Source organism: Anastrepha ludens, chromosome 6, assembly GCF_028408465.1.
Source record: "Anastrepha ludens isolate Willacy chromosome 6, idAnaLude1.1, whole genome shotgun sequence".
Classification (NCBI taxonomy): domain Eukaryota; kingdom Metazoa; phylum Arthropoda; class Insecta; order Diptera; family Tephritidae; genus Anastrepha; species Anastrepha ludens.
Genome location: NC_071502.1, coordinates 20,504,978 through 20,626,909, shown reverse-complemented (window position 1 = coordinate 20,626,909; position 121,932 = coordinate 20,504,978). Strand labels below are relative to the sequence as shown.

Below are 121,932 nucleotides of genomic sequence, written 5' to 3'. Positions count from 1 at the left end.
AAATTTCATACTAGTACCTTTTTCAGAGCAACCACATTATAACATACAAATGATTAGTTAGTTCCCTTGCCGTTTAGAACTCAGTAAATATTTTTCTTCTTCTTCTCCTTCTAAATTTGCGCGATAACCGCATACACGATTTTGGCCAAATTTAACAAAGTGTGCCAGTCGTTTCTTTCTCGTGCTAACGTAGCCGCTGGATCTTTATTCGCTGCGCTATGTCTATGTCGTCGTAAAGCTGATCGTTCCATCGCCTGCGATACTTGTCATCGCCAACATGCAAAGATCCAAAAATCTTCTGCAGAATCTTTTTCTCAAACACTCTAAGAGACGCCTTATCGAATGTTGTCATCTTCCAAGTTTTTGTGTCATACGTTAGGACGGGCATGATGAGAGCCTTGTAAAGTGTGTACTCAATTGCCTACTTCGTCCAAAGTAGCACCTGTTGGCAAGAGAGATCCTTCGCTGACATTGTTGTCGATGTTAATGCTGGTTCCTAAATAAACCAAGTCTTATATGGAAGGTAGTAGTCTGGTAACTTACCCGTTTTTTGAGGCAACGTTGGGACATTTTTTGGAAGGGAAAATAAAACTCAATCGGTTTGATTTTCTGATATGTTATTAAAGGTATCAGAAGGTGTACAATTAATCAGTGTGCTTGTCGTTCTGGCGGGTAGTAAGAGAAAATTATGATTTTGACAAAAAATAACAAAATGGCGGACTACGTAAGAAAATTGCCTTTTTTTAAAGTGGAAATCGGACTAAAAAATGGAAAGTTAGGGACGAAATAAATTAAATCTACTACCCGCCAGAACTATTGATGTGTAGAAAAACATATCTAAATTTCAGCTCAATCCGTTAGATAGAAAATTTGTTTTCACGACGGCCATCCGGAAAAACGCGTTTAAAGTTTTAGCAATTGAGCCGCGCAAGTACGAGCCGCTCTCATGTATGTGCTATAATTTCGTCAATATTTCGAATTTCGGTCTAAAATTTGTACAGTATATTATCAATATATCGCACTTTCAAAATATGTAAAAAACCGAAATTCGAAATTTTCAAAATAAGTTACCAGAAATAAGTTACCTTAATAAATATTTTTCACTTTTATGAAAATTCTATTGTTAAAGTAGTGATAGCATATCACACTGACAAGGGGAAAGGAATATCAAATTAAATATTTGATTTCCACATTACAAAATGGTTTATGTGCCATTCTGATAATGCGCATGTATTAGAGACTAATAAAACACTTGTAAATATAATATGTTGGAATTTTTGCCGAAAGTGCTCAGCATTGTCTTGTAGCATAATTTGTTGTTTTATTGCTAAACCGGCCTCAAGTTCACAAAATAAAAATATAAAAACTGAAATCAAAAAATTTCAAATAAAAACAAAATATTTCGATGTGCGATTTTCAGTGGCATTAACTTGATGCATTACACAGTAGTAATATTTTTATGTATGGTATATATATAATATTTTACTTACTAATAATTTACTATGTGTATGCTTCAATTTTCTTTCGAATCATACAATTTTTTAAATGCCTTCTGTTTTTTTTTCCTTTGTGTGTCTTAACGAACGCCTCGTTTAATCAACAGAGTAACTACATACATATATACCTACATACCTATGGTATAATGTGAATATATATTTTCAAATCAACACATACAGGCAAGCAAACATGGAATATACGAGTGTCTACATACATACATACTACATATACTTATACTTATACATGCATGCATGCAAAGAAAAGGTAGTGCGCAAACTTATCTAAGCTTTTATTTAGTGAAACAATTTAAAGTAAATGAAATATATGCATGGGTTTCAGCTTTAAAAAAATATGAAAATAACAAAATATATAAATGCTGTCTATATACATATACATACATATACATGATATATAAATACTAATATAGACATATATACTATTTACAATTAGGTGTTAATAAAATTGCTAAAAAGAAAAATGATGGCAAGTGAAAACACATTCACAATTTTAGAATACATAAAGATCACTTCACTAACTACACACCATATCTTCACGCACAAAAACCGTTTTACATATGTACATACATATTTTATATGATAAACTTATAGTGAATGCAATTTTCTAAATGACAATAAATTTACAATTACACATGCGCATACATATATAAATACAAATATGTATATATAAATTTGTATATATGTACATACATGCATACATACATACATAAGCTTACGAAAATTTGATATTAATTTACCACATCCGGCAACTTCAGTTAGCAATACTCTAAAATTTAGAGTCTAAATCTTGCTTTTGTGTACATACCAGAGAACGTAAATTTACGTAATTTACTTTGTAAATTTACGTTATCTGTACATACAAGAGTTTTAATGATTGTAATGTAGAGTATACACGCTCCAACTGTTCTATCAAAACGTTGTACAGTGAGTTGGACGACTGTTTAGTATACCAACATGATATACACGCGAAAAATTTCACTTGATGTTGCGAAATTTGTTCAATAATAATAATTGATGAAGCATTATTGTATTTTTATTTGTTATTTTATTAAACAACATTTTGTGTACGCAGATTGTACAACCAACTTTGTTTACACTTTTCGTGAAAATAAATTAAAAAAACTAAAAATAATATTAAATATATTAAAACAAAAATAAAAAAATTATATAAAATAAAATTAAAGACAAAAATTGCTTATACAAATAAAAATAAAAAAAATATTTTTTAATATAAATATTTTTCAAAAATACTGTATATGTATGTATGTTTATATAATGTATGTATAAAATGTTTATATAATTTTTTTTTTTTTATATAAACACTTTTTTTATTTAATTTTTTTTTGATATTTAAGATTTTTTTGTTGTTTTTTATCTTTTTTTTGTAGTTGGTTGTACAATCTGCGTACACAAAATTTTTTTTTTTTTTGTAATTTATATTTTTATTTTTTGATATTTAAGATTTTTTTAGTTTTTTTTATGATGGATGGAAAGAAAAATGAAATGGCGCCTATCGTGGTACCGTTACTTCGCATTGCCCGCGATTGCAGTTGTTGTTGGTGTTCTTCTGCTTTCAGCAGTCAAATCTCTCTCTCGCTACAGCGGTGTGCCTAGCTTTGGATATAAAAACGCACTAAAATGCCTGCTTTAGAGGCTTCAAAAAATCGATTTTTTCGTGGATTTTTTGGGAAGGAAAGAAATATTCGATTGAAACGAAACTTTCAGTTTTTAGTATAGTATATTTCAACAGTCTTCTCAAATTTTTTCGTTAAAATATATGTCATATTTTGCCTGGTACCTCGAGGCGCCTCGAGTGTGCATGTGTCGTGAGGCGGGAAAGATGCAGGTCGCAATTTTCATCAGAAACCAAAAACCCAGAAAAAATTTATTTTAGTATAGTATAGCATCTAGTTAAACCCAGAAAATTAAACAAAAAGTGAGAAATTCAACAATTTTTCGCTAATTAAAAAAAAAATATTTATTTTGGAAAAACAAATTCACTTTAGATTGTTTAAAAAGTGGGTTAATCATAACTTTCTTAAGGATTTTTAGGTTCAACTAGAAGAGAATTCAATTCCGAATACAATCAATGTTATCTCGTTTCGATAGGACGCTTAACTTTTTCCCTATCATTCCCGCAAATTAGGAAAAATTGTAAAAATAAAAAACCAAGAAATCGCACTTCGAGCGATCCGGCCGCTCGTATACCTGCTCGACGCTTGCTCACAATTTCTTCTGTAACTCCAAAAATATTTTGAATTTGCTTCTGAAATTTTGAGAACACATTCTTGGATAGTTTGGGAAGACTAAAAAAATCGACAAAATCGAGACAAAAAAATCGATTTTTTGAAACCTCAAAAGCAGGCTCCCCCCTTAAAGAAAATAAAACACCAATTTTTTATTGAATTACTTAAAGAACTTTGTATGCGAGACAAACTGTTTTTAAAATTTGCGCTTTTTTAAATAAATGTGTTATGGTTATGTCCAATTAATTTATGAGTTTTTTTTTTTTGTTAAGCGAAACTCTTTTGTTAAGGGAACGACTTTTTTGCTATATTTGAGGCAAAAGTTTTGTCAGCAAAAGATGGACCACAGGCAACAAAATACGGGTATTAGCTGCGCTGTTACCAAATTAACTAATTAATTAAATTGTTACTAAATATTTATTATTAGTATTACTATTAATTACTAATTAGAATAATTAAAAAAAAAAAATTTTTTAATTAAAAGAAACTTAAATTGCAATTTCTCAAACTGCTCCCAAATATCAAAAAAAAATTAATGCAATTTCGAACGTGTTAGTACAAACTAGCATTGCAAATCCAGTCTTTCTTGTTCTTTGCTTTAAAAGTTGCATTATTTTTTATTCACAATAGATATTAGCACTCATTTTTCGGCAATGCAGCCATCGAAAATTTCCCTAATCTGCTTAAATTATGAGAATTATGTAAGTCTAATTGTCAATCCGCATTAGGTAAGGTTAGGTTAGCCTGGTTAGCATTAAGTCACGCGACCTTTTGGTCGCTAGCGATACCAGATGGAGACTGTCCTCTTTGAATACTGAGAGTAAACATCATGTAGGATGTCAACGCTTTTGGCGACTCTAAGCAGAGCTGGGAGATTCGCTTTTGAGACGTCCTCCAGATCCTCAAACAGTGGGGCTCCCAGGCATTTTAAACGGGATTTTAATAATGCCGGACAAACGCACAGAAGGTGTTCTAAAGTTTCCTCAGTATCCTCTCTGCATTTTCTGCATTTGTCCCTATTAGCAATCCCTATCTTGTACCCATGTGCAGCCAATAGATTACGACCTGTTAGCATACCCATGATAGTTCTGCAATCATTTTCGCGAAATCGTAAGTACGAATTGAGCCAGTTTTTTGTCGTTAGTTCTACACATAACTTTTGCTGTTTTGCATGTGGTCAGATTAGTCCACCTAAAGGTACATAGCTTCCACTCGCTTTTTCATTTAGTCGTCCATTTCTTTGTATACTTTATTTAGCGGTTTTAGTATGTCGTTCTCCTGTTCAAATGGTAGTCTAACAGCACTTTTTGCTATCTGATCTACTAATAATACAAGCTGTCTAATCCCTAGTTTTGAGCAGTAAATGCCCAGTCTAAAGTTTTAGAGCCGTCTGTGTAGATGTGAAACGTTCTATGGCCAGGCTTCATGCCTTTGTGCCAGCCCTCCTCTTTAATTGTAGAGCGAAACCTTCTCTCCCGGAATCATGTAATATGTAATATGTGCATCCTTAACTCCTTTTTCCTATTGAGCTATGTCCGAAGGTTGTACAGGTGAATACTCCAGCAGCTATTAACCTCCCCGCGGTTTCCGCTGCCAGATTATCCGCCATAAGGTCAGTAGGTGGCATGCTGAGTATCATTTTCAGCGCCGCCGTTGGAGTGGTTTCGATCGCTCCTGTTATGCACAGAGCAGCGAGTCGCTGAATCCTTTCCAGTGGCATTAAGTTCGCCAGTTTTCTTGTCGCGTCGATCCGCATTAGTTGTTCTTAATTCCTGATTAACGTTAATCCCGTTTAACGCCACCATCTGTCTAGGCTATATAACCCCCATATTTTGTTTATGTATGCATATACATACATATATACACATATATATCTATAGGTATTTAATATATGTATGCGCGAAGGAATGGGCAAATCTACGCACATTCGCCAAGCTTTATGATTTCAAACAAAGAGTTGTATAGATGAATTTAAATTTACATACGTACATATGTACACATATGTATGTATATATAAATGTATAATTAATTATACATCTACATATATGTATATATCTATATATATATATACATAAATAACTATATACATTCGACATATACACTCAGCTATGCATGTAAAACTTTAAGGAAGCAAAGACATAGAAAAGTATGTTTGTTGCATGTTTAATTAAACGCAATGTTTGAGAAAAATAATTAAAAAAAGAATAATGTATAACAACTAACTGTGCTTCATAGAGTAGACTATAAATACAGTATAAATAAAAGAAAAACAACTACATACATATTTGTTTAGTGATTGAATTATATGCTGAATATATGAATGTAAGTGCAAACATAATACCTACACTCAAACTATTGTCAATACATACAAGTATGTACACATATAAGTACATGAGTGAGGCATACCGCTTGCTTTACTAAATACATACATATTAAATAAGTAACCCACATGTGCATGCAAGCTGACACATACATACATATGTATGTAAAACTTTATACTCATACTGAGAAAAAAAATTAAACAATTGTATATGTTTGTATGAAATGTTAGAAATTGTAGTCAATCATTTTTGAAAACGCTTTCGGCGCAATATGATAACAAATAATCCAAGTACGTATACTTATACAGAAATACTAAAAATACTCATACAATATACATATGGCTGTATGTTTGAACATACTCTCAAACAAACTTATATATACACACAAACACATATGTACTATATGTGCATAGGTAACACACACACACACAAAAGCGCAGCATACATACATGCTTATAAGTTGATAAGAAATCAAATACAATAACTCGATTAAAAATAATAACACTTAAGAAAAATGTTACAACAATGTGTTATGTACAATCATTGTAAAAAAACACAAGCATACACACGCACGCATATACATACATACATACATATGTAATTAGAGTTGTAATTATACATGCCTACATACACTTAATACACTTAGATGAATATTTGTAAGTATCTACATACATAAATGCAAGCATCTAGCCATACATACATACATACATACATATATGTACGTAAAAGCTATAAGAATTGAAATTTAATGCAAATACTGATTTCCAAGTAGAAAAGTGAATACTAAATGATGATAATAATGAATAACTCAATGTGATCATTCTGATGATGTCGAAAACTGCTTTACTTTTATACTTTGCATACATAAATATAAAGAAATATTTATACTTGAATGCACGCATACGAGATATGTATGAGCATAAAAGCATACTAGTGTGTATTAAATTTAAGGAATCAATAAGAAAATATTTGCATTTTCGTTGTGCACACAAATAATCGATGAAATCGACATATGGTACATACTTATACAAGTATATACATAGATACATACATGTGTTAGTGATTTTATTTTGTTTCAAAGGAGCACGAAAGGAACCTTCGTAATATGGATATTTTATATATTTTTATGTTTTCAAAAAACAAACAACAAGCACCGCTTATATCACGCAAACATTTCTCATCTAAATGCAGATAAACTATATACATATGTATGTATATATATATTAGGCCGGGTCGATTTGTGGGGAGGCAAAAAAATTGCCCATTGCTCTGTGAAAATCATATTCTAGGGATCAAAATAAGAAACTTTGCCGAAGGAACCATACCTCTAAAACGAATTCTGATGATATTTTGAAATGATGGTATGGGGAACCCCCCAGGGGAGTTCCAGGGGGTGTGCCACTGACATCGATGGATCGGCCGTCCAAAGTTAGTGGGGGTCGGTCATACATTTGGACTCGATTGGAACACTCTAAATGGGTCAAAGTGGGATTTTTCGTTCGACCCAAATTGGGGGACATCAGAATTCGTTTTAGAGGTATGGTTCCTTCGGCAAAGTTTCTTATTTTGATCCCTAGAATACGATTTTCACAGAGCAATGAGCGATTTTTAAATCGACCCGCCGTAATATACATATGTATATATTTTCCCATAGTTCCTCTAGATGAAACATAGGGTTCAATAAACAAATTATAATTTCGTTTGTTTAGAGCTACATAGATGTTTAATTTGACTTCAGGAACGGCCTGCTCTGCCCGCCTCTGCTGCTACTTGTCGCCTCCATGTGTTGGCTGGTCTTCCGCACCTACGGCTTCCCTGGGGACTCCAATCTAGCGCTGTTCTGGCGATGTCATCCCGTGGTTTGCGCAATGTGTGTCGGATCCATTTTCACTTGAGACGCATAGTTTCTGTGTGAACTGCGGTTTGCCCGGTAGCCGCCCAAAAATCATCGTTGCTTATAATCAGACCAGACTATCCGCATAATCTTTCGTAGGCAACGGTTTAGGAAGGATTGCAATGATCGTGATATATAGGGTTTTTCAGTAAGAGCGCTTCAACTTTTGAACTTTTTTGAATAAAACACAAACGGTTTGACTTTTTTAACTAATTTTTTTTTTTTATTATCGAGTTTGAACATATACATTTAATTATGAAATTCGATTTCTTTTGCATGACCACCGCGTGCACGTTTTACGAAGTCCAATCGTTGAACCCAATTTTCGACCACTCTTTTGCATAAATCGGCCGAAATTCCAGCAATTTCGCGTTCAATATTGGCTCTGAGCTCACAAATCGTCGCCGGCTTGTTACTGTAGACCAATGACTTCACATAACCCCAAAACGGGACGGCTTGTTAAATGGGCCGTAAAATGGCCGTAAAGCTCTTAAAGTAGCAACAACAGAACGATTATTTTCATAAAAAATTTCCACGATTTGCAATCGTTGCTCAAGTGTGTAGCGTTCCATGATGAAATGTATACTAATGAAGTTTACAAATGACAAGCGAAAAATAAAAAATATTGCGTCGTTCGCCCTCCCTATCGGAAAAAAATTGAAGCGCACCTATTGAATAACCCTATACTTGTTGTTAAGTTCCATTTTTCACATCCATACCGAGCTACCGACTTCACGTTGGCATTATATATTTTCAGTTTTGTGTGCCTGAAGACGTGGGTTGATCTCCATACTTTGTCTAGCATGCCAAATGCAACGCGCCCCTTAGATATTCGGTTGCGTATGTCAGTTGTTGATCCGCCGTTTTTTTAAATTATGCTGCCAAGGTAGCAAAATTTATTTATGCACATCTTCAAGCGGCGTGTCGGCAATTTGGCATGGCATACCGCTTGTTTAGTTTAGCTGATGCATCTGAGTATTTGTGTGATAGTAAACAAATGCCGTCCGCATAGTCTAGGTCTTCAAGTCGGCAGCATAAACCCCAGGAAAGGCCCCTGCTGCCCGCATACGCTTGTCGCATTGCTAGGTCCAGGACTAGGTTGAACAAGAGTGGAAATAATACACATCCTTGCCTAACATCGGTTTAAACATCGATACTATCACTTAGTGCATTTTCATATTTAACGCGGCATGAAGCGCCCGAGTACAATTCTTTTATGATGGCGACAATTTTCTCCGGCACTCCTTTGCATTCAAGAGCTTTCCAGATTGCTTCATGATTGAGAGTGTCGAACGCTTTCTCGAAGTCGATGAAGCAGAGGTAAAGAAGCGAGCGCCACCCAACCGACCACTCCGCGCTAATTTTCAAGGCGTTTACATGATCGACGCAAGAGCAGTGGGAACGAAAGCATGCTTATTCTTTGCGTAGTCCCCGATTCAATGAGTTAGACAGCCTTTTGTGAATTACTTGTGCTATTACTTTGTTCACCATGCTTAGCAACGTGATTCCTCGCCAATTTTTGCACTCAGATAGGTTACGCTTCTTCGTGAGAAGGCTGATAACCCCCTCTTTTAACTCAGATGGTATTCTTTCAGAGTTCCAGATGTTTTTCAATAAGGCCTTGGATCTAAGGCATATTTGTCGAGTCCTATAATGAGCAGCAAAGTACCCCTAGCATTCGCTGCGTTGCATGTGCTACACATATCGCTATGGACTATGGATATGGGGTGAAGCAGGCTCCCGTCAGTACTCCAACCAATATTTTGCGGTCTTTTCGATTCTCGTTGATTTGTGATAACTTTTCCCTGACGGTGTAACGCATTTTTGCATTTAAGGAATGCACGAAATTTTTAGATGGAGAAAATACGCAATACCGTGAAGGAAAAAAAATATCAAAAGTCGAGACAGATTTTAACCACTTCAAATTGCACTTGATTATACTAAAATTTAACTATAAAACCAATTTTTTTCAAATTCTGGCTAAAAGTTAGTAATTTTAATGAAAACTTTTCAATTTTTTTTATACAATACACTTTGTACAAAAGTTTAAAATTTGGTTTAATATGGTCTATCTTAGAGTTAGGTGAACTACATTTTTGTTAAAAAATAATTTAAATTAAAAAATAAATAAGTAAATAGTCAAAATGTGGAGCTCTGATAATATTGCAACGGACTGGTTATTTGTGAATTGTCGTAACGACATGAAGAGTGATTTCATAAACTCATTTATACCAAGCATTAGAGCATTTTATTTACCTATAAACTTAAGATATGTATCTTAAGAAGATAGGGGTATTCAGAGGCCCGAAAATAGGATGATTTTCAATCATTTTTTTTTTTTGCTAGTCAATTGCTTAATTTTACAAAAATAAAAATATAGCATTAATACATCATGTTTCGACTTGACTTGAGCAAAATTTGAAAAAAATTAATAATTGTAAAAGTTATCGCTGTCCCTTGCGGTGATCAAGTCCTTGGAGATTCATCTAAAATCAATCGGACAAGTGAAATTAGTTTTATTAATAGATAATTTTGAGCCTGATCGAAGCTTGTTTTCAAAATTAAAAATATGGCAGGAAATATTTTTCAGATTTTTGAGAAAAAACCGACAATTAATTTAAAAAAAAAATCGAAATTAAAAGAACAAATCCTTCGATCAGGCACGAGTTTTTTATGTTTTTCAAAGGCAGTGTGAATTTGATTGAAATCTACAAAGTGATACAGTGGTCACCACATCAAAAAACATAGTTTTGAGAAAAACGCATTTAAAATTTTGCTATCTGCTCCGGAGCGCCCGAGCGCTCATTGTTAATTGTTGAATAACTCGAAAAGTATTTGTCGGATTCACTTCACATTTTCTCATAATATTTTTAAGATATTATACATTAAGAAAATGCAAATCAAAAATCCAGTTTTTTCGTAAAATTCTGGCTACCCCTAACTCCTTAATGTACAATATGAGTCGCTATGGGGGACTGCTGATTTCCAACTAATTATAAATAAGAGAAAATTATACTTCGGATGAATACATACATATACAATATGAATTCACACTCGCTCACATGCCAGATTTATCTTATATTTTGCTATCCTTCGATGTATTATGAATCAAGTTTTATGAAAACAAACTAGAAACGCGCATACGAGTATTCATGGAGAATTGCATGCAAACATTTTTTTTTCCTTGTTCACTCCACTCGGGAGCATAGGGCTTCGAACAAGACTCAGCCTTGCGTTAGTTTCGTTAATCTATTTTGCTTTCTGGCAGGGCAGGGGATTAGCCTCCTGCCGCTACGCATGCAAACATTACTCCGCACTAAAGTACATAAAAGGGTACGACATACCTGTAGGCTAAGATATACAAGCAAAGATGGGTGCACATAAATTTTGCTACTCAAAAAACTCATTTGGTTATTTTAAGCCACTGACAGCAAAGATAATCATAAAGCTCCGAGATCTTCGTGTATTTTCTACAACTCCGCCATTTAATAAATTTTTTTTTTTTCTTCCTTTACTTTACACAGTCTACACATTGGAAAATGCCCTAAAAGCAAAAACAATTGCAAAATCTTTCTTTCACATCTTCTTAAAAAATAACCTTTTTATTTTTGTTTATCATTAACATCATCACTTAAAAAATTGCGCCAATTTTTATAGACACTGTCAGAAAACCAGATTAGACGTAAGCAAAATAATAAATTAAAGAAGTGAAAATCTTTCATAACTGAAATTGAAAAAATTGCACTTGTTAAAAATGCACCAAATTCAAAATAAGAAGGAAATACAACAGTAAGCCTAATATTGACAATAAAATTTCTATATCTGTAGGTGTAAGGTAATTTGACAATACTGCAGCTCAAATATAGTAAACGAAACCATTTCCATGATGTATGTATGTATGTACATTGAATAAGTATATCCTGCCCAAAATTTAGGTTGTTGTTGTTGTAGCAGTGCACTAGGTCCTACCAGTGCGGTGTGGTCACCGATCGTCATCGCCTAACTCATGTTAATATACGATAAGCCCAGGAAACGTGCTGTTTCGACAGGTTTGGTCCGAAGGGACAGGGGTGTTAGGTAAGTGAGTTTGAGAGGGCAAGTGAATAGGTGGTCAGAATAGGTGTGTCTTCACATCCCAGACATACATATCGCACCCTAAATACAAAAGGGTCACAACTCAAAATGTACTTCTGCTCAAATATGAACGAGACGTTATCAATAAAACGGTCCGCGGATGACATATGGCAAAAATAAATTTTTTGTTTTTTGGTAGGACTGTTATAAGCTTACAAGGCAAATTTCAGCGTGATATGTCACATAGTTTGTTTTCTGTGCTACTGTAAACAAGTCAAGCTCGAGTGTGGCAAATTTTGAGTTGTGCACCTTTTGTATTTAGGGTGCGATATATTGAGTATATCGAGGTCGACTCTGGATAAGTAGGTGCCTTACCTACTACAATATCCAGATCGTAATTCGACTAAAGTAACACGGGTTTCCCGAGGCAGCTAGAGCTCTTCGTCTGCAATAGCTGGTGATTGACCTCCGATATTGGCATTTGGGGGTCGAGAGTTTAGAAAGGTGGTAAGAGTCTCCCGATGAATGTCGTTTAGCATCTGTCTATAGACTGTCCGATTGCAGTTGTGTTTTGTCCTGGATCTTGTCGGTGTAGTGGAAGAGATGTCTTCTGGCTCGCCGTGGCGGCGACTCAGGCTCCAGCAAATGTCTGCAGGGAGGTAACACCCAAACAGAAATTGTTTGCTGAACATTTTACTGTGCTCCATGGCCGGGAGCAAGGAAGCCTCGTCTTGAAACAGAAAGAACATCAGGAGGCATCCCGTGGCTGCTCTGATAGTAGTATTTTAACAGGTGTGAAGCTTTGTTCACTGCGATTCACTAATGCCAGGCGAACAGACAGGCACAGCACAATTCAGTACCGGCCGACCAATTGCTTTAAATGTCGCCAGCAACATTTATTTGTCTTTGCCACTCAAGTGCTGCCAGCTAATCATTTGAGAGCATTGCTGCGGTTTTCAACCTTAGTGACGATTGCTATTGTAAGCGCTGAAAAGGAGAACAAATTGTCGAAAGTGGCACCTAAAATTTTGGTCGGTATCGGTGTGTCATCGGCTTTCACCTTTAGCTGTAGTTTGACTTCCTTTGTCGAGGTGGAAAAGAGGCTCGCCGTGGATTTATTGGGGGGAAACTGGAGGTTCCTCGCAGTGAAAAAGCGAGAAACGTTGGTGAGATAAACATTCACTTTGGAACAAAAGTCATTGAGGTCATTGCCAGGCAATGTTGATGTCAATCGTCAGCATAGGATACCAGGGAAGCTCCCTCTGGTGGGGGAGTAGGTCGGTGTAATGGTGCTCGGGTGAGCGCCGTGGAACCGCGGAGGTTCTCCTTGTGGTGGTGGAGGGTTGATCCAACACATTGCGCGATATTAAAGCCTTGGGAGCTCAGGGCGCCAGGTAGCAGGTAGCAACAAGTGGCCACAAACCGCGTGTATCACTCCCTATATGTTTCAGCTCTTAAGTTGGCACCACCCGTTGCACTGGTTGGAAGGCATCTTTGGCAAACGCAGTAGAAGTAAACTTCCGCTCGAAGATTAGGCTCAATACCAGCCCTAAGCAAAAGTACTACATGCAGCGGCTCCAGTGACGATAAACGGCACACTCGACAGAGCGCGTTTACTGGGATGGTGGCCCTTGGTCGAGAAAAACTTAAGACATTGCGGTACGTAGAACCGGCTGCCATGGGAATGGTTCAAGTTGTATCAAATGCTTTCAACTGTTTACTTTTGTATGAGAATTGTCATTAGGTCTGTTTACGTAAAAATTATCCAGCAACTTGGCAGTAACTTCATTTCCGAGAATTCTCTCTCAAAGAGAAAAATATCAAAAAAAAGTACATGAACACAAAACCAGTAATGATTTGCAAGTTTTACGAATAGCTATTTTTTATGATAAATAATTTAAATTAAATATAATTATTTTTTTTTGTTTAATTAAATAAATTTAATTAATTGATTAAATTTTTAAATAACAATTAAATTCATAGAAAATGTTTGAAATATACTCTTTTCATTGAATTTTTTTAATGAAAAAGAGTAAATTTGATAAGGGGAGGAAATACTAAATTATTTTATTAAATTTAAAATTAAATAATTTAATTTATTAATTTATTATTTTAAAATTGGTTACCATTGTGTGTATTAAATAAAAAGATTTGATACACTTTTTTTAACTAAATTCATTTATTTTATATTATAATTAACTTATAATAAATTTTTATTTGTTATTTCATTTTATATTAAATTATTAAATTTGGTGAAACTATTTGAAATGAAATATGCAGCTTTCTTCATATTTTCCTTGTTTCCTATTGGCAAATTAATTAAATACCAAGAAGTGCATGCATAAAGCACAAAAAATCCCTTTAACGCTTTCGATTTGTATTTCGGAAACTACAACAACGGCGACTGGAAGCTGTGCTTCAGAAGTATTTCAAATAAACTTGATAAATTTTATCTCAAATATATTCACTAATATGCTCCCTTTTCACAATTTTTATTTAAATTTAGAACTTTGACTCACGCAAATTTCAATTCGTTTTTATATTAATTTTACGATCAGCTGTTTTTCTCCTCTTGCAAATTCTTACAAGTAAAAGTTTATCCAGTAAAAACTTACAATTTCCTCTCGAAACGAAATGTCATTTTGCTCTCTCACTTTCACCTACTTTGCAAGTTCTTTGCTCTGTTCTTTAGGTACATGAACAGCAAAACGTGATAATTTGTAACAATTTTTGCAAACCATTTGCTTCATGAACGGGCCTATTTTCTCGACAGGCGTCAGACAGATATACATACGTCAAGAATGATAGAATTTCTTCTCTACGTTACTGGGTTTACCCGAATTTATATCAGGAAAAGAATTCTCTAGTACTCCAACAGTGGTCTCAAACAAATTTTTCCGACGCGTGTTCATTGTCGCACTCTGCATGCGCATTATGGCATTATGAACAGTCGGGGCTGTGGGAATTCTGCTGCAGGTTACATTCATATGTACATACATACATACAAGTGGATTAGAAATGGATTTCGACTGAGAAACGTTTATATATTGTCTAGGGTACTTACATAAACACTAAGATTTACACACACGTATGTACATATGTATATTCGAATAATTTTTTTTTTTTTTTGTAATTTATTAACTTTACTCGCGCAACTTAATTTTTTTATATAATTTATTTATTTATACTACGTCGAAGTGCAATTGATATCAAAATTGATATATTTTATTACTTTTTACTACATAACTCTTTCAATTTTTTCTCAAACAAATATTTATGGACGATAGGAAAGAACTTAGAAACGCTTTACAAAAAATTAAAAAAATGCTGAGACAATTTTTGATTTAGTCTAGCAGACTTTTCACACACCAAAAATTCAAAAATTTTATTCATAGTCACGAGTATAAAAGGTAATGCCCATTAGAGCGATATACATATTGTGTAATATAGTAATTAATATGTATATATACATACATACACATAAATATATTTCGTTGAGAAAATCCCAAATTTCTAGTGACACTCCAATGAAGTTGCTTCAAATCCACTTGGTTGCTTTATTACGTATAAAATATGAAAATATATACACTGAAAAATACATACATACATACATACAGATATAACTAACTGACAAGCAAATAAGTGTTAAAGTATTGCTAAAGCATATGAAAATTTATTTGAAAGTGATAAGAAAATACACAGAAACAAAACATTTGTAAAAGTGTAATATACATACAGATAAATATATATATATGTCATCATACATACATACATATATACCATATATTAATAAAAGAAAAAGGAATAAAAATGCATATATATATACATACATAAATGTTAATGAAAATAAATAAATGGCACAAGAATTATTTGGTTTTATTGACTGAAAGTTTTTAAAACAAACAGTGAAATGACTTTTGGTAAGGTAATAGATACTTTATTTAATTTGTCTTTTGTCATAGAAAATATTTTCTTACATAAAAAATTTCTACAATATATATGTACACAGCGACAAGAATATCATTTTCTCCAAAAATTTTTCATTCCCAACTATTAACCATTCATAATCTATAAGTACAATTTAAGGACCACCTCACACCATACAGCCAATCGGGGTGCGCTCAGGTAATATAGTATCAAATAATAAACAATGTTAACATTCATTAAGAAACAATATTCATTCAGTCACGATCGGTTTCAAAGAAATATTTGTTGAATTATGAACTACGTTAAATTGCGTAATGTGAATTTGATAAGATTTCACCAGACCGCATACAAGCCATGATCGGCACTATGGTTTGGTATGGCCCTGAATTCCGAACCAGTCGAATTCTTAGTGCACATGTGTACATGTGTTATTTGTGTACTTTTGCACGGTGCTCCTGAGCAAATTTATAACATCTCGCTGATTAGGTGCTTGTATAACAGCTGTGCCAGAAACAATCATATTTGCGCCAGCCTAAAAATTTAAATATAATCATAAACTATTAGCACAAAAATTAGGTTAAAAGAATTTCTTACTCTCGCGCAAAGTTCTATAGTATTTGGTCCAACGCCGCCATCAACTTCAATATCTAAATTTGGATAGTGCTGACGTAGCCACTCCACTTTTGGCATCATATTACCCATAAATGATTGTCCACCAAAGCCAGGTTCGACAGTCATTACTAGCACAACGTCTGCCATATCTACGTACTTTTCAACCACTTGAACCTACATACATAAATAAATACACGGCATTTTTAACATCACAGTTCAGTTTGTATAAAAATTGTTGTGATTCAATTTGCAATGTCGTACTTCGGTACCCGGTTTCAGAGCTAATCCTACTTTCATTCCTGATTCACGTACTTTCCGGCAAACATCTGAAACTTCCTCCATTACTGGTTCAATATGGAATGTGTAAAGGTTAACACCGGCATCAGCCATTGGTTCAATCCATTGCTGCGGCCGTGACACCATCATATGTGTCTCGAAAAACTCTTTCTATTTAATGTATACAAAATAAAATAGTTTAATATCGCATAGCGATATCCATGCTTTAATTTTACCTTAATTTTATTTCTCAGACACTTTACTAGTGAGTGACCAAAAGTAAGGTTTGGCACAAAGTGGCCATCCATTACGTCGAGATGTAGGTAATCAGCGCCATTATCCAATAACTTCTGCGACTCATTAGCCAAATCAGCTAAATCAGCATTCAAAATTGATGGTCCTATTTTCGCTGTCACTGGCATTCTTTATAATTTTTACGGAATTAAACGGAATGTATGTTTTCGAATCGGTCAAATTTAAGGGTCGAAACTGTCATTAAAATCAGATTAAAATGTGCAAGCCATTAGAAGACCAATCACAATAGATCAATTGTCAAAGAAAGTACACAAAATAAAAACACAAACCAAGTTTAAAAATTTGTGTTTGTGTTTCACACTGAAATTTTGTATGAACGCTTGCAGAGAACGTTAATGTATGTTCTCTGCGCTTGTAAAATCAAAGCGAAATTCAGTGATTTGCAGGTTCTACTTATTGAGTAAAATTTAAACTCTGATTTTCTCCAAAAACTTGAAATTACTACCGTTGTAGTTTTTATTACACTTGTTTCGCGAAAATATGAAAATTTATGCATATATTTGTTCTTATTTGATTATTAATCTTAATGAAATTCCTTCAACTTACAATGATTGGCATATTTTACAATTTAATGAAAGATATTTGAGTGAAATTTACAAAATTCTCCCTACAGTTCTTGCTTGTCTTTTGAACCACTACTTATACTCCATTCGCCTGGGTATTCCTTGTTTTCAATTGTAACGCCTTTACATTGCGCTTGTTTTATTAAGAAATCTTTAGCGTCCCAAGCTTGAGAACCGTCTTTAAAAAGAAATATTGCACGATCATCATCCACCATATATCGCTCAGCTTGTATATGATTGTTCCATAGGCTAGTTTGCCATAATTTTGTAATGGTATCAGCTTCCTCGCGGGTTGGATCTCCACCAACAGACACGAATGTCATAAGTGTTCGCCCTTTTTTAGACATTTTTAATAAATTCTCAGGATTGCTACTATCAAGATTGGATAGATCTAGTTTGGGCATTGGGCGTAGATGCTCTGGAAGTTCATCGGGTTCCAAGGGATCCTCATCTTCCTGGAAATATTTTTTAATGGGATTAGAATGATTTCATTTATCGCACAGCATCTTACCTCCCACTGGTCTAGCAACCGTTCCATATCTGCATCCGTGAAATCACGTATGTCTTTTTTCGCCCATTCAGGTTTTGGTCCTTTTTCCTTCTTGCTAATTGTATTTGGCACTAGTACCAATAAAGCCAATAATATCAAAAGCCGCATATTTGAGCAGTAAATATTTTAACTTTCTATTTCTACCAAATAATGAAAAAGCAACTGTTCACAAACGACTCGTAAACAAAACACGTCATTACATACACATTCATTCAAAATGTGTGTGGCTAATCAAGGCGAATTCATGGAAGGTGACTTCGCAAGCAAAAACCATATTTACATGGATTTCATTTTTGCAATTTGGAGGTTTGATTTTCAAAATTTTAATGAGTATTATGCCCGTCACAATGGGTCCATTGCGGCAATGACTTCAACTGACAGATAAATAAATGTGTTTTTGAGCCGAAGGCGCCACATACGTGATGTACGCCGGAAGTCACAAAACCTTGCAACTTTCTCTCTCTGCCGTACGACACATCTGCTACAAACGAAAACTGTTTAAAGAAAAACAATTTGGATTACCTTGAAGGTAAACAATATTTTAGGCCTAAGTGCAAAAGGGGACTCCTCACTCCGTGAAAAAACAGAATTGCTAGCGTAGTTTCTCTTTTTTAACTGAATTTGATTGAATGCGATTGCAATATTTTAATTACATTTCGACATAAACTGCCAGCTTCCATTGACAGCCTCGCCTTGAAGGCATCGTTTGATTACTACCATGAATAGGAAAGAATGGCGACCAAATTCTGGTTGAATACTTTTTGCAAAGAAAGGAAATGCACAGTCTGGAAAACTAAAGTTATTGAACATGCTGCCCATGTGAGCGTCAAAATATGAATTGATTATCCAACATGCAAAATACTCGTAACCGCCCAATGCTTCACAGATGTTGGCATTATATGACTTAAAATTTCTCATATCGTGAATGACAAAATTTACTCAATTTGCAGCCTTGATTGTCAATTTCATTGAAATTTACCATTGAAAGTCAAGGAAGATATAATACCAGGAATAATAGAGAAATAGGTTGCGCCTTCCGAGTTCGCTGTGTCGTAAAATTCTATGAGTAAACAAACAAAAGGAAGGCAAATAACTTGTTTGTGAAGAAGAGAAGTAGGCGAATGCAATGAAAACAACCAAACACAAATATTGTAATTGTACGCACACATACACACATTCTAACCACGGCTCTTTCCGCATAAAAACGGAAAAAATGCATTTGGGGATTTTACATGCATTTGTGCTTTAACAATTTAACTCGCGGCACTTCATTTTGCATCAGTTTGTTTAATTGTAATCTCGAAAATCACAATATTACCAAGCCATTCACTGCATTTTTACGAACATGCAATTTCTTCTACTATTGTTTGTTTTGTATTGCGAAAAGAACTGACGTCAGAGTAAAGTAACTGTTTTTTAATGGCGCCACCTCAGTACTCAATTCGCCTTGTTGTTGGCAGCCGTATGTGTAAACAAATACAAAATCAAAACCTGAACGTTTAAATGCACAACAGGAGTACCTTTGAATATTTCATAATTTTACTAGTTTTGCGGGAAAATTATGTTTTTGAACAATTATGGTGAACCCGTTGCGGTGGAGGAATTCGCAGTTCAAAATTTGGTATTTTTCTAGTATTCCATTGCTGTTTTTATATGCACCCCGTCGCTTAGTTATACTAATTTAAATTTATCCGTACAGGACCCAAGCGTTCCTTTGTTATTGGCTTGCCCAAATCCACAAATGGGCAGTCTGCCAGAAAACTGGTCCGGTGTTGCATACACAACGCGGCGTATTATATCCGAATTAAAGGAAGCTAATGTAAACGCGTTTAAAAACTAGATCTGTATTAATATTGCAAATCTTAAATTTCTTTAACAGCTGCTTAAATTAATCGAACAAAAACGTGTCCAGGAGTTACAAGAAAACAAAACCACAGAGATAAACTTGTCAGATGGCAGCCGAATCTTTATAACGCCATTTCTATGGGCGAAAGGAAAGCAAGATCCGAAATTAATTTTTTTTATCAAAGGTTCATCTCTTAGCATTTTACCATATGTATACGATTAGGTGAATTCTCATTCTGGTATTCTTGATTTTAGATCACTACCTAACGCGGATAATCGTGGATGTACTTGCTAATAACCTCAATACTATTATATCGAACATGACCTTGCGGAAAGCTATAAAAGAGGGAATAGACATTGTTCATTTTAACGATGGTTTTTCCAGGGGCTCTAATCCTAAGGATTCAAAAGTTCAACATACTTGGACCAGGTTGCACCTATTAATTTATCTAATTCGGCCGAAAAAATTATGTGGGTTATACGAAACAACTCTGCCGAAATACATAACACAATGCTGTAGCAAGCCTGATTTTAATAGATTTGTATATATGTAGAATTGATAAATGAAGTACAAATTAACGTTTCATAATTATACAATGTGTATTCATTAAATTTGATCTCCCAATCATTATCTTTGCAAACTAATATTATTCACCTCCGCTCGTTTTTAAGATTGCTAGAACGGGTGCCTCCTGTGCGCCCACCACGGTTCGGCTTAGTGGCTTGGGATTGTACACCAGCTGCTGGGGTGGTCACTGGTTGTGTTGTTTGTTGCACGGCGGCACTAGCATTTGTATTAGCAGACACTGGTCCACTACTTAGTTGTTGTTTTTGAGGTGGCTGTGCTATTTGTTGGATATTCCCAGTTTTAGGGGTAGTTGCTGCATTTGCCTGTTGGATTGCCCCACCTATGGATGTTCCAATGACTCTTTGCCCTCCTTGGGTAGTGGATCCATTACTGCCAGCCTGTTGCACTTGTTGTGAAGGAGTTACCGTGCCGCTGTTATTAGCAGCAGCCACAGGTCCGGTAACTCCAGTGGTGTTTGCCATCAATTGAGGATTACCTATCCCTCCTAGGCCTTGAGGTTGTTGCTGTTGTTGGTCAGGTCTTTTCAGTTCACTCATATTGACTTGCTCGTTGAAAATCATACAAAATTCCCCAATCTTGTAAACTTCGCCATTTTTGCCTGAATATAGTGTTAAACAGTGACGCCAAATGGAGGCGTATCCTTTTGTCAACTTAATAATATCGCCAGGTGCTATAAGCTTTCCTGGTTCATCCCAAATAGAAACATTAATACAGGCAGAGTGATCTCCAACTTTGAAATTTCGAACCTCTCTGTTTTCCTTAGTTACAGTGGCAGTCCCTATTTCCAAAACAATGAAAATAACGTTGATGTTCTTTAATCCAGGCTTGATATCTTTGATGAGTATGCTGCATTCACCGTTGTACATTATAAAATTATGGAAATTTGTTAAATTTGGGTGTAAAATAAATAAACAAAATAAATGCCGTCTTTTCTTGAGCACTCTTATTAAAATCTCACATCCATACATACGAAATGTTTACAAATGTATATAACAGAGTTGATTTTGACAACACAGATGGAAGAAATAAATCGTTATGCAAAGGCTACAGTATTCATCTTAGCATCGACTGGTTTTATCAACTAAAAATTTGTAGAGATTGCGATATCTTAGGCCAATTTTGGTAAAATTGTTCAACCAGTTAAGGGGAGATATACACCTAAAAGCCGGAAAAAAGGTCATTTTTATGAATTTTTTTCAAAGGAAACTATTTAAAATGTATGATTGCGGTTTTATTTATCTAAAAGTACATATATTCAAAAATGTATTAAATTTGTTTTAGCTTAAAATAATAAGAATTGTAAAGGATAATGTAGAATCCTTGGAAGTCCTTGAAAAAATCAGCCTCCGCTGTACCCAATGGCGTTTCTCCAAAAATCATCTGAAATAAGAAAACCAAAAAGATTATTAAATGAAGATCAAAATATTTTGATCTAAGTCCATTGATGTATGAATGGTTGCAACGTCTGAGAGCAAGTTGAGTAGCTGAAATTTTACATTTTCATTTTTCTATTTCTAGATAGTACATGTGTGATATCTGGCACTTGATATCTTTGAGTTCAAGTAGTAAAATTTTGAGCTATTTCATTGACGAGAATAGAAATTTTTCCGCATTTAGAAACAATTAAATTTATGCGTATAAATATGAAAATCTTCGATGAAATAATTTTAAATAAAAACATATCAAATATGTGGGCGAGAGATCCTTTCTGAATTTGAATTTTTTACGTATTTAGAAAATATAATCGATGAGGAACACTTATAACATTCTTCGATACGGTGTTTTTTTTTTAATATATACACGAACTTTTTCTAAAAACAGTTCAAAAAGGATTTCATCCAACATTATATAATTTTTGTAGTTCTTAGAATACTTTCATTTAAAATTGTTAAAATATTCGCATTGAAAAATACGTCCTTAGTATTGAACCGTTCTTTTGGCCATTTTCGCTTTTTATTATTGCTTTTTGTCTTACTTTCTTTATCTAATATTTTATTAATATAAAATATCGCAACAAATACGCAATTGGATACGGATGTCGCATTTTTGTTACGATTTTCATCACTTCTCCAAAAAAAAAACAGGATCACAGTTATTCGAAAACTTTAACTGCTACAACAAATGTAAGTAATAATACGTTCAATCTCCCCAATCCGTAATTGAAAAGCGAGATTTCCCATACAAAATTTCTCTCCCAAAATCTGAGATTATGAAATAATCATAGATAATAACCATACTTTTTGACATACAACACTGTGTATTCTATGCAATAGATCATTAAAGAAAAACGTCAAAGTAAAAATTAAATAAAATGGATGCCAGCAAAGAAAAAAGGTTTGTAGACATAATTTAATAAAATTTTTGTTAGGTATTATTAATTATGCATTCATAAAACAGGAAAAAGCGCGTGTCCATAAACGCTTTGTCCTCTTATTACTTATTATAAAATAAATATGGAATTTCGCAGGTATATTTCTGCCATCACTTTTTGCAACCTCAGTAGACTTCGTTTAAGGATTTCCTCCAACTGTTTATTATTAGCAGCCAATTGCGCAATTAAATTAGCTATTCCTTTTCCTAGTATTTCCTCCACATCGTTAATAATAATTAAACAAACCAAAAACACCGAAATAATTTCTATGAAGAAAAAAATTTCACAACAGTACTAACAGCTGATTGTCAATTTTGCAGGTAATCTGCCATATGTGAACACCTAGATTAATTTGGGGATTTATTGGAAATTAATGCCTATGGGGACGTACTTTAAGTCGTTCTATTTCATTATATCCAACATATACGAGTATATATATATTATTATATTAAAGCTATAATTTGTGGAAGCATTGAATCATGCTGGTTCTATTTTCTTATGAAATATGCAAAATTTTCACAGGGTGTATGCCAATATTTTCATAATGTCGGCATATAATGAGAGGGCTCTTTTCTCGAGAAAAGAAAATACTGTATCACTATAAAACACTTCCTGAAAGGTTTAGGCCAAGATGGATCCACACATGGCGACTTCGGTATAGCAGCCGAATTGTTTTTTTTCTATTCTTAATATTCTTTAAATATTTTTGCTTTGAATGTCAAATTATCCTGCCCCTTTGTTATTGCATGAAGCAATAATTAAAGGTGATGTAAGTAGCCTAATTTTCACCCTGTGTTAGCCATCTTGAAGCTACTTAATAAATCCGTGTTGTCCTCTTGGAAAAGCTACTTTTTATTTCAGAGCAAATTCTAAAGAAAAAGTACTCAAAAGCGTAGAAACTAAAATTTTTGCTGAAAAAGTTAGCAGGCAATACTGTTTTGCCTATTCCATTTTGCTTAGACTTTCGCATCTTTCAATTCTATTGAAAGTTCTGTGAAAATTACATTGATAAATAGCTGCCACATAGCCACATTTAGGTAAGTTTTTTGTTGCAGATTATCAATTTGATTTTTTGTTAATAACTGCTTAAAATTTATATACACAGGTGTGATTAGAGCCCGTTGCTGCGATCCCACAATTGTGCTTTTCATTGCGAAAAAAAATGCCAAAGAATAAGAAAATAAACGGGAAAAAAGATTTCTTGAAGTGCTTTATTTTTAATAGCTTAAGATTTTTCGTGAAATAAACTTTTTAAGTAAATTAATAAAATTTAGATTTTTAGAATACTTTCTTTATATTTAAAGTACAATAAAGGAAACCCCTCAAAACACTACAGTTTTCTTAACAATTTTCGGGGAAGATTTTATCAAAAATGCCTGTGTTTTCTTTACTATTAATTTTTGGATTGTATCTTTTAACAGACGAAATGTGCCAAAACCAAGCTGTGTTTTGTGCCACAAAACGTGGACAAAAGAGAAAGTTAAGTTCGTTCATGTTCCCAAAGACGAAGTGAAAAGAAAAAATTGGGTAAAATCATGCAGCACTTCGTTGAAGCCAGGCGAAAAAGTTTGCATGTATCACTTTTCGGCAAAGGATTTCGAGACCGGACCAGATCGGAAAAGGGCTAAATTGTATAGTGATGCTCTTCCGATGCCTATCGAAATTTTGCATTCTTGGAATGAGCCTGAGACAGCCCCTCATTTAGTTGACGCTTCTACGCAAACAGAGAAAATTCTTTTTTATTTGAAAACTGTAGTTTTATTTAAACGAAGTTTGATTTAGATCATTTACCGATTTTCGAGTGTCTCAACTGGAAAAAGAATTGGCCCATCTTAAGGAACGACTAGTGAAACTGGATGAATTCAAATCAAACGTCAGTCAAATACTTTCTGAGGGGCAAATTAAAAAGTTAGAAGACCCGACCAAAACAATTCATTGGGCTTGGGACGATATGGCACAGGCTATATCCTTGCATTCTGCTGGGCGAAAAGCGTATAATTATTTATACAACAAAGGATTACCGTTGCCTTGTGAGTCGACTGTCTCAAAATGGCTGCAAAATCTTAACGATTTCTATTAACAGCACGAAATACTTCAATATTAGTCGATCGTGGCAATGTTGAGGCCGACGAAACTAACTGGCTCCGTCTCAATGATACTTCTTTAGAAACTTTACAAAGTTTGCTAACAGAAGATGAGATAGTTTCAGACGACTCTCTCTTCGCCAACGATTCATTAAATGAGGGCGCTGACTTTGATAGCTTACACGAAGATGCCCTTGAATATATTGCCGGTTACATAATACGCAAATTAAACCTGACCGATTAGTTAAACCAAGCACCGAGTTCTTGGACAGAATTAAAATGTTGGAATCAGCGTTTAACCAGTTCAAAGGCAGGGAGCTTTACGGTTGGATATCATTTTTACAAAAATTGTTCAGATTAAGTGAAAAGGTGAATTTGCGCGATGACGTTAAACGATTTTTTTTTAAATGCCGGATGCACTTTCGAATAAAGCATCTTAACCGGTGCAATAAACAAAAGAAGAGAACAATGAGCATTCGATAAGATAATTGTAAGTAAAGTATGCAATGCTTAGGGCGTCTACTTGTGTTTCTGCGTATATATAAATTTATCTTTTTTTAACACAGATTTTATACTTGTAACTTTGCAGGTAATCTCGTTAAAAAATCAAATGTATGATTAGCGGGCGTGACGAAATAAAAGTGGTTTTTCCTCGTTAAGAGTTTCCACTATTCTCAAGTAGTTTACAAATGGCACATATAGATTTCAATCCGATGCATGGTCAAAATACATATATTATATTGTATATATGACTCAAATCCATGGGAATAGTTAAGTTAAAAATATAAATAATTAAGTACCACTTATAAAATAACATAAAATTATTCTATGGCTTACAACGACCTTTTTCAATTTTTTACTACATTTTCAGAAAGGGGATAAACTTATGACCTTTTTTCCCTTGCTTCCAAATTGCATCAATGGATTAAGTAGCATCCGAAATCAGTTGTCAAACTTTACTGAACCTTGTATAATTGAATCATGTTGTTATTGTATTGTTCGCGTACATTCTCAATAAAATTTTGATTTTCAACCTACGAAAATGCAAAAACAAAATAAATCTGGTTGTTGTTGTTGTTGCGCTATCGAAGTCACCGTCTATGAATTCATTTTAGCCGACGCCGTTTGTGCATGCCAGCGATAATTTCTAGTGGGCATAGCGCCATCTTTGTGTGAAGTTCCATAGTGCCACTCGACAGATGGTTGCTATATTAAATATATTTAATGTAATTAGTTTTTAATAAGAACTTGTGCATTTATTTTAATTTATTAATCATTTTTCACTTAATCCTTAATAATGTTTCATTGTTCATAAGTAAAGGAGAGAAAAGAAAACACTTTAAAAAATTGGCGATGACAATTCGAAATTATTCGAAGTTTCTTCGAATGCCACATTTTGACAAGTTTTTGCATCCAAGCCAACATCCACCATTTTTGTGTATGAAAAGAAATTTTTTGATATTGTAAATAGTTTGCAAACAATTTCGATCTTCTGTGCAATTATTTGTTACGCGTTCCGTGAGTGTGTTAAAAGTAATGGCAACAAACGAAGAACAGCGAGAAGCTTTAACAACTGAGTTAAAAACCAAGCCCATTTGTCGCTTTTGTCTTGCCCAAGTGTTAGATGATCTCAGTAACATATATGCAAAGGATACTCCAGTTAAATCATTACTCCCACTGCCGGTGGAAATAATGGCAGTTGCTTCGATAGAGGTAAGTAATACATTTTTCACCCAAGGTGTACAGGATACACCGTCTTCCCGTTTTTCACCGAGGTCAATTAAGAACAGAGATTTAGGAACGTGTTTTTCAAAACCTTACGGTGCGAAAGTTAATTGGGTGTGTTTGTAATTAGATTTGATTTGGTTTGGATAAAATTCAACTGCACAGGAAAATTAAAAACAAAAAAAAAAAAAATCGAAACTGCACGCTTTGTACGGAAAACGGTTTTAAATATCGAGCATGAAATACGAAACTTTAATATCCAGTTTATAAATTGTGCATTTCAATATTACAACATATTCGTACACATAAAGTTGTTGTTATAGCAGCATTAACAACCCCCATACATATACAGGGAATGCTGCTGAAGTGACAGTCCTTGGCAGGATATAAATCCGGGTTATTTCGGTTACGTAGAACCGACTGTCGTGGAAACGAACAAATAAAGTGTTAACAACTCGACATATTTTTAAGCACAAATGTTCCGCAAAAAGAAATATGATTCACTTCGTTAAAATTTGCGTTATTAGTCCAAGAAGATTTTATATCGTCAAATAAAAAAGGTGAAGAAGTGTCGGCAGGTTAATAACTTTCATTGCGATGACAATAGTTTAACGTAACGGCTGTGGATCCTTAGCCTTGCCTCAAAACTATTACAATAGTTACCTCATTCGTTCACAGGTAAAATTATCTAAGACGCACACCATTCAAATCCAAACGTCAACAAGAAATCAAAATTTCAATAAAACACCGCATTTCAATTCAAGTTAATTCATTATTATATTAGAAAAATACACTTCATGTATGTTATTCGAAAATACTTTAAAATTCAATTAAATGGCAAAATTAAAGCAATGAAAGTTGGAAGCAGTTCAGTCTCTGCTTTAAACGCACACAAAATAGTGTGCATCGTCGCAGTTGTACAATTTAATGATTATGTGTCAACTCGTTTTATTTCACATATAATGATAGTTCATTATAACGAAAACAATAGCAATTTGTAAAGAATTTTACATTCTTTCGTTTTAAGCCACGTGTTCATCAAATAGTTGTGTTGTGACTTAAGCACCTTTAGACGGTTTGTCAGTGAAGCGCAATATACGAGTTAACATTGATGTAACACATGGAATTTGTTTTTGCTGATGCATTATGGGACAATCTGGCACACACGACTCGAAATCGACTGCAACACGCTGATTGACGAATGTTAGTAATGTTAAAATGTCATGCTTTTTGCCATTTTCATTTAGCTCTTCCACTAGTGACTGCATAAACCACGAACCATTAGTGGTGTTGCGCCATGAATAGAAGCCCGGTATGGTTGAATAGGCAATTAAAAAATCGGCATGAACTGGAATTTTATAGCTCATCGATGTTTCACCATCTGTTTCAGTCTTACGCATATGTACCCCGGGATCAAAATGATCACCCTGACAGGCTTGAATGAAAAATAATTTTGGTTTACCAGCCAAAGTTGGGCAAGTGTGTGCAGTAAAATAGTGCCAAATAGTATCCAATTTGTATTGCACATCCTTCGCGTAGAGGTAGCCGTGTTCACCATGCGACAGTATAGCCACGGCAATGCAGTCGTTGTGGGTATGATCTTGAGAGGCAGCTAAAAGAAACACACTTTTTTCAGTACCTTAAAAAATTAATAAAAAAAAAAGATTTTGTTTACCTTTATCAACATATTTGAGAATGTCTCTTAGTTTGCAGTCCTTATAAGTGTTCACCTGGAAGTGCAATTTTTTCAGAGCAGCACTCAAGTTGTCACAGTCCACGTTGGTACCTTGTCGCGGTTTTAATGAGGGTATATCGAAATGCTCATGGTTGAAAATTAAGGCAAGTCCGCGATTTTTATGATTCATGTTGTATTCACTCGCATGACGTTCAGTTGGCATATAAGCCGTATATTTGTTAAAGCTGAAGCAATGGAAAAAAGAAAATAATTCATTAACCACATCAAGTTGAAGTTTATCTGCATTAAAATGTTCTTTAAAAAAAAGCTACCAAAATATATTAGTGATACCGAAGTACACTCAAGTACATAAGTTAATCAAAAATAGTAAATTCGTATTGTACATAATTTTTAGGTTTGTAATTCGTGCACTCAAATTTCTAAATGTTTTAGGCAATTTTCTGCATTATATGAGAAATTAATTAAAATTTATCATAACCATATATATGTATGTATGTACATACGATAGACTACATTTGTTATCACCACTTACTCTGCACCAGCGTCCTCAATACTTCCATTATTGCTTTTGTTTGTGAACGACGCATTGGGTCCAACCGCATTGTTTTCATTACCAGTGCATTTCTCTCGTCCCGTCGGTTGTGCATCTAACTTATCACAACTCGGCATTAACACGCCACTTTTGTCCTTTCTACCTATGTATTCATACTTTATGGCAATGCACTCGTCCGTCATCACGTTATTTCGTCGTTTCGTTGCTACAACTGCAGGTTTTTCCTTTTACTCAGTCTTTTCAGCGCTTCTCACCACGCCTCCTTTCATATAACAATTAGAGAAACCTGCGTAGTTTGGTGCTGCTTCTGTTAAAACTAAAATCTATGAATTGCACTAAACAACCACCCAGGATTGCTTATCGTTTTCTCGAATTTAAATGCGCGGCAGCTGTTGCTTCGTTGTCGGCATTAAATTTAATTCATATTCGATTGAAAATTAGTTTTCATAGCACAATTCTCTACCCAAAATGGATAGACCACTTTTCGGGCAGTTTCGTATGTAGCTAATACTCCGCAATAATTCAATCGGAGGTCAGTACGTTTAGTCAGTACTCCTAATATTCTAAGCAACAAATAAAAACAACTAGTCAAATACTCAACTGCATCAAAAAACTAACCGAACTATAAAAACAATACTACACTTGTTTGCTAGATAGAAGCAAAAAACTGATTGGCGTGCGACGCCGTATAGTTCTTTGAAATGAAACAACATTGACGTGTTATCGGTATATTCGAAACGGTATTGGCACTTTAGTTACTTTTATGAAGAGTGTTCTGTGTATACTTTTTTATGTATAGTAAACTCCTATCGGAACAAGTAAAAAATGTGTGCGTTTCGCTAAAAAAAATGAGTTAGTTCTATTGAACCTAGCCGGAACCTTATAGTGATTATTACGCTACTAAAATTTGTACATCTCTCGAAAACTACTTAAATTTTTGTAAAACTGAGTTCGTTATTGGAAGGGTAATGTAAATACTTCCTTAGTATTTGCTGAATTTTAAAAAAAATGAAAATAAATTGTTGTTGGAATTTTAGAAAAACTTGTGTTAAACTACTTTTTTTCCGAAAGGCTAAAAGTCTATTTTGCACATCTCTTCGAAAGCTACTTAGCTTTTTGTAAAACTGAGTTCGTTATTGGAAGGGTAATGTAAATACTTCCTTAGTATTTGCTGAATTAAAAAAAAAATAAAAGTAAAATGTTGGTGGAAAATTAGAAAATTGTGTTAAACTACTTTTTTTTCGAAAATTTGCCAAATTAGAAAGTATAATCAATTGAAATATCATTTGTCTAACTCCGGTTACGCTATCCACTGTATTTCTGCGTAGAACTCCTTTCTGCGTCATTACAATATAGTCAATTAATATCCACTGTTCAAAAATCGTGTTTTCGTAATAGTTATGTTTTTTTTTTATCCAAGCGTGCCTACTACTTTTAGAAAACTCGTGGGTAGTACTTATAGTTTCACTCTCACTTTCTCATTCGTATTTATGACCCAAGTTGATCCAAATTCGAATCACATTTTAGCTACATGAAGAGAAGTATTTTATCCTAAAATTTACTATTTATATGGCGCTAGAGTCGCCGTTTTTATATTTTAATGTTAGTCTGTTTAGCAAGCCGGACTTATATTTAGCTAAGGACTGTTTAACTGGCAGTTTTCCCTAAAGTGGGCTACCAAGGTATTACAAAAATCGTCAGCTTCGCTACACACACTCAACCGATTGCAAGGAAAACAAAAAAAATTGTCAGCTATCAATCTGACCACACACACATTGATCTATTGAAATTTAAACCGATTGTTATGATTTTTTCCGTGTTCGTAGTCCGCTTAAGAATATGTGTACTATTTTAAGCTGATACACCAACATAAACATGGCTGAATTGATTGATGTTTTCTTCAGGCGATATATATTAAAAAGCGGCTTCTAGTGCTTTATTGAAACTTATAATTTGTATAAAATAATTTTTTATTATTAATAAGGCTTGGATTAAAATTGTACTTACGTATTTTTAAATATCTCAATATTAATAATATTGAGTAAAGGCCTATTCATTACTTGCTGAAAATTTCCACACTTATACCAAAAACTAGGTTTGCCAACACTTATTAGATACGAGCAAAAAACAGAACATACAGAATGGACAAAGTTGGAAAAACTGATTATGTACGAAACAAATGTTCATTGTTTTCTCTCATTCGGTTCACCCTGTGTTATATTAAAAAAATATTGCTAATGTTAGGTATTAAATCCTTGTGCTTGATTTTCTGCTATAAATGCTTAATTAAATTGGGCTCTTTTGCAGCTTTAATATTGTTTGGACAATTATTAGCTTTTAATTTGGTTAACTTTGATGGAAAATATCAGATAATAGTTTTTGAAAGCCGAAATATAGTTATGGATTTTCAGTGTGAATAGGTGAAATGAAATGGTTGAAGTGCCAGTGAGTTAAATGTTAAAAAAAAGTTCGGGGGAAAAACTCAAAACTTTTAATTAGCTCCTTAAATACATGTAGTTTATTTAGATTACCGTACTTTTCACATAAGTATTCCCTTCATAAACATACTTGCACTTAAAGTGTATTCTATTTTGTTGGTGTTATAACGAGTTCGTTTTGAATAATGTTAACGAAGTGTCTGTGCTTGACCGCAACGATATTAGCATAAAACCGTTACATCTGTTATAGTGATCTTTAGCACCTCTTCAATTCAAAAAATGTGTATCAAAAATTCTTTTAGTTTCAATATACCAAATTCTTAGTCTGAAAAAATTAAAATTAGAATATATTTTTTCATAATCTTAACATATTTTTAGGTATTTCTAAACGATGGAATGCCGCCTTCGGTATGTTTAAAATGTCGGTTGACATTCGACTACTGTTATCGGTTCAAGCAAATGTGTAAGAAGGCGGAAAATTTGTTGAGCCAAGTTCCACTTCTTGGAGACTGGCCGGCTCCATTGAAGAGACCAACTATACCGTCAGAGCTTTTACCAAAGCTTTCTATGGTGCCCAACGAAGATAAAAGTTTTAAACACCAAGAAGATGCATCATCCTCTGCTAGTAAAGACCAACCACAAGCCCAGCCACTACAACACAGCGCTAAAGTAGGCATTTCAAAACCAACTAATTCCAAGAAAACATCCACGTCTGTATCAACTCCCAGGAAAATACTTAATTCCGATCCAGCTGCTTTGCCGGAACCACCGATGCCAATGCGTGTAAAAAAAGAGAAAAGTGACGAGGCTTTTAGTTTCCTTACTAAAGTGGAAAATAATGAGGAAATCTCAATAGATGATGTGCAACGTTTGATTGCTTCTGAAGATCTTGAATTTACCTCACTAGATGTGCAATTCAGGGAATTCACTCCTACTAAGGCGGCCACATCAACTACGAACACAACGAAAATGAAACCAAAAGTACTAAACAAATCCTCCATACGCATATTGAACAAGGAAGCTGACGTAGATGTGGAACCACGGCTTAAACAACCACAGCTAAAACAGGACGAGGATGGAAACGTTTCTATTGTGACTGAAATATTGGATCCTAATGAGCCTTATGAAACTGAACCAGACCCCATAAAGAACGCGGCTCCAGTCAAGACAAATGTTTTTCCATGCCCCTACTGTGAGCGCACATTTCCGCTGTTGCAGCTGCGTGACATCCATGTCGTGAATCATACGCGAGAACGTCATTATCAATGCGGGGACTGCGATCGTTCATTCTTCTCCAAGTACGATCTTCAAAAACATATCGTAATTCATACTGGTGAACGCAAGTATAAGTGCTCAGTTTGTGACAGAGGTTTCACTAGACCTGCACTATTACATAGGCATGAAAAAATACATACTGACATACCCAAGTATCTTTGCATATTTTGCGAGAAGACATTCTTGTCGAAAGATGATATGGAGAAGCATACTGAACGGCATCGAAAAAACCGACCATTCAAGTGTAAAGTGTGCTCCAAAGCATTTGCCTTTAAACAAGGTCTGGAACGTCACGAAGTAAGTTAAGATTTCTAATTGTGCAAGATTATTTTGTAGATAAAATGTGATTTGAATTCTTTTAGGTGGTACATTCAACCGAACAGCCATACTCCTGTCAATATTGTGACAAAAGTTTCTGCACATCTTCAAAGTTGGCACGCCATCTTGTTGCACACGCAGGGAGCCGACCCTTTCCATGTAAATTTTGTCCAAAATCATATTTGCTTTCGCATCACTTGTCACGTCACATGCGTACACACAAAGAAGGCGTCATTATGTATTCCTGTAACGAATGTGATGAAGTTTATAAGACATGCAACGAATTAGTTTTGCACTCTGCAGTACATGCAACTGTAACACTGACATGCCCACTATGTCAACAAGTATTTGAAGATGTAGAGTCGGTAACAGCGCACATTAAGGAACATGCCAGTAATGAGTCGTACCCCTGCGAGTTCTGTGACTTAATTTTTCTTACTCTTAATGAACAAAACTATCACATAAATAGTGCGCACTCTGCGGATCTGGCAGCATATAAGGAGGATTTCAAGAATATAACATCCGAACAGAAACAAAAAAACGATGAAGAAATAGAAGAAGTTATTGAAGAATTCCTTATTGATGAAATACTCACAGATGATAATGAATCATTTAATATATCCAAAGACAGCAAAGGTAGGGCATGTTGTAATGTTATATTGTAAAATACATTTAATCTAATTCTTATATGCAGACGATACAGACAAACAAAACGTTGAAGAAACGAAACAACTGAATGCCGAAGTTGAACAACATTACGATGAGGAATATTGTTTGAATGAGATTATCGACGATCAGGAGCCTCCTACAAAGAAAAGTAAAGTTATTGTCACAACTGGTACAAAAATTGCAAAGACTACTGCAAATGAAGGCGGTGTTCCATTGCGCCGCAAAGCAGTGAGAAACAATGCAGAAAATGTAGTCGAGCACACCTCGCGAAAATCACCTAGAAATATTAGTGTAAGTCGAAATTCGGCGAATAGCAGTGGACCGACAACAAATCAAACATCACAAGCTGAACATAGTAATGACAATGCCGAAAGTGGATCATCTTCTACCAGTAAGGAATCGAAAACTTTACAGAGGTCCAACCAACGAAAATTGACAGCCGGTATAGGAAGTATGGAGACTGATTCTAAACCTGTAACACTTAATAAAGCGGGTGTAGCACTTGGAACGGAGGCTGGACCTGCGGGTGATACGGTTACAAAAATAAAAGTAGGTGAAAAAAAAATGAGAGTACAGAAAATTGTCGTCACAAAAGCGGAAGCAGCAGCCATGGCCAAAGAAGGACGTTTACGTATAAAGGATGGGAATTTGATACTCACAACGAAGGCGTCAAAATAATACAAGATATAAATATACAATTGTACTGTATGTTTGAATTAAAATTTTCAACAAGTCTCGTATCCAAATATATATACAAGTATATACATACGTATTTAAAGTAAGTTTTTGTGTCGATTTAGCTAGAATTTGTCTTGACCCAGTATATTTATGTACTTTTGCCTGCATATAACATAGTACGCAGACCAAAAACCTGAATATCGGACTATTTTTAGGAAAATGCATATTTACGGAAATGAATGTTTCGTATAAAAGCAATGGTAATTAGGAAAACCCCTTCGATTTGTAGGAAAAAGAAAAAATAAGGGTGCGACTCAAATTTATATTTTGGTTGGCGAATCAGTATTTCCCATAATATTGATTTAGATTATTTTCCCCCGAATACGAGAAATGAAGTTCCTTATTTTTTCCGACTGATATGCCAACGCATTTTTTTTAAAGGATATGAAAATGACTACCGATCGCATTACATTTATTTGTCAATCGAAATCATTGTCTATAAATTATAAATTTTCATGAAATGATATCAAGTAAAAGCGACAAATTGAACTGGTCCATTCAAGACTTACTATGTGGCCCTCCCCAATTTTACAATTTTGCTTTTAAATTAGTGTTCATAACCATCGGGCAGTGGGTTGACGTGTGGATTATGGAATAAGCTTTTGTTGCCTTCGCCCCATGGGAATCGCTTTTCCCGACGACGCAAATAATCGTATTTGATAAATTCCGCACGAGGATGGTCATGCTCTTCCTGATGCTTCAAGTAGGCGTTCAACATGCAAAGACCTACAGCAGGCACTGCCACGAAGAATGAAAGACGCTTCCATACTTTATAACCACCTAAAATGAATTACAGTTTAGAAGTTATGTTATGAAGTTATGGCAAATTACATAACCTCCTACTTGCTTAACCTCCTGAGACATACCGCCCCCAAACGAAGGTTAAGAAGTTGGACGTGAATTTATACTCACCAGAATGTTCACCAGCAGAGGCAGCAGTTCCAGCTTGGGATCTGTTTAAGCTAATAGCAATTTGACGGCGAAAAACTTGTGAGAGAATAGCAGCCATTTTTGTATCCTCTTTCGTAAAATCCAAACACTAATGAAAATTTTTTCGATTAAATCAATTTGACTTTTAATTGACAACTGACAGCAATACCATAGGGCTACCAGATTTGTAACATCTTTTTACCCTGGTTTTAAACCAGCTATTACCAAACATTATAAAATACAAGACTACGACTATTGTTGTACATATTGATAGTAAAAACACCCTCAGCTGGTTCTCAAAAAATTCTAAGATCACCTGATTCCACAACGCTCTATTATGTAACATGGTTGCATAAAAAATTATTAAATTTCATAGAAAATCGTCTCAAAAATTAAAAATTATTGTAAATGAATAAAGTTAGAAATATTATTTTTAATTTTTTTCTAATATTTTTAATGTTACCACACAAATCCTAGTTCAGCATAAAAACCCCACCAACACGTTCAATCAGAAAGACCAAGCACTCACACCATCACACACTTGACTGCCTGTCAAACTCGCACCAAGGGTGCCTGTCAAAAAAAATAGGAAGAATAAGAGCAAGGCACATGCATTAAAGGTGGTGGCACTAGACCAACAGCAATGTTTTGTACGTTTGATTGTCATGGCAAGGTATTGGCGAAGTAGAAAACAAAAAAATTAATTCGCCTCATTTTATTCCGTGCTGACAGCTACATGGACACAGCGAAAGAACAAAAAAAAACAAATCAGCAGATTTACCAACACCACTTTTAATAGATTCGCTTTAGAAAAGAGTTTTTATACGATTGCGACTTCCGAATTCGCTCGTGACGTATTTTCTTTAAATAAACAAACAAGTAGAAGACAAATTATTTTCTTGTGAGGAAGGGCAAGCGGAAGCAATATAAAATCATAAGAGGAATTTAAAAGTGTTAGTACTTTTTTTTCGAAGTTAATTACTTTATTTTTTGGCATTTTGACACGTCTGCCGTCAGGTCGCTTACCAATAAAAAAATACAAAGCAAACGAAAAAATAAGCAAAAGGAGGAGAACTTGCATATTTGTAAAAATTCAGTGAATGGCTTGGTAATATTGTGATTTGTGGCCCTTAAACTAACCGAACAAATCAAATTGTGAAAGCACAAATAATAAAAGCCTCCAAAAGCAGTTTTTTTGTGGAAGGCGAAGACGCTGTGGTAAGAGAGTGTATGTGTTTGTGCATAATTTCTTGTATTTGGTAGATTCTATTGGCTTCACCTACTCTTCCTCTTCATAAACAAGTAATTCCGCTTCCTTTTGTTTGTTAATTCATAGAGCCTGACGACATAGGGAATTTGGAAGGCCCAATCTTGTATTCTATCATCTTTGCCGTTCGCCTATTTTTTAGCGCATAAATGCAGCAGTTGATTGATTTATCGAAATTTTTGAATTTTTCATTCAACAAACCTTGCTCTTTTGTTCAAAAATGCAAAGAAATTTTTTTTAATTGAGTGTTATGTGTTCAAATGGCCACGTAAAGTATAAAAAATAGTATAACTGCGTCAGCTGAAAGTCTTCGATACTAGCGCTGCGGTATCGTTTTGTTTATTTAAGAAACCTATTGTTATTAATTGTTTTGCATTACACGAAATTTACAGATCGCATGCGGTGGCACATTGCAAACGGAGATATGTGCTAATAGAAATACCACCCTGTAGATGTTTTTCACATTTTCGAGGGAAATATGAATTCGCCGCGAAGTTAAGTTTTCAGCTGCTGTCGTGAGCAATTTGGGAAAATTTCTATCAGGTAAATAATGGAAAATTTTAGTGCTAAAAATATAAAAATTTGCATAAAAATTGTTTAAAGAAAAGCGAGGTAAACATTTATGTAGTTCCAAGATATATTACATGCGAAAGTGATTGTAAATTTCCTAATTAAATATGTATTTATGTAAAAATCTGCGATCATTTATCCGTGCCTTGGAGTTGCAAAGTTTATACGATGAGTTGCATCAATAAATAGTTTTAATTAAATTTTAACATATTCTTAATATCTTTGCACTGCTCAGTCTGGTAAACGAATTTTAAATATGTCCAGCATTCAGGAAAATAAGGTACATACATGTGTGCATATGTACATATTTTTTTAGGAAAATTTTATATTAATGCACCACGTTTGGAAAAAATGTCATACTGGAGGTAGGGGGCGTCTCACACATTCTAAAAGGGAAAAGCTTTCCCACAGAAAACGAGTTTTTAAGTTATTTGATTTCAAAATTTGATTTGTATCAATATATCTCATATTTTGGTTAGAAGTTCCGGCAGACACCTGAAATGAAAAAAAAAAAATGAATGAAAAGGCTAAATGGTATGGTTTATATGTAGATTATTAATTTTAAAATTGTCTCTGTTTTGATTGTCCCGATTTCGAATTCACAAGTTTTAATTGTCTGGAAGTGTCACAAACGAAAATTTGGAATGAAAAATCGAGCGATGTGTGCACTTAGTACAAATTTGACGCCCAAATAACTTAAAAACTACTCGATTAGTAAACGAAAAAAACACTAAGCCAACATTTCGTGTTAGTGTCATTGGAAAAATTGAATTTTCTGCTCAAAAAAGTGATTGGTGCATCGTACACTTATCCTTTTTTCTGTTATATATTTGATAAATCCTCTCTAATTTTACCCTGATATGATTAATTTATTATTTTCGCATACATTTTCCGCAACTGAACTCTATTTTTTATCAAAAAATATTAATTTGGGTCTGTTTCTTAGGAGCTTCAAACAAAGCCAAAAACAAAGACTGGAGGAAGCAGCACTGCAGAAAAAAAGAAACGACCGGGCCAACGTCAGCGCAGACGGAATAAAATCAGGTCTTTAACAACCGAGTCAGAGTCAACTCTTGAGCTCTTAACAAACTCCGGTAATACAAACGGAACTCACATTCCGACAAGGGATACCTTTTCAATCAGCAAGAAAGCGGAATCACCCACAGCATCGCTGGTTCTCTTAGAATCTGGATATGTTTTAAATTCCGAGGCGAAAACACTTGAACTAAAGTCTTCTACGGTTTTGCGCACAAATCTTCTAAGAAAATCTGAAACTTCGAAGTCTCAAGCAAGCAGTCAAAATAAACTATTGCAGGGAGAAAATAATTCAACATTTGGGGAGCAGTCAATAAAAGCAACTAAAGTTATGCCTACGGACACCACTGCAACCCCACCTGCCGCCGGCAAACCCCGTGAAGATATTATGGCCCAGCGCGAAGCGAAAAAATTGGCAAAGCAAGCAAAGAAGACAAAAGCTTTGGGTTCTGGATCACAAATAACACCAGTACCCGTACCCACACCACTTTCAAGCACAACTGTTGCACCTGCTCAGTGTGCTACGAAGGAGAAAATTGCATGCCTTACAACTCAGAATACAACCAATGTCGATGCACCCGCACTCAATGATAAAACGCGCGAACAAATTAAAGCTGAACGAGAGGGCAAGAAAAAAGCAAAACAAGCGCTTAAAGCGGCTAAAGCTACCGGTGTACCTGAGCTAGTAGCACAATTAGATGCCGTTAAAATTAGCCAAAAAAATGACACCACCGCTGCACCAGAAGAGAAGGTTTAACTGCATTTTTTCTGTTGTTTTTGTTCTTTTTTTTGGTAACTTTCTGATATTTGTAGAAAAAGCCAACTTTAAGTAAGTCGGAAAGACGCGCTTTGCAGGAAGCTCAACGGGAGGCCAAAGCACAAAAGATGATCGCTGCACAAAAAAAGCCAGCGACTGCCAGTGATACTAAGAAGGCCACCAATTCCACAAAAGATACACCAGTAAAAAAAGCGGCTACTGCTAGTCCTTCATCAACAACGACGAGCATTAGTCCCTTAACAAAGTCTCCACGCAGGAATGATTGTAAAGTGCGCCTCTTCAATCATTTGGTAAAAGCGCGTCAAGACGTCAGCTTGTTTTTAAATAATCCACTTATACATCCAAGCATCACACGTCTGGGGGAACAGTATGCTCAACGCACAGTTGTTGGTTCAAATGCGCGTTGCATTGCTTTTCTCAATGCGCTGAAAATGGTAAATGACGTGTTCGGGCTTATTGTACAAGAAACATTATAATACAAAATTTTACAGGTTATTAGAGACTTTGAGACGCCGCCAAAAAAAGAATTTGCACGCAGCTTAGAAACGACAATAACAAATAGTGTAGATCACTTGCAGAAATGCCGTCCGCTTGCGGTATCCGTCAGCAATGCATATAAACATATAAAGCATGTGCTCACGCAATTGCCAACTGATCAGGCGGAATCAGATGTAGGTGAAATCGTGTACACTAGCTATTATTCCTTTATTACTTTTATATATATGCATGTATTTGTAAATGCTGTGCTTGTTTTGCTTCTAGTTGAAAGAGAATTTGTGCCGTTTCATCGATACTTACATAGAGAACCAGATCGGAAAGGCGGCCGAAGCCATTAGTCACTCTGTGCAGGAAAAAATCTCAAATGGCGATGTTATACTCACGTTTGGCTGGTAAATTGCGGCATATATACATTTTAATGTACATTTCAAGTAATGACCTATTTTTTGTTCTTCAAATACAGTTCATCCTTGATAACATACATTTTTGAGGAAGCACAGCGTCGGCGTGTTGATTTCCGTGTGATTGTTGTCGATTCGCGTCCTTTCTGTGAGGGCCAAGAACTTTTGCGTCGTCTAACTGTGAAAGAGATACCTTGTAGTTATGTGCTCATAAACGCCGTAAGCTTTGTAATGCCCGAAGCGACAAAAGTGCTGCTAGGCGCACATGCATTACTGGCTAACGGTTATGTGATGGCACGCACCGGCACCGCACAAGTTGCACTAGTGGCGCACTCATTCAATGTACCCGTGCTGGTGTGTTGCGAAACGCACAAATTTAGCGAACGTTCACAAACCGATGCAATTGTCTACAATGAATTGGGCAATCCTGATGATCTAATACGGAGCAATAAATGCAGCTTGGCGAATTGGCAGGCCAAAGACAAAATGACGCCCTTAAATCTGATGTACGATATTACACCACCCGAACTAGTTACGGCGGTTGTGACCGAAGTTTCTATACTGCCATGCACAAGTGTACCGGTGATTTTACGTATAAAACCAACCGAAATCGGTTATTAGAGGCTTTGCTGCTGTTCGTTTTTTATTACTTTCTAGAGTTGTTTATTAGTTAAATGCACATGACTTCAATCTACAATAAAATTACTTACTCAGCTTAAAACATTTTTTTGTTTGTGAATGTTATTGGAGTGACGACTATCCTGCGTAGGCGCTTGTCGTGGAAAAAATTGAGATTTTTGTTTTGTTTTGAGCGTTTAAGCATTTATTATATTTTATTTTGAATTTCCAATATTTCATTCTACTGCATATTTTGATTAAAATCTATGTATGTATCCGTATAATAGACAATGAATAACGACTGATTGAATTGTACTTCTGCGATTGCATTTTTCAATTGAACTTCTAGTAAATAATAAAAAAAAAAAATTAAATGAGTAACTATTTTTTTCAATTAAAAAGAGCTACAGCAAAACCTGCCACTACCATAGTTTACCCTTGGTATGTGAAAGGCAGCAAAATTGTGCAGATTTGACGCTAATTTTGTAGAGTTCTTTCGCGCTAGTGAATCCATGCGTTTTTGACTTGACTTGTACAAAGCAAGGCAAATACAAAAAAAAAAAAAAAAAAAATCAGTGAAAATGAAATGTTTTTGTAATTGGACTTCACAGTTATATTCGGTTGGCAACTGAGTAATTGCGGATTTCACTCATAGAAGGCTTAAGTTGAATTTGTAAGTTTGCAGACGTAGTACAAATGTAAAACACATTTTGTTTTTTTTGATAGTTGGCAATTCAGCTGTCAATCAGGAAAAAAGTTTTTTGATCGGTTGCGTAGTTTTCGTTTGGCGTTCGTTGAAAAATGGAAAATCAAAATGAACATTTACGTCAAATTTTGCTTTTTTATTTCCCCAAAGGGCAAACCGCATCGCATCATAAAAAGTTATGTGCTGTTTATGGTGACGAAGCCTTAAAAGAACGGCAGTGTCAAAATTGGTTTGACAAATTTCGTTCTGGTGATTTTTCACACAAAGATGAAAAACGCTCTGGTCGTGCAGTTGCAGTTGATGACGCCCTAATCAAAGCAATAATCGATTCGGATCGTTACAGTACAACACGTGAGATTGCCGAGAAGCTTCATGCATCAAATACATGCATTCAAAATCACTTAAAACAACTTGGCTCATGAACTCAAACCAGCCTCACCCATGCAGACACCTGCTCGAGCCTGAGCCACCTGCAAGGCACATCAGGAGGCATTTCCTCAACTACGCGGACGAGATCTCAAACCTAACAAACAGACAGTTACTGGATCGGACAGTGTACAGACAGGCCATAAACGACATTCATCGGGAGACTCTCATCACCTTCTAAACCTCCCGACCCCCGAATGCCGTTATCGGAGTTCAACCACCACCGATTGCAGAGGAAGAGCTCCATTATCCCCGAGAGTCCCGCGTAATCTTGGCACAATTACGTTCTGGATACTGTAACAGGTTAAACTCCTACCTATCCAGAATCGACCCCGACATACTAAACATATGTCCAGCATGTGAAGGCACCCCGCACGACACTAACCACCTTTTCACATGCCCCATTCAGCCCACTCATTTAACACCCTTCTCCCTCTGAACGCAACCCGTAGAAACAGCTAGTTTCCTGGGCCTACCGTTAGATGAACTAGACGAAGACGACCGGTGATTACGATACACTAACAGGGCAAAGGTGCTGCTACAACAACAACAACCAACTGAAACCACATCAAAAGCTGATATTCATCAAAAGAAGGTTTTGTTATCAGTTTGGTGGGATTACAAAGAAATTGTCTACTTTGAACTCTTACCACCCAATCGAACGATCAATTCTGATGTCTACATTGAACAATTAACGAAATTAAACAAAAGCGGCCCGAATTGACAAATCGAAAAAGTATTGTATTCCATCATGATAATGCAAGGCCACACACATCTTTGGCCACTCGCTAAAAAATATGGGAGCTTGGTTGGGATGTTTTGCCACACCCACCAAATAGTCTTGAACTTACACCATCTGATTACTTTTTGTTTCGATCTTTACAAAACTCCTTGAATGGTGATAATTTCAATAATGATGATGATGTCAAATCGTACCTGATTCAGTTTTTTGCTAATAAAAACCAGAAGTTTTATGAACGTGGGATTATGATGCTGCCTGAAAGATGGCAAAAGGTCATTGATCAAAATGGCAATACATTACAGAATAAAGTTATTTAGCTCCATGAAAAAATTGTCTTGGATTTTCTAAAAAAATCCGCATTTACTTAGTTGCTAACCCAATAGTATAGACTGTTTTTTTTTTTGTTTTTATTATTCCGGAAATATAATATTCAATGATGATTGTGAAGAACTGTGCATTACTTAACAGTTCAGAAGCGCGCTTTTATGAACTTTTTTTTTTTTTGAAAATATGCGAATATTAATTTTAAATATTTGCTTTTTTAACAAAATACTAAAAAACTAAGCACAATCTTGATATTAGTGACATAGCTTTTGGAAAATACCTATCGACCGATTGTTGAGAGCGGCCAATATTGAAATTTCGCTGGAAGACGACAAAAGTTTTTAAAACTAAACAAAAGTATGCCTGAACGCTTTGAATACAAATCACTTTTAGAACTCAGCAGCGTTTTAAACTTAATTAGATACATTCACATTACATTACGTGCGTATGTAGATATATAAGTATATATGTATATAGTAATATTGGAGATGGAGAGCACTTGGGTTCTTAGTTCTAGGTACAATTAAATGATGGATTGGAAAGTGAGCTGTTTTGTGATCTTCATGATGTAATGCTACTTTGGTATATATATAATATTTGAAATATCCGATGAACGTCAAACACAGCAAATTTGTTTTTTAATTTTTTGTATGTTTATGTGTACATCTGTAGTTTTGAGATTTTTAGATACTCTAGAAATGCAACAAATTTTCAAATTTTAATATAACGCCTCGCCACTCATATTTGTTATTTAATTAATTTATTTTTTTTCTTTTTTTTTTCCTTTCAATGCTATTTAGGCGTTCTTCATTTAATCTAACTTTTTTCATTTTGCTAAATCCGCTTGCACTTTCACGCTTTGCATACAAATGAATTGCTTAACGCTTTAGATTAGATTTCTAGACCACGTGCACTCTTACACTAAGCTAAACACAGCAGCAGACTTGCAGACTTGACCAAAAAGCAACATTCACTATGCAACACACCCGAGGAATTTTTGTTTCTTTACAGCTCGCCCTTGCAGTCACTCACGGAGTTGCGCATTCATGGGCTGGTCTTTTGTACGAGTCGAAAGCAAGCACGACACACTGGCACTGGCTTGCCGCTGTCCTGTCCCGGCAAAGGAATACTTTTGTCGATGCAGCGTTCACAAAAAATGTCACCGCACTTCCAGCAATGTGTCTGTGGATGAAAAGGAAGCAAATAGTGCGTTATTACAGAAAACGTACTTATATGTTCATATGTATGTATGCTAATAGTGAATGGATTTTTTTTTTATTTGGACGTACTAGGTTGTTCAATAAGTTTTGCGGTTCGATAAGAAAAAACAAAATTTTGTGATTTGAAATACATTTTATTATTTGAACATCAATATTATCAAGTGTTCCAACGATATTCCAATTTATGAATTCCATCCCTGAAGTGAGAATCTGGAAGGGTTGCAAAATACGCTGCCACAGCTATTATGGGGTTAGGGGTAGTCAGAATCTTCAAAAAATTTGATTTTTTTTGCATTTTCTTAAAGTATAAAATCTTAAAAATATTGTGTGAAAATTTGATGTGAATACGACAAATAAAGGGTGTTTTTTTTAGAGGTTAGGTTTTCAAGTTGGCACTACTTTTTTCGTAGATGGTCTTTTTGACAGCTGCCACTTGATTTATGCTCAGTTTGGTTTGCCATTTCATAATGAATAGACTTACACCTGATCAAGCGCGTCGCACGTTCGGTGAATGGGCCCAAAACGAGATGGTCACCGATCCCGATTTTCACAAGAAAATTTTGTTCAGCGATGAAGCTCACTTTTGGTTGAATGGGTATGTCAATAAGCAAAATTGTCGCATTTGCAGTGAACATAATCCACAAGCCATTGCTGAGACGCCGTTACATCCTCAAAAAGTCACTGTTTGGTGTGCTCTATGGGCAGAGGGAATCATTGGTCCATATTTCTTTAAAAATGAAGCCTGCCATAATGTTACAGTCAATGGAGAGCGCTATAGAGCCATGATTAATGACTTTTTCGTGCCTGAATTGGACGATGTTGATGTGGACGACCTTTGGTTCCAACAAGACGGCGCTACATGCCATACAGCCAACGCAACAATCGATTTATTGAAGGAAACTTTTGGTGAGCGCATTATCTCGCGCCGTGGACCTGTGGCGTGGCCTCCAAGATCGTGCGATATAACACCGCTGGACTATTTCTTGTGGGGTTATGTGAAGTCGCTTGTCTACGCAGATAAGCCCGAGACGATTGACGTCTTGGAAGAGAATATTCGGCTCGTTATTGCTGACTACGGCCCCAATTGCTGCAAAAAGTGGTCGAAAATTGGGCCTCTCGGCTGGAATTTATTCGAGCCAGCCGCGGCGGCCACTTGCCCGAAATCATTTTTAAAACATAATGGCAAACCATTATCTTTATAATAAAGCTAAATTCTTGGCCATAATATTAAATTATATACGTTTTATTTCATCTTGAAAACCTAACCTCTAAAAAAACACCCTTTACTTTCGAGTTATTCACAATTAACAAAGGGCGCTCGGGCGCTCCGGAGCGTTCGAGAGCAAGTAGCAAAACTTTAAATGCGTTTTTCTCAAAACAATGTTTTTTGAATTGGTGATCACTGTAAAGTAAAAACCGCTTGGTAGATTTCAATAAAATTTATACTGCTTTTGAAAAACATAAAAAACTCGAGTCTGAACAAAGAATTCTTTTTCAAAAATTTTTTTAAACAATTAATTTTCACTTTCGATCAGGGACAATACTGTCTATTAATAAAACTAATTTCTCTCGCCCGCTTGATTTTAGATCTTGTGATGATCACCGCAAGGGACTTCTGGAGTAACGGGCTCCACCCAAACAGCGATAACTTTTAAAAGTATTAATTTTTGTTTTGAAATTTTGCTAAATTCAAGTCGATGCTTTATATGCATTTTAGTAAAATAAAGAAATTGTCTTGAAAAAAACTTATTGAAAATCATCATTTTTTCGGGCCTCTGACTACCCCTAACCTCTTTTGACCTCATCATTTAATGAAAAACGCCATTCACGCATACTTTTTTTTAAGTTTAGAAACAGATGGAAGTCGCTAGAGGTCAAGTCTGGTGTATACGTTGAGTGCTCCAACCATTTCAACGTTAATTAATGGATTTTAGCCATTTTCCAAATGATCTTCTGACACGGTACATTGCCCTGATGAAAAAAAAAAAATGTCTTTTGGAAACTAGGTATTTTTCACGAATTTTTTACTTCAGCTGGGGTCTAAGAGGTTACAATAATATTCAGAATTTATTGTTGTACTAGTTTGCAAGTAATCCACAAACAAAATTCCTTACGCAGTACAAAAAAAAAACTGATTCTAACCCCTTTCTTTGCCGATTTGTGGATACGAACTCATTTTGGAGCCGAAGAACCAGGTTCACACCACTCTTTAACCTCTTTGTTTGATTTAAGATCATAGCGATAGACCCAAGTATCATCCATAGTGATGAATCGATGCACAAAATTCACTTTATTCTTTCATCCTTTCGAAAACGCTCAATGTTTTTCAGAAAGTTGTATTCGAATGTGTTCTTGTTGCATTGTTAGCGATTGCGGCACACCCATTGAGCACTTAGCTTTTTGAAACCCAATACTTCAGTAAAAATATTGCTCACAATGCTCAATGAGATGCCTAGGGCTTCTACTAAATCTCTTTCAGTCACTCGACGATTTTCCAATACGATTTCATGTATTTTTTCTACGATTTCTGGTGTTGTTGCTGTTTTTGGACCCCCTGCACGTGGATCGTCTTCAAGGCTTCTACGACCACATTTAAACTCAGCAGTCCATTTTTCTACTGTACGAATTGATAGCGAAGAGTTCTTATTCACTTTCAACATTCGTTCAAAAATTTCTTTTGCTTTTAGGCATACTTTCCAAAAATAAAAATTCAATCACCGCACGATACTTGATTTTTTCCATTGTGACACGTCGATACTAAATGACTTGTAAACCAAGAATGAATTGACAGATTGAAATGAAACTTCGTTCATATGAAGAGTGTGCCAACATTTCAAAACAAAAAAAACAAAAAAAAAATTGGCTAGTAGCAAAGTCCTCTCTTACCGAACCGCAAAACTTATTGAACAACCTAGGAAGTAACGATTTCATGAATTTTTCTAAGTATACTATATTAGAAAATACGAAATAGTGAGCAACACAATAACAACAGAAGATATAGAAATCAGAGATCATGCGATTTTGATCATTGCTTTGCCTGCTTACTCCCTCTTATCCCGCTTAGTGGAGTTTGGTGTTCTTGAAAAATGTTTGGAGTTTTTGAAAAATGTTTCTAGTGTTTTGAAAATTTAAACAGCAATAAGAGATAATTCATAAATTTGATTGTGAGTGGTAGGAAACATATCAAAGTCTTATAGAAAAACATTAATCTAATCGGTTGAGCCATTTTTGATTTGTTGCAGGTTCAAATTAGTTTCATGATTTTTTATAGATTTATGATCATTTATAGACGCGCGTTTTTGTAAGCTTAGGCCACGGATGCTATGAAAGCGCACTCCGATGAACATTGAACGAGCTCATTCAAACACTATAGCCCTGCGTTTGATCAACGTAGATTTAACCCTTTTAACCCTTTGGGGACACGTGTCGTGTTGTATTACCACACAATGTCGGAATATAAAACGTATACATAAATACAAACAAACTTTTTTTTTTCAATTTGTTTATAATTATTTTTGATTTTATGAAAATTTTTCTTGTCTTAAATAAAGCTTTAGTTTTAGTTTTCATTTATTTTCTTTACTGCGTATTCCAATACCTCTCGTCCTCAGCAACGCTCGGCTGTCGAGCGGCTCCGTCCCCAAAGGGTTAAGCTTTTCTAGCAAGAAATTTCTACAAGAAATTTTCGACTTCCGATATTACCTGAGTCGCCAGTGGTAAAGCGTTTTAATAGACTTTATTAGAAAAGCCAAAATTGCGCGAAATAAAACTAAGCTATTGGCGAAGTTTCTGTTCATGTACTAACTCTTTGGCTATTTTAAATAATATTTTTTTGATTCCCCTGACTCCGACAATATTCATTTATACCACTCGCTTCATCTATACGCCACTTTCTAAGGCTTGGTGAAAAGAAGAGGCCTACTATAATAATAAAAATATCTTTGTTGGGTGTTTCGCCCAGCTCCTTCTTCTGTTTGTGGTGTGCGATTTGATGTTGTCCCACAAATGGAGAGATTTACAATTTTATATCACCTCGAACGCCGAAACGGCTTTTTAAACGAAACTCTTTCACGACAGAAATACATTCGGATGTTTGTCATTCAATGCCTGCCAAGTGGCGACCGATATTAGAAAAAAACTTGTTTCTCTCATTTTGTGTTTCATGTTAACCCGAGCACTGCGGCTTTCAATATTTTGGGTAAGAGAATTTTGTATGTATTTTTGTATTAGTTTCGATCATCTAATTTTTGTAGGATAATAAATCGAGTGGACTTGAAATCGAACATTATTTATTGTAAGTAGTTGTTGGCTACAAATCTTGGCTAGCTTAACTTACCTTCTTGCTGAATTGATCAAAAGGTGTTGAGCATGAACAGGCTGTCACGTTGCGCATCGATTTCCAATCAACAGCTACGGAATTAATTTCCTCTCTAATACTTGTGGCATCAATGCGTTCGTTCAACTATTAAATAAAATACAGCCAATATACATTTACTTATACATATCTACCTACATACATACATATATGTGCGCATGCTAATATTTTATTTTGATTTATAGTTACCGAAAGGTTCGCAAATGACATTTCTGCTGGTTTGAGTGGATGATCATCGTCCGCAGAAGAAAGTTCGCTCATCTTCTTATCGTAATTGTACCTTAAGAAATATATTGAAAATATAAAAAATAATATTGAGATGACCGTTGCTTTATATGTGCATTGTGTACGCACTTGTTGTCATTGATCTCTGCTGGTGCAGGCTCCTTGTAAGTTTTAGCGGTGGCATCTTGTAATTTCCTTGCTGATTTGGAAATATAGTTTTTGAAGCTTGCAATGCGCTATCGAGCATAAGAAATGTTTATTAATATTTATTATAGAGATTAATAAAATGCATTTTGCTTGAAGAATACAAATTATTATTTCACCTTCGTTAAATGCTGCACATGATCCTCCAACGAGGTGCAATGATCCTTACTAACAAGCAGTAAGTCGCTAAGCGGTTCACGTGGATGTACGCCGCTTTCGAACCGACTAAACATACCACGCCAAAATCTACAAAACATAATTAAATTCATATTCAGCAAACTTATTTTCACTTTTGGTTTCCTAACAAATGGCATGGCGTCACTTACTTAATGCATTGCGGCGCCAGATTAGCTTTGATTGTTTCATCAACATCTGGCTTATACAGCGGGTTGATATATTCATTCAAGTGATTGGCCATGAAACCCCACAAAGAAAATGTGCGTTCGGAAAGCTTCAAATCCAGCCGATCCTTCTCACAGTTGCCCACAAAGGTGCCAAACTGACACGAATGCACGTGATCGTGCAGAATAAGCAGGAAACGTTCATTGAATTCAAAAGCATCACTGCGTTGCGTCATCAACTGCCAGGTGCAGTCCAAAAACTGTGTGAATATCGGTGAGACCTCACGCGGATCGGTTTGCACGTGACCACAGCGTTCACTGAATTTGTGACCAAATGCCAGCCAGTCTTTTTCAATCAAAGCCTAGTTGGACGTATAATTAAAATAAGAATTATTAGTAAAAATTTAACTTTATTTCCAAATTGATGATTTACCTGAAATCCTTTGATGGTTCTGTAGTAAGGATCCAACATTAGTGCAGCCAATGAGCACACTTGCGCTGTACGATCCCATCCGTCCGAACAGTGCACCACCACCGATACACCTTTGTCCACAGCACTTGCAATGAAGCTACGTAGATTTGAGAAAAAAATAGCAAAGGTGTAAAATATTATGGAAACAAGTATAGGGCATAACAGTTTACAATAAACAAAAATATACAGGTGGCGCAAAATTAATCATCCCATCAGAGAATTGCGAAAAGTTGTTCATAAAGATTGACCATTTTCATCAATAATATTGAACTATCGTGTATAATTGTACTGTCTGTCTAAAAAAGGTACCGTCAGGGAATTATGCACTACTGACATCTAGGCATCACTTTTGAAAGACCCCATATATTACAGCTTCAACTGACAGAAGTCTTAAGAAAAGCCGGTTATCAGGGAAGAAGCCATTTATTTCCATAATAAAATAGATAAACATGTTTTATGCAAGAAAAACCGAGACATCTCAAGTTTAAAATATCAACTATGTTAGAATTAATTAGTGGTAAGCACATAAAACTTGCATTTTGTGTTTCACGTGCTCCTTGGTCGTAGCCATTAGTTTGAAGCAGTCCGATTTTGTAGAACCAATATTCGTTGAACCGGTCCAATGTCGTTGTCTGGTACAACCAATGATGTCAGGTTTCGTCACAAACACAAACTTGTTGCGTCAGACTTAAAACTCGTTTACTTCTTAGAAATATGTAAAAAGGACAAAAGATTCCAAATATTTTATTTTAATTACCTGGATGTATCCAAAATAGAACGAATATTTTTCAACCAGCCAGATGATTCCAATGAGTTTAGGAATCCACTCATTGTGGGTGTCTTTTGTTCGCATGCTTCAATTAACTTTTGCAAGCTGGTGCGTTGCACGTGAATATTTTCTATACCCAGAAAATGGAATTTGATGTTCTCATAAAAAGCTTCGTTTTCATAACCCTTGCCCGCAGCGCGGTTGGCCATAGCATTAATCTGTTGGCAGAGAACGTTATTCTTTTAATGAAGGAAGTTTACATAAAGCCATTAATATTGGTAAATGAGCAAATAAATCGGGTGTTTTAGCAAAGCCTGGGCATCATTACTCTTTACTTGATTTGCTGAATAGCTTGTGAACAATAACTAGCAGATTTCAATGTCCACGGAAAACACTTTTTAAATTTAATTCAGAAGAGGTTAACAAAACAAAAAAAAAAAATGGCCTAAAGTCAACGGTATCTTATAGTCACTTGGAACTTGACTTCGAAAAATAAAATTCACTCGGCTATAAAACTATAGGTAGATAGGTGAAATGGTTGAAGTGCCGGTCTGGCACTCCTCAAGTAGCACTAAAGCGCCGTTTTGATACCATTATGAGAGCTCCAGCAGACAGATATCTACAACCAGCCAGAGCTGTTGATGTAATGGAGGAGTTTGATTGGATTTAGGTTTGGCTAGTCGTCTAGCTGCCAAATTCAGACGTTTACATTTACAGAGAAAAAGTCTATAATCTCCTTCTCTGAAAGGTCCCCACAGCTTCTGCAATGGGGGTTAAATGGTAACCCTAGCTTTTCCGCGTGAGTGACGATCGTCCAGTGACCGGTAAACACAGCTACGAGTTTGGAAATTGAATGGCGAGGAGTTCCCAAGACTTTCAGAGTCGTCCGCACATTAGAGGGTTTTCGAAATAGCACATGAAGAAATGGAGCTCCATCTTTTCGGCGCTTTCCTGAGAAATAATTTGTGCAGTTCCCTTTGAACAACTGTCAGGGGGATGCCGATGACTGGGTAGGAGGTCTCTGAGGCTAGTTCAGTCCCCTTCCTGGCAAGTTAATCAGCAATTTCATTTCCCCTCTGTTCCTATGTCCTGAAAGCCAGATCAGAGAAATGTTATCTGCACACCCAAGAGATTTGATCTCCACCTTACAGAAGTTTACTAATTTCGTTCTGCACCATGGCGTCGTTAGAGCCTTAATCGCGGCTTGACTATCGGAGATAATGGTAATATCTACCTCGCTCCCGCGTTCTCTAAGCATTTTGCATGCCTGCAGGATCGCAAAGACTTCTGCTTGAAAAACACTAACAGTATTCGGCCGTTTAAAGGAGGTAAAAAAATTGGCTGATTTAGAGAAAACCACTGCTCCGACTCCCGAGTCCATCTTGGAAGCGTCAGTGAAGACAGAGGTGCAAGCTTCGGTGCAGATTTTCCCCTCGATCCAATTCTGCCTATTTGGAAAGATTGCCCTAGCACGACCCTCAAACTCTAGTTTGCGGATAGAGAGATCTTTTATCTTGTTCAGCTCCTCCTTCGATGCCGTCTTTATCTCGTCAATCGTTGGGTAGCGTCGTCCTTTTATGGGCCTCTTCAGTTTCGGGAACAAGAAAAAGTCACAGAGGGCCAGATCTGGGGAATACGCTGGCTGTGGCATCATTAGTGTGTTGTTTTTGGCCAAAAAGTCGCGCACAAGCAACGATGTGTGAGCTGGGGCGTTATCGTGATGCAAGAGCCAATTTTTATTCTTCCACAAGCCCGGGCGTTTCTGGCGGATTGCTTTGCGCAAATTGCGCATAACTTGCAGGTAATATTCCTTATAGACCGTTTTACCCTGTGGCAAGAACTCATGATGCACAACGTCCCTGCAGTCAAAGAAAACGGTAAGCAAAACTTTTACATTCGACTGAACTTGGCGCGCTTTTTTCGGTCTTGGTTCGTGCGGCAGCTTCCATTGAGATGATTGAGCTTTGGTTTCCACGGCACCAGTTATGACCCTTTGGAGCAAATTTGGGTCGTCGCGGAGAGAGTCCAACCTCTCATTAGCAATGCTCAAGCGATGCTGCGTTTGGTCGAAATTGAGCAGTCTTGGTACGAGTTTTGCGGCGACCCGTCTCATGTCCAAATCATTCAAAAAAAAAAAAAAAAATCGAATGGCACGGGCCAATCGATATGTCTCGGTCCTCAGCAACTTCTCTAACGGTGATTCGACGATTGGCCAATACCATTTTCTTCACTTCATCAATTTTTTCGTCTGTTGTTGAAGTGCTCGGGCGTCCGCCACGCTTTTCGTCGTTCACATTTTCTCGGCCTTCTGAGAACATTTTGTACCACCGATAAACGTTGCTTTGGTCCAAAGTAGCTTCTCCGTATGACACAGTCAACATTCGGAATGCATCCGCGCAATTAATTTCGTTTTTCACACAAAATTTGATACAGGGTTTTTGATTCATCTTTTTGAATAGGTAAAAATCGAAAACGAGCCGAAACACGTGCAAGCAAAGCAGCTGTCGACAATTAACTGAACATTCCAAATGGCCGAACTCTACCAACATATCGCCACAAAAAAATTGAAATTCGAATATACGTAACCTGCGAAAATTAAAAATTCGCGATACTTTTTGAACACACCTTGTATAATTAGTGCGTATACCCTTTTTTGGTTGTTTGGCCGAGCTTCTCCTCTTATTTGTGGCGTGCGTCTTGATGTTATTCCACAAATGGAGGTTTCAAGCTAACTCCGAACGGCAGATATTTTTTTATGAGGAGCTTTACACTCGGAGGTTTGTTTGCCATTGCCTGCCTTTTTCTTAATTTTTGTGTTTCACCGAGTTTCGAACCCACGTTCTTTCTCTGATTTCCGAATGGTAGTCACACACCAACCCATTCGGCTACCAACTAGTCGAAACAAATTTAGCTTTTCGGAGTTATTTCTCCATTAGTGATTTAAAGAAAATATATGGATATTAGAAAACACTGAATTAGTTGATGGCCTATAAGTGTTGAAAATTCAATTCCTCTTAATGACATCTTGCCGCCAGACTGGCAGCACCGACTTGAGGCGGCATGAACCGCAAAGGGTCAGTTTCTTAAGCGAGTTTTCTATTAAAAATACTTTGAAGATTTATAGGATGATGGTTTTTTTGCCAGAAAGAATCTTACTTTCTTAGTTTATGGTATATAATATTGGCAAGGCGATTGCAGATTGGACTCTAAAGTTCGCATTATTTAAGTTAATACAGTTAATTTTGATGCTCTTTAAGGCCTTGCCTATCTTCCAATTTGTTGTGTGGACATTTGATGGTGAAACCTACAGTTTTATGCCGACTTCGCACAGCAGATTTTTATGATTTTTTGAGAAACGTCGTTTTCCTACACCGAGTGTAAAAACAATGCTTATATTTTAACTATTTTCTCAAAGGAACAACAACAACAACAAAAAAACGAATAAAACTAAAAACTATGTACATTTGCTGCCTATTTGTCGACGTACAAAAGTTTTAAGTGGTTGCATATCCCGTAGGGCGCACTTGCAACAACGACTGTGGCATTCGTAGTGATGCCGCATGTCTGCACTTGTGCATTCCTTATTCGAATACGTAGAGCGAATTAAATACAAGTGTGTGCATATGTATATATCACTTACCCTCGGTCGAGTGTCCACAACGTACATATAGTCGGTGTTGGGGTTCGTTTTGCGTATAGCTTCCAGCATCTGCTCATCTTCCAAACAGCGCGCACTGAAGCCCGACAATGGCTGACTACAGCGGCAGATTGATGCCTGCATGAAAAGGGCGACAAGTGTGGTAGAAAAGAGGAGGGGGTAAATAAAATAACACTACAAAAGTAAGTTCTGCATATGAATATTTACTTAGTTGTCTGAATGCAAATTTACACTCACATTTAATATTAATGCACCGGAACTGTTTATGCTGTAGTTTTAATATATATTTTTTTTGTGTGTGTGTGGGCAAGGCCATAGAAATGCGATTTTTTAACATTTCATAAATTTGTAATTAGCAAAGTTTACAATAGTTGAAGTAGTAGATAAGTGCATTTGAACCTATGCACAGAAAAGTGTGCTTACGAGCTGCCTTTTGGTTAAAATAACAACATTTTTTTTAAGATTTTAAAGTTTTAGCCGTATAGAAATGTTAAAAATTTTACCTTTGCAAAATTAATTTACAATATTTTTTTCAAGTGTTTTTGTTTTTAATTCTTGCTCTATGCTGTGCAAAAAGTAGTGCGAATTGGTCAATAAAAAAAAGGCAGGTGAGTTTAAATCGGCGGTTCTTCGATTATATTTATTGCGTGGCCAGAAATTCGTTCTCAACGATTGCTTGATGAGATGATGCGCTATTGTGGTGCAAAATTATTTAGTTTTTTCTTCCCCAAATCTGACTTTTTTCAATGAATTTGCTATTTGAACGCACTGCTATTGCCCAGATACAGGATCTGGCACTCGAAGTGTAACCAATTCAAAAGGCCATAAATTTTGTTCGGAAAATTATTTTTATTCAATTTAAAGTAAAAAATGTGTGAAAATAATAAAAAATGAAGAATCAATTTACTTTTGCTCGATATGACCACCTTCTGCCTTGACTATGACCTTGAGACGGTCCAGAAACGAATTGGAAGCTGCCCGAATATGACTTGCTGGTTTTTTTGGTCCACTCGCGGACAATGGCCTTTTTCAGAGTCTCGAGACTGGTGAATCTTTCAGTTCGCTTCTTGGTCTCCAAAATGGCCCAAAGAGAAAAATCCATCGGATTCGCGTCTGGTGAATTTGAGTGCCATTGTGTGGACGCAATGGAAGTTCGGAACGTTGTGTTTTAGCCATTCTTGGTTCCCTCGAGCTATGTGAGACGGTGCCCAGTCCTTTTGAAACGTCCATGGCCTGCCACCAAAATATTTGTCCGCCCACGACTTCAAAGCAACCTCCAGAATACTTTCCCGATAATATTTCGCATTTACCTTCACGGCAGGTTCGATGAAAATAATTAGAGAGCGCCCATCTGCCCAAGCCATTACCTGTGACAGGTGTTGCCTCCTGGTGACCAATCGATGACTCAAATTCTCCTATGAATGGTCGGTCAAATAAACTCTATCGTTTTGGGAGTTTAGGAATTGCTCAATTTGAAAAACTTTCTCGTCAGAAAACATAATGTTCGTAAATTGACCGCTTTCGGCCAAGCGAAGCAACTCCTTCGCTCTCTCAAGTCTGACTTGTTGCTGCCTTGGTGTGAGATCATGCGTCTTTAGGATCTTGTAAGGATTGACTTCAAGATCATTTTTCAGTCGTCGAGAGATCCTCGAAGAGCAGCAACTGCTGCTAGCGGTTGTTGTTGTTGTAGCAGCATACACATTCCCCGTGCATATACTAGGAATGCTGTTGAAGTGACAGTCCTAAATCCGGGTCCTTCCGGTTATGTTGAACCGACTGTCGTGCTGCCTAGACAAGATCAGTTGTTACCTGTAGCGCCAGTAACCGAGCAGCAAGATCGCGTGCCATCTCCAGCAAGTAGGAGACACAAACCTCCTACGCAGTCAGAGTCCGGGGAATCATCCGACTCTAGTCGGCACGCCTTTACAAATTCAGTGAACTGAAGCAAGTTAAAAGCTGCTAAGACGTCACATTATGTCTTTTAGACGTTAAAGCGCCGCTTTTTATCTTACCAATAGAGTTAGCTTTATTAACTTAGACGATAAATTATTCCTTACTTTAAACTGCCCTTTTACTCTTTTAGTTTTCTCAGCAATCCGTCAAACACAATTACAATTTGAACTCAAATCGACTAACAGCTGTTCGCTGTTTGTACACTAATCCGCATTGGTAAGCCACTTTAAGACTATCTGAAAAATTTTACGAGCGAAAATAGGTTTAGCGCCACGATAAAATGTCTTGCAAAGTGAGAGGTTTGCTGAGAAAACGACTCTAAGTGTGTCTGCCTCATCGGCTCTGAAGGGTGGCAGTTACTGCAATCAACAATCTACTTTGCCGCTACGTAATCCAATAGTGGTTTATGCAAATGCCAGTGTGTTATTGATGAACTAAAAGGGCATTTACTCTTCAATTTCGTAACATGTTTGCGCATTGTGCGAAAACAATGGGCAAGAAGACAATGGACAGATACAACTGAATGCATTTGCCTATTCATTGATTGCCATAGCAGCAAGGCGAAGGCATGTAATAGACTTGTGGCTGATTGACTGGCTAGCACAGCACCACCAGTTTCATTGACATGTACAAAGCGTTATATGATTAAGTGACCGATCAGACAGACTGTTCAGTAGATGTTCTTTACGGCACAGCACGATTTTCTTTTCTATTGACTTGGTCAATAAATGAATGTGTTTGCGTCACTGAGAGGTACACACGTACACTCACATAGGTACTGATGGCATCAAGAACACACTTCTTTAATACATACATACAGACAGTAGTAGTAGGTATGCGCACACATTCTTTCAATGTTCAGATGGTAACAGAGTCAATTTATCAAGATTTAAAAATGTCTCACACTTTGCAGTATTTACTCACCTTATTCGAGTGCAAGTAGGTAAGCGCTGGTAGGCGGCCTTTGGAACGAAAGCGTGAACTACCAATCAACATAGCTGTGTTGGCTTCTTGTGGCACATAAATTTGCCGCGGATACGTATCACATAACTCGTAGTTCATATTCAAAGTGCATAATGTCCAAATGTCGTTTGGCACTCGCATACGCCGGAACTCATTTTCCAACTTGAAGAAATCCCAGCCTGATGACTTTGGGAAGTCATCCTTGGCTGGCTGGTAGTTGAAGCAGTATAACTTGTTAATGGAAACTGTAATTAAAAAGCAATTACTTAGATTAATGAACCATCAAAATGTGACTACTTAATAAAGTTCATGCAACAATCTTCTGCATCTTGTATAAATATATGTGCATGTACTTGTGAGTATTAGGGTTGTCCTTATTTTAACTTCAAAATTTAAAATTTTGTGTTTTTTCTTCAAAGAATAAAAAGTGGCCAAATTTTGAGTTCAACCCGATAACATTTTATGATGGCTGCAAATTATTCCAACATAACTCCTAAATTGTACAGGGCCGTCGAGGTAAATCCGGAAAACATTTCGAAAGCTCTGGAGCAGTAGCGTTAAGTCTAAAACCGCTGATAAAGGGACATATTTTTGGTGTATTGTTTCCTGATTGACATTGGAGTGCCGGAGGAAGTGCTAGTGAAACGATGAGTCGAGAGCAGGACAGAAGATCTGCGATACTAGAGTCACTTCGCGCCGGAAAAAGCCCTAAAGAGATAATTGAGTGGTTTGGTTACAAAAAAAACCCAAGTTGTTAAACCCTGGATGGACCCCGTGGCTGCTGGAAGAGAATATGTGTTTCAGCAGGACTCCGCACCTGCTCACAAGGCAAAGAAGACTCAGGCTTGGCTCCAGAATAACCTACCCTACCACTGGTCACCAGATTTTTGGCCACCTTCAAAGCAAAGCAAAAGTTAACGCGAAGCCTCATAACACTAAGGACGCTCTGAAGACAACCATCGAGGAAGTGATGACCACAATCGACAAAGAGGAGGTAGCTCGCGCATGTGGGCGCTTCAGGTCCCGGCTGGAGCAGGTAATTGCACGAGATGGAGGTTACATTGAATAATATTCAACTATGATATGTGTACATTATACAAAGTTAAGTGCAAACAAAATTATTTTTGAGTAAATATCCAATAGTTTTGTTTTTAAGTTCAGCATTCCGGATTTACCTCGACGACCCTGTAATATAATTTTTTTTTTTACTTCTTTACTCACTAGTTTTATAAGGAAAATAACAAAAATGTTTGCTTTGAACGATTAAGCTTATTTTCGCGATTCGAAGATAACCAATCGCTGATTATAATAGTGCGATCTCGGAGGTTGCCGTAAAGACATTGAGGTTCTGATATTATGCCGTATTTGGGCTGAAGAGCAACCCGAAGCCATTCAAGAACAGCCATTACATCCATTGAAAACAACCGTATGGTGTGGCCTATAGGCTGGAGGAATCATCGGCGCATATTTCTTCAAAGACGAGGGTGGCGCCAATGTAACAGTGAATGGCGAACGGTATTGCGCCATGATAAACGACTTTGTGATATCGGAAATTGAAACCCGTGATCTCCACAACATTTGGTTCCAACAAGACGGCGGACGGCGCTACTTGCCATACAGCCCGTGAAAGAATGGATTTACTGCGTCGTTATTTTGGTGAGCAGTTTATCTCTCGTCTCGGACAGGTGGATTTGCCATCAATATCGCGTGATACCACACCTTTAAACTTTTTTGTGTGAAGTCTAAATGCTTTGTGGATAAATCAGCTGCGATTGAGGCATTCCCGAGATGCCGAACGAAGTCCTCCAGCGAGTTATTCGAAATTACGGTTTGCCGAATTACGGCACAGTTGCGCCCAACACTGTTTTTTGTAAATAAATGTCATTAATGGATCTACACAAAAATAATAAAGATTTATTTCAATTTAATATCCGATACTTCTAAATTGATTATCCTTTGTATACAGCTGTTGAAGAATACGACGCCCAGTTCTCTCCATTTCAGACTTTTTCAAGAAAATCATTTAAGTGTTTTGCATATTAGGTTCTATTTTACAAATTTAAAATGTTTGCTATTTGTATGAGTATTTTTGTCTAATAAAAACGTAGATATTTTTACTTCATCTACAAAAGTTAATACAAAGCGAAATTCCTTTGAGAAAAATACTTAAGAACGAAGCAAACTAATAGTCAAACCATAAAAAATTTAGGCGAAAGACCTTTTTGCTCTATTACTACTCACAGTGGCTTTGCGTTGGATTTATTAAATCTCTTCAATATTTAATGGAATAGAATGGAATCTTATGCTGCCTTCGTCTTATCAAATAATTGATTCAAATTGGTGATATTCTCGTACTGAGTACATTTTTACGTCGTTCCAAAGATGTTCTATTGGATTTAAGTCGGCAAATGAGGATGCCCAATCAAGAAAGTGATCAAATTATTTTCAAAAAACTTTTTGCAACACGAGGAGTGAGCGCCGTATCATTGTCCTTTTGAAATTTTCAAATCACCGGTAAAATCTCTTTCGTATAAGGTAGCATTACATTTTGAAGTATCTAAACGTACTTGATCGCATCCATATTACCTTCAATAGGATGAATTGGCCCGATATCGTTCCACGAAAAGCAGCCTCACATCATTATTGAGCCTACCCCGTGCTTTATGATTGATAAGACGAACTTGGCGTCGAATACTGCATTTTTGGCCAACACACGTACTTTCTGCCGTCTGCACCAACTCTATTTATTTTCATTTAATCGCTGAATAAATTAAAACGCAACTGGTTTGTGGTCCAGGATATGTGCTCTCGTGCAAACTGAGTTCGGCGTTGTCGTTGCGAAGCTGTTACCAATGGCTTCTTCCGTGCCATTGTGAGCGAGAACTTCTCGATGGATGTCATCAGAACTCCTTTAGGGATCCTGTTTTGGCAATCTAACGATCATCCTATCAATCTGGCTAGTAATCTTTCACTTTTACTATTCTCGGAATGTTTTTTGTAATTTGTAATTTTTCCCTTTCGACATTATTGAATCGTTTCAACTTAAGTAAATTGCTGTAGAAGTACGCCAGACACTTTATTTCTTACTTATCTACCAGTCACAATATAAAACGGAAAATAATTCACATAATTTTGGACGAAAACCTAATCGTTCTTAACCTTTTGCCTTAAAATAACGGAACGAACGGGATTTATATCCGCTCAATGACTGTCACTCCAGCACCATTTCCCGTACATGTAAGGGGAATGTTTATGTTGCTACAACAACAACAATAACAAATCTTTCTTGCCGACTCACCTTAACCCTCCGTTGGGCAACTCTTTTAAAACCTTCTGCTTTCCACCCGGGTCCGGCCATATTTGGTCCTGTTCAAGGATCCTTTTCAAAAGGTTATTTCCATAAATCAATAGAAAATTGAAATGAAATTTGAGGGAGCTACCTGGAAGCTGATGTCGTTAGCTCTAACAGAAATATGTTAAAATCACATCCAAAGTCGAAAAAGTCGGAGCTGCCAGACTCAGGTGCCCAACGGAGAGTTTACTTGTACGAGCTTTTAATTTTTTTTGACCCCCATTAAAATTGCCTGCTTAGCGCTTCTGTAAAAAATTCAAAACCGCCCAACATGGAAGGATGCAAAGGGTTAGAATGTGCTACAAAAAATGCCGCGTTAAATCCCACTACTACTTTCTGGAACAAAAATTATATTCGAAGTCGTTTTATGCATAACTCTTTTGATAAACAAGTCGCACGAAATTTTAAAATTTTAAACTTCAGCAAAAAAAAAAAAAATCACCCTCTGGACTAGAGACTGTCTTCGCCTAAGTAGTTCTTGTAGACATCCTATTTCATATTTAAAAGCATTTGTTCATGTTGAGTTGAAGAAACTCCATACAAATAAGGACACTCCTAATACATTTTATGTGGAAACTTAAGCTCTCTAAGTACCTACCTGGTTGATAAAGCTTCATTAATGAGGTGTACACATCGTGACACTCGGAATCCTTTGGAATTACGAATGTAACTGATAGGAAAGTTTTACAACGTATCAATAGTGGAGAACCAGTTGTGCTTAACGGTAATTTCTCTATGTTTGCGACGTGCATATGCAATATCTGCAAAGAAACGTAATGAATGAAATGTAATAAAAAGTTTGGTGCTGCTCGACTAAAACTACAAATTTATGCAAAATTATTGTACATATTCAATCTATATAGAAATATAAGAATATAGAGCACATACATAACACTATTTTATGTAAGAAAATGTTAGATTAGGTGCGAAATTTAGTATGTTTTGACATTTGCAAACATTTTGCAAACCGCCATTTTCTCCGATCCATAGCTTTTTTTTAGTCTTCGGCACCCTTACTTGTAGTACTTTGATGATCAGAAAAGAAAAATTAAACAATGGCATCAACTCTTTTGCGGCAACAAGTTCAATTTCAGTATACTTAGCGTAAAATATACAATACATCCGCAAATATGTAACATCCGCTGCAGTAGTGAGCACCATGGCGTATACGTGACATGAATACTTAAACTCGCCTAACAAATACTCTTGCACTACTTTCACCGAAATTAGCAAGCAACAAAGCGTAAGAATTTAATGACATCCGCAAATAAACGACTGTGTTGAACGCCTCATGCATACATTTGTTTTGTGCTGCGACTTACTACCGACTAACTGCAGTTGAAATAAACTACCCATGTGCTACTCCATATGTGCTGTGTTCTTCCATCAAATAATACTTATTCATGCAATTTTACGACAATTTAAAGCGAAATTTGTGGACTTTCACGACAATGGACGATTTTTCATAATTAAGGTCACCTACTCACTCTGACGGTTTTTTAATTAATGTCATACAATTGTTGAAAAATGTATAGCATATGTGGGTACATTTCCGTAGACATACATACAGCAGCCCTCATTGATGCGGTCTATACATTTTTAATTCTTTATAAAATGGCCTATAAAACAACAGGTAAACCACTCTGGTAGCAATTACTTGAAATCTCCAACGCCAGTGGTGAATGTATTATAGCTCCGCAAAACGAAATGAATCACTTTACGTTTGGAAATATTTTGGGGAAGATTGCAAACTCAATTTTTAAAATGAGTGCTGTGGTACTCAATTGATGAGTTTATTGAAAATAAAAATATTTTACCGAAAGTAAGCCCCTACCACTTCTACCATGATGGAAAGATTTTAAAGGTTAGTTCTTTGAGCTGATGTTGGTAATATACGAAACAAATCAACCAATGACATTTCGGTGCCGTCAAAACAATGACTGATTGGACGAGTATGTATGTGAAATGATCGTTTTCATTTCGTCAGCGAATTCCCAAGTTACGTGCCAGCCAAAGATCCCCTCACAATTTTGTTTTTCACCATAGCTAAATAGCTAACCTGGTAATCTATCACCCTTGCACTTTTTCTGTACGCAAGTTTTAGCAAACCATTCGTGAGACTGATTTATTAGTGCACAACATTCACCTCCTTTCTAATGTGCGCGTTTCCCACTCGCGAGTATGCGGCTGCTTTGGCCTAGACTAAGCTCTGGTCCACCGTAAAGTCCTTATCGTACCCGACGATGCACAATGACAAGGTGGCAATCACCTTTAGTGGTTGCACTTCGTCTTATCCGAAGCACTTGCGCAAGGGTTTTTTGCCTGCATTCTCTGGTCAATTAGTCCAAGCGACACGACGGCTGCACTGACTGCCAAACAACTGTGCGCCACTTATTTTCTCCAGCGATGCGATTCAGGAAGTCATCAAGAAAGTAAAAGCTCTGACTTCCGCAGAGTGCACAGTACAACCACTGCACTTACCGCCATACCACGTCAACTGCGGGCTTAACCAAAACCGCCACTGCGAGAGGACTGTCCTAGTAGCGCCGGATCTGTCGAAGCCTTTCGATACAGTCAGCCACTCCATGCTACTAGATGATATTCAACAGTCGACCTTCCCGCCGAGACTAAAGAGTTGGTCCGCGAACTATCTAAGTGGTCAGCATTCGTCAGCCATCTTTCGAGATCAAAGCTCAAAACATAGGAGGATAAAGCAAGGTGTAGCGCAGGGTGGCGTCCTCTCACCCTTGCTTTTTAACTTCCACATCTCGAAGCTCCCTCAGCCACCAGAGGGATTCTCAATGGTCTCTTATGCTGACGATTACTCGATAATGTCAACCGGAAAGGACATCGATGATTTGTGCTCCAAAGTGAAGGTTTTTCTAGCCAGTCTTTCTAGCTTTTCACTGCGAAGAGTCCCCAATTGTCACCTACCTAAACCACGGCGACCCTTTTTACCACCTGGACGAAGGACGTCAAACTGCAACTAAAGGTGAAAGTCGATGACACGCCGATACCGACCGTTAACAATCCTAAAATCGTCGAGGTCAAATTCAATAGTTTCCTCTCCTTTTTAGCGTATACAACCGTGATTGTCACTATGGTGTAAAACATCAACAAGATGCTATCACTGGTAGGGCCTAGTAAACTGCAACAACAACAATAACCTAGAGCGCTAGCTTGAAGAGAACTCTCCATGAAAATCTCGGATTATTCACATACAAGGTCAGATAAGTGGAATAGAAATGACCATTGAATGTATTATTACTTCCCAGTTTAGGCATCAGAGTCGCTCGAATCAGACGACGAATTTGCACAAAAAAAACAAAAACCATCTTCTTATAACTTGGTATTTTCATCTCGGCGGCTTTACCAACAAATGTATTTACCGCATCTAGGGATTGGATTAATTCACTTTTTTCTTAAAACTGCTTGAAAATGTCACTTCTGACAACGATGAGCGCTTCATAGTCATGAGTTTTGTGCGCACTGGAATTGAAGACATGGTTAGGTTAGGTTAGGTAGTAATGCCCAGAGAGTGGGCCCACTTGGGCGAAAGAAGTTTGGTTCATCCTTTGTGATACCTTTGCAAGAGGGGAAAAAGAGGTGAAGGAAAAAGGACGATAGGACGAAAGGGAAAGATGTGGGGAGGGTTGAGTGTTTGTGGACTATGAAAGGCGACTAGTTTGCGGTTGTGTTAGCCTCTTTATGCTGCTGATGAAGTTCATTAGATTTTTGTTATCAAGACCTGCTATATCAGCAGCCGCAGAAAATAAGTGAGAACCAAGATGCTTGAATGTTAGTCCCGCGAGAGCTGGACAGCTAAGGAGCAGGTGCTGAGATGATTCCCCCTCATCCTCCATACAGCTGCCGCAAAAAGGACTCGAAGTAATTCCGAGTCTCACGGCATGTATACCCCGCGGATAATGCCCCGTGAGGATACCCACGAAATTTGAGAGATGAGATTTTGTCATCCTCAGAATATCCCTCGAACGCCTCCTATCCAAACGTGGCCAGAAGGACTTCGCGACCTTACACGTTCGTGTACTTGCCCAGCGCTCGCTGAGTTGGTACAAACCCCATCCTTCCAGGAGTAGAACGCTGGTTGTCAAAGGGATCCCGATCCTCTCCTTCCGTGGGCGGACTACCTCACGGGTCCCTTGTCTGGCCAACTTGTCGGCTTCGCAGTTTCACTGTGACCAGGTACCCAAATTATCTTAATATCGAAGAATTCTGATGCAATCGAGAGAGAGACCAGACATTCCCTGATCAGTTTCGAATGCACCATAATAGAGCCTAGGGCCCTAATTGCCGCTTGGCTATCGGAGTAAATATTTACCCCCTTAACAGTTATTACGCAAGTAAGTAGCCAGTCAGCTGCTTCTTTAATTGCGGCCACCTCTGCTTGGAACACACTGCAGTGATCCGGTAACCTGTATTTGAGTTTGATGGGGAGCTCTTTGCAGAATACTCCTTCTCCAACCCTACCGTCCAACTTCGAGCCATCCGTGAACAGGTTAACCAGACCCAGTCCCCAAGTGTTGGCCCCGGTCCACTCCTCCCTTGATGGAATATTGGTGCAGAAAGTTCCGCTTGGACTAAGCGAGGGCACACACTGATCCGTCGACGAGGGGATGAGCTCAAAGTTTCGGAGGATGCTTGAGTGCCCATATGTGAGATTGAGCTTTTAGTCCAAGCCCCTCAGTCTGTTTGCGGTACGTGCAGCGGCAATTCTGCCTGCGATGTCTATAGGTACCACATATAACATTACATTAAGCGTTAGAGTAGGGGTAGTTCGAAGCGCCTCTCTAATTAAAATGAGTCCAGACCTTTGAACTCTCTCTAGCTTGACATGGACATGAACGATATTTAGCTTCAACAAGCTGGCGCGTCAACCAACATACAAGATCGCTGAAAGATCTAGTTCATGCAGACAATCTGGAATCATTTTCGTCACTTTAGAAAAACATCTATCCAGTCGTTCATGCGATAAAAGCAGGAGCAGGAGTAGGAAAAATTGCGTCATCCAGATACGTTACTGTGAAGGCAGCCAGATGCATGAAATAATGTGCCATAAATGATGGCAATGTGCGTTTGTTTTCTGAAGAGTTTGAGTGTAGTTAATTTTATTTTATTTCATTTTTTAAAACTAACTTGTTACACTTTCCCTTTTACGATGATACGCAAAAACTAATTAAAGTAGCAACACTCTGATGAGTGCCTTGAAGTATTCAAGAGTTAGGGGGAAAAAATTAATTTTCAAAAGTAAGAAAGTACTTTCGCATTCAATGTTCGTTTGCAATGATTCCCCAAGCTTCCTGTGCAGCACTTCAATGTTTTATAGTAGTTTTCTAATGCAGTTGTTAGTGACCTACTTGGCAGCAGCACCTATCAGCCATATTGGGAGAACCACGACCGCATCAAAGTCGACATGAAGGAGATCTAATTGGGAAAGCCTTAATATAGCAAAAAGAAGAAAGAAAAGTTTGACGAAAGAAATCCACAAATAATACTCGTATGTGGTGGTGGGTGAACCTGTGCGCCGCTTGTACACTCAATAGAAGTGGCTTTGGCACAGCTGACAGACGCCGACGCGTCATCCCGCATACATACATACATACACGCATACATTTTTCGTCTTTTCGTGACCACAATTTGATTGCTTTAGTATTCTTGTGCGCTTTTAAGTACACTCGAGCTTTACGGCATCAAGGGCAAAACGAGAAATGTATACCCGTCATCGCTACTGCACATACATATGTACATACATACACACCAATCGATTGAGTTTTCGCACTGGATTTCATACTACAATGTTTTTATTTGTAAACAGGACAATGAAATCACCAGTTCAAACTAAAAATTTCATTTCATGTAATGCTATGACCTCAAACCTGTGCGCCATACTCGTACCTTCGTGCGTGCATGTATCGTACACACAAATGTTCATATATACATATGTATGTAAAATTATACAAATATCTAGAAAGCGGCAACTGGTGAGTTCGATATTCAACGAAGAAATTTTATTAAAGTGATTTTAGACTGGAAATCAAGTAAGTGCTGAATCTTTTCGGAGGAAAAGCTTAATTTGAATAAAAGCATTAAGTACTTTAATTCACCATCCATTTGATTGAACCAGTTACGTATATTAGTCATAGCGATTCAGTGCAAATCTCAGACAGACAGTGGGAGTGTTTCTTAATTGGCCATAGTAAACATTGCGGACCTGTCCTACAGCTGCGATGGCGGTGATGCTTAAGCTGACACCGCTTCATATAGTTATTGAACAATCAGCAAAGCGCACCCTGTTGAACACAAGGTGAAATCCAAAATAAACGAGACTGGTGTTATAAAAATGTTTTTGATGGCGCCATCTTTTTAATGAGTTAGTGTGTTGGAAGTTACATTCCTAGCTGACTTCCAGTGAAAGCTTGGTGACATTCGGTTCAGTGGAAGCGAAGTTATTGCGTCTAAAGTGTCAATATGTTTGTGTCATCGGTACAAAAATGAGTTTCGAACAAAGAGCTAATATCAAATTTTGTTTTAAAATTGGTTAGATGTTTACCGAAACATTTGAATTGATGAAAAAAGTTTAAGGCGATGATTATCTATCGCGCGCCAGAGTTCATGAGTGGTTTCACGTCTCAGAGATGGTTGTGAGGACATAAATGACAATGAGCATATGGGCCGCCCAAAATCAGTAATCACCAAAACTCCATCGAAATTGTTCGTAAATTTATCAAAAATGAACCGAAATCATAGTTGAAATTCATGGAATCGCAGTTGAATATCTCCAAAACATCACTTTATCTCATTTAAACTGATCATTTGAGCTTACGAGAAGTATGTGCAGGTTACATTCCGCACAAGTTAACTGAGGGCCAGAAATTGCTCAGAGTTCAACATTCGAAAGACCTCATTACAGAGGCGAGAAAAAACGAGAACTTCCTTTACAACATTGTAACTGGAGATGAAACGTAGTGTTCCCAACATGGACCTGAAACTAAGCGTCAAAGTGCCGAATGGAAGGCCCCATACCAGCCACCATCCAAAATATCGAGTTTGGAGAAGTCAAAAATCAAGTCGATGCTCATTTGTTTTACGATTCCAAGGAAATTTTTCCATAAGGAGTTCGTGGCAACGAGCCAAACCGTCAATGCAATTTTCTATCTTTGCGTTTGAAGGGTTTGTTGCATTGCATTCGCCGATTTCACCCTGAATACCGCGAAGGAGGAAGCTGGCGCTTTTTGCATGATAATGCACCATTTCATCGATTCACTCGGGTGACGGATTTTTTGACTAGAAATCCCATTTTAACCATCAATCACTCACATTTTTTGCCTAATATGGCTCCCTGTGACTTCTACCTATTCGGAAGATTGTATTTGGCCATGAAAGGAAAACGTTTTGTGTCCGTAGAGGCCATCAAAAAGTCTTGTGCCGACTCTCTAAAAAACATTCCGGTCAATGACCTGAAACACCCTTTCGAAAATCTTTTAGATCGCGCAAAACAGTATATCGAGGCCAGAGGGGACTATTTTGAATAAATAAACTCGAAGTTATCAGAACAAAGCTCCTGTCGTTTCTATTTTAGCTCAATCTTGTTTATTTTGAACTTCACCTTGTATTACCCTTGTATTACCACGGAAGGAGTATACCCTGCACTGGTATACATACATATGGCTCAAAGATACCAGAAGGCATAGGCGCTGGAATATATGGCCCCAGAATCAAACGTTTTGTGCCGATGGGTAGTTTTCCCAATCATCTGATTCTTGTCGTTTATGTGACCAATCGCGAGAGACTCCAATGCGCCTTCGCCTTGAATGTGCGCGATAGCGCGGAGAAGGTTGAGACATCTTGGCTAACTGCAGCCAGAAGAATAATGTAAATATATAAAAAAAAACTAAAATTTCATTCGAAATGGGCACCATTTGTTTTTACGCAAGTCTTCAAACGATTAGGCCATTCAGCTATTGCAGCAAACACGTTTTCCACGGACGTTTCCAGCGACGTCAGCTCGAACCAAAGATGTTGGATTCAGATCTGGACTTCCAGACGACCAATCTTCTGCGGCTATGAACCCAGGAATATAGTTTTTCGGCCACTGCTGGCTGGTTTTTGCCTTATGGGCTTGAGCGGAATCTTGCTGGAAGAACCAACGCTCGCCATTAAAGAAAGTATTGATCAACTGCTTCACCACGCCTTCTAAGACATCCTTCTGGTACACTTTTGCCTCGGTCTTAATCGCTTTTTCGCAGAAATTAAGCGATGTAATGCCTTCACCAGACAGCCCCTACCAATCTATTGGATGGTGGCCAAACTGAACCCTGGGAACAAATTTTTTTGCGTCTTTGGAAGTTTTTTCATAGATTTTGTCGTTTCGCTTATTAAAAACTTCTTCAAGAGTGAACATTTTCTCAACTGCATAAATAATATTTTCATGGGCGTTGCCCGCGTGTCCCGAAGAAGCTACTTGCATCTGTCGAGTCTAATTTTCTTCATACGCTTTGTCAAAAGATGACCAGTTGATCGATGGAAAACTTTTATATGGAGATCATCTCTAATTAGCTTTGTCACGGATCTGGTCGATACATTCATTTCCCTGGACATTTCTGCTTTCTAAGGGGATTTGTGCGAATTTTTTCAAATGGCTTTATGGCTGTATTGGTTCGAACCAAGCGGGGCCAACTATTTCTTTACTGTTTGTCACTTCAGCAGCATTATCCGTATATGTATAGGGAATGTTTATGCCGCCCCAACAACCAGTTTTACTTAAATTCAGAATCTAATTCTATTAGATACATACCCATGTTTCCTTGTTGCTATCCGGTTCGACAAAAATTAAATGTGTAGCCGTCAAATATAGGGTTCCAACTGTAGGATTTTTGGCATTGTACCGATCGATCATTCGCACATTTTCTACCTGAAAAATAGAAGAAAGGAAAAATTCTGTTTACAAGGCAACAAACTTCAGTCTGGAACAAAAAATTACGTTAAAATTTAGGGTTTTGTTGAAAGTGATAATTAATATACCTAGTTTTGAATATAATTGACACTAACACAAAAATCTACTCGGATAAATATCCTGTGCTAAGAATTTCTTGAATTATACTCGTACAACTAATAAATTTTTCACTTTCAGATGGGATCACTGATAACACCTTCGTCCTATTTGTAGTATTTCTACGATAAGTTCAGTACGAGTGAAAATGATTTTCTCACAAAAACGTAGTAAAGCACATGCTCGGAAGTCTTTTACAAAGAAAAAAATCATCAACACCATTCTTCTTCTTCCCTGCTGCTATCCCATTTCACTCGGGATCTGCCTTTGTAGTCGTCATTATCAGATCCTTCTATCCTGGCTCGTTCTATCCTGTGTAACTTCGCACGTTTCATATCACTTTCTATTCGCTTCGTCCATGTGTGTTGTGGTCGACCTGGCTTTCTCGGCACCGTGGCGATGTTTAACACGTTTTTTGTCATATTTGACTCAGGCTCCCTCTAGACATGTCCATACCAGCGAAGACGACTTTCTTATATTTTTTGCTTAATCGGCGTGATTTTAAGACTTCCACAAATGAATTGATAAATCACTTTGTCCAGCATTGTGGCCGAGGCGGATCATCTCAACATTTTCATTTCTGTCGTTTGAAGTTTCATTTCGTGTAACTTTTTTATAGGCCAGTATTCGCCTCCATACAACAAAGTGGGACCCACGGCGGTTTTATATACTTTGCGTTTTAGGTGAAGTGGCATTCTTTTGTCATATAGCACCCCGGTTAGAGCTTTCCATTTTAACCATGCCGAGCTAACCCTATGCTGCACGTCTTCATTAACTTCTCCAGTATTTATTATAACGGAGCCTAAGTATTTTAACATAGGGACCTCATTTAGTGGGCAGCCGTTCAACAAAATTGGTGTTAAGCTTGTTGTTGGGTTGGTGGAAAGCTCGCAGCGCATAACCTCTGTTTTATTCCTGCTTATTTTTAGCCCATCCGATTTGAGTTTGGTTTACCACTGATTGCGTATCCAAGCCACATTTAATTAGTGGAAAAAAAATTTGCATCTTCGCTCTCTAGCACAATGTCGGCTCCGCACAATATGGTCCACGGGGTGTTGTTGTTGTAGCAGTAACTTTGCCCTGTCAGTGTAGTGTAATCAACGGTCGTATTCGCCTAGCTCATCTAACGGTAGGCCCAGGAAACTAGCTGTTTCTACGGGTTGCGTTCAGAGGGAGAAGGGTGTTAAATGAGTGGGCTTAATGGGGCATGTGAAAAGGTGGTTAGTGTCGTGCGGGGTGCCTTCACATGCTGGACATATGTTTAGTATTTCGGGGTCGATTCTAGATAGGTAGGAGTTTAACCTGCTACAGTATCCAGAACGTAATTGTGCCAAGGTTACGCGGCACACTCGGGGAAGTTGGAGCTTTTCGTCTACGATGGGTGGTGGTTGGACTCCGATGACGGCATTCGGGGGTCGGGAGCTTAAGAAGGTGGTAAGAGTTTCCCGATGAATGTCGTCAATTGTCTGTCTGTACACTGTCCGATCCAGTAATTGGCGGTCTGTTTTGTCCTGGATCTCCTCCATGTAGTTAAGAAGGTGCCTTCTGACATGCCTGGGAGGTGGTTCAGGCTCAAGCAGGTGTCTGCATAGGTGGGACCTGCGGGACCTGGTTCCCTAACAGGAGCTGCTTGCTCAGCAGTTTATGAGCATATGGGCCTCGTCATGTAGATGTTGTAGTGGGTACATCAGAAGACATCCTGTCGCAGTCCTAATGGCAGTGTTTTGACAAGTCTGTAGCTTCGTCCACTGCGAATCACTGGTTCCAGGAGACCAGACAGACGCAGCAAAGTTTAGAACATCGCGCCACGTGGTGTCACGTTGAATGCTGAATAGAAGGGGGTTCAATGCCAACACATGGGCCAACACAAATACGAGAATTAGAGTATATCATGATATATCTTCACGAAACTAGGGGTGCCTGTTAACCTTGGGTGGCCTTAAAAGATCGATAACAATTTCAAGAAAAGTTAAAATTTATGTTTATGTTTTTTAAACAAACGTAATTATTAACACAAATAGGTGCCTTTTTTTTCCTTGTTCACTTCTCTCGGGAGCATAGGGCCTCGACAATACTTGTCTTGCATTGGTTTCGTTAATCTATTTAATTTCTGACAGGGTAGGTGATGAGCCTGCCGCTACCAGTCCTAAATAGTGGGAATGCCCACCTGTCGTTGCTTAGGAACAATGTCTTCTTACTGCTTGGAGCGCCACCTGTGTTTCACATTTTTTTGGCTGAAGGATCGCACAGATGGTTGAGGACTTCACTAAATTTGGTGTGTCTGCGCTATTACCGCGGTTGCCCGCCTCCTCTTGCTGGCGCCTCTGATGCAATGTGTAACTGTATGTTTTTCTTTGTTGTTGTTTAAACAGCCACAATGCAAATAATGCGCTGACTATTTTGCGGGAGTAAGGATGGAAAGGATAAGTTTTTTCTGTTTTTTTGTAAGAAGGTAAATTGGAAAAGTGCGAGGACCGTGCTTTGCGTGGGATTCGTACCCACATCCTCTGGGATGGCAGGCAAGTGCGCTTACGCTAGACTACCGAGGCCGCCAATTGTGTCATTTGGTTCAATTATATTTTGTCATCTTTGTTTGGAAAGTTTTACCTTTCCTTCAAGAACTTCGGTTTAAAAATGACTTGATTTTATTCAGCCTCCGCAGAGTTTCCAACCAAATCGTTGCTATTTTCCAGCTACAGCACACTTTTTTTATACCACATCGGTGTAATCGAACTCTTTGGACCATCTAAATTAAGGTAGACAGCATAAAGTATTTCTTTTTGCGTTTGTGAATAAGTACTTAATGAAAACGTAGTACATATTTCATAGAAAATACAATTTATCAGGTCACAAAATCAATTGCTTATTTATTACACATTTTCACACACTTGAATTACTCGTTTCCATCTCACGACAGTAGATATCAGCATGAATCGTTTTACCAAGTGGTGGTAGGTAGGTAGGTATAGTGGTTGTCAGTTGACACACCTAGGCCTGCTGTAGGCCCATTGTGATGCCACCAGGGCTGTCCCCTCTCCTCACTCTACATTGTCCTCATTGAACCAATCTGTGGCTTTAATATTGGGTAGTCGAAAAAGTCTTTTCGTATTTCTAATCAAACTTCAACTCATTTTTTTTATATTTATAATGAACTTTATTAAACCAAATATGTACCATTTTGGTCGACCACCTTTTGCCATTTTTCTTCTAGAGACATTATTCCATCAGTGTAAAACTTTTGTGGTTTCTCGGCGAAAAACTGCGACAAGTAATTTTCACAGGCTTTTCTTGAAGCCAACTTTACTCCATTAAGGGAGTTCTGCATTGATCGAAACAAATGGTAGTCCGATGGTGCAAGGTCAGGGCTATATGGTGGATGTATCAAAACTTCCCAGCCAAGCTCTCCTAGTTTTTGCCGAGTCATCAAAGATGTGTGTGGCCTAGCGTTGTCCTGATGGAAGACGACGCCCTTTCTGCTGATCAGTTCTGGCCGTTTTTTTTGCTTCAATCTCATCAGTTGTTAACAGTAAAGTGTAGAATCAATCGTTCGAGCAGGCTGGAGCAGCTCATAGTGGATGATTCCTTTCCAATCCCACCAAACGCACAGCATAACCTTTCGAGGCGTCAATCCTGGCTTTGCGACCATTTGTTGAGCTTCACCACCCCTGCACCATGATCTTTTTCGCACATTCTTGTCGTATTTGATCGACTTTTCGTCTCCTGTTACCACTCGCTTCAGAAATGGTTCGATTTCATTTCGTTTCAGCAAAGAATCGCAGATGTTAATTCGGTCCATTAAATTTTTCACAGACAATTAATGTGGTACCTAATCATCGAGCTTCTTTTTGTAACCACCCTTTTTTAAATGGTTCAAAACCGTTTGATGATGAATGTTTAGTGCCTTGTCGATGTCATGGCAGCTTATGTGACGGTCCTGGTCAATATTTTCCATAATTTCATCGACTTTTTCAACGATAGGTCGACCGGAGCGAGGTGCATCTTTCACATCGAAATTTCCAGAACGGAAGTGAGCGAACCATTGTTGTGCTACACGAACTGATACAGCATCGTCTCCGTAAACTTCACAAATTTCATTGGTGGCTTGTATGGCATTCTTCCCTTTTTTATACAAAAATTTCAAAATATAGCGAATTTCTTCATTATTTTCACTCATTTTTGAACAGCTATAACTTTTTTTCAACTTCTCCGAATTTAATTTTTTTTGGTTAAATGAAGTTTAAAAAGTCACCTTTCTAACATCATATGATATGACACAATGTGATTGGTAGCACTGGAGATAGATGACTCCAACGACATCTATTGACAAAATACGAAAAGACCTTTTCGACTACCCAATATATCTAACAACGCTTGTTATTTTTATATTGGCTACTTCTGCCAAGTTATTCAGGGAACTTTTTCCTAAAATATTGAACCTTCTTCTATCCAAAGCCATGCATCCGCATAGAAAGTGTTCTATAGTCTCTTCTTCCGCCTCGTCTACAGCTTGTGCAATAGTCGTTATAGGGTGCTCCCAGTCTACTGGCATGCCTGTTAATCAGACAATCATGTTCTTCCTGTTCAGTTTCAGCAGTCGGTTTGTGTGGCCCATGTTCCATTCTGGACACTTCATTCTACTTGTTGCACAGGTAAGGGACTGGGCCCATAGTCTGTTGGTCTGATAGTGCGTTTGACTATAAGCATCTTACAAGTTGCTAAAGGTGTAGGTATGTTCGCTTTGTATGGTTGGATGGGTAATGTCGCTAGTTCATCTGCTTTGCAGTTGCCTTCTATGGCTCTATGACCCGGCACCCAGAGCAGATTTACTACAAAGTACTGTGATAGTTCTGTCAAAACGTCGATATATTCTTTTACTGTCTTCGAATTAATATTAGGCGAATGTAAAGCTTTCAGGGCCGATTGGCTATCTGAATATATGCCTTCCCTGATAGCCCATTAAGTTATATTTCCACCCAACCCCACCAAACATACAGCATTACTTCTTTTGGCGTCAATCCTAGATTTTCCACAGTTTGAGAAGTTTCAGTTTCTTCTGTTTCTGATCTGTAGTTTATAATTTTTTAATATCAATAAAATTTGTAAATTCGCTTTAATATTGGATAGAGACTTTCAGCTTTAGCTTTTCAGAAGCGTTTATGAAAATTCGCTCACACTTTTAATTCACTAGTTCCCATAAACATACAGCTTTTGTTTGTATGCAGCCTTATCAAATGGTTGAAAACTGATTGATGATGGCAATTGAGATTCCTAGCAACAATGACTATTTATATGCCGCTTCTTTTCATTTTTGCCTCTGGTTTTATGGACTTTATCAGTAATAGGTTAACCGGGCAAAAGCTCATCTTTCGAAACGAAATCTCGGGTCGAAAATAAATAAGTAACAAGTAACCGTAATATACAAAAAACAAAAAAAAAAAAAAAAATGCCACTCCCATTCGCAAATGCAATCAAATCTACCTTTTGATCAGAAAGTACCGAGAATGTTTAAATAAAACAAAACAAAACAGAGTTAAATTTCATGCAAATTTATTTTATCTCCTTCAAAATATGACCTGTCTGAAGCAACACAAATGTGCCAACGTTTAACCTAGTACTCCATGCACCCCTGGTAGGCCGACGAACGGATGACCTTCAGCTCCTTAGTCGCATTCTCTTTGATCTCCTCTATCGACTGAAATCTCCTTCCAGGAAGTGGTAGTAACTTCAACTTGAGAAACAAAAAGAAGTCGCACGAGACCATATCAAGTGAATACGGTGTTTGCACGATGGTATTTACTTAGTGTTTGGTCAAATAATCTAGGATAATTTGGGGCTCGGTATGATGGGGCGTTATCATCATGCAAAATCTAAGAATTGTTTGCCCACATTTCCGGCCGTTTGCGACTCGTCTGGCAACTCGTTCAAATACAAAACAAAAGAAAAAAAATTGAAAATGTTGCAGAAAGCTTATGGCGAGTGTACTTTGTCAAAAACGCGGGCCTACGAGTGGTATAAGGCTTTTTCAGAGGGTCAAGAAGTCGTGAAAGATTTGCGCCGACCTGGTTGGTCAGCCGTCAACATCTTCAACGAATGAAAACGTCTACAAAGTCAAGTAAATGGTGCTGGGAAACCATCATTTAAGTTTGAGGAAGGTAGCTCGTGACCATAGCGTGTCTCACGAATCAATTCGCAACATTTTACCCCATCAATTGGGCATGAGACGCGTGGCTGCTCGACTCGTTCCAAGAGAGTTGAATTCCTTTCGAAAACTCCATCGGAAGAAGGTGGCTAAAGTGAATTCGGACCCAACCATTATTCAGCGCATCACAACAGGTGGGTATATAAGTTTGACATGAAAACCAGTCAACAGGTGGCTGAATGGCGTTATCCACATGGGCCGAAACCCAAAAACCCACGTCAAAGTCGGTAAAAGTGAAAGTCAGGCGACTCGTTTTCTTTGATTGATGGTGTTGTGCACTCGGAATTCTTTCCAAATGGTTCTACGATAAATAAAGAATATTATTTGGAAGTTATGCGACATTTGAAAGAGAATGTGCGTAGGAAACGGCCCAATTTGTGGGAAGATAACTCATGGATACTGCACCTTGATAACGCACCGTCTCAAAAGGCTCATATTGTGAACACTTTTTTCACCAAAAACTCGACAAATATCAACGAACAACTACCGTATTTACTGGATTTAGCCCCTGTGACTTTTTGCTTTTCCCAAAACTTAAATTGTCACGCTAGAGGCCAGTAAGAAGAATTCGCTGAAGTAGCTGCAGAAGATCTCTTCAAACGCGTTTAAAAGGAGCTTGGCTGACTGGACTAATCGTTGGCATATTGGGTCGTGTATTGCTTTGAATGGAGCCTATTTTGAAGGCGACAAAATAAATTTTAATGATTAAACAAATATTTTGCGTTTTATTGAACAATTCTCGCTACTTTTTTGACAGAATGTAAATCCTGATCGTTCCGTTAACGTACAATCAACTGCCGTGGGAACAACTGTCGCTGACATCTATGCCAAATTCGCATGTAATTATTAGTGTTCGTTAAAACTTGCATTCGTGTTTTGTGAAATAAAGGGTCTTTCAAAAGATCCGCCTAGATGTTGTTTTAAAATAAAACATGTAACTGCACTTTTCCGCTAATGCTGTTGAAGTCAATGTCAAAAAAAAATATTTTTATTTTAAAATGAAATTTAATAGTTCTCTCGTCACCTGTCAACAAAGCTAAAATTTATTTATAAGGGAACTAATATTATCTTCTAGGTAAATAAAGTGATGGAGAAAAATTTTACATTTAAACTAGAAAATTAAGGGTACCCGGTGGTCTAGAGCACGAAAATTTCACCTATTTTCACGATTTTTTTTTTGCCATTACAAATTTAAAAAACGATGTTTCAACTTTAGTACGTTTATAGAGCATACAAAAAATTTTTTTTTTTCGAAAAATCGAACCCGGACGGCGTAGATGATTTCGAGACTTCTACTCATCTGAAACATAAAATTCAACAAAATTCTTAATCAGAAAGAGTGCAGTTATGGTCGGAACTAGAACAAATAGAAAAAATGAAAAATTGACAAAATGGAAAATTTGAAAAAAAAGTTTGTAAAATCGGGTTTTTTTCACTAGTTTTTTACTTAAAAAAAAAAAAAAACAGGACGATAGCGATACAAGCTGTGAACAACATATCCAAATTTCAAGTGATTCGGTTGAATAGTATTTTTGTTTTCATCCCCGCCTTGCCGAAAGAAGTCGTTTCGAGATAAATGAGTTTAAAGTTTGAGGTACAGGAGTTCGCAGACCGCTCTCTACCTGGTTAATGGGCTGTAGAAGCTATAATATTGGGAATTTCCGCATGAAAATTGCACAGTATATTCTTAAGATACTATACTTTCGAAATATCGGAAAAAAACAACGACTTTTTGAAATTTCTAGACCAGCGGGTCCCCTTAAGTACACATTTCTAAGCTGAAATTTGAGTAAATATCATAACTCCAATGAACTAGAAATATGTAATTTAAGATTTTAATATGAGAATTCAAGGGATTACTGCAGGGAAAATACTCTGCTTTATTTGCTTATTGCGATTACGATTCGAAAGTAAAAGCGTTGTGCGGTTAGAAATATGTGTGCGAGTATATTTGTCATGCTAATTTGTCAGTAGATTACAGAAGAGTGATTGAAATTTAAATCACTTCCAAATGAGGGTGCCAACAAAACTTTGATCAACTTTGCGTTTGTACTCGTATGAACGCTACATTGTAAGCATACATACACACTGGAGGAAGCTTGTCAATGACAAAGGATGAGGGATTAGTGATAACTTGTTTAAATATGCAAATTGTTGACTGAATGTTCAACCGAAACAACAAAGTTTCTGGTCGAGATAAGCTGCATAGAAATTGCCATAAATTTTAAAATAACAATGGGTGAAGAACTGAAATGAACAGAAATGCATTTTTTTTCAGGCTGATAACTTAACATATAATGAATTGTGGATTTATAACTGCATTTAATAGAACTTTGACATGGAGCAACCACATTTTTACTGTCATAGGCAAAGTTTATGGTATGCTCCGAAATTTATGGACAACTCAATATTTTACACCAGTAAACACTCGACTGCTACTAGCTAAAACGTATTTGTTACCAACGTTACTGTATGGTTGCGAGTTATATACTCCTTGTGATAGTGTGTTTCGTAGTAAGCTTAATGTTTTGTATAACAACATTGCTAGGTACGTGTACTGTAAAAAACGTTATGACCATATTTCAGTATTTGCGAAAAAAATTGCTTCCGTATCCTTTAACGACTTGCTTAGGTTTAAATGTTTAGTTTTACTCCACAAGATCATAAACACTCAAAAACCCAGATACCTCAAAGATCGACTTATGCCTTCAAAGTCCTGCCGCTCGTTAAACATAGTCCCGATGAAATACAGTTGTTTGGTGACTGAACGTCAATACTTTGTGTTCTCTGTCCGTCTTTGGAATACCTTACCTTACAAAATTAAACGTATAAAAGAAAGCTCGTGTTTCAAAAATAAATTGCTTCGCTATCTTGCCGAAAATTGCTGAATGTACTTTAAATCTCTTCCCATTAATCCCTACTCCTGCTACCACTATTTTTTACCTTACTTTCCTTTTAATACTTTCTCCAACTTATACTTCTTTACTACTATCTGTAATTTTAATTTTAATTTTGATTTTACTGTTAATCCTTTTATGTCAACTATTCTTAAGGTCAATCATTGTAAAAAATAACCTATGGTTGTATGTTTTGACTTTAATAATAAATAAATAAATAAAATAAATAAATCTAACTAGGGATGAATGTTGGATTTATAACTGGGGACTACTAAGCCGATTGCATTTATTGATTATATAAATTGAAATGTAAAAATGTCGCCGTCTAACAGGCTCTTAGTTTATTTTTATTTATAATGAAAACTTCGACCGGATTGAAGTTGCAAACTAAGCTATGTATGGCCGGGTAAGTATGCAGAAAACGAATATTGTGCTAAGAGAATGAAAGACCCGAAACAAATCGCACCAAAGTCGCTCAAAAATCCGTTTTCTTCGATTATCGTAGTTTGGTGCACTACGAAACTGAGTGGTACGCATCCTTCGTGTGAAGCTATTCGCAAAAATAGTCCCAATTTTAGGTTTGTGCAGCAAAACAATATCCCTTCATAATCTCACATCCACTTCTGTCATTTTCACCTCTTAACTTAGCACCATTTTCCCAAAATAACAAAGAGTAACGATTCTAGTCCGCTCTAGAAAGAATAAACCATTACCCCGAAGATTTTTTGAGGTATGTGAAAATGACAGCGCTCTAAGAGTAAAGGCGCGATACCGAGATTCGAATTGCGTTCTCTCTGAATTCCGAATGGTAGTCACGCTACAACCCATTCGGCTACGGCGGCAGCGTGTAAATGACACGTAAAATGTACGAAGTGCTCTATGAACTTCGTGAACAGATTTTTTTTGTTTTTTTCAAAGTAAATTTCTACAATTTGGAAGCGTTTTCCTGCCGTTAAACGATTCAAGATGAGTTGGCAAACCTTACTGAACCGAAATGTCAGTACAGTTTACCATTCTCAGCTGTCAAACCATAGTTATAGAAACTCATGAGAACTCCCATGCAGCTAAAAATGACCCTCTACAATAATCCATATCGGAAAAGAATTGAGAATTGGAAAAATTAAATAGATTTGAAAGAATCAAGATTGGAAATTGATAATCAGATTGAATGCCACCTTTCAGCTTCATTGCTTTAGTATGTCTTCCTTAAAAATGTGAAAGTTTATTGGCTTGTTAGTGAGTTATGAGTGCGCCCGGGAAAGTTTGAAAAAAAAAATCGCAATCGGTGCGATTTAGCTACTCATCGGAATATGTCTTATCAGCTTAGCATTTAACCCGCGAGGTTAATAAATTTTACGTTACGAGTATCCGCGAGTATCGGCATGTGATTTAGAATTTTTGTAATTTTTATAAAATAAAGCAAGCAATAATTTGTAACTAAAAAACAGTGACAAACTGGACAAGAAATATTTCGTTTTCAGTATTCTTGTTCGGCGACACAGCTCTTATGGAAGATTGAATTTTAAGTAGCTATATTCCGTGCACGCAGCTTGATGAAAAAAAAAAAAAAAAAAAAATGGTTTGGAAAGAAGTAGGCGTGGTAGGTGGCGTTATGGTTTATCTTTTTGGAAAAATCGCATTTACTATCAGATTTGGTTCATACCGGGATATATCTGTACCTACTTAAAAATAAGTTTCTGAAAAAATTGTATCGACTGGTTGTGTTTGAGATATTTCTAAAGTCGTATTTATGGTCGTACTTATTATCGTACACATTTGGGCCATATTTGCGCAATATTTAAGGCGGCGCAAAATTAATCACTCTCTAAGATTTATTAATTTTGCAAATGGCATTGTACGCCAGTCATATTTGACACTTGTGAACTAGATATCTGCTGTTTACAAATAGCCAAGCAATGGAGCGCGCAATGGTCAAAATAAAAATTTCCATCACTTAAACTTTTTTTTATTTAGTAAAAAAAGGTATACAAATACAAAATTGGATTATTATATTAGTGTTACTTGTACATAAATTATCTAAAAAGAAGGGTTTAAAATAATCTAATTCGAGATAGTTTGGATCCACACACTTTTGGATTCCATAATCGTATTTAGAGCATTAGAGCACAAAAATGTGTCAGAAACCTTTATTATTTATGCGATTACATTAACCCTCCGTGCGACATCTCTTTTGAAACCTTCGGTTTTCCACCTGGGTCTGGCCTTTTTCCGTCTTGCTCGAGGATCTGTTTTAAAAGGTTATATTAATCATTTTGGATCCATATTCATAGTTTGGATTCCAAAATCGTATTTAGAGCACAAAAATGTGTTAGAAACACAGGTCTACAAAATTCAATTTTTTTTAGACAAAAATATGTCCAAAACTAGTCTAAAAAAAATTGAATTTTGTAGATCACCGTTATTTATTCAATTGCATTAACCCTAGGTGCGACATCTCTTTTAAAACTTTCGGGTTTTCACCCGGGTCTGCCCTTTTTTCGTCCTGTTCGAGGATCCTTTTTAAAAGGCTATATTCCTATGTGCTACCTAGAAGCACAAGTCGTTACCTATAATAGAAATATATAATATTAAGGGGTTACATACGTCCAGAATTTTCAAAAAATCGATTTTTTCTTCGAAAGTATAGTATATTAAGAATATACAGTGAAATTTTTATGCGGAAATTTCCAATATTACAGCTAAAATTTTAAACTCGTTTTTCTCGGAACTAATTACTTTTTCCGGCACGGTGTGCATGATAACTCATACAGTTTTTAATATTTTTTGATGCGATTTTTTTTAAAATATTCGAAAGTGTTTCCGCTATAAATTTGATTTTTGATATTTTTATTAAAAAATGTTATAACCATAATTAAAGAGTGACATTTATGACGTAAAACGCATACTTTTTTTAAAATGACGAAAATTGCAAAATTTTTCGAGATTCAAAAATCCGGCTCGACAAACTATAACTAAAACTTTATTTTAAAGAATTTTGTTTACTTTTTACAGATCTATCAACATTTCAAGCAGAAATGATGCAGACCGTGGCGCAACTTTTTTTCATTGTACTATGGGTCACGTGATTTTTTGTGTACTAATTTTTGCAAAGAAAAATTAAAATAAATTTTTTTTATAAAGTTTAGGTACTAATAAACAATGTGTTAAATTTTTCTATAAAGGGTTTTCCAATAACAGGTGTTATTTTGGAATGGATTGTGCTATCGAGAGATGATTAACGATTTTTTATGGCCGGAATTGGATGGTATTGATCTGGACAACGTTTGTTTTCAACAAGACGCCGCTACGTGCCACACAAGCAACGAAACCATTGATCTTTTACGGGAAAAGTTTCCGGATCGTGTTATCTCTCGAAGAGGAGATCACAATTGGCCACCGAGATCTTGTGATTAAACACCCTGTGACTTTTTTCTTTGGAGTCACGTGAAAGGAAAGGTCTACGCCAACAGCCCAGGGTCGATTCAAGACCTCAAAGAAGGAATTCGTGAGGCTATCGAGGACATAGGGCAGCCACTTTGTAATTCGGTTATGGAAAATTTTCATGAAAAGGATATTGTCCTGTAAGCGTGGTCGTGGTGGTCATTTGGTTGATGTCATTTTCCACTATTAACGGCATACCTTGCTCTTTATAATGATATTAAAAAATAGCATTTTTCTTTGAATATCAAAATAACACCTCTTATTGGAAAACCCTTTATTTATATCTATTGTTATTCCTTCTAAACACAGTTTTTCTTTTAGCGCATTTTTGGCGATGCTGCACGTACGTAACCCCTTAAATTCACATCGAAAGCCGAAAAGCAAGTCTGACCAGACTCGGCCGCCCAACGAAGGGTTAAGATAACATTTTAAATTTTTTACTGAAGAGATTTAACAAAAAGGCAGGCTTACATCGATCCAGAGCAGAACGATTGATTTCATGTTGAAAAATTATAGACAAAAAATGGTTCATCTCTGTTTGTACGCTAAATGAACAACACTATGCTGGTGGGCGCCGCGTAGTAGAATATAAATATTAAATAATGCTTGGTACAAACCTTTCGTATCACTGCATTGCCATTATAAAAGATTGGCGGCTCATTAAACTCTTCTTCAATCCACGAAACAACTTTATCAGACACAAATGGAGGCACTGGCACGCCCCAGAGGCGTTTATTAGCATCAGGCTCTTCGCTTTCCGGAGAAATGTTGTCAAAACTTAAACGCAACGCAGAGGTTGGTGAAAGCGAACGTTCAATTTCATTAAATTTATTCATGAATTTGGTGAAATCCATACCGTCCACAAAAATGGTATTCAAAGTGCGTACACAGTTTGGGTGAATTGAGTAAGGCCGATTTTCAATGTATGCGAGACTAGGGTGCTCACTTTCACAGTGGCCAGCAGTTTATTTAATCGATAATTATTTTAATATGCATAGAAAGGAGTTGAATCCGAAAACCTGCATACCGCGACATGTACGTGGGTGCGATTGTATGTATGCACACTACGCGCACGAGTGACCGAGGGCAATAACATGGGAGTATTCATCAAAATATGGACCAAACAAAAATCAAATAACTTAACGATTTAAATTGAATCGCACAAAGTATTTACTGCCGCTTTCACAAATTTTAGGCACTGCGATATGCTTTGGTATCCACTTAGAGGCGGTAAGCGGGTGTTTCTTAAGCGTCGTATTTAGATTAAATTCAACATCCCGCTTCAAGTTTAAGGGTGGGGGAGGCAGAGATGAAGATATAATTTATTAAAAAAAACACGCACGATTTTCCGACAACTGTAGTGTCATCTTTCAAAGTTCAACTTGTACTCGAAAACAATTCAGAAAGGAAAAGCGAGCAGTGCCATTCGTCTCGGCGCCAAATTCATTGAGATGTGGGAAATTTCCAGCGAAAGGAATTTCCTGTACTGGAATTTGACCAAAAGGCTACTCAGTGGATTTACAGTTCATTCACGCGATTGTGAATCTATGAGAATTGGATATTTTGATTATATTTTTTGATTATGTTAAAAACCATATCCCAAACGGCAGCTTTATTTTCAGAATAAATTTTAAAACAATTTTTTTAGTTATTTCATTTTATTAACCATTGCTTTGGCTCTCATCCTTCTTGCTCTTCTTGCTGGAAAGCTGAGTAATGGTGCTCGCTAATGTCTGAGCATGCGCAGTAAACAATTTTTATTCGCTAATGTTTTGCACAGTCTGTCACGTAAACGCGTACTCAATTTAAATATTAAAATCAATTATTAAAATATTAAATATTTAATTAAATAGAATCTTAATATTATAACACATGCGCTGACAATTCCCAGGCCAAACAAAGAAAATACGTTTTTTGTTTGTTCAAAATTGGCTATATTCATCAACGTAATTTCTATCAAGAACACCGCAACCATTTCAACGCCGCTCTAACATTTCAATACAACTTTTGTAGAACGAATTTTCATTTGCTTCAGTTTCAGCGATAACCTCTTCACTCGAGCAAAATTTCTTACTGGCGAGCAGTTTTTGTAGGTCTGCGAACAGCCAGTAGTCGCTTGGAGCCAACCCTGGTGAATACGGTGGATGTGGGAGCGATTCGAAGCTTAATTCATGTAGTTTTGCCACTGCTCAGAACCATAAACACATTGTTGTTTTTGTTCTACGGTGGTCAAACGCGGCACTCACTTTAAACAGAGCTTTTTCATAGTCAAATGCTCTTGCGACATAAAGCCAATCCATTCCTTTAATATTTTTATGATGTCAGCTAACTCTAGCAACTTCACTTTTTAATCATTGAAAACGATTTTGTGAACTTTTTTATGTTTTCTGGTGTTACCGCCTCATTTGGACATCCACTGCGTTGTGCATCATCGGTGTCTCTACAACGGCGTTTGAAGTCAGCAAACCATCGTTTGATTGTTATTTCTGAAGAAGCGGAGTCCCTATAACACTTTTCAAGTCATTGCTTCACTTGAGTGGTATTCTTTCCCATCAAGAAGCAGTGTAAAATTAAAACACAAAATTCTTATTTGATCCATTGTTTTGCAAATAACAAAAGTAACGTCACTCTTAGCACAAGAACTCACGAATATCATGAAATTACAACAGCTGTCTTTTTAAGATTAGTACTAATTGAAAAAGAGGGGAATGCAATAAAAGTAGTGCCATCTATATGGTAGGCCCTGCATAGTTTTATTGATACCAGGTAAATACATCAATAGCACGATGAATATCGAGCTCTGATTTACAGTGTATTTTCTAGGAACATGTTTCTGGACTTTTCGTATTTGTCAAACGAGGAGCTGGACATTGTCCGATCTACATTTATAAAGCTTCAACTGGTTCGTTTCTAAATATTTCCGATGTGATTAGCATCGGCTGATTGTAACGTCCAATCCAAAGCGATGAAGCCTTTCGACTCCATCCAACAGGCAGCACGACTTTTGACTAAACAATATCTTTAGCAACTTATATTTTCAAGATATGCGTACGAAAATAACCTAAATGACACAAATGACTTGAGCCTTTTCGGCGAGTCAATGTCGGATTTTTCGAAAATAGAGTACCATAGTCCACCTTTTTGAGACACTTTTCCGGGGATTCATATATTTGCTTACGAACCTCATTGGGTTCCTTGGCGTGTGACAGAAAACGCTGGGTCAAAGGCAGAGCCTAATTACCCATCTGATAATAATTATAATATCTGATTTAATAAAAAAAAAAACGATACATTTTTTAAGAATGCATCAAGGCAATACTCTCCTTTGTAAGAGAAAACAAATTTACACTGCAGTACTGAATCTCCTTTTTGTCATCGTGACTACGCTCTTTTGTGGCAGACTGTAGGCAAATAAAATATTAAGATTATTGAATGAAAACAAATGAGCAACAACGTTGAGAATATGCCGAAATAGCTAACAATGTGAATAATAAGTTTTCTCCTATGCGTATGTATGTATTGAAGTGGTATTTTAATACCCATACCTTATCTCAAGATGAAACTTAGATTTAACTCAAAAACATTATTTTTAAATAACGGTGCAAAATATATATTTATAAAAATATTTAAATATTATAATATTAATATATTATAATAAAATATATTGAATTCTTATTTTTGTATTGTATTGAATTTTTTTTTAATGCATTTTTTTATGATTTTTTTTATATTGTTTAAAAACACAATTGTTTCTTTTTCCTTTGGTAGTTTGTAACTGTGACAGTATGTGTGATGAGGGATGCCCATTTTGGCGACTTGTTTTCCGATAGATTGATTGCAGCTTGGCTATCCGAAAGAATAGCGATACTATCCCTTAAAAGAGAAATCTATGATTGGTAGCCTACAAGCTTCTCCAATTGCCAGTACTTCCGCGTGTAACACACTGCTGGCATTATGGAGATGCACAGATTTTTCAATTCCAATCTATGAGAATATGTACCAGCTCCAACACCACAATTCATTTTATTGCCATCTATATACTCGTAGACTGTAGTATCGAAGTTGTTTAGTGAGAATCCCGTTGTTGTTGTTGTAGTTTTAACAGCATAGTTAGCCCTGTCAGTGTAAGTATATCATCGGTCGTCTTCGTCTAGCTCATCTAGGGGTAGGCCCAGGAAACATGCTGTTTCGACAGGTTGGGTCCAGAGGGAGAGGGGGGTTAGATGAGTCTGATTGAGGGGGCATGTGAAGAGGTGGTTAGTGTCGTGCGGGGTACCTTCACATGCCGGACATGTGTTTGGTATGTCGGGGTCAATTCTGGATAAGTAGGAGTTTAACCTGCTACAATATCCAGAACGTAATTGTGCCAATGTTACACGAGTCTCACGGGGAAGCTGGAGCTCTTCATCCGCAATAGGTGGTGGTTGGACTCCGATTACGGCATTCACAGGACGGGAGTTCATGAAGGTGGTAACGGTCTCCCGGTGAATGTCGTTTATTGACTGTCTAAATACTGTCCGGTCCAGTAGGTTTCGGTCAGTTTTGTCCTGGAGTTCGTCAGCGTAGTCGAGGAGGTGTCTCCTGACGTGCCTGGGAGGCGGCTCAGGCTCAAGCAGGTGTCTGCAGGGGTGAAACCTGCGGTAACACCCCAGCAGGAACTGCTTGCTGAGCAATTTGTTGTGCTCCGCAACTGGGAGCATTTGTGCCTCGTTGTGTAGATGTTGTATGGGTGACATCAGGAGGCACCCGGTCGCTGTCCGAATGGCGGTATTTTGACATGTCTGAAGCTTTGTCCACTGCGAATCACTAGTACCAGGCGACCAGACAGGCGCAGCATAGTTTAGAACCGGCCGGCCAATTGCCTTAAATGTCGAAAGCAACAGTTCTTTGTCTTTGCCCCAAGTGCTGCCGGCCAGCGATTTGAGGACCTTGTTGCGATTTTGGACTTTAGTGGCAATTGCGGTTGTATGCGCAGAGAAGGAGAGCAAGCTATCAAAGGTTACACCCAAAATTTTGGGGTTATTCACAGTCGGAATTGGTGTGTCGTCGACTTTTACCTTAAGGGACAGCTTGACCTCCTTTGTCCAGGTGGTGAAAAGGGTCGCCGTGGACTTGGTGGGGGAAAGTTGGAGATTCCTCGCAGTGAAAAAGCGAGAAAGGTCGGTGAGGTAGTTGTTCACTTTGGAACACAGGCCATCGATGTCATTGCCCGACGCCATTATCGTGCAATCGTCAGCGTATGAGATCAGGGAAACTCCCGCTGGTGGTTGGGGGAGCTTCGAGATGTAGAAGTTAAAAAGCAAGGGTGAAAGGACACCACCCTGCGGTACGCCTTGCTTAATCTTCCTCTGCTTTGACATTTGATCTCGAAAAATCACTGACGAGTGCCGACCGCTCAGGTAGTTCACGGACCACCTCTTCAGCCCTGGCGGGAGTGTCCACTGATAAATATCATCTAGTAGCGTGGAATGGCTGACTGTATCGAAAGCCTTCTTTAGGTCCAACGCTACTAGGACTGTCCTCTCTCAGGGGCGGTTTTGGTTAAGCCCGCGATTTATCTGGGCGTTTATGGCGGTGAGTGCCGTGGTGGTGCTGTGCACTCGTCGGAATCCGTGCTGATGTGGGGCTGGGGTCAGGTGTGTCGTGTAGAGTGGGAGTAGGAGGGCTTCAAGTGTCTTCACTACTGGGGAAAGGAGAGTTATCGGCCGATAAGACTCCCCTTGGTTGGCGGGTTTCCCAGGTTTCAATAGTGGGACCACTCTCCCTGCTTTCCACTTGTCAGGGATGATTAGAGTGGCCAGAGACAAATTGAAGACCCTTGTGAGGTATCCTACTCCCAGGGGTCCCAGATGCTTCAGCATCAGCGCGTTTAGTCCGTCAGGGCCAATGGCTTTCGATGATTTCGACTTGTTGATGGCCCCCTGAACCTCATCACCGGAGAAAGTAAGTGGCGCACTGTCGTTCGTCAGTTTGTGCAGCCTTCTGGTAACACGACGTTTGGTTCTGTCGCCCGGAGGATGCAGTGTAAACAGCCGGCTCAAATAGCTCGCGCATCTCTTCGGGTCCGACGAAGTACAATCGTTGAAGGTGATAGCCACCTTGTCGTTGTGTTTCGTCGGGTTCGACAGGGACCTAACGGTGGACCAGAGCTTACTCACTCCGGAGGTGAGGTTACAAGTCTTCAGGTGCTCAACCCATTTAGTCCGCTTATGTTGATTTACCAGTTGCCGGATCTCCAAATTGAGATCCCTTATGCGGGGATCCCCGGGATCGGCCTGGCGTAGGTGGTCACGCTCGTTTGCTAAACTGGCTGCTTCTGCTGGGAAATGAGGACGGATGTCCTTATAACATCCAGCTGGGATGAAGCGAGCCGCAGCAGCTGTGAGCACCTTGCGGAATGCGCGTTCGCCCACGCGCACATCAGTGGGGATGGGAAGAGCGGCGAAGGTGTCCTCGGTGAATTCCGTGAAGCCGGCCCAATTAGCTTTTTTAAAGTTAAAATAGGACCGGTGATTCGCGGAAACGAAGTCGGCAGGTCTCTCAATCGAGACGATAACGGGCAAGTGGTCTGATGCAAGCGATAGCATAGGTCGCCACGTTATGCTATTTATCAGACCCGCGCTAGCTATTGTTAGGTCAGGCGAGCTGCTACAATTGCCCACTACCCTGATGGGGGCGTCGTCGTTCACAGTGCTGAATGTCGAGTCGTCTATCTGCTCTGCTCTGCCAATTGCTGTCCTCTACGATCATTTGGCAGGCTTGAATGCCAAAGATCGTGATGCGCATTAAAGTCACCTACAACCAATCGGTTTTCACCTCTGATGAGCGCACCTATATCAGGGTGATATCCTGCCGGGCAGCAGGTGACAGGGGGTATATATACGTTAAATATTTCGAGCTCGGAATCGCCTGACCGGACAGCTATGCCTTGACATTCTAAGGTGCTGTCCCTGCGGTCGATTCCTTCATCGATGAGACGATACTGCACTGTGTGGTGGACTATGAACGCTAGGCCACCACCATTGTCTCGCTCGCGATCGTGTCTGTGCACGTTATAGCCATCCCTGGTGATCAGAGATGACCTAGCGTGCAACTTTGTTTCCTGGACCGCAGCTATTTTAATACTGTGCCGGCTCATAAAGTCGACTATCTCGTCGACCTTACTCGTAAGTCCGTTGCAGTTAAACTAGAGAAGCTTGAAGCTTCTCGGTGAGGTCAGTGTAATCCGGGGGGTGAGGGACGCGTGGGGTTGTTTACGTTGGACCTGCTGCGCAATCCACTGTGGTTGTTGCGGCCTGATGGTGGTGGGCGGCCGCGCCTCCGGGGGCGGTAGTATGTGCAGAGCTCTGCAGCAGGGGGCAACGTAGGCAGTTGCCCACTCACGGGTGGTGCGCAGGCCGGAACATCTCCGAAAATGGCACCAGCCACTGCAGGAATTGCATTGGACTGATACCAGATTCCGAGGTATTACGGTCTGACACACGGAACAGACTGTACGGGGGACCAGGAGCTGCTGGTTTGTCCCCGTTGGAGCAGGAAGGGATGGGAGGGGTTGAAGGGGAGTTGTGTTGCTCCGATAGGCTCCTCACCGTGGAGGTGTGGGTTGTGGTGGCGGTTGGTAGTGCCGGCCTATCAGGGGGTGTGGTAGCCGTGGAAGCATCAGACGCCTGTTGGCGGGAGCAACACGTGGCCACATACCGTGTGGACCACTCCCTGTGCGACTTAAGGCCTGAGCAGGTCTTAAGGTGGCTCCACCCGTTGCACTTATTGCACCTAACCGAGGTGGAGTTCGGGTGAAGCCGTTGATGGGAGACGCAGCAGTAGAATACCTCTGGCCCAGGGTTGGATTCGACTCCAGCCCTGAGGAAAAGCATTTGGAGCAGGTTTGCTGCGAGAGTTTGCTCCTGTGACGTAAGGGGTGGGGTGATATACGATACACTAGACAGGGCTAGTGTACTGGGGCGGCAGCCCTTGGTCGGGAAAAACCCGAGTCATTCCGGTAACGTAGAACCGACTGCCATGGGAATGCGTGAGAATCCCGTATTCCATTTCTCCTTAGATGGAAAGAGAGTGGCAAACTATGGCTATCCCTAGTACTCCCAGTATCATAATTTTGTTCACATAACGGTCTACATATACATGGTCAAAATAATAGAGAAGGTGTGACCTTTACCCTAGTTCTCAGAGAATGTGACAGAATCAGCTGATCGCGCAGCGGTTTGTTTACGTAAACACTAAGATTGTGTTAGTGACATGCGAACAAAATCAACACAATGTCGTTTCATTGCCATCTGAACAACGACTCATTGGACGAGTGTGTGAATACATGTGAAATAATCGTGCAGAATTCGGCTGCCAAATCCCCCGTGATGTGGCAGCCGAAGTTACTATCACAATTTTCTTTATCACCATAGTTCTTGGTCAAACCTCATTTTTGTCCAAGGTTGGTTGGTATTGAAAATGGTCAATACCACGCCCAGCCTCGAATAAAAGCATCTTTTATAAATGATGCATCGGGTATTATCGGGATTTGTATCCTTTACACCTGCTTCCAGAAGCCTGCTTCTAGCTTTTCGAACACTAACAGATTTTCCAAATTCTTCCGACAGGACAGCCGCAAGAGCAGAAGAGGATTTTTTACGATCCTTGATTCGCATATAAATTTTTGATCTTCCCGTTCAGTAATGAGACGTTTCCATCCACTTTTTGATTTATTATGGTAGGACTTTGTCTCCGTAAATTGCTTAATACCAAATACGGTCGACCCAGACGTGAGTGAAGAGAAAGGGTTCGTTTTGGATGCAGTTTACTGCGCTTTCGAAGTAAGGCATAAAGTAGTCCTGGGAAGGGCGTCTCCCCAGAAGTAGAGCATAGATTGTTTTAATGGCCACACCATTCAACACAGTAGACGACGGTCACTGTAAGTGCGAAAGCATTTTCAACCATACCTCTTCTTCTTCTTAATTGGCACGATAACCGCTTACGCGATCTTTTTCGTGCTAACCAGCGCCAGTTGGACACACCAAGTGGAGCCAAGTTCTTCTCCACCTGATCTTTCCAACGCAGCCAAGGTAGCCGCTGGATCTTTATTCGCTATGTCTATGTCGTCGTAAAGCTTATACAGTTCATCGTTTTATCGCCTGCGAAATTCGCCATCACCAACAGGCAAAGGCCCAAAAATCTTCCGCAGAATCTTTCTCTAAAAAACCTCTAAGCGTCGCTTCATCGGATGTTGTCATCGTCCAAGCTTCTGCGCCATACGTTAGGACGAGCATGATGAGAGCCTTGTAGAGTGTTAGTTTTGTTCATCGAGAGAGGACTTTACTACTCATTTGCCTACTTAGTCCAAAGTAGCACTTGTTGACAAGAGATACTCTACGTTGGATTTCAAGGCTGACATTGTTATCGGTGTTAATGCTGGTTTCTAAATAAACGAAGTCTTTTACAACCTCGAAATCATAACTGTCAACATTGACGTGGGTGCAGATACGCGAGTGCACCGACTGTTTGTTTGATGACAAGAGGTACTTCGTTTTGTCCTCGTTCACTATCAGACCCATTCGCTTTGCCTCCTAATCCAGTTCGGATACCCTACCTCACCTACCAAAAAAAAAAATTGCTTAATAGCACATTGAACTGCTCACCGTGAACATCCCACCAAAAGGGCAATCTCAACCTGAGACTTATCTTTATCATTTAAAACTTGGATTCTCATTCTTTTGTCGTAACGAAGTTTGCTTTTTTAAAGCATTTCGATAAAAAATTATTTATATCCGCTTGACAATTTTGCACTAAAGATTATTAACACATTGACTATCCAATTTATATTGCCAAAATATTCTAAGTACCTTTAAAAATGCCAAAGCTTTTCCCATAATACAATTTATTGTTGTAATCAACGGTTAAACTCACGAGCGACACATTTGCAAAAAGCAGTGGTTACTTTGGCAGCCACATTTGAAATAACATGTTTTTTAGTGGGGTGCCCAAAAGCCTGTATATATGTATATACCTATATATTCCTCGGTCGGAATTTCATGTAGACTTTTACATTTGCCGGATACTCGCTTCATTTATTTTATAAATAACCGCTGCTATAAACTGCGCCGATATTTTTTTTTATTGATAACCGTTTAATTGCATTTCCAATTAAGGACTTTCATCCCCCTCGCATGTGGTAATAAACCGTTTTTTACATTAATAGGAACTTAGTTTGGATTAGAATTCAACTCTTTAATAAAATGTGCTTTATTAGCCCCACTCTTTTGCAATATCTATTATTACCTCCACATATCATTATCGATTTTATTATTTTATTTGACCGTCTGATTTTACTTGATTGTCTGTTGCGTTTTGTAAGTGCAACACCTGTGGAAAACGATTGCACCAACAATCTAATTTTTTAGTACGCTTATCGCGGCTTTAATACTTTTAGTGCCTGTTTTCGTAAAACAGTCATTTGATTACAAACGGAACATTTATGTACATAAATATTACAATATGAAAATGGTGCAAATGATGACTCAACTAAAACCGGCACGTAAAAGGACAAGAAAAATTGAATAGATTCGCAAGAGCAAAGGGAGCGGCAGCTTTGAGAAAATATGTAATGACAGAATTTCTCTTTTAACAATTTGCACCTGACCTTATTTAGTAAATGTAAACAAGTCTGCATTTACAATTTTAAGATGGCCAACGTAATATAAGTATTCAAAGCAAATTATCTTACCTTGGCTAGTTTAATGTCGTCCATGTCCCTTGAATCGTTCGATTTTTTCCACGCTGTAATACCAAAAGTTGTAGGTACTGCCTTTCCAGCTGTTGAAATTCTATACAACTGTTTCTATTCTTCTGGAGGCCAACTTTCACACGAAAAGGTCTTTTGCCCCGCACTAAACCGAAAATATTCACTTCAATTGTAAATTATTTTTTAAAAAGCTTCAATTACATATTTCGACTAATTGAAATTGATATTCACAAGCTTATTTTTTATTTAATACGAGAGAAAATATAATTTTCGCGGAAAGAACCATTTTAAAACTCGACAAAGTCAATCAAACAACAAAAAGCGAATAGCAGAAAGGCAACAAAACTGATGACATTGGAAGAGCCACAGACAATAGATACAGAGTATTACCAGACTCTGGAAAAATTATTTCAATGTTTTGACATTAGGTGTGTTCATTCCCATGATATTCTGATTCCGGTTAAGTAGGCTACAGACAACGAACATATGCGCTGCCGTTTGCCACAGTCGTATGGGTGGCTCATTTGTGATAGATGGCAAAAATGCGGATGATGCGATTGCATCATTATTTATGCTTGTTTAAAAAGAAAAAGTGATTTAGAGCAAACACGAAACGCAGAAAAATATGGATAAATGATTGCCTAATAGAAGGAGAAGAAAGATGCCATGTAAAGTGGAGACTAATTCTACCTACATTGTCGAATAGGTAACGCCAATTGTAGGGTTAGGGGTAGTCAAGGGCAGGAAAAATTATGAATTTCAATAATTTTTTTTGGCTAGTCAGTTGCTTTATTTTACAAAAATAAAAACGTAGCATTAATACATCATATTTCGACTTGAACTTAGCAAATTTCAAAAAACAAAAAAAAAAAAAACATAATAAATAAATTAATAATTGTAAAAGTTATCGCTTTTTGTCTGGAGCCAGTTTCTTCAGAAGTCCCTTGCGGTGATCATCACAAGTCTTTGGAGATTCATCAAACATCAATCGGACAAGAGAAATTAGTTGTATTAATAATCTTGTGCCTAATACAATTTTTTTTTGTTCAATATTAACAATATGGCGGCCTCAGAAAATATTTTTCAGATTTTCCAGAAAAAACCGACAATTAATTGTTAAAAAAAAAACTAGATTAAAAAAAAAATCCTTCGATCAGGCATAAGTTTTTTATGTTTTTCAAAAGCAGTATACATTGTATTGAAATCTACCTAGCGGTTTTCAAGTTACGGGATCACCAGTTCAAAAAACATAGTTTTGAGAAAAACGCACTTAAAGTTTTCGTATCGATTTATGTAGAGCTCGAGCGCCCTTTGTTAATTGTTGAATAACTCGAAAAGTATTTGTCGAATTCATTTCAAATTTTCACAAAATTATTATACTCTAAGAAAATGCAAAAAAAAAGTCAAATTTTTTGGAAAATTCTGACTACCCCTAACCCCACAAAATTCACAAAATTATTATATTCTAAGAAAATGCAAAAAAAAATCCAATTTTTTGGAAAATTCTGACTACCCCTAACCCCTTAAAAAATACATTAATACGAGATGCGTTTACTCCAAACGAGAGGTTATCCGATAAGTTAAGATTCCTTGCCTCAGGGCAAATTAACGAGGACTTCAAATTCTTGACAAATATTTCATCCCAGTCCCTCGGCTTAACAGTAGTGGAAACATGTTCAGGAGGAAATTGGAGTTTCTAAAGGCTCTAGTTAAGCAAACATAAAAAATCCTTGACTAGAGTGTTCCTGATTCTCTAACTTGGCGTTTACACGGGACAGTTTTGCAAAGACAATAGCAATACATTCACTCTTTTTTACTAATAGGTTAGGTTAGGTTGACTTGGCTGGCTAAGAGCCATCACATAGACCTATTGGTCCTTAGTGGTACCAGATGGAGTTTAATCCTTGTAGTAGGTTTCTTGTAATAAACCTAATATTCTAACCTCTCATATTGTAGAGCTTCTAAACATTCCATTCGGGTTCTAGCTAATGCAGGGCAAGAACATACTTTTGGAATGTTTCCATTGTCCCCGACACTCTATGGCTTTCCGCAAGCAGGAAATTTGGCAGCTGATTTGATGTAACCAATATTACCAAGACATTCACTGAATATTTACAAACAACTTCTGTGTTCTGTACCCCGTGAGGTACATACCTAAATTTGCCTTGATTCCGTTAAAATAAAAATAAATAAATAATTGGGGTGTGCACTTTGTTAGGTATTTGGCCGAGCTCCTCCTCCTATGACTACCATTCGAAATTCGGAGTACGTAGGTTCGAATCTCCATGAAACACTAAAATGAAGAAAAAGTTTTTTCTAATATCAGTCGCTCCTCGGCAGGCAATGGCAAGCCTCCGAGTGTATTTCTGCCATGAAAAACCTCTTCATAAAAAAATATCTGCCCTTCGGAGTCGGCTTAAAGACTCTTAGGACTTAAGGGGTTATATACAGTTAGATGGCAGAAAAATAGCGAATTTTCCAGAATTCTTTCTGAAAAAACTTTTAAATTTATTGATTGAAAAATTTTTACACACATCATGTTATTTTTTAAATTTATTTTAAAACTAAATATTAGTAAAAATATTCATTTAGAAAGGAGCTACAGCTGATCCCCGGGAGCTCATCTCAAAGAAGACGTTTTGCAGTGACCATTATATCTCTGAACTGGATCCTCGAAAATTAAAAAACCAAACAGATTTCGTTAAAGTAATGTCAAGTCTAGTAATTAAGGGGTAACCACTGTGAAAATTCCAAAAATTTTTTGCATAAATTGTTAGTATAACTATTCAAGAAAATGTGGTAAACATTTTAAAGCGAAATTCGCTTTATTCCCGATTCTATGTGCACTTAAGTGAGCGCCCGTCGGCTTTATTTCAAATGCGTTTTTACTCGAAAGAACTTTTTTGATACGGTGGCAACGATTTCTCGAAGACTAATGAACCGATTTTAATTTTCTTTTTTTCAAAATTTTTGTTATCGCATTGTACACAGCCGATTTTCAAAATTTTTAAAATAATTTTTTTGGGCTTGTTGAAAATAAAAAAAATGGTGAAAAACACACATCGAAATTCAAATCACCAACATTTTGTCAAAAAAAAAAAAAACCGGCTACGTGTTGTGTAGATTAATACAATTTTTGGTTTTTTGATTTCAGATGATTATTCATTGCTGTATCGCTGCCACCAGATGACGTCATTTTTTTTTAACTCGTTACATTTATTTACATAAATTTGTCAATTTTCAATATTTTGTAATAAAAATTTACATCAACATAGTTTAATACATATATAATAAATTGCCTTTTGTCCGATCCTCGAATAATTATTCCTACTTACAAAAAAAAAAAAAAAAAATATCGATTATTTTTTTACCCTCCACAATGGCGTAACCCCTTAATCGAAGGAATAAGCAAAATACATTTTTTTTTTACAAAATGGCGGTTTCCCATAAAAAAGTAGATTTTTTACCGAGATTTCGGCCTTAAATTGTTTATAAAAACAAATATTTATCGGCGAGAAAAAATCTTCGATTAACCCATTACTGCATAAAGTTTGTCCTTATACTTATAATGAATTTCTGTGAAAATTTCGGGTTATGGAGATCACATAAATCGAGTGGTGAAAGAAAAGTTACACATTTGTCTGTAGTTTGTTGTAAACAAGCCGTCCGATTTATCGAACGTTATGCATACCGGCACCTCAAGCTATCCCATGAGAAATAAAAAAAACCGAATGCTTCTAGCAAAAAATATTTAAAATATTACTGAAAATAAAGAAATACAAAAAATTAATTATATATAAAATATATTTAGGTATTGGGCTCTACATGATACTCCATGAAACACTTAGGATGGAGCCCTACTTCACATTTTTGGCATTTGTATTTTGATTTCCCACCACACTTATTTGCACAACGGCGTATCGTAATTTATTGGAACAATCCAATGGTTGAGGCAATCAAACCGTGTAGTGGACAATGGTGTAGCTGGTTTTCGTCCTTGATGGGGGGGTGTTCCGTGTGTCACAAGCAGAGTTCCACATACCTCCTAAATGCAAACAAGGACTCAGAGTCCTTATTACAGAAAACATCGACGAAATAGGCAAAAATTGGCCACCACCATTTCCTTATCCGCATCCTTGTACGCAAATTTGCAATCGCCTGATCGCATTTATCCACTCCACCCATATACTTATTGTAGTTAGAAATTAAAGACGGTTGGGGGAGTGCAATTTTTGCTTTATTCACGTGTGACCACCGCGTGGCTGTTGTCATTGTCATGTTTTTGAAATTGGTTGCGACCGTAACTACATTGTTATCAGATCTTGATTAGATTCCCTATTTGTATGAAAACGACGGAGTTCGCACTTAGTTCGCAATAACTTACGTCCTAAATGATTCAAATTAGCATCGTGCTCTTCATCCGATTTATCACTGTCCTCATCTGTGACTTGGCCTTCAAGTTCGATTGGTGGCTCTACGTAAATAATATTTTCATTGTTAATATTTCTATCATCGCTCTCCAAAAGGCTCACAATTTCACCTACAGTCAATCTGGAAAACGCAAAAAACCAAACCACATAGAGCGTGCATGCATAAGGTTCGATATATCGGACGCCACAACTAAATACTACAGTAAATGTTTGATAATGAAGCAAACTTCACAATTTTTTATGTTTTGCTTACTAACACACTTATGCACTAATAACCACTTGTCACTAAAATTGTTTGCTAAAAATATACCAAATAAATTTTAAAAAATATTTTACCCTTTACGCGAAAAAGTCTGCTTGCAATCCGCCATACTGAAAAATTTAAAATAACGGGAACTTTTTACGAGGGGTCGACAAATGAAGGGTTGCCATTGTTGAAGAAATAGTTTTCTTTCGATTACAACCTTTAAGTCTCCTCCACATCACACTTGCTTGATACAAATTTAATTTAACTCATGTCCGATATATCGAACGTTATGCTGTAATGGGTTAATTACGAAAAAATATTATTATTATTATTATTATTTATTAGAATAATATAAAATATTACACTAACTTAAAAACAAAAAAAAGGGCACACTAGCTGCTTGGGCCTTCGGTGACAAATATATATATTAAAATATATTTAAGAATCTCGTGTTAAAATTTGAGACTAATCGGTTTAGCCGTTTTCGAGTAATGTTGGTCAACAACCTTGAAAACACCATTTTCATAAAAACGCGTTTAAAGTTTGAAAAGCACTTTCAAGCACTTTGAACACCTTTACAAATTTGCGCGTAACTTCGAAAATATTTATTAACCGGAACGATGTTAAATTTTCTGTGTGTATTCTTAAATATAATATATGTACATTAAGAAAATAAAATAAAAAAAAATCGATCTTTTGACAATGCTAATTGCCCTTACAGAAAACAATTGAATTAGTAAAATAAAATACCAAAAATAGTTTGAGATAAATTTTTTGTCATTGTTTTGACCAGAAATAGTATATTAAAAACCCTTTTTATTTTATGATTTTTGTCATATATATTTGCTAGTGTAGTTGCAATTAAACTAAGTTTGTTGAGCTGAAAATTAAGCAATACCGACTTGAAAATTATTCTTCCTAAAAACTAAAAATATACAAAAATGTTTTTAGGAAGTGTTTACAAAAGTGTAAAATATACTTTACGATTGTGTTTTGTGAACAAAATTGCATGATAAATCTTTTCTTGAAAAACAACGGAATATGTGAAAATATTTAAGTTAATTCAACTGGCGTTTAGTGTAAATACGAGACAAAAGGCAAAAATCCTGTAGGCACTTCTATATACCAGTTGTATAAAATTTTTTAAACGTACAAAATTCAAAAAGTCATTTTCGCAAGCCAACATATTTTGTCCAGATTCCTTTGCTATCGAAGTAGGATTTATTGCGCGAACATATAAGGGCATCCTTGAAAGTGATGGCGTAGGTTTCGGGAATAGCGTTGTTTTTGTATAAGTTAAACAAAAATTCGTATATCTGAAATACGAAAATATTATTTTACAACAAGTTTTCTCCCATATGAAATTGTTAAGAATTACCTTTGCTTCTTGATCTTTCCAAAATGTGTGATCACAAAGAAATTGCATGCTCTCTGGGAAAAGCGCGAAACGATCTTTGCGTTGTGTGGCCACAGCATCCAAGTTGCCCAATAATACGGCACAGCCGGAAAGCACAACCGTAGCTAGAATGAAAATATCTAAAAGATATAAAACTTTATCTAATTTCTCTTTGTTGGACGACTCCGCTAAGAGCGCCTGTATTTGAAGAAACATTTCCATAATCCAATTGCATGACTGCTCGTCGTTATTAAAGGCATATAAGGTGGCAACAAGATGGCGGAAAAAGAAAGCCTGCTCCTCCCTTCTAGTGGCATACGCATCGATAATCGGTGTAAGCCACTTTAGGGGGTTAGGTAACTGCGTGTTATACAACACTAAATAGCAGCGTATAATGGTGGCCTTTTTCAGCTTGCCAATTGGAGTTTCCCACCAATTGGCTGGCGATGTGAGACCATCAATGGAATTTGGATGCAGTACAGATACCACTGCGGTGTAGCGCTCAAAAAGCTAGAATTGGAAAATAGTAATAATAGTAAACTCAACCGAGGGTGGAAATAAACGACTTACTTTTGAATCCAAATCCATGGAATCCATATAACGTTCAATAATCAGTGTGAAAATGTCGAGAACCTCTGGAATGTCACATTTGCCTATGAAAATGTATTTCACACTGTCTATGAACTTTTCAAAAAGGCATCCTGTAAAAGAGAAAAGGGAACATATAATACTTAGATACCTTCGAGTTTTTTTTTTGTAATTCCAATGGCCCCCGCACCTCGGAGACTCGAATAGAGGTACTGAGGCGAATATATTAAAGGTGGTGTTGGTAAATCAGCTGATTTGTTTTTTTCTTTCGCCGTGTCCATGCGGCTGTCAGCTCAGAATGAAACACGGCGAATTCATTATTTGTTTTCTAGTTTCTCAATACTTTACTTTGACAATCAAACGTACAGAACAGTGTTATTGGTGTAGTGCAAGCACCTTTAATGAATGCGCCTTGCTTTCCTTACAATCAAATATAAATATTTATAATTTTATTTGATAACTAAAAGTCCAAATTATTGAAGTACTCAAGTCAAGGCTTAGCACTTACCTTCTGCGAAGCCGCTCAACTGTGACTCCTTGAAGCTGTAAATCGCAACTTTTTCAGCAAAATTCTTTAAAATTTGTAGACTAATGCCATTTGCGATTTCCGGCAGTAACGAGAACAGTAACAGTAAATCTTCTTCAAAACAATTCGGCTCAAAGTCACCCAAGAAGTTCTCCAACAAGCGTCGCGCCGTACCAGAATGTAGCAATTGGTTTTTTGCAATCAAAATGCAGTATTTTCTTGCCTCAAACGAGAGGTGGAAAAAACTATGTAGGAAGCACCAATCTAGCGGTGGTATAGGCTTGGGAAACTTTTTCGAAATTGCTCTTAATGCATTTGTCACCACATGCGGCTCGGTCACATGATCCCCGAAGCGTGACTGACCCACCAAGTAGTTCACTACGGCACGCAATGGGCTCTGCGAAAAGAGTCCTTGCAACTTGCGCGGTTCTGGCTTGCCTTCGGGCAAACGGTAAACACCACCGCGGTAGCTATTTATTTCAGCATATATGTGATGTGCTATTAAATCGGCCGCCGCTGATCCACATTCGGGACGTATATTTTGCAGAAGACGCACCCAAACCTCGCCCGGCACCATTTCCTGTTGCAAATCAACGATCTCACGACCACCAACGAATTCGCGCACGCCAGGTGTATCATGGCGATATTGAATGGGTATGTGACGCATAGCTAACAGTGTTTCGATTTCGTAATTCTTCAATGCAGACAGTGCTTCTCGTACTAGTTCCGGGTCGGCATCACTGCGGCTAACTGTCAACCAAAGTTGCTCGAGGGCTTCATCCACCAATTGCTCATATTCGAGAGTGGGTGTGTGCAGCAATGGTATGTGTGCGAAGAAGCGATAAAGTGATTTTAACGCACGTGGACGACGTTCGTGTCTAAATTTGGTGCTAAGCGCACGCCACGTCGAAACGATGTTCACAGTGTGGCTATCACAGAGTGCAACGATAGCGTCCAGAGCCAGCGAAGTGGCCAAGTCGCCTGAATCGTCGGTGCACGTGTTCAAGGTATCAGAGAGATGCGATACCAAATCGGAACCATGCTGCGTGGGCCTAAAGAATGACGAGTAGTAAATTGTTAGTACGAGTTTTAATTATCGTTAGAGTTAAATGCATATTCGTTTACGCTCACTTTTCATAGCAAATTTCACGTATGGTGTGCGTTTTGGCGATCTCAAATTCCCACTGCTTGTCGTTGTCTTTCTGAGTCGTAGAGAGTAATTTGATTAGGAAGGGATATGTACGTGACTCGACGCGCCACAATCGCAAATATAGATCCATACAAAATGTGGCGTTTTCGGCAGTGAGATTACGTATTGTATTTAAAATCATCGGTATGTTATCCTACAAAACGAAATGGGCAAAGCATATAAATCATACATTGAATAATTTTCATTTACTTATATAAATACGCACCTTTGACACCCCAAAGTTGGGCAAGCCGCGCAGCAACTCCATTTGAATCTCAGGTTGTTGTTCGCCCGCCAATTTGAAAATATACGTCATTAAGAAATCGTAGGCAATGCCGCTATTCACTTTAATTATTTCTAGAATGGCCTCATAAATCTTAAACCAACAATCCACGGAGGGCTCACGCGATAAAAATAGTGCGCGCAAGAACAAATGCAATCTTTGACAAAACATGGAATTCGCTTTCACATTGAGCGCATCAACAAATGTGAATACATCCTTAAATTCGGACTCGTCAAAGGATTCAACAAGTTTGGCCAGATCAAAGGCAATCGCAATATCTGGATGCAAGTAGCGCACTTGCCCCGGTTGCAAGTCGTTGGTGCGCACAGTGGTGGTTTTAGTTGCCGGCAATGTTTCCTTTCCTTGTGCCACTATTTTACGCACAATTTGATGGGCGAGTGCCAGACCTTCTGCGGGTATGAATGCAGTCTGAGACATCCACTGGATGATACCATCGAGACACATGTTCAGAATGTATTGATTCCCACAGCATTCCTGCACCACAATGAACGCGATTATGCGTAGTAAATCCTGTAGATAATTTGGCGCGAGCAGATGCAGGTCCTCGGCCAGCAGTATGAGTAAGACATTATAGTGATTAACTGTGTGCTCACGCGTACTATGCAACACACGCAATAAACAATGGAGACTTGGACGCGGATCGATGCCGTATTTGGGTAGATTGTTGACAATCAACGCTTGGAAAATGCACAAATCAATGGCGGTGGTAAAGTTGTTACAGTTAAGGCAGTGTTCTATGGCTTCAATGAGCAGTATGCTCGTGAATAGGCACGTTGACGATGAATTGAATTTACTCCAGGAAAATATTTCTTGTACAAGTTGTTTAGCGGCGAGATTAGTTTTACTTAATGATAGCAGGCCGGTCCAGATAGTCTTGGAATCGGGCAATGTTTGAGGATTACACAGCACGTAAAGGAAGACCGGTCTCAAATATTCAATACTATGCTCCTTTATTCTGTAAGAAAAGTGGGAGCTGTACAAAATTTTGCTATTTATAAAAATGGAATTGTACCTACTGCTGGTCATGATGATTGCAAATACCGACAATCTTGTTGGCCACATCGTTCATATTCACGACGGGATTTTGCAGTAACGTTATAATTGGATGCTGCTGTGTTTTCAGGCCAAACTGGCTTTGGAACGTTTCGTTTCCTTTCAAAAGTGCGACTTTCCGCTTCAAACCGAGCAGGAGTATGCTGACGATGCCCTCGGTGATGGTGGTGTACTGCGTGGGACTAGGGTTAGAGAAAATTAGTAGCTGATATTAAATAGGTCGGGAAGAATTTAAGTTCGAGCGGAATCGATTTTTATGTTTTTAATTAAACAGTCTAAACTAAATCGGCCGCCGTAGCTGAATGGGTTGGTGCGTGACTAGCATTTGGAGATATGTAGGATCGAATCTCGATGAAACACCAAAATAAAGAAAAAGTTGTTTCTAAAAGCGGTCGCCCCTCGGCAGACAATGGCAAACATCCGAGTGTATTTCTGCCATGAAAAAGTTCGTCATAAAAAATATCTGCCGTTCGGAATCGGCTTGAAACTGTCCCTCCATTTGTGGAATAACATCAAGACGCAAACCACAAATAGAAGGAGGAGCTCGGTCAAACACCCAAAAAGGGTATACGCGCCAGTTATATATATATATATATGACAAAACGGTGCTCTAGACAGGGCTAGTTTACTAGTTTACTGGGGCGGGGCAGCCCTTGGTCGGAGCATCCCGCACGATACTAATCACTTTTCACATCCCCTATCAAACCCAATCACCTAACACCAGCAGAAAAAGTGGGTCTTGGGGAATGAGAGTAAAACAAATATACAAAGAATACTGGCGTCTTGGACAACACGTCGCCGTTGGCAACCGCGAATTTGAAGGATAACTCTTGCCAACAGGTTTCACTTTGCGCTCAGTACACAATTGAGAAGTAGAGCTCTCTCGAAAAAACGAAAACAACGCTGTACAAAAGCTTAATCATCTCCGCCTTTGTATACGGCGCAGAAGCTTGGACGATGACGACAACTGATGACAGAGCACTGGGAGTGTTCGAGAGAAAAATTCTCTGAAAAATCTTTGGCCCTCTTCGCGTAGGCTATATTGAGTTCCTCGAGCTGTATGAGCTATACCGAAAGGTGGACATAGTGAAGCGTGTTAAAGTACAGCTGATGCGATGGCTTGGCCATGTCTCGAGGTTGAACCAAACTGCTCCGGCATGGCAGTTCTTCCACTGGTGGGCTATACACTCCCGCCTAGACATAGTGAAGCCTGTTAAAGTACAGCTGATGCGATGGCTTGGCCATGTCTCGAGGTTGAACCAAACTGCTCCGGCATGGCAGTTCTTCCACTGGTGGGCTATACACTCCCGCCTACACTTGCTATTACAACGTTCGCGACCCTCCTACCCTCAAGGGAAGAGTGGAATGGGACTATGCAATACAGAGCGAGTCTATCCATGTATACACAGATGGCTCAAAGCTCGAGGACGGGGCGGGCGGAGATGTATACTCCGAGCATCTGCGGATCTCCTTCAGTTTTCGGCTCCCCGACTACTGTAGTATCTTTCAGGCTGAACTGATGGCAATAATGAAAGGGGCGCGACTGGTACAGTATGATGCGATATCTGGAAATGACATATACATTTTCACTGACATTCAGGCGGCGATAAAACCCCTCACAAAACAGTCCACAACCTTCAAGGTAGCCATGAAATGCCGCACATCTCTTAACGAGATCGCTGAGTTATTTCACCTAAAGATAACATGGATTTCTGGCCATCGGGACATTGAGGGTAACTGCAGAGCCGATGAACTAGGCAGACTCGGCACCAAATTGATCGATAGACAATGACATAGGCATACCCTTACAAACATGTAAGCTACTCATTCTTGAAGAAATCGCAAGGAAAGTCTTAGCACGCTGATTTCGGTCATAACGGGGCACTGCACGTCCAAAAGATGGGTGTGCAAGCACATGACTTCTGTAGAAGTTGTCTTGATGAGGAAGAGTTAATCATGCACCTTCTGTGCCATTGTCCTGACACCGAAGGTGCGGGTCGTCTCTTCCTTTTCCTTATTAAGGCAGCTTCTGCGGATGTCATGTGCCTGCGCGTCCATCCAGATGTTGATCCAAAAATTACATTATTTCAATGTCCACCATGAGCTCATCTACAACTAAAACCCTCCAATCGGTCTATTCATGAATGCCTAATTGTTGAAAACGTCGACATATCCATGTTGAAGGTTGTTCGGCAACACTTTGCGCTACAGCAGCAATATTTTCAACAGAACGTACAGTTTTTGGTATGCCAGTCCTTTTTCCATGCTCAACAGAATCAGTTTCTTGAAACTCAATGAACTCAACTGAATTGTCGACTCAATCGGACGCTTATTTCCACCAAAAAAAATCACGAATTTCATAATAAGTTTCAATAATTTTAACGCGTTGTTCTATCGTATAAAATTATACATCTGTCCACTTGATAAATGGCAAAGATAACATTACATAAGAAATATACAGTCTATGAATTATTAACTACTGACATCTAGGCGTCACTTTTAAAGTACCCATTAAAACCAAATCAATCAGAAATGTACTAAATAATAATTCCCTATACGAGTATGTACATATGTATGTATATCAGACATATGTAGATGATGAAATCCATGCTCTTTAATCCATTCCTGATAATTGCCACATGAATTCCCATTAAGCTTACGTTAGCACCGTTTTAACGGCTGGTAGTCACACTTTGACCCTGAAATTCAATCGTTTTCGGATAAGTCGTTGAATAAATTGTATGTTCGCGCTTATAACGGCTTTGTACAACATTCATTATTATGCAATTATTTCCTAAATGTAAAACTGTTTAATGCTTCAGGAAGCAGCCAAGGACTTTACGTTGAATGTGTGTATGCTTTCGTTTGTATATTTTGCGTTTCCTTTCGCAAATAATTTACATTCATACATCAAATACTAGAAATTGAAGTTCAATGTCAGCTTCCACTCACGGAAGTTTGTTGGTACTACAGTAAATATATGTATTTGCATATATTGGTAAAATTTTCTGTATCCCAGTAGAAGTTCATTACGAGTATACATACGTTTACTTCCCATTGCTCTTTGTACAGGTACTTCTGTGTATTAGTCTGCTTTTTATATAATCCCTTTTAAGTTGTATTTTTTTATTAGGTTGGTTAATGAAAAGCTTCATTTCCTCTCTTGAATGAACAATGAGGGACTAAACAAATATCACCTTTTTACACCTTAAACGAGCGATAAGGGAATATTCTCTTAAATGAGTAGAAAGAGTACGTCTACATATCCACATATAAGTCGCCATATCGAGTAGGAAGATACCTCAAATTTAAATAACCATTTGTTTTTTTTTTAAATAAATTTTTTTTTTTCTTAGACAAATCCCATTTTTTTGCCTAATTTGCTCTTGCAGAGGGCTGATCATTTAAAAATTAAGTAGAAATATATTTTTTCACACAAAATTTATAATTTCATGCGAAGCATTTGCTCGAAGCAAATTCCTATAGCTTCTATGTATATTTACTAGACTGTAAACGAACAATAGGTCTGTTCATGTAAAAATTATCCCGTAACTTAATTTCCAAGAATTCACTCTCAAAGCGAAAAATATAAAAAAAGTACATGAACACAAAACCAGTAATGATTTGCAAGTTTTACAAGCAGCTGATTTAATTGTTGGCGGGAAAAATCACAGTTGAGCTACCTCGTTTTAAATTAAAAAAATATTAAGGAACCAAAATGCTAAATAACGAGTTCATGTAAAAATTATCCCGTAACTTAATTTCCAAGAATTCGCTCTCAAAGCGAAAAATATAAAAAAAGTACATGAACACAAAACCAGTAATGATTTGCAAGTTTTACGAGCAGCTGATTAAATTGTTGGCGGGAAAAATCACAGTTGAGCTACCTCGTTTTAAATTAAAAAAATATTAAGGAAACAAAATGCTAAATAACGAGTTTAGCATCAGAAGATTTTATTTTGTCCTCAATGATTTCTTTCATTTCATCATCGCTGATAGATGAAGAACACTCGCTTAGCAATTTTATTGTTGTGGCAATCACAGCTTTATTCATAATTTCCTTGTTTCCGTCCATGCGTGTACATATGATTAAAAAAAAATATATATATTGCCAAATTAGTTAATAACTAAGAAGAACAAGCATAAAATAAGCCTGGAGAAGTACATACCTCTATATTATTGGCCGATTCCTATTTAATAGAAAGTGCGTTTCATAATCATAAGTCACCTTTGGTATACAATTTTTGAACTACCATAAACTCCCTTTTACTTTCTGGAGTAGCTTTTATTTGGCGTCATTTCAACAGTTGTAGACTTAAGACTTCCATCAATTGTTTCTGGTGCGAAGGCTCACTCTATTTAGTAGAATCGTTAACCTTTTCCAAGAAGCTGCACTTTTGCAGTCTTTTCAGCGTTTCATAACGATAAGGAACTAGTCGAAAACAAGCTTCTGAAGAGATAGAAGGTGCTGATTGTTGTTTTGGATGACTTTAATTATAATTTTATTCAATTTAACCTAAAATGCAGAGTTCAATAATCATAAGACACCCCTAATTTTTCAAAGTATTTTAATTTATAGATTTAAGAGAAAAAAAAAAATTTACACATCGATTAAAGTAACAAAAGTTATCTGTTTACAAGAGGAGCGTGGAAAAATTTTGGCCTATAAGGATTCAAGCTTGCCAATCAAATTAATTGCGAAAAAACAGGCAGAAGTCGTTGTATTATCCGGAATTGTTTACGGAGCCCTGAGAATTACAATATTTTGAAGCCCGTTGGAAGAAAATTATCACTATCAAGTCGAGAACAGCGAGCAATCATAAGCACAGCTACTAACTCGACTAAGTCTTGCGCAACTTGGCCGCTGTTGTGCAAAATAAGGTTTCAAAAACAACAGTTTGGCGCACATTACAGAGGTACAATCATTTAAAATTATCAAAAATAAGAAAAAGACCACATCTTTTGCCACCGCACAAGCTGCCGCGTCTTCAGTTTGCAGAAAAACACCTAGACACCAACTGGGACACAGTGAGATATTTGGAATATTTTTTATCTTGCCCAATTTCATATTATTTTTTAAAAATATAATATTTTCGGATAAGCAAAAAAAAAATGAAACCTTGATGGACCCGATGGTTTTTTAAGTTATTGGAGAGATTTGCGCCAGAGCCGCCCTTATTTTTCAAGCGCAACTTCGGTGGAGGTTCTGTTATGGTTTGGGGTGCATTTACATCGAAAGCAACTCTTGATATACAGTTTACATCATCGCGAATGAATAGTGGGGACTACAAAAACGTTTTGAAAAATAGTCTCCTACCCTTTATTCAGGATAATCGGGAAGTGCCCTTCGTTTTTCAGCAAGACAACGCCCGAATCCACTTAAGCAGGGGAACAAGGCAGTATTTGACCGATTGTACCATAGAAACTATGGACTGGCCGGCGTGTTCTTCGGATCTAAACCCAATTGAAAACATTTGGGGCATATTAGTCAGAGGAGTTTACGTCAACAATCGCCAATTTGACAACACCACCGAGCTTAAAGCGGCAATTAAGGCAGAATGGGCTTCTTTAGATGTAAATTTACTTAAAAGTTTAGCAGAATCGACGAAAAAACGGTTATTTTGTGTTGCTAAAGCAAATGGTGCTTGCATAGAATTCTAAAATATTCTAGACGACAGAAAAAAAATCGTAAAAAGTATAGTTTGGAAATAGTATAGGAAATACGTTTTTGCTAAACATTTTCTCTATGTATTATAAAGTTCTAAATTCTGTAATAAAACAGATAACTTTTGTTACTTTAATCGATGTGTAAAATTTTTATTCTCCTCTGAAATCTATAAATTCAAGTACTTTGAAATATTAGGTGTGTCTTATGATTATGAAACGCATCTTATGTCTTCAAATAAACTTTATAAATTTTATCTAAAATATATTTACTTGCATTCTCCGTTTTAATCACAATTTTTATTTAAATTTAGAACTTTGTCTCAATTCGCAAATTTGAATTCGTTTTTATTTTAATTTTGCGATCAGCTGTTTTTCTCACTTGCAAATTCTTACAGTAAAAGTTTATCCAGTAAAAACTTGCAATTTCCTTCGAAATGAAATGTCATTTTGCTCTCTCACTTTCCCCTACTTTGAAAGGTTTTTGGATGTATGAACAAGCAAAACTTGATAGTTTGTAACAATTGTTAAAAAAAAACTATATCAAAGGCAACAACAACAAACAACAACTGTTACAAATTATTTGCTTAATGAACAGACTTAATCCCGAGCTCTAGATTTCTCGACCTTAGCGCCTTTTCTTCTTCAGCAACCATTTTTTCTTGTTATTGTAACAGCATAAATATTACCCATAAAGTTTCGTGAATGCTGTTGCTGTGACAGGAAATGACTTCGTCGGGCATAAATCCGGGCCGTTCCGATAACGCATAACCTTTTGTCAGCAAACAGCTCACGCGCTGTGCTTGGAAATCAGCGGAATGAAGTCAGTACGAATCCTACAAATAACAGCTATTACTCCAATATCAAATAAAAAGGAGTACTCTCGCTTTGTCATGCCTCCCTTCGGTTTTTGCTGGTATTTACATTTCTGTTTCCATTTGCATTTATGTGTGCACGTATGTGTGTGCGCTTGTGCACGTATAAACAACAACAAAATTTGAATAAAAAGTGTAAAATGTGTGCGATTGAAATGCAAGTCCTGGCGTATTTTTTCATTTCAATTAATGAAATTTGTCAAATTCTATACAAACACATACATAAATACCTTTACATTACAATACACACCTAATCATCCATATACATACATAAGTAAATACCTTTATATGGATTTATTCAATATGCCACATTTCTAATGTGCGTGTGTCTATCAGATTTAGCTTTTCCGGTTGCATTTTTTTTTCTGATTTCTTTTTTGTCACCCATAAATTAACATACCACCAGTTGTTAGTCAAATGTTTTGATTAACTCATGTATATATATTTTCTGACGACATTTGGATTGCGGCAACTTAGCACAGCAAGTCAACGACCACACAACTATGGTTAAGGTGTTGCCAAATATTGGGGTCACCATGTCAGCGGGCAAGTCAATGCCACGTGTCAGAACGCTAAATAATACACGTAAGAAACGTAAAGTTAATGTTTGGGAGGGGGTAGTGATATAGCGGAAATTCTGCTTCTTTATGTTGCATTAATTGTTCTTTCGATGTGTATTTCATGATATTAAACATTTGAAAAAACCCAGCGGAAGTCTGATATGACGGATAACTGCTGGACTGTGGACAATAAAAGAGTAGGGGAATGGTTCACTCAAATTAGCAGCTAATTGCTTATATTTTTGAAGGATTAAAGGTATATTTCTGAAAGTGGAAATTCCATAATTAAATATAACACTTTCAAAGTTCTTGATTCACAGCTGAGGTTAGAGAACTGGAAAACTTAACTCAAACTGCCAATCAAGGGAAAGGGTGGTTGATGGGTGCTGTTTTAGAATGGTTTCATACAAATTACTTGCTTTCTCCCGTTTCCTCTTTGCAAAATGAACATACAACCAAGTTTCACTTATTTTACAATAAACAAATATTCCCTTTAAAATATAGAATATTATTAGATTTTATAATTTATTAATGTATTTATTTCTATATGGCAATTCCTTCAAATTGTTAAGATTTAATTTAAAGTTTTCTTATATGGCAATGCCCTAAAATTGTAATGACTACTAGATGTCTTTTTTCAAACTCTAAATTTGAATTTTCTAATAGAATTGATTTTGCCTATAAAAAAGCCTGCGCGCTTTTGGAAAGAACACAGTCCGTTTGGTAATCGGCGGTGAGCAGAGCTTAGGTGCTTGCCAATAACTACATTTGTAGTGTGGACAGCGATGGCTGGCCGCTGCAAAACAGGTTTTACTCTTGCTCGTGCAGATTAGCTTACTAAACGGTTTTGTTTTCCGGAGTTTTTATAACCATTAAAAATACGAGAGATATATTTTACGAAAAAGAAACACAACGTTATAAGTTTTAAATAATAAAAGAAATACAACGTTACAAAATCCATTATTTTCTCGGTGGAGGGCTGTAGTGATCGATATCTCGTAAAAATCTATCCAACAATTTAAAGTTTATGCTCTTTGTCAAGGTCACATTTTACACCAACAAAAAAAAAATAAACAACTCTTCTGCTGTTTTTTGTTTGTTTCATTCAGTTGTGAGTTACATGGTGTAATCAAGGGAAGTAAAAAAAGCTTAAATTCTGTACATTTTACAGTTTTTCTTTGAAAAAAGGCGAAAACGCAAGCCAGGCCGCTGAAATTTTGAATGGTGTTTATGGTGCCGAGAGCTGATTGCGTCGAATTTTGGTTTCGTTGATTCCGTTCAGGTATTTTTGGTGCTAAAGAAAATGTCGAAAGAAATAATCGAAGTTGAGCGGATTGTTAGTAGTCGTAGCATCGCCCAGGAGCTAGAGATCGACCATAAAACAGCTTTAAGCCATTTGTCCAAACATAATGGATTTCTTTTTCCCAAATTATTATTATTTATTAACAAAATTAAATAAATTAACTTGCTAAAAATTTACTAATTAACGTCTTAGTTAGATAGATTAAAGTATTTATATGTGACATTTTTTGCCTGATAAGTATTAATATTTAGCACTTGTGATTTGATATTCATAAGGTTATTTTGTAATTGATTTCAATAGAAGTATGGCTGTGATAAATTACTGTAATATTTAATTAACCAGCTTTCAGCTTCACAGTTTCATATACACATACATAGATATACATATATATACAAGTGTGTATATATAAACACAAAAGGGCATACATATTTATAAACATATATGCACAAATATATGCTCATTGTACATATGTACAATGCCCGTGAGCAAGAATGTTGATTCTGCTTTAGAAGTCTTTTCTCCAGACTTTCAGACATGCAATGACCCAAAGCAATAAAGAGTACAGTAATCGTTTTAACTATACCCATTCCAACACCGTCTATATGTAACGATTTTAGGCATTAACTGCTTGTGCATATCTTCAACGGAAATAACGTTGCGGTGTAGTCTTGCGGAAGAGCAATTGCACGGAAGAAAAAGGAGCAGCAGACTTGAATGGCAACGTAGTATTGTAAAAAGTTGCACCAACTATGCGGTGAGCTAAACGGTTAAATGTTATATGAAATGGTAATATATGCGCAAAGCCTTGAAGTGATTTGCTTTTGATTCGCACCCATTTCCGGTACAGGGCCAAGAGAGAAAAAAAAGAGGAAACTAAGCACATTACAATAAAACGGACAAAGTCACAAACAAACAAAAAAACGTAGAAAAAGGTTTGGTTTGCTTAACAATTTACAAAAACAATTATGCATTTACCTGGAGCTCGGCAGCATGGAAATTAGCATTGCAAGCACATTCGAGGTCTCTAATACACCATCTTCCACTAGCCGCACAAATGTTTGAGAACTCATCAAACTCAGCTGTACAATATCCGATTTGCATTGTGTTTTTAGAAATTCGATTTCTTTGATGTTATGCTCAGCGATTTTCTTTTCCCGGCTTTCGGTGATTTTCTTAAAGATTTTTTCAAGGCATGCGGCGATTTTCACCACCGACGAGGTGGGCGTTATACTTTTGAATTCTTCCATTTCCTAGCAAAATTAAATATATTTCGATGCAATCTGTGCACTAAGTTACTGGCAGCAAAGTTTATTATTTTTTCACACAAAATTATCCTTTTCATATCACATTCTTTGCCTCCACGTAATAACTTAAGTGGCCAAAACACCAAAACCGTAACCAATGCCCGTCTTCTCCAGTTGCTGCACAAACCGATACTCACTGCTGTGAGTTGCTCACTTTAGTTTTAAGACATTAAATTGCGCAAGGCGCAAGTCCTTTTCGCACGTATATTTTTGCAAAATAATTGGCGGCTTTTGTCAAAACAAAACAAACAACATCTGATTTTGACAGTTGTTAAATGTCAGCGTTGCCATATTTTGGTTTGCAGTTTACTATGCTGAGAATTTGGATTTGAGGAGTAGTTGTGTGTAATACTGCTGAGCCATCTGCCGGTGAGTAGTTTAAAGTGTGTTGATATATTCAATATTTGAAATTTTACGTATCCTCCTCAGTTCAAAGAGCCAACCAAAAGTTACTTGCCAATACTTTAACCGGGCGTTGATAGCGTTGGCCTTCATATCTGGAGGAAGATGACATTACACTTTATCTATCAGCAATTCTTTGGCGTAAGTATGTATGTATTAGTGTTTTCACGAAACTAACAAATCACACAGAGTTTTTTCTTTTACTCCACTCCAAACTTGTATGTTTCCATTTTTATTCAGAGCAATGGGCACTAGTAACTTTCTAAAATGTAAATTAACACAATTTCAAAGTTAGAGTCATGCCATCCTTCTATGACCAATTCTGGATTCATATTCATAAGTTAGGGCACACAATTGCGAGCCTCCAGCTTAGCAAAATGAATCAGTATGGAAAATATGCAAAATCTATGCATGAAATATCAGATGTACACACATACATATGTATGTGCATACATGTTTTACGTACCTTTATATTACCTACTAAAAATATACAAAATGCGGCCATATGAGAGGAGTGAGAGCTTCTGTAATAATATTTCAAGTGAGCTTAGACCAATCCAAGGTTGCCTGCCGGCCATCTGCAGTCTGAGAACTATTTATGTAAACTCTTTTTTTGGATTTCCTTGCTTGCATATGTATGTACATAAGTGTCGGATATGCGCACCCACATACAGGGTGGTTTAAATAAATGCCTATTTTTCCGTTATTAAATTTTTTGTAAATTTTTCGTTCGGCGCATAAAACTGTTACCGGGAACACCAAGGGGTACACTACAAGTAGCACTAGAGTGCCGCTTTGATACCATAAGGTAGACCACTACCTGTGAAAATTCTTAAAACATAAAGGAAGAAAGACCCACTGCAGCTTTCTAGTGCTGTTGATGTAGTGGAGGAGAGCAATGGGATCTAGGCTAGAGAACTGTGTCAGGCTATCCCTAAAAGACGCACTAAGGAACCTCAAACGCGAAGCCGCCAGTTCCGGACATTTGCAAATAAAGTGTTCGACAGTCTCTTTCTCTGCAGGATCCCCACAGCTTCTGCAATGGAGGTTGTACGGAAGTCAAAGCTACTCAGTGACCCGAAATTGAATTGCGGGGGATTCCCAGTACTTTAGGTGTCCTAATTCTGTTGTATTGAGGCCAAAGTTCTTTTGCTAGTTCAGTTAGCAAATTATAAGATAGAACTCCATCTGCCTTGCCCTTTTTTAAGAAAGAAATTGTGCAGTTTCCCTTTAACAACGGTCAAGCAGACACCGATGTCTGAGATGGGGACAACTGAAGCTGATTCTGTCGACTCTTTGCTGACAAGAGAAATGTTTCCTGCACAATCGAGACATTGGATCTTCTCCTTAAAGGAGTTGACCAGAAGAGAGTTGCAACGTGGCGACGACAGGACGACAGGTAAAAGATATTTACGATATGCCCGCAGGATTGCAAAGACCTCTGCTTGAAAAACACTACTAGTTTGCGGCGGTTTAAAGGAGACTGAAATATTGGCTGATCTAGAAAAAATTCTGCTCCAAGTCCATCTATTGGGTCCGCCGGTGAAAACAGGGGTACCAATGTCCGTGCAGACTCTACCCTCCTTCCAATCCAGCCTGCTTGAAAAGATAGCTCTAGTGCAACCCTCAAAACCCAGTTTGCGGATGGAGAGATCTTTCCGAAGTACAGAGAAGGAGGGAGAAATCTGCCTCAAAATGCTACCCTGTCCTACAGAAGATTGCCTACAGAGGCTAACCTCCTTCAATCTAATAGCGCTCTGAGTGGCAATGGTTTGAACTTGAAGATCTACACGCCCCAGTGATACCAATGCGTGCAGTCCTCTGCACTCCATCTAATTTAGTGGTGTTGTAGCCTTTTTGAAGAGCTACGCAGCAAACTAGACATCCGTGCGTTGAAATTGACAGAACCACTAAGTTGTACATCAAGAATATAACACATCCAGAATACAAGACTTTATTTTTTACAGAACATAGATTTAGAGGAGCAGAAAGCTATACTGACCTTAACTCGATTTTCGATGTGCAGCTATGTGCAACTTACAAAGGAGCTTGGGGTCAAGTACTACACCATGATACTGGACTTCCCACGAGAGCGTAAGAAACTGGCTGTTTAATCTAGGAAATCTAAAAGGGGATGGCTTTGTATTCCCTGGTGAATAGCATCAACTCCGTTTTGTCAGAGTTGTCTGTTTTTTGTATTATTTTGTAATGAGGGAGGTAATGAGTTTTTTTTTGTTTTTGTCGGGATAACGAGCAGGTACAGCACTCACACACAATTAAGTCCATTGTACTGCACTCGAGTTCAATCTTTAATTTTCTTTAAATTTACCCGACCTCTGAATAAATCTGAGTAGATCTTGTGGTGACAAGGAGCCAAGGTGATCGCTTCTTAACACATTAGGGCCAAAGACCTCAAGCCTAATTCGAGCGAAGGCGGAGCAGACGCATAAAAAGTGGAGGAAGAGACCTCTTCCCAAGCTGGGCAGAGTACACTGTCTGAAATACCTACCTTTTCCATGTGCTTCGCCGACAGAAAGTCGCCCGCCAATAGTCCAACCAGCTCTCTGCAGTCCCTTCTGCTTAATTTGCGACAGTTGGTCGGACATGATAGGTAACATCAGTTTAGGCATCTGCAGCCTTTCTCAGCCTGTTAAGCTGTTAGGTGATGTCATGCGCGTGAGAAAGGAACGTCCCCATAAATCCTTCTTAAATTACAACGCGCTGGCCACCACATGTAAAGTACGAAGCGCTGGTTCGACGACTCCATCGAAGATATCAAGACACTGAAAATTCATAACTGGTGGTCTGTTCCCTTGAATCGTGTCACTTGGAGAAGGCTAGTTAATGAAATTATGATGAAGATAATGCAGGTCGAATGGGTTGGTGTGTGACTATCATTCGGAAGTGTACAGGTTGAAAACTACGGACACGAAACAGCAATTGATCGAAAACGGTTTTTCTAATGGCGATCGTCTCTCCACAGAAAATGGCAAAATTTTCCATTTTTAAAATATTAAAATTTAAATTTTTTGTTTTCATTTTTGCATGTAAAAGAAGTTTAATAAAAAGGCTAAACAATTTATTTTATTACTCGTATTTTATTTTTATTTAATTATTTTATTATTTTCATTTTTTTATTCTAAAAAAATTCCTGAAAATACATTAAATTTTCGAACTCTAGACCACCGGGATCCCTTAAGTAACAAGTTATGCTCGTAAATGACCAGACTCATAGGATCAAATGACTGTACAATTTTTATAATTTCTTTGGAAATTTCGGCTCTGCCATACCATCTTCACCTCATTCGATATTCATATCATCAGAACGGAATCGTTAGAATCTTTGATTTGTTGTTGCATATAACATTGTATTGGGGCAATATATTGGACCACCTGGTGGCACTGAAGAATGTTTAGAAATATTTCGCCTCTTTACCTCCGTTTTGGAATGCTGTAACGCACAACAACCTTAACCAAATCTTAACAAATGTAAACAAAAAATGCTATCTGTTTCTTGTATTTGAACCACCTTTTAATACACAAACAAACACTGAATGTCGGCCTTCAAAAACAATCGTTTTATAACAAAGGTCGCAAAGCAGATAAATAACTGACCTTTGTAACATTTTGTAGCTCAAATAAATGCAATGCCACTTAATTAAGATAAAGCCATTTAACTGCTTACCACTCTGAACTTCGTAATTAAGTTATATTAGTTTGAAAACCCAAATTTGTTGCTCGCTTGTAAGTATTATTTTGAATGTAAGAATATTTTGGAAATTTCTCAAATACTTGACGGCATTTAATGAAGAATAATTTATTGAATGAAACCAACTGGTTCAATGAACAATAAATGCTCCTTTGAGCGAAATAGTGATTAGTAATTCAGGAAAGTTGTACTTACACCGTCTGTACAAAAAAATAAAAACCCAACTTGTATGTGAATATCGCAGAGGTGGAATTGAGAATTTCACAGTCAACTGTGCTGAGCATTTTGACATAGTTTTGAGATCATATTCGTACTGAATATCGAGAAATTGGTGGCTGGTGACTTTTGCCCGATGATGCAGTATTTCACCATCTAGTGGCTGCGAGTGAATTTTCGCAGAATTCGTTGCACCATTAGCCATATTCACCTAGTTTGACGCCACGCGACATTTATCTATACCCGAAAGTGCATTTGGCCATGAGAGGAAATCGACTCGCTATAATTGCGCTCCTAAATAATATTCCTTTAAACAGCATAAACACATTTTTTTGTGTTTGGAAAATCATATAAAATTGTGTATCAAAGCAGAGAGAGAGAGAGCGAATATATTTGATTATTAATTGCTGTTTTTATTTGTAGAAAGTTCGCTTTGTTTTGGAATAGAGTCCACATATGCGATGTGCTTTTGTTGCGAAAAGTGTGGCTCTGCTAAAAGTAAATAATTTATAAATTTTTGGATAGTGAAATTTGTGGTTACGAATGGCACAATGAACTTTAGTTACTTATACGCTATGTCGTTCTTATGCAAGATCACCGTATGGGAAGATTTATAATTTTTGAAAATGGTGTCACTTGTGAACGAGACAACTGCAGCACATAAATAGACAAGTAATGGAGAGCGTAAAGTGAAAATAAAGATTTTCATCACTCAAAATAGTGTTTTGTTTATTTAGGAGAAAAGTTATTCACGAACAAATATATATATGCAGGGTGGGCCATATAGCGTTTGCTTTTTGAACCACCTATTTTTTTGAGAATGGTAACAAAAATGACATGTCAAATGTGTTCATAATTTACTTAAAGATTTGACATTTACGAAATGGGACGCTATACGCTTGAACAAAATTGGGAAATATTGAAAACCAATTTCCAAAGTGGTGAGTCTTCTTCTTCTTTTCTGATTTTCACATCGGTGGCTACGTCAATAAGTAAAATTGTCAGATTTGGGGCTCAGAAAAACCAAGCAAATGCATCCACAACGAGTCACTGTTTGGTACGGTTTTTGGTCTGGCGGCATCATCGGGCCATTTTTTTTCGAAAATGAGCGAGGAGACGCGGTTACTGTAAAGGGCGAGCGTTACCTTGACATGCTCCACGAGTTGTTTCCAAAAATTGAAGAAGATGACATGGACGACATTTGGTTTCAACAGGACGGTGCAACTTGTCACACTGCCAAAGTTACACTTGAACTTTTGGCTACCGTTTTTGAAAACCGAATAATCAGCCGAAATTTCGATATCAATTGGCCGCCTCGGAGCTGTGACTTAAGCCCGTTGGACTATTTTTTGTGGGGAGCCGTTAAGGACAAATGCTATGCGAACCATCCAGATACGATTGATGCTTTAAAACACGAAATCGAAGTTGCCATTCATGAAATTGGAGCCCAAACAATCGAAAATGTGCTTAAAAACTGGGTTGATCGAATGGCCTACTGTAAAGCCAGTCATAGCAGTCATTTGAACGATTTTATTTTTCATTCATAAATGACAATGTTCAATCTTCAAAATAAAAAAAAAGTTTGAAAAAATATTGATTAGTTTTGTTTTTATAGCCGATTCAAAAAGAAAATTTTACATGGCCCACCCTATATGTAGATGATTAATTTTGTAACAAAAAAAAAAAAAAAATCGTATGAATTAGTTTGTTATAGAAGCGGCTTTTGAAATGAAACGATGTAATAACACAATAGGTTCATAAATATGCCAGAAAAATTAAGGCTTATAATTCAGATGAATTGAATTATATTGTAAAAAAATTTAATTCGTTGCCAAGGTGACATTCCACACTAAAAAAGTTTTTTTTGCCGTTTTTTGTTTGTTCCATTCAGTTGTGAGTTGCAGGTTTTGCATTTTACAGTTTTTTCTTAATAAGGGCGAAAATGCAAGCCAGGCCGCTGAAATTGTGAATGGTGCCGATCCATTATTTTCGAGGGGAAAAACAAATCCAGTTCCTATGTGAAATCGGTCACTGAGTCCGAAAATCAACAATATCTTTTTTTTTCTATCAAGCCATTTTCAAGCTATCGCCAATTAACGGTTTTTGATTGAAGAAAAAAGGTCGCTCATAAAAATTACTAATATCTGGAGAACCCATCGACTGATCAAGACAAATGATATACCAAAGATGTACCTACATATAGACGATTAAAAACATGTACAAGGAATTTCGGTTCAGCGTTCGATTTTACGTAGGAATTGGATGGTCTGGTTCTTGGGTAGAAAAATCTTTAATTATTTGTAAACAAGTGTTATCATGGAATGTAAAAAAAACTTCACACATTTTAATCGGAATGCTTAAAAAATTTTTGGATATACAGTTTTATAGTTCATTGAATTTTGGTATGATAAAGTGGAAGTTTCATGTAGCTCAAAAATAGTTAACGGTATTGGGTGCTTTCTTCCATATAAAAAAAATTCCGTTATATGGAGAAATTAACTAGATGGGCAGCAAAAAAGAAAGCCATTGACCACGAGTGCGCCAAAATACCTGCAAGCCACATTCGGGCAGCTTGCGATTCGTTTCTGGGCTATCTCAAGGCCATCATCAAGATAAAAGGAGGTTATATCGAGCAAAAGTAAATTGATTCTTAATCTTGTATTATTTTCACACATTTTTACTTTGATTAAAAATAATTTTCCAAAATGAATTTATGTTCTTTTTAATTGGTCACACTTAGTAAAAAATGTAGAGGGAATGCATTTCGAAATTACAAATTTTTTTGTCATACAAGGGACACCCTAACGTACATATGTACATACACATATATATATACTTTTTCTAATTTTAGTTTCACTCTCTTTGTTGAATCTTTGAACCAAGCAATGAGTTAGGAACGCTGATACACATTTCTGAAGCCATTGATAAAATGAAATCGAAACTGCCACACAGTGCCATTCCTCAACGAATATACGATTACAGTGTCGGTATGCTTTGTTAGTGAAAGCGGAAGCTATGCGCACATGCACCTTTCTCCTATACCTGTGCGCATGTCTGTTATGCGTTCGAGTATCTCCAATTAAAGTAAATATTTTGATAGCATAGAAATTCTTTTGTAGCTTTAATTAAATTGGAAATAGAAAATATTTTCAGTTTCTTTCAACTCATAGAATTGGCGACCATGAGGAAGTTTCGAAAAGTACACAAAACGGGTAGAGAATGAGGTGACCACAAAAACAGCAAACTGCTATAAATAGTGCTAACAGGACAGAATTCTCGTTAAACAACGTACAATTCACGTATTCATGTATGTATGTGTGAATGCTGTATATTTTGTTTAATAATGAAGAGAAGTGAATAGTTGAACGATGCGCTGTACAAGTAGATTATACTTGACCGTGGGGATCCCAGTCTGCTGCTTGCCTGCTGATCTCCTTGCCTCCGTTGCGTTGGATGTGGCCGATTTATGTTCACCTGCACGCTCTGATTTCTAGCGCGAGTGGTTTTTGTTCAAGGATGATAGATACCAGGTTTGCTGTTGTTGTTGTTGTTTTAACAGCATAGTTAGCCCTGTCAGTGTGGGTATATCATCTGTCGTCTTCGTCTAGCTCATCTAGGGGTAGGCCCAGGAAACATGCTGTTTCGACGGGTTGGGTCCAGAGGGAGAGGGGGGTTAGATGAGTCTGATTAAGGGGGCATGTGAAGAGGTGGTTAGTGTCGTGCGGGGTACCTTCACATGCCGGACATGTGTTTGGTATGTCAGGGTCAATTCTGGATAAGTAGGAGTTTAACCTGCTACAATATCCAGAACGTAATTGTGCCAATGTTACACGAGTCTCACGGGGAAGCTGGAGCTCTTCTTCTGCAATGGGTGGTGGTTGGACTTCGATTACGGCATTCACGGGACGGGAGTTCATGAAGGTGGTAACGGACTCCCGGTGAATGTCGTTTATTGACTGTCTGAATACTGTCCGGTCCAGTAGGTCTCGGTCAGTTTTGTCCTGGAGTTCGTCAGCGTAGTCGAGGAGGTGTCTCCTGACGTGCCTGGGAGGCGGCTCAGGCTCAAGCAGGTGTCTGCAGGGGTGAAACCTGCGGTAACACCCCAGCAGGAACTGCTTGCTGAGCAGTTTGTTGTGCTCCGCGACTGGGAGCATTTGTGCCTCGTTGTGCAGGTGTTGTATGGGTGACATCAGGAGGCACCCGGTCGCTGTCCGAATGGCGGTATTCTGACATGTCTGAAGCTTTATCCACTGCGAATCACTAGTGCCAGGCGACCAGACAGGCGCAGCATAGTTTAGAACCGGCCGGCCAATTGCCTTAAATGTCGAAAGCAACAGTTCTTTGTCCTTGCCCCAAGTGCTGCCGGCCAGCGATTTGAGGACCTTGTTGCGATTTTGAACTTTAGTGGCAATTGCGGTTGTGTGCGCAGAGAAGGAGAGCAAGCTGTCAAAGGTTACACCCAAGATTTTGGGGTTATTCACAGTCGGAATTGGTGTGTCGTCGACTTTTACCTTAAGGGACAGCTTGACCTCCTTTGTCCAGGTGGTGAAAAGGGTCGCCGTGGACTTAGTGGGGGAAAGTTGGAGATTCCTCGCAGTGAAAAAGCGAGAAAGGTCGGTGAGGTAGTTGTTCACTTTGGAACACAGGCCATCGATGTCATTGCCCGACGCCATTATCGTGCAGTCGTCAGCGTATGAGATCAGGGAAACTCCCGCTGGTGGTTGGGGGAGCTTCGAGATGTAGAAGTTAAAAAGCAAGGGTGAAAGGACACCACCCTGCGGTACGCCTTGCTTAATCTTCCTCTGCTTTGACATTTGATCTCGAAAAATCACTGACGAGTGCCGACCGCTCAGGTAGTTCGCGGACCACCTCTTCAGCCCTGGCGGGAGTGTCGACTGATAAATATCATCTAGTAGCGTGGAATGGCTGACTGTATCGAAAGCCTTCTTTAGGTCCAACGCTACTAGGACAGTCCTCTCGCAGGGGCGGTTTTGGTTAAGCCCGCGATTTATCTGGGCGTTTATGGCGGTGAGTGCCGTGGTGGTGCTGTGCACTCGTCGGAATCCGTGCTGATGTGGGGCTGGGGCCAGGTGGGTCGTGAAGAGTGGGAGTAGGAGGGCTTCAAGTGTCTTCACTACTGGGGAAAGGAGAGTTATCGGCCGATAAGACTCCCCTTGGTTGGCGGGTTTCCCAGGTTTCAATAGTGGGACCACTCTCCCTGCTTTCCACTTGTCAGGGATGATGAGAGTGGCCAGAGACAAATTGAAGACCCTTGTGAGGTATCCTACTCCCAGGGGTCCCAGATGCTTCAGCATCAGCGCGTTAAGTCCGTCAGGGCCAATGGCTTTCGAAGATTTCGACTTGTTGATGGCCCCCTGAACCTCATCACCGGAGA

At 37.6% G+C, this 121,932-nt stretch overlaps 10 protein-coding genes across 15 annotated transcripts; 3 read left to right on the top strand and 7 right to left on the bottom strand.

Annotated features, from left to right (window-relative positions):
• Positions 1-15,960: 15,960 nt before the first annotated feature.
• On the bottom strand, positions 15,961-17,384 carry LOC128866317 (ribulose-phosphate 3-epimerase). The gene is made up of 4 exons (XM_054106942.1): positions 17,101-17,384; positions 16,850-17,035; positions 16,571-16,762; positions 15,961-16,508 (listed from the first exon to the last, which is right to left on the bottom strand). Exons 1-4 carry the CDS (start codon positions 17,284-17,286, stop codon positions 16,383-16,385), a joined length of 690 nt encoding a protein of 229 aa, XP_053962917.1. The 5' UTR covers positions 17,287-17,384; the 3' UTR covers positions 15,961-16,382.
• A 213-nt stretch (positions 17,385-17,597) lies between these two features.
• On the bottom strand, positions 17,598-18,495 carry LOC128866319 (LDLR chaperone boca). The gene is made up of 2 exons (XM_054106945.1): positions 18,254-18,495; positions 17,598-18,197 (listed from the first exon to the last, which is right to left on the bottom strand). The coding sequence occupies exons 1-2, from the start codon at positions 18,398-18,400 to the stop codon at positions 17,787-17,789; spliced, it is 558 nt and encodes a 185-aa protein (XP_053962920.1). The 5' UTR covers positions 18,401-18,495; the 3' UTR covers positions 17,598-17,786.
• Positions 18,496-19,739: 1,244 nt separating this feature from the next.
• On the top strand, positions 19,740-20,760 carry LOC128866318 (uncharacterized). 2 transcript variants are annotated; one of them, XM_054106943.1, is made up of 4 exons: positions 19,747-19,913; positions 19,992-20,111; positions 20,172-20,322; positions 20,393-20,756. In XM_054106943.1, exons 1-4 carry the CDS (start codon positions 19,854-19,856, stop codon positions 20,689-20,691), a joined length of 630 nt encoding a protein of 209 aa, XP_053962918.1. In that variant the 5' UTR covers positions 19,747-19,853; the 3' UTR covers positions 20,692-20,756. The 2 variants fall into 2 exon arrangements, with proteins under 2 accessions (XP_053962919.1, XP_053962918.1); XM_054106944.1 differs by lacking the exon at positions 19,992-20,111 and having other exon boundaries at positions 19,740-19,913; positions 20,393-20,760.
• On the bottom strand, positions 20,663-21,721 carry LOC128866315 (SOSS complex subunit B homolog). Its single transcript, XM_054106941.1, has one exon. The coding sequence runs from the start codon at positions 21,692-21,694 to the stop codon at positions 20,789-20,791; it is 906 nt and encodes a 301-aa protein (XP_053962916.1). The 5' UTR covers positions 21,695-21,721; the 3' UTR covers positions 20,663-20,788.
• Positions 21,722-26,321: 4,600 nt separating this feature from the next.
• LOC128868883 (zinc finger protein 91-like) lies at positions 26,322-34,725 on the top strand. 2 transcript variants are annotated; one of them, XM_054111453.1, is made up of 4 exons: positions 26,322-26,894; positions 31,972-33,165; positions 33,231-33,822; positions 33,881-34,725. In XM_054111453.1, exons 1-4 carry the CDS (start codon positions 26,718-26,720, stop codon positions 34,531-34,533), a joined length of 2,616 nt encoding a protein of 871 aa, XP_053967428.1. In that variant the 5' UTR covers positions 26,322-26,717; the 3' UTR covers positions 34,534-34,725. The 2 variants fall into 2 exon arrangements, with proteins under 2 accessions (XP_053967428.1, XP_053967429.1); XM_054111454.1 differs by lacking the exon at positions 26,322-26,894 and adding an exon at positions 31,493-31,600.
• On the bottom strand, positions 27,659-29,839 carry LOC128868884 (caspase-1-like). The gene is made up of 3 exons (XM_054111455.1): positions 29,135-29,839; positions 28,582-28,826; positions 27,659-28,518 (listed from the first exon to the last, which is right to left on the bottom strand). Exons 1-3 carry the CDS (start codon positions 29,335-29,337, stop codon positions 27,965-27,967), a joined length of 1,002 nt encoding a protein of 333 aa, XP_053967430.1. The 5' UTR covers positions 29,338-29,839; the 3' UTR covers positions 27,659-27,964.
• A 263-nt stretch (positions 34,726-34,988) lies between the features above and the next one.
• On the bottom strand, positions 34,989-35,661 carry LOC128868885 (cytochrome c oxidase subunit 6A1, mitochondrial). The gene is made up of 2 exons (XM_054111456.1): positions 35,506-35,661; positions 34,989-35,373 (listed from the first exon to the last, which is right to left on the bottom strand). Exons 1-2 carry the CDS (start codon positions 35,600-35,602, stop codon positions 35,141-35,143), a joined length of 330 nt encoding a protein of 109 aa, XP_053967431.1. The 5' UTR covers positions 35,603-35,661; the 3' UTR covers positions 34,989-35,140.
• Positions 35,662-37,422: 1,761 nt separating this feature from the next.
• Positions 37,423-41,063, top strand: LOC128868493 (translation initiation factor eIF-2B subunit delta). Its single transcript, XM_054110640.1, has 6 exons — positions 37,423-37,640; positions 38,307-39,146; positions 39,209-39,607; positions 39,665-39,844; positions 39,936-40,063; positions 40,135-41,063. The coding sequence occupies exons 1-6, from the start codon at positions 37,617-37,619 to the stop codon at positions 40,691-40,693; spliced, it is 2,130 nt and encodes a 709-aa protein (XP_053966615.1). The 5' UTR covers positions 37,423-37,616; the 3' UTR covers positions 40,694-41,063.
• A 1,876-nt stretch (positions 41,064-42,939) lies between these two features.
• On the bottom strand, positions 42,940-93,095 carry LOC128868492 (myotubularin-related protein 8). 2 transcript variants are annotated; one of them, XM_054110639.1, is made up of 13 exons: positions 92,754-93,095; positions 69,233-69,349; positions 61,019-61,181; positions 57,030-57,313; positions 54,135-54,269; positions 50,483-50,712; positions 49,687-49,822; positions 49,239-49,615; positions 49,032-49,158; positions 48,838-48,944; positions 48,673-48,763; positions 48,445-48,570; positions 42,940-44,070 (listed from the first exon to the last, which is right to left on the bottom strand). In XM_054110639.1, exons 1-13 carry the CDS (start codon positions 92,775-92,777, stop codon positions 43,933-43,935), a joined length of 2,055 nt encoding a protein of 684 aa, XP_053966614.1. In that variant the 5' UTR covers positions 92,778-93,095; the 3' UTR covers positions 42,940-43,932. The 2 variants fall into 2 exon arrangements, with proteins under 2 accessions (XP_053966614.1, XP_053966613.1); XM_054110638.1 differs by lacking the exon at positions 92,754-93,095 and adding an exon at positions 82,642-83,358.
• A 3,896-nt stretch (positions 93,096-96,991) lies between these two features.
• On the bottom strand, positions 96,992-112,455 carry LOC128866172 (focadhesin). Of its 3 annotated transcripts, XM_054106698.1 has the most exons (10): positions 111,882-112,455; positions 102,468-102,686; positions 101,374-102,406; positions 101,090-101,301; positions 99,941-101,010; positions 99,415-99,545; positions 98,827-99,354; positions 97,538-98,764; positions 97,156-97,322; positions 96,992-97,075 (listed from the first exon to the last, which is right to left on the bottom strand). In XM_054106698.1, the coding sequence occupies exons 1-8, from the start codon at positions 112,151-112,153 to the stop codon at positions 98,615-98,617; spliced, it is 3,615 nt and encodes a 1,204-aa protein (XP_053962673.1). In that variant the 5' UTR covers positions 112,154-112,455; the 3' UTR covers positions 96,992-97,075; positions 97,156-97,322; positions 97,538-98,614. The 3 variants fall into 3 exon arrangements, with proteins under 3 accessions (XP_053962673.1, XP_053962672.1, XP_053962674.1); XM_054106697.1 differs by having other exon boundaries at positions 96,992-97,322; XM_054106699.1 differs by having other exon boundaries at positions 96,992-97,245.
• Positions 112,456-121,932: the final 9,477 nt, after the last annotated feature.

What these genes read in the sequence shown, in the direction of transcription:
- LOC128866317 (XM_054106942.1), bottom strand. Translation starts at nt 17,286, where the DNA reads ATGCCAGTGACAGCGAAAATAGGACCATCAATTTTGAATGCTGATTTA. An exon ending in CTCTGAAACCGGGTACCGAA is followed by an intron (nt 16,763 to 16,849) that starts GTACGACATTGC and finishes TTATGTATGTAG; the next exon opens with GTTCAAGTGGTTGAAAAGTA. An exon ending in CTATAGAACTTTGCGCGAGA is followed by an intron (nt 16,509 to 16,570) that starts GTAAGAAATTCT and finishes TTAAATTTTTAG; the next exon opens with GCTGGCGCAAATATGATTGT.
- LOC128866319 (XM_054106945.1), bottom strand. Translation starts at nt 18,400, where the DNA reads ATGCGGCTTTTGATATTATTGGCTTTATTGGTACTAGTGCCAAATACA. An exon ending in GGTTGCTAGACCAGTGGGAG is followed by an intron (nt 18,198 to 18,253) that starts GTAAGATGCTGT and finishes AAATATTTCCAG; the next exon opens with GAAGATGAGGATCCCTTGGA.
- LOC128866318 (XM_054106943.1), top strand. Translation starts at nt 19,854, where the DNA reads ATGTTTTTGAACAATTATGGTGAACCCGTTGCGGTGGAGGAATTCGCA. An exon ending in CCGAATTAAAGGAAGCTAAT is followed by an intron (nt 20,112 to 20,171) that starts GTAAACGCGTTT and finishes TTTCTTTAACAG; the next exon opens with CTGCTTAAATTAATCGAACA. An exon ending in ATTAATTTTTTTTATCAAAG is followed by an intron (nt 20,323 to 20,392) that starts GTTCATCTCTTA and finishes TCTTGATTTTAG; the next exon opens with ATCACTACCTAACGCGGATA.
- LOC128866315 (XM_054106941.1), bottom strand. Translation starts at nt 21,694, where the DNA reads ATGTATGGATGTGAGATTTTAATAAGAGTGCTCAAGAAAAGACGGCAT.
- LOC128868883 (XM_054111453.1), top strand. Translation starts at nt 26,718, where the DNA reads ATGGCAACAAACGAAGAACAGCGAGAAGCTTTAACAACTGAGTTAAAA. An exon ending in TGGCAGTTGCTTCGATAGAG is followed by an intron (nt 26,895 to 31,971) that starts GTAAGTAATACA and finishes ACATATTTTTAG; the next exon opens with GTATTTCTAAACGATGGAAT. An exon ending in TATATCCAAAGACAGCAAAG is followed by an intron (nt 33,823 to 33,880) that starts GTAGGGCATGTT and finishes TCTTATATGCAG; the next exon opens with ACGATACAGACAAACAAAAC.
- LOC128868884 (XM_054111455.1), bottom strand. Translation starts at nt 29,337, where the DNA reads ATGACGGACGAGTGCATTGCCATAAAGTATGAATACATAGGTAGAAAG. An exon ending in ATTGAGGACGCTGGTGCAGA is followed by an intron (nt 28,827 to 29,134) that starts GTAAGTGGTGAT and finishes CCATTGCTTCAG; the next exon opens with CTTTAACAAATATACGGCTT. An exon ending in TCTCAAATATGTTGATAAAG is followed by an intron (nt 28,519 to 28,581) that starts GTAAACAAAATC and finishes TGTTTCTTTTAG; the next exon opens with CTGCCTCTCAAGATCATACC.
- LOC128868885 (XM_054111456.1), bottom strand. Translation starts at nt 35,602, where the DNA reads ATGGCTGCTATTCTCTCACAAGTTTTTCGCCGTCAAATTGCTATTAGC. An exon ending in CTCTGCTGGTGAACATTCTG is followed by an intron (nt 35,374 to 35,505) that starts GTGAGTATAAAT and finishes AATTCATTTTAG; the next exon opens with GTGGTTATAAAGTATGGAAG.
- LOC128868493 (XM_054110640.1), top strand. Translation starts at nt 37,617, where the DNA reads ATGTCCAGCATTCAGGAAAATAAG. An exon ending in CCAGCATTCAGGAAAATAAG is followed by an intron (nt 37,641 to 38,306) that starts GTACATACATGT and finishes TCTGTTTCTTAG; the next exon opens with GAGCTTCAAACAAAGCCAAA. An exon ending in TTCTCAATGCGCTGAAAATG is followed by an intron (nt 39,608 to 39,664) that starts GTAAATGACGTG and finishes AAAATTTTACAG; the next exon opens with GTTATTAGAGACTTTGAGAC.
- LOC128868492 (XM_054110638.1), bottom strand. Translation starts at nt 82,878, where the DNA reads ATGGATTTCACCAAATTCATGAATAAATTTAATGAAATTGAACGTTCG. An exon ending in GAACCATCAAAGGATTTCAG is followed by an intron (nt 49,616 to 49,686) that starts GTAAATCATCAA and finishes ACGTCCAACTAG; the next exon opens with GCTTTGATTGAAAAAGACTG. An exon ending in CTGGCGCCGCAATGCATTAA is followed by an intron (nt 49,159 to 49,238) that starts GTAAGTGACGCC and finishes TATGTTTTGTAG; the next exon opens with ATTTTGGCGTGGTATGTTTA.
- LOC128866172 (XM_054106697.1), bottom strand. Translation starts at nt 112,153, where the DNA reads ATGGAAGAATTCAAAAGTATAACGCCCACCTCGTCGGTGGTGAAAATC. An exon ending in TGCAATCATCATGACCAGCA is followed by an intron (nt 102,407 to 102,467) that starts GTAGGTACAATT and finishes CTTTTCTTACAG; the next exon opens with AATAAAGGAGCATAGTATTG. An exon ending in CGTGAAATTTGCTATGAAAA is followed by an intron (nt 101,011 to 101,089) that starts GTGAGCGTAAAC and finishes GTCATTCTTTAG; the next exon opens with GCCCACGCAGCATGGTTCCG.